We start from the raw sequence: 144,179 nt of genomic DNA, 5'->3' as shown, positions 1-144,179 counted from the left end.
ACACAATGCCCCTATGAATATCATCACTTACGCACACAATGCCCACATGAATATCACTGCTTACGCACACAATGCCCACATGAATATCACAGCTTACGCACACAATGCCCACATGAATAGCACAGCTTACGGACACAATGCCCACATGAATAACACTGCTTACACACACAATGCCCACATGAATATCACAGCTTACACACACACAATGCCCACAAGAATAGCAATGCTTACACACACAATGCCCACAAGAATATCACCGCTTACGCACACAATGCCCACATGAATAGCACAGCTTACACACACAATGCCCACATGAATATCACCGCTTACGCACACAATGCCCACATGAATAGCACCGCTTACGCACACAATGCCCACATGAATATCACAGCTTACGCACACAATGCCCACATGAATAGCACCGCTTACGCACACAATGCCCACATGAATATCACCGCTTACGCACACAATGCCCACATGAATATCACCTCTTAAGCACACAATGCCCACATGAATATCACCGCTTACGCACACAATGCCCACATGAATAGCACAGCTTACACACACAATGCCCACATGAATATCATCGCTTACGCACACAACGCCCACATGAATAGCACCGCTTACGCACACAATGCCCACAAGAATAGCATCGCTTACGCACACAATGCCCACATGAGTTTCACAGCTAACGCACACAATGCCCACAAGAATATCACAGCTTACACACACAATGCCCACATGAATATCATCGCTTACGCACACAACGCCCACATGAATAGCACAGCTTACACACACAATGCCCACATGAATATCACCGCTTACGCACACAATGCCCACATGAATATCACCGCTTACGCACACAATGCCCACATGAATAGCACCGCTTACGCACACAATGCCCACATGAATATCACCGCTTACACACACAATGCCACCATGAATATCCCTGCTTACGCACAGAATGCCCACATGAATTGCACCGCTTACGCACACAATGCCCCCATGAATATCACCGCTTACGCACACAATGCCCACATGAATATCACAGCTTACACACACAATGCCCACAAGAATAGCACCGCTTACGCACACAATGCCCACATGAATAGCACAGCTTACACACACAATGCCCACAAGAATAGCACCGCTTACGCACACAATGCCCACATGAATATCACTGCTTACACACACAATGCCCACAAGAATAGCACAGCTTACACACAATGCCCACATGAATTGCACCGCTTACGCACACAATGCCCACAAGAATAGCACCGCTTACACACACAATGCCCCCTTGAATATCACCGCTTATGCACACAATTTCCACATGAATATCACAGCTTACACACAATGCCCAAAAGAACAGCACCGCTTACGCACACAATGCCCACATGAATAGCACAGCTTACGCACACAATGCCCACATGAATTTCACAGCTAACGCACACAATGCCCACATGAATTTCACAGCTAACGCACACAATGCCCACATGAATTTCACAGCTAACGCACACAATTCCCACATGAATTTCACAGCTAGCTCTCCCGATGTCCTGAGATTGTGTAGCTCTCTGGATGACCCCAGGTTTGCTCAGATGGTGTAGCTCTCCTGATTTCGCTAGGTGTGCTGAGATGGTGTAACTCTCCTGATGACCCCAGGTGTGCTCAGATTTTGTAGCTCTCCTGATGACCCCAGGTGTGCTCAGATTGTGTAGCTCTCCCGATGTCCCCAGGTGTGCAGAGATGGTGTAGCTCTCCCGATGTCCCCAGGTGTGCAGAGATGGTGTAGCTCTCCCGATGTCCCCAGGTGTGCTGAGATGGTGTAGCTCTCCTGATGTCCCCAGGTGTGCAGAGATGGTGTAGCTCTCCCGATGTCCCCAGGTGTGCAGAGATGGTGTAGCTCTCCCGATGTCCCCAGGTGTGCAGAGATGGTGTAGCTCTCCCGATGTCCCCAGGTGTGCTGAGATGGTGTAGCTCTCCTGATGTCCCCAGGTGTGCAGAGATGGTGTAGCTCTCCCGATGTCCCAGGTGTGCAGAGATTGTGTAGCTCTCCCGATGTCCCCAGGTGTGCAGAGATGGTGTAGCTCTCCCGATGACCCCAGGTGTGCTCAGATTGTGTAGCTCTCACAATTTCCCCAGGTGTGCTGAGATTGTGTAGCTCTCCCAATGTCCCCAGGTGTGCAGAGATGGTGTAGCTCTCCCGATGTCCCCAGGTGTGCTGAGATTGTGTAGCTCTCCCGATTTCCCAGGTGTGCAGAGATGGTGTAGCTCTCCCAATGTCCCCAGGTGTGCAAGATGGTGTAGCTCTCCCGATGTCCCCAGGTGTGCTGAGATTGTGTAGCTCTCCCGATGTCCCCAGGTGTGCAGAGATGGTGTAGCTCTCCCGATGTCCCCAGGTGTGCAGAGATGGTGTAGCTCACCCGATGACCCCAGGTGTGCAGAGATGGTGTAGCTCTCCTGATGTCCCCAGGTTTGCTGAGATGGTGTTGCTCTCCCGATGTCCCCAGGTGTGCAGAGATGGTGTAGCTCTCCCGATGTCCCCAGGTGTGCAGAGATGGTGTAGCTCTCCTGATGTCCCCAGGTGTGCAGAGATGGTGTAGCTCTCCCGATGTCCCCAGGTGTGCTGAGATGGTGTAGCTCTCCTGATGTCCCCAGGTGTGCAGAGATGGTGTAGCTCTCCCGATGTCCCAGGTGTGCAGAGATTGTGTAGCTCTCCCGATGTCCCCAGGTGTGCAGAGATGGTGTAGCTCTCCCGATGACCCCAGGTGTGCTCAGATTGTGTAGCTCTCACAATTTCCCCAGGTGTGCTGAGATTGTGTAGCTCTCCCAATGTCCCCAGGTGTGCAGAGATGGTGTAGCTCTCCCGATGTCCCCAGGTGTGCTGAGATTGCGTAGCTCTCCCGATTTCCCAGGTGTGCAGAGATTGTGTAGCTCTCCCAATGTCCCCAGGTGTGCAATATGGTGTAGCTCTCCCGATGTCCCCAGGTGTGCTGAGATTGTGTAGCTCTCCCGATGTCCCCAGGTGTGCAGAGATGGTGTAGCTCTCCCGATGTCCCCAGGTGTGCTGAGATTGTGTAGCTCTCCCGATGTCCCCAGGTGTGCTGAGATTGTGTAGCTCTCCCAATGTCCCCAGGTGTGCAGAGATGGTGTAGCTCTCCCGATGTCCCCAGGTGTGCAGAGATGGTGTAGCTCTCCCGATGTCCCCAGGTGTGCTGAGATTGTGTAGCTCTCCCGATGTCCCCAGGTGTGCTGAGATGGTGTAGCTCTCCCGATGTCCCCAGGTGTGCAGAGATGGTGTAGCTCTCCCGATGTCCCAGGTGTGCTGAGATTGTGTAGCTCTCCCGATGTCCCCAGGTGTGCTGAGATTGTGTAGCTCTCCCGATGACCTCAGGTGTGCAGAGATGGTGTAGCTCTCCCGATGTCCCCAGGTGTGCTGAGATTGTGTAGCTCTCCCGATGTCCCCAGGTGTGCAGAGATGGTGTAGCTCTCCCGATGTCCCCAGGTGTGCAGAGATGGTGTAGCTCTCCCGATGTCCCCAGGTGTGCTGAGATTGTGTAGCTCTCCCGATGTCCCCAGGTGTGCTGAGATGGTGTAGCTCTCCCGATGTCCCCAGGTGTGCAGAGATGGTGTAGCTCTCCCGATGTCCCAGATGTGCTGAGATTGTGTAGCTCTCCCGATGTCCCAGGTGTGCAGAGATTGTGTAGCTCTCCCGATGACCTCAGGTGTGCAGAGATGGTGTAGCTCTCCCGGTGTCCCCAGGTGTGCTGAGATTGTGTAGCTCTCCCGATGTCCCCAGGTGTGCTGAGATGGTGTAGCTCTGCCGATGACCCCAGGTGTGCAGAGATGGTGTAGCTCTCCCGATGTCCCCAGGTGTGCAGAGATGGTGTAGCTCTCCCGATGTCCCCAGGTGTGCAGAGATGGTGTAGCTCTCCCGATGTCCCCAGGTGTGCAGAGATGGTGTAGCTCTCCCGATGTCCCCAGGTGTGCAGAGATGGTGTAGCTCTCCCGATGTCCCCAGGTGTGCTGAGATGGTGTAGCTCTCCCGATGACCCCAGGTGTGCAGAGATGGTGTAGCTCTCCTGATGTCCCCAGGTGTGCTGAGATTGTGTAGCTCTCCCGATGTCCCCAGGTGTGCTGAGATGGTGTAGCTCTCCCGATGTCCCCAGGTGTGCAGAGATGGTGTAGCTCTCCCGATGTCCCCAGGTGTGCAGAGATGGTGTAGGTCTCCCGATGTCCCCAGGTGTGCATAGATGGTGTAGCTCTCCCGATGTCCCCAGGTGTGCAGAGATGGTGTAGGTCTCCCGATGTCCCCAGGTGTGCATATATGGTGTAGCTCTCCCGATGTCCCCAGGTGTGCAGAGATGGTGTAGCTTTCCCGATGTCCCCAGGTGTGCTGAGATTGTGTAGCTCTCCTGATGACCCCAGGTGTGCTCAGATTGTGTAGCTCTCACGATGTCCCCAGGTGTGCAGAGATGGTGTAGCTCTCCCGATGTCCCCAGGTGTGCTCAGATTGTGTAGCTCTCCCGATGTCCCCAGGTGTGCAGAGATGGTGTAGCTCTCCTGATGTCCCCAGGTGTGCAGAAATGGTGTAGCTCTCCCGATGTCCCCAGGTGTGCAGAGATGGTGTAGCTCTCCTGATGTCCCCAGGTGTGCAGAGATGGTGTAGCTCTCCCGATGTCCCCAGGTGTGCTCAGATTGTGTAGCTCTCCCGATGTCCCCAGGTGTGCAGAGATGGTGTAGCTCTCCTGATGTCCCCAGGTGTGCAGAGATGGTGTAGCTCTCCCGATGTCCCCAGGTGTGCTGAGATTGTGTAGCTCTCCCGATGTCCCCAGGTGTGCAGAGATGGTGTAGCTCTCCCGATGTCCCCAGGTGTGCAGAGATGGTGTAGGTCTCCCGATGTCCCCAGGTGTGCAGAGATGGTGTAGCTCTCCCGATGTCCCCAGGTGTGCAGAGATGGTGTAGCTCTCCCGATGTCCCCAGGTGTGCTGATGCGATAATGAAATTTCTTACAGTGACAGTGGAGGATTCTCTTGGGTTCCGGATCTCCCCGTTCTGTCCGTTTGATGAGATGAGTCTCCTGGGAGAGAGGCGATTCGTTAGCTGCCGCTAGTCATGCACATCAGGCTGCAATTAGCCCTTATCTTCATAATAAGCGGATGATCTTTTTCCAGCATTTAATGAATCTTGGTCCCTAGAATTTGCAGCTCTTATTAAGTGGACTAGAAAACAATCCTATTTTAATTGCTATAGATTATTTCCTAGTATAAAGATACGTGAATAAATATATCTGTCCTCTTCTGTATAAAGGCACTGGCCAGCTGGCTGCCTGGATTCCTGGAAAGGATCTTCCTCGGATCTTCCTCCAATGACCCCCTTATGACTGGTCACCTGTCCAGCTCTCCATACTAATGAGTTTAGTGACATCATGTAAAGCACCTTGCTGCTCAGGGGGGGTGGGGTTGGGGGCTCCTTAGAGCAGGGACGTGCGGTGAGGTAAATGGCTCAAAAGTCCCTGGCAAGTACCAGAGCCGGATATGCACACAATATATGAGCCACGGGGTACATACCAGCATTATACACATGTGCAGCAGTATATACAGCTATTGATTCGCTGGCTTTTGATAAGAGATGCACAGAAAGGTAGCCAGGGGAGGCACTGCAGGTGAGGCACTGCAGGTGAGGCACTGCAGGGGAGGCACTGCCTCACCTGCCATAGAATTTTTACTCCAGAGTTTTAACTAAAAAATGACTAGCATAATAAAAATTAAGAATTTTTAAAATATATTCTTTGTATTTTTGACATACTTTATAAATTCAAACCGCCGGCATATATAACAAACCGTAATGCCTATTACACATCTGACACATAAGTGCCACTTACCTACATGCTCATTGCTAGGAACTTCATGGTCGATGCTAGGGGCTTCATGCTCGATGCCAAAGAGAGGACACTGAGCTGGTCACCCTGGATGTAGGCACTTGAAGGGCAGAGGGAGAGAACAGTGCTGCTGCCCACCTGGCGATTAGAGAACTTCAGGCCTGCCTGCCCAGCCCACCATTGAACAGAGGAGATAGGAGGCCAGTTGAGCCATCCTCCCCCTACAACCCTGTAGCTACCGTGCTACAGGCGACCCTCAATTGCAGGACCAGCTCATGGGCCAAAGTGTCCCCCCCACCCCCATCCCCATGCGATCGCTCCCTTTGCCACCCCTTGTGTCTGTTCTCCTCTTCCTCCCTGTGTGCATTCATTCAGTCCCCTGGTCGCTTAGCAGCGGCACTGCGTGACAGTTGTCTGGACTGGAGTCGGGACACACGCTGCTGCAGCTGCAAACACAGACTCGCGACAGTGTCAGCACAGCTCCGCAGCGGTGGAGGACTGCTGGCTGTGTCCCGACTCCCGTCCTGATAACTGTGTCACGCAGTGCCGTCGCCTCTATGCTAAGCTGACCCCGCTCTCCTTCAGACTCGGCCACCCCGAGTCTGAATAAAAAAGGGTATGTGTGTGTCCGGGCCCCCCCTTGAACCCCCTCCCTCTCGGCGCCGCGCTGATGCAGCAGGGAGCGCACCATCCACCGTCCTGCAGGAGCACACTGCATGCTATTTAAAATCACATATCCCGCTGGACCGCGCTAGCCAATACGCACTCGCGGTCCAGCAGCCACCAGTTGATTGGCTGCTGGACCGCAAGCACCTATTGGCTAGCGCGGTCCAGCGGGAGACGTGAATTTTAAATAGCACCACGTCTCTCCTACACACCAGGGAGCCGGGAGCTAGCGGGGGAGACGAGAGTGCAGGGGAGCGGGCGAGCTGGCGGTGCCGGCAAGGCTCCGGCGCCATAATAGCTTCCTGCGCCCGGAGCTGGTGCTCCACCGGCACCGCCCTCGCTACGCCTCTGGATATTAGTGTACCTGGCCTCAATATTTCTGTTGCCAGCGATGCCTAGGGGGGGATGCTCTAACATCTGCACCCCAGCTCCGCCCCCTATTGCCGCACTTCGCATTCATAATTATCGCATGTGCACTAACATATGCGATAATTATGGCACAGGACAGCTCTTGCGTTAAGAGCTGTCCTTTGCGGTGAGAGTCGCCGGGTCCCAAGAGGTCCTGGCAGCTCCCCCCTCCCTCCCACACCCGGCACTGCTGCTGCTGTGCCGGGCTCTCCTCCTCCCTGCACCCGGAAGAGGATCAGTGCAGGGAGGGGGTCACAGGTCCGGGCAGCACAGCTCTGTGCTGCCCGGACACAGGTGAGGGGGGGGTCCATGCGGGGCGGCGGTGGGTTGGTGCGGGAGAGGTTAGTGGGACAGCTAGAGGCTGGAAATCTTAGTGAAACAGTGGGAGCCTGCCGGTGTACTTACAGAGGCAGTGGGAGGCTGTGTGAGAACTTCGTAAGGAACCAGGGGGCTGCAGGTGGGTTTAGTGAGACAGTGGAAGGCTGCGGGAGAGCTTAGTGAGACAGCTGGAGGCTGCGAGGAGCTTAGTGAGACAGCTGGAGGCTGTGAGGGAGCTTAGTGAGACAGCTGGAGGATGCATGAGGGCTTAGAGAGGCAGTGCAAGGCTGCAGTTGGACATAGACAGGCAATGGGAGGCTTTGTGGGAGCTTCCTAAGGAATCAGGGGGCTGCAGGTGGGCTTTAAGAGACAGTGGGAGGCTGCAAGAGGGCTTAGAGAGGCAGTAGGAGGCTGCAGAAGAGTTTAGACAAGTGCAAGGCTGCAGGTGGGCTTAGAGAGGCAGTGGAAGGCTGTGTGAGAACTTCCTAAAGGGGTTGCAGGTGGGCTTAGTGAGACAGCTGGAGCCTTCAGAAGAGCTTAGTGAGACAGTGGGAGGCTGCAAAAGAGCTTAGAGAAGCAGTGGGAGGCTTCAGGTAAACTTAGAGAGGCAGTGGGAGGCTGCAGGTGGGCTGTGAGAGTCAGTGGGAGGCTGCAGGTGGGCTTTGAGAGACAGTGGGAGGCTGCAGGTGGGCTGTGAGAGTCAGTGGGAGGCTGCAGGTGGGCTTTGAGAGACAGTGGGAGGCTGCGAAAGAGCTTAGTCAGGAGGTGGGAGGCTACAGGTGGGCTTAGAGAGGCAGTGGAAGGCTGCTGGTGGATGTAGAGACAGTGGGAGGCTAAAGGTGGGTTTAGACAGGCAGTGGGAAGCTGTGGGAGAGCTTAGACAGGCAGTGGGAGGCTGCAGGTGGAATAAGACAGGCAGTAGGAGGCTTTGTGAGAAATTCCTAAGGAACCAGGGGGCTGGAGGTGGGCTTAGTAAGATAGCTGGAGGCTATGGGAGAGCTTAGTCAGACATCGGGAGGCTGCAGGAAGGCTTAGAGATGCAGTGCGAGGCTGCAGTTGGACATAGACAGGCAATGGGAGGCTTTGTGGGAGCTTCCTAAGGAATCAGGGGGCTGCAGGTGGGCTTTGAGAGACAGTGGGAGGCTGCAAGAGGGCTTAGAGAGGCAGTGGGAGGCTACAGAAGAGTTTAGACAGGCAGTGCAAGGCTGCAGGTGGGCTTAGAGAGGCAGTCGAAGGCTGTGTGAGAACTTCCTAAAGGGGTTGCAGGTGGGCTTAGTGAGAAAGCTGGAGCCTTCAGAAGAGCTTAGTGAGACAGTGGGAGGCTGCAAAAGAGCTTAGAGAAGCAGTGGGAGGCTTCAGGTAAACTTAGAGAAGCAGTGGGAGGCTGCAGGTGGGCTGTGAGAGTCAGTGGGAGGCTGCAGGTGGGCTTTGAGAGACAGTGGGAGGCTGCAGGTGGGCTGTGAGAGACAGTGGGAGGCTGCAGGTGGGCTTTGAGAGACAGTGGGAGGCTGCAGGTGGGCTGTGAGAGTCAGTGGGAGGCTGCAAAAGAGCTTAGTGAGGCAGTCTGAGGCTACAGGTGGACTTAGAGAGGCAGTGGGAGGCTGCAGGTGGGCTTTGAGAGGCAGTGGAAGGCTGTGAGAGAGCTTAGTCAGGAGGTGGGAGGCTACAGGTGGGCTTAGAGAGGCCGTGGAAGGCTGCTGGTGGATGTAGAGGCAGTGGGAGGCTGAAGGTGGTTTTAGACAGGCAGTGGGAAGCTGCGGGAGAGCTTAGACAGGCAGTGGGAGGCTGCAGGTGGAATAAGACAGACAGTAGGAGGCTTTGTGAGAAATTCCTAAGGAACCAGGGGGCTGGAGGTGGGCTTAGTGAGACAGCTGGAGGCTATGGGAGAGCTTAGTGAGACATCGGGTGGCTGCAGGAAGGCTTAGAGATGCAGTGCAAGGCTGCAGGTAGACTTAGACAGGCAGTGGGAGGCTGCAGGTGGACTTAGACAGGCAGTGGGAGGCTGTGTGAGAACTTCCTAAGATACCAGGGGGCTGCGGGAGAGCTTAGTGAGACAGCTGGAGGCTGCAGGAGAGCTTAGTGAGACAGTGGGAGGCTGCGGGAGATCTTAGTAAGACAGCTGGAGGCTGCAGGTGGGGTTAGAGAGGCAGTGGGAGGCTGCAGGCAGGCTTAGGGAGGCAGTCGGAGGCTGCAGGTGGGTGTAGAGAGGCAGTGGGAGGCTGCAGGCAGGCTTAGGGAGGCAGTCAGAGGCTGCAGGTGGGCATAGAGAGGCAGTGGGAGGCTGCAGGTGGGCTTTGAGAGACAGTGGGAGGCTGCAGGTGGGCTGTGAGAGTCAGTGGGAGGCTGCAAAAGAGCTTAGTGAGGCAGTCTGAGGCTACAGGTGGACTTAGAGAGGCAGTGGGAGGCTGCAGGTGGGCTTTGAGAGGCAGTGGGAGGCTGTGAGAGAGCTTAGTCAGGAGGTGGGAGGCTACAGGTGGGCTTAGAGAGGCCGTGGAAGGCTGCTGGTGGATGTAGAGGCAGTGGGAGGCTGAAGGTGGTTTTAGACAGGCAGTGGGAAGCTGCGGGAGAGCTTAGACAGGCAGTGGGAGGCTGCAGGTGGAATAAGACAGACAGTAGGAGGCTTTGTGAGAAATTCCTAAGGAACCAGGGGGCTGGAGGTGGGCTTAGTGAGACAGCTGGAGGCTATGGGAGAGCTTAGTGAGACATCGGGTGGCTGCAGGAAGGCTTAGAGATGCAGTGCAAGGCTGCAGGTAGACTTAGACAGGCAGTGGGAGGCTGCAGGTGGACTTAGACAGGCAGTGGGAGGCTGTGTGAGAACTTCCTAAGATACCAGGGGGCTGCGGGAGAGCTTAGTGAGACAGCTGGAGGCTGCAGGAGAGCTTAGTGAGACAGTGGGAGGCTGCGGGAGATCTTAGTAAGACAGCTGGAGGCTGCAGGTGGGGTTAGAGAGGCAGTGGGAGGCTGCAGGCAGGCTTAGGGAGGCAGTCGGAGGCTGCAGGTGGGTGTAGAGAGGCAGTGGGAGGCTGCAGGCAGGCTTAGGGAGGCAGTCAGAGGCTGCAGGTGGGCATAGAGAGGCAGTGTGAGGCAGCAGGTGGGCTTAGAAAAGTTATTAAAACATTTTTTTTAAATGTCGCAGAGTCCTACCTCCCGAGCATAACCAGCCCTGGGCTCATTGAGCTGAACCTGGTTCCAAAACAAACGGGGAACAAAAAGTGTAGGGGTCCCCCCTATTTCTGACACCAGCCCTGTACTCTTGGACCGGTCCTGGTTCCAAAATTACAGGGGGACAAAAACTTGGGATCCCCCTGTATTTTGGATACAGCTCCAGGAGCACACTGGACATAGCTTTCAGTAGAATAATTAGTTCAGGCCGTGTTATGGTGTGTACACACAGTGAGATTCCCTTGCTATTCATAAGATTCGACTGCTATACAATCTTTGCTAACTCTGTGCAATTTACAAACAATTCATACAATCTGCATTAGATCTGCACTATATAGTCATTGCTGCCCTGTCTATCAGGGTGCTGTCACGGAAGCGCGCATCGGGATCGCAAGGTATATAGTCAAAATCTCACTGTGTGTACACAGCATAAGCCTGGAAGCAGAGCTGCAACATGTAAAACACCTGTAACATAATAACATCAGATATCAGCATGCCACAACTTTGTCATTACTACCGGCCTGCCCCACCTTGTCACTAGTACCGGCCTGCCCCACCTTGTCACTAGTACCGGCCTGCCCCACCTTGTCACTAGTACCGGCCTTGTCTACCTAGCGAACAGGTCTGAATCAGGCCCAATGTCCAGTTCTGTTCTAAGACCTAAATCCATCATTCGCACACATAACCGCACAGAACATTACCGCACTGCGCACATAACTGTACAGCGCACATAACCTTACCGCGCACATAACCGTACCAAACATAGAACATTACCGCAGTGCACACATAACCGTACCACGCACATAACCTTATCGTACACATAACCGTAGCACAGTACCGCACACATAACCGTAGCACAGTACCGCACACATAACCGTAGAACAGTACCGCACACATAACCGTAGCACAGTACCGCACACATAACTGTAGCACAGTACCGCACACATAACCGTAGCACAGTACCACACACATAACCGTAGCACAGTACCGCACACATAACCGCACTGCGCACATAACCGCACCTCGCACATAACCGTACAGCGCACAGAACATTACCGCGCACATAACCTTACCGCACACATAACCGTAGCACAGTACCGCACACATAACCGTAGCACAGTACCGCACACATAACCATAGCACAGTACCGCACACATAACCGCACTGCGCACATAACCGCACCTCGCACATAACCGTACAGCGCACAGAACATTACCGCGCACATAACCTTACCGCACACATAACCGTAGCACAGTACCGCACACATAACCGTAGCACAGTACCGCACACATAACCATAGCACAGTACCGCACACATAACCGTAGCACAGTACCGCACACATAACCATAGCACAGTACCGCACACATAACCGTAGCACAGTACCGCACACATAACCGTAGCACAGTACCGCACACATAACCGTAGCACAGTACCGCACACATAACCGTAGCACAGTACCGCACACATAACCGTAGCACAGTACCGCACACATAACCGCAGTGCGCACATAATCGCACCGCGCACATAACCGTACCTCGCACAGAACATTACCGCGCACATAATCGCACCGCGCACATAACCGTACCTCGCACAGAACATTACCGCGCACATAACCTTACTGCGCACATAACCGTAGCACAGTACCGCACACATAAACGCACCGCGCACAGAACATTACCGCGCACAGAACATTACCGCATTTGTTGGGAAGCGTTTCAGTTAATGGATGTATTCTGCCATCAGAACATGAAACAAAGAGTAATTAAAAGAATTTTTCAACAAAATAAGTTTTTCTTTTTAACAAAATCCTTTCTCTGAGCGTTCCCTGATGTCTGGTGTTTGAGACTCATCAGGGAATAATGTGTAATTCTTTCTTGTATCTTCGTCAGTCCACGAGGAGTTAAAGCTTCACCTACTGTAAGTACGGAAAGTATTTTTAGCCGCGTGTAGGAGGTGGCGGGAGATGCTGCAGAAGTGGGATTACAGGCTTTAGTAAGTGTCTGATCAAAACGGCAACTGGCTTCTCATCAACGTTTCCGTGCTGAGAGACACAAGGAGACTGCTGGTCGCACAGCGGGACCATTAATACACTTCAGGAAGCTGAACGCAGAAAAACATCCGATGATCAACAACAAGGTCTCAGATAAACGCATTGAGCCAATCGGAGACTGGCGAGAGGGAGATGGGCAGAATGGCAATCACTCTTACACAGGAGCATCGAAATCTTACTACTGAGGCCTTCTATAGATGAGCCTCTGGCCGCGCCTTCTATTGATGAGCCTCTGGCTGCGCCTTCTATAAATGAGCCTCTGGCTGCGCCTTCTATAAATGAGCCTCTGGCGCGCCTTGTATAGATGAGCCTCTGGCCGCGCCTTCTATGGATGAGCCTCTGGCCGCGCCTTCTATAGATGAGCCTCTGGCTGCGTCTTCTATAAATGAGCCTCTGGCCGCGCCTTCTATAGATGAGCCTCTGGCCACGCCTTCTATAGATGAGGCTCTGGCTGCGCCTTCTATAGATGAGCCTATGGCTGCGCCTTCCATAAATGAGCCTCTGGCCACGCCTTGTATAGATGAGCCTCTGGCTGCGCCTTCTATAAATGAGCCTCTGGCCGCGCCTTGTATAGATGAGCCTCTGGCCGCACCTTCTATAGATGAGCTTCTGGCCGCGCCTTGCATAGATGGGCCCTTGGCCGTGCCTTCTATAGATGAGCCTCTGGCCGCACCTTCTATAGATGGGCCCTTGGCCGTGCCTTCTATAGATGAGCCTCTGGCCGCACCTTCTATAGATGAGCCTCTGGCCGCACCTTCTATAGATGAGCCTCTGGCAGCACCTTCTATAGATGAGCCTCTGGCCGCACCTTCTATAGATGAGCCTCTGGCCGCACCTTCTATAGTTGAGTCTCTGACAGTGCCTTCTATAAATGAGCCTCTGGCCGCGCCTTCTATAGATGAGCCTCTGGCCATGCCTTCTATAGATCAGCCTCTGGCCGCGCCTTCTATAGATGAGCCTCTGGTCGCGCCTTCTATAGATGAGCCTCTGGCCGTGCCTTCTATAGATGAGCCTCTGGCCATGCCTTCTATAGATGAGCCTCTGGCCACTCCTTCTATAGATGAGCCTCTGGCCACGCCTTCTATAGATGTGCCTCTGGCCGCGCCTTCTAGAGATGAGCCTCGCCTTCTAGAGATGAGCCTCTGGCCACTCCTTTTATAGATGAGCCTCTGGCCGCGCCTTCTATAGATGAGCCTCTGGCCGCACCTTCTATAGATGAGCCTCTGGCAACTCCTTCTATAGATCAGCCTCTGGCCACTCCTTCTATAGATCAGCCTCTGGCCACTCCTTCTATAGATGAGCCTCTGGCCGCGCCTTCTATAGATGAGCCTCTGGCCGCACCTTCTATAGATGAGCCTCTGGCCACTCCTTCTATAGATCAGCCTCTGGCCACTCCTTCTATAGATGAGCCTCTGGCCGCGCCTTCTATAGATGAGCCTCTGGCTGTGCCTTCTATAGATGAGCCTGTGGCCGCACTTTCTATAGATGAGCCTGTGGCCGCGCCTTCTTTAGATGAGCCTCTGGCCGTGCCTTCTAGAGATGAGCCTCCGGCAGCGGATGGTTTCGGAGAGTTTCACACTTGCCGGGCCATTTGCTCCAGGAGGGGCGGGCAGCTGGCGTCAGCACCCACCCTGAATTCGGAGAACAACGTGTAAATGAATGCTAGCGATTAGGGGGGTTTAGCTGTGGAACATGCCCTGTACCCACGCTCCTGGAATTCTACCACCACCCCTGTCCCTCATCCATAGCATGTCCAGGCTTTCATCAGACCCCATTACTTTATGTCTACCTAATACTACATCTTGCACCCAGTTCCCACCTCTACCACCCCCACCCCCCAGTGTCCTACACCCCCTCCCCTCTTCCTCCTATCCTGTAACCCTACTATCTGCCACTTTGCCCTACCATGGGCCTACTACCCCACCCCTCGGCCCTGCTCCCTGGCACCTCCCCTCTGTACTCTCTCCTTACCCATCTCCTGCAGTTTTTGTTCCTAGCTTAGGAGCCTGCACTATCAGTGTGGGATACATCAAGGAGACTGGCAGTCAGAATACCCAATACTGTGAGGGAATCCCATTAGGGGTCCAGTAAAATTACATACCTTCCCCCTTACCACAGCCTAACCCCACAACCTGGCCCTAAGTTTCCCTCTAGTGCATAAACCCTTCTCTCCCCATCCCCAGCAGTTGGGTTCCCCCAGTGGTCTCTTGGCAATAGTCAGGGTGCCAGCATGAAAGGAGGCTGAATGCACCCCATCCCTACACCCTCTGTATCCCTACACCTTCTGTATCCCTACACCACCTACTGTATCCCTACACCCTCTGTATCACTACACCTTCTGTATCCCTACACCCTCTGTATCCCTACACCCTCTCCTCACCCGCCCATGTAGCACTCACCGCTGTACTATTTCTGATTTCTCCAACTCCCCATTTCCCCTCAGTGACCACCACCTGCTCTCTTATGCCTCTCATCTCCTCCATCTCTACCTCCCACACTATAATCACTATGTGTAAGATTGAGGCCATAGACTCATGCGACAACTCCCTTACTTCTGCTCTGGACTCTGTTACTCCATTGACCACTTCTCACAGTCACATTCTGCATCCAACATTCCATTCCAAACTGAGCAGACAGCAGAGACCTGGAGAAATGTTTACACACCACCGAGCGACAGTGGAGGAAATCATGTTCTTAGACTTTTCACTCTCATCTTACAGTGCTGCCCTACAAAACCACATCTCCACCAATCTTCAAACCCTTTTTGCCACCATCGCCTCCTTCCTCTGCCCTCCCCCACCTCAATTCCCCTCCTCATACTGCCCTTGTGGACTTTGCTACTTACTTAATATCTAAACCTCACTCCAAATAAACATCAGGACATCACATCCCAACAACCTCGTCTTTCCTTTCCCTAACCAGTGAGTGACCCCACCCTTGCTAGCATCCCTGATCTCCATTTCTCTGGTATCTGGAGAAGAAGTAAGGACCCTCCATCAGCTCCCTCTAAGGGTGAAGAAACAAAAACCTGTGCTCTCAGCAGCAGCAATGATCCAGAGTCAACTACAACATACTTCAAAACAGTCTCGTTAACAGTTTTGCACCCCCCATTGCCGATATTTCGTCAGCACCCACCTTACCCCTCCAAAAGCCGCTTCTGTAGGTTCCTGCACCTTGTCTGCGGTCCCAACTCCCATGTCCGCTCCTGGCTCCAGCTTCTTCTCAGATAAAATATCCACCATCAGGGCTGGAATCTCCACAGTTCCGTCAGATGATTGCCAAACTACCAAGCCAGACAATGTAAGCCACCTATCCTCATGGACCAGCTTTGACCCAATGGATGTAAAGGATATTGCTGAAATTGTCCAGATTTTGCGTCCCACTACCTGTGATCTGGACCCTGCCCCAACCAAGCTCCTAATTGGGTGTATGGATATAATTGGCCCTGTCTTTGCAAAAATTGTTCAGTGCTCTTTGCAGACAGGAATTTTTCCTCAACCTCTGAAGGAAGCAATTGTTAGACCTCTTCTTAAAAAAAACAATTTAGATCCAGACTGCATGAGCAACTACAGACCGGTATCAAACCTTCCTTTTCTAGGAAAAGTCATTAAAAAGTGGTTGCAAATCAACTAGAAACCCGCCTTATATCTCATGATATGTATGATCCATTCAAATCAGGATTCAGGAGAAGACATAGCACTGAAACAGCCCTGGTATATGTGCTAAACGATCTTCTGATGGCAAGAGACAGAGGTGACTGCTCAATCTTAATCCTTCTTGATCTCTCTGCAGCATTTGATACTGTGGACCATGGGCTTCTGATTGAATGCCTAAAAAATTTCTGTGGACTGGATGGCACAGTACTAAGCTGGTTTAAATCATTTCTCGCTGGCAGGTCACAGAGAGTTTCATCTGGAGTATACTCATCTTCATCCGTGCCATTGCCATGCGGTGTCCCACAAGGTTCTATATTATCCCCCATGCTTTTTGCAGTGTACATGCTGCCACTGGGTGAAATAATTAGGCGCCATGGCCTTGTCTACCACTGCTATGCAGATGACACACAGCTTTACTTGTCCTTTGCTCCCGGCACTGTAAACCCAATAGCAACCCTGAATGGCATCTAGCTGAGCTCCAGGAATGGATGATGCCAGTTGGCTGAGACTGTATCATGATAAAACAGAGGTCCTTATGATTGGACCTCAACATCAAAGGACACGACTGCAGCACAGCCACTCAACTGGACTGACACTTGGGGGTACAGAATTACAAAACTCTGATCATGTACGGAATCTTGGCGTGGTACTAGATGGTGGATTGACACTTAAACATCAGATATCAGTCACAATCAAATCCTCATTCTTTCATCTGAGGAACATAGTCAGAATCAAACACTTAATCCCCTCTGAAGACCTGCCTAAAGTTATACATGCATTTGTATCATCTCGTTTGGATTACTGCAATGCCCTTTACCTTGGTCTACCAGCAAAAGAACTGCACCGATTACAGCGGGTACAAAGCACAGCTGCCAGGCTGTTAACTAAACAGCCCCGTTCTGGCCATATAACTCCTATTCTCTACTCCCTTCACTGGCTGCCAATAAAATGACGAATAATTATCAAGATCAATCTACTGAGTTTCAAAGCCCTACATGACCAAGGCCCAAGGTACCTGAAGCAGCTTCTGATTCCATACTGTCCCCCCAGATTACTGCGGTCTGTAGATGAAGGACTTAGCAGTACCTAGGATCTCCCGTAATTCATCTGGGGGTCGAGCTTTTAGCCATTCAGCTCCGACTTTATGGAACTCACTTCCCCGCACAGTTCGAGAGGTCCTCACTCTAGAATGCTTCAAAAACAGACTCAAGACCTTCCTATTTACTCAAGCGTTACCTTCAGTCCCTTAAGAATTGTTTATGAAAAGCTTTTCTGTACTGTATTACATTCATTCTATCTGTTAAGCGCCTTGAGTCCTATTGGAGAAAGAGCGCTATATAAATAAAATTATTATTATTATTATTATTATTATTATTATTATTATTATTATTATTAATAATGAAAACGGACCATCACAAAATGTCCGCCACCATACAGCAGACACTTTTTGAAGAAGCTAGCAAAAGCTAGCTGCTGTATGGGAGTGGACATTTTGTGATGGTCTGTTTAGATTAGAACGAAGCAGAAGCCAGGAGGGGACAGGGGATCCGGGACTGCAGACAAGGTGCAGGAAACTGCTACAGAAGTGGCAGGTGAGGTATTACAATAGCCCCGCAGACCCCCGGCACCCACACCTACGCAGTGCCTCCCCGCCACCGCGTGGTCTGCGGGGCTATTGTTATGCCACTAGCGGACATGTCCCTGTGTTCTTTGTGCGCTAATTGCTGAGCGCATTAACATTCCTTTGCAAGAAAAGGCGTTAAATGAGCTCTCTAAGAACAGACGCTGATCTTGAACAAGGACCTGCTCACCCGCTCCCTGCGCTTCTTACAGCGCTGGAATAACGTGCGCATTTCAATGAGGCCTTAGACATATCCTCCTGGGATAGTGACTGGGTTGTTTATATCCTGTGAGGTGAAAAGAACATGTTTATTCCTCTCTGGTAGAAGTTGTGCATTATAATTACACATCTGTCAGATGTACGGGGTAATTAGGCGCGCCACCGTCCGCTGCTGCTATATGACTTTGAAAGATCTTGAATCTTGTTTACGCCAATAAACTGCATCAGGTCAGTCAGTGATGTTTGGAGTCCTGCTCTGTGATCACATGGTACAGTGCACCAGCCAATAGGCACTGTACCTGTAGCACTGGGGTGGCCAACTCCAGTTCTGCCGGGCTACCAAGTTAATGTTTTACAGGTCTCCTCCTAGAATCTCAGGTGAATCACAGATGGCGACACAGGTCTGAATTGCCTTCTGCATATAGCCTGCATTGTATTTAACCCACACTGTATCCAACCCACATTGTAGGGGTAATTTAGACCTGATCAGGTGTTTAGTTAAAATGCTGCCCACTAAAAAGGCATATACCCGGGCTGGAGCTACTGCCACACACCCTCCCCAAATACGCTCAGACACGCCTACATTATCCCAGATACTCTCAGCATTTCCTAGGCATGCGTGTGTTTTTTTTAGAACTCCTTCTAAATGGCTAGTTACCACCCCCAGATGCCTACTTCTTGTCAAGGGTACTAATGTGTGGTGTACTGTGTTTACCCATGTATAAGGGTACTACTGTGTGCTGCAAAATGTATAAGGGTTCTATTGTGTGGGGTAACATGTATAAGGGTACTACTGTGTGGTGTAACATGTATAAGGGTACTATTGTATGGTGTAACATGTATAAGGGTACTACTGTGTGCTGCAAAATGTATAAGGGTTCTATTGTGTGGGGTAACATGTATAAGGGTACTACTGTGTGGTGCAACATGTATAAGGGTACTATTGTATGGTGTAACATGTATAAGGGTACTACTGTGTGCTGCAAAATGTATAAGGGTTCTATTGTGTAAGGTAACATGTATAAGGGTACTACGGTGTGCTGCAAAATGTATAAGGGTTCTATTGTGTAAGGTAACATGTATAAGGGTACTACGGTGTACTGCAAAATGTATAAGGGTTCTATTGTGTGGGGTAACATGTATAAGGGTACTACTGTGTGCTGCAAAATGTATAAGGGTTCTATTGTGTGGGGTAACATGTATAAGGGTACTACTGTGTGGTGTAACATGTATAAGGGTACTACTGTGTGCTGCAAAATGTATAAGGGTTCTATTGTGTGGGGTAACATGTATAAGGGTACTATTGTGTGGTGTAACATGTATAAGGGTACTATTGTATGGTGTAACATGTATAAGGGTACTACTGTGTGCTGCAAAATGTATAAGGGTTCTATTGTGTAAGGTAACATGTTTAAGGGTACTACGGTGTGCTGCAAAATGTATAAGGGTTCTATTGCGTGGGGTAACATGTATAAGGGTACTACTGTGTGCTGCAAAATGTATAAGGGTTCTATTGTGTGGGGTAACATGTATAAGGGTACTAATGTATAGTGTATAAGGGTACTACTGTGTGGTGTAACATGTATTAGGGTACTATTGTATGGTGTAACATGTATAAGGGTACTACTGTATAGTGTATAAGGGTACTACTGTGTGGTGTAACATGTATAAGGGTACTATTGTATGGTGAAACATGTATAAGGGTACTACTGTATAGTGTATAAGGGTACTACTGTGTGCTGCAACATGTATTAGGGTACTACTGTGTGATTTAAAAGGTATAAGGGTACTACTGTGTGGTTTAACATGTATAAGGGTAGTTGTGTGGTGTAACATGTATAAGATTACAACTGTATTGTGTGCTGTGTCTAAAGGGCAATACTGTGCGGTGTAATGAGTAATGCAATGTGTATTTGTGTTGCTGCTCTGTCACATTTTTCGCAGCACAAATAACCCGGGTTGTTACGAGGGTTGACCCGGGTCTCTGTACGGTGTGAAAGCGTAATACTGTCTGAAAAAATGCTGTGATTGTAGCTTTTTCTATGGATTTTATATTCAGATCCAAAAGCAAATCACAAACCATTGACCACGCACATGCCCTAGTATACACCAGTATGTACAGTGTACAGTATGGCGCTGCTGTAACCTGCCCATTATCTATGTAGCTGGTATTGTGTCTCTCCGCAGCAGCACATAGCGCACACCGCCTATCATGCAGACGGAACAATACGCTCACCTTGAACTTTGCTGCCTTCTCATCGTTGAAATGAATCTGATTTTATCAGCAATTAAGGTTTTCTATAAAACAGTCATTTCAGGAGCGACCAGAAACGGATCGCTGTGTACAGTGTCGCTGTGCCGCTAATGTGACATCATCGTATCTGAGAACATACTGTACACCAATAAGGGTGAGATGTATCATAGTGACTAATCTCTGTGTATTTATGTATGTAAAGTATGCGTGTATGTACGTGTGTGTGTGTGTGTATATATATATATATATATATATATATATATATATATATATATACAGATGTATCGGGATTCATCTTTGCAGGTGATGGTGATGGCGTCGTCATCACCATCGCCTGCATCCCCGCCATCTGTATGCCGGAAGGGGACGCGCGCGCACGAGGTCCCCTTCCGACAGTGCTGCCCTCAGTCGCCCGGTGCCCACACCGGGCGACCGCACCCCCCCGCAGCCTCCTCGGGTCCCCCCCAGCACTATCGAGCGGGAGGCGGACAGTATTGCGTCCGCCTCGCCGCCCGCATACTGAGACGCGCGTGCGTGGGGGACGCACGCGCGTCTCAGTCAGATGGAGCGCCGTGTTGCGGTAAGAAGCTGGCCAAACGGACCGCACGTGTATTTTTCACGGAATACGCCTCCTCCATCTCAGGGAACCTCCCCCATCAGTCGATGGTCGCAGACCATCGAATGCAGGACCGAGTGCTCCACCAGCTCCCGCAACCTCAGACCACACGGACATGTTTCCGTGCAAAAGCAGGGATCTGGGCGGGCAGCTGACATCCGGCGATGTCATATGTCCGCCCCCTACACGTGCGTCACGGCCGCATTACCATACGTACGCCCAGCGTTTGCATGGGAACTCCCATGAAACGCGGGGCGTATGCATATGGTAATGAGGCCAAACAGCCCTTCACGCCCCTCTCCACCCCCTGTTCGGAGTGTTCACATATCATGCGGATTTTGGCCGTACGCCCCGCTCGCACATGCGCAGACACAAAACATCGGCGGCCCGAACGCACGCGGATATATCCGCACCGACCAGAATAAGGGCCACAGTGACTAATCTCTGTGTATGTATGTAAAGTATGTGTGTGTGTGTGTGTGTATATATATATATATAGTATCCACAGTATAATCACACATACAGTAGGGTCCACAGCCGTAATCAGATATAGAATTCTATGGGGCTGCAATGGGTGCCCATGGCGTATTGCTGGCTGCGCATGCCCCCCAAAAATGGCCAACCCGCGATTGGCTTCACAGCTAGGCCATGAATCAAGGGGGCAGCAGCAGAACTCATGGGGTGTCCCCATAAAAACACTGGGTGTTCCCCTGGGAAGGTAGGCGGGGAGGGCGTCTGACATCACATGCCGGGCATTTCCTCATGCCCGCGCGCCCCCTACTGTCAGATGGCGACTGTTGGCATTTCTATCGCCAGGAGCAGCTCTAATGAGAGCTGTTTTGTCTGTGTGTATGGATGTACAGAGTATGTATGTATGTATGTATGTATGTATGTATGTATGTACAGAGTATGTATGTATGTATGTATGTATGTATGTATGTATGTATGTACAGAGTATGTATGTATGTATGTATGTATGTATGTATGTATGTATGTACAGAGTATGTATGTATGTATGTATGTATGTATGTACAGAGTATGTATGTATGTATGTATGTATGTATGTATGTACAGAGTATGTATGTATGTATGTATGTATGTACAGAGTATGTATGTATGTATGTATGTATGTATGTACAGAGTATGTATGTATGTATGTATGTATGTATGTACAGAGTATGTATGTATGTATGTATGTATGTATGTACAGAGTATGTATGTATGTATGTATGGATGGATGTATGTATGTATGTACAGAGTATGTATGTATGTATGTATGTATGTATGTACAGAGTATGTATGTATGTATGTATGTATGTATGTATGTATGTACAGAGTATGTATGTATGTATGTATGTATGTATGTATGTATGTACAGAGTATGTATGTATGTATGTATGGATGGATGTATGTATGTATGTACAGAGTATGTATGTATGTATGGATGGATGGATGTATGGATGTACAGAGTATGTATGTATGTATGTATGTATGTATGTATGTATGTACAGAGTATGTATGTATGTATGGATGGATGTACAGAGCATGTATGTATGTATGTATGTATGTATGTATGTATGTATGTACAGAGTATGTATGTATGTATGTATGTATGTACAGAGTATGTATGTATGTATGTATGTATGTACAGAGTATGTATGTATGTATGTATGTATGTATGTATGTATGTACAGAGTATGTATGTATGTATGTATGGATGGATGTATGGATGTACAGAGTATGTATGTATGTATGTATGTACAGAGTATGTATGTATGTATGGATGGATGTACAGAGCATGTATGTATGTATGTATGTATGTACAGAGTATATATGTATGTATGTATGTATGTATGGATGTATTGATGTACAGAGTATGTATGTATGTATGTATGTATGTACAGAGTATGTATGTATGTATGTATGGATGGATGGATGTACAGAGTATGTATGTATGTATGTATGTATGTACGTACGTACAGAGTATGTATGTATGTATGTATGTATGTATGGATGTACAGAGTATGTATGTATGTATGTATGTATGGAGTATGTATGTATGTATGTATGTATGTATGTATGGATGGATGTACAGAGTATGTATGTATGTATGTATGTATGTACAGAGTATGTATGTATGGATGTATGTATGGATGTATGGATGTACAGAGTATGTATGTATGTATGTATGGATGTATGTATGTATGTATGGATGTACAGAGTATGTATGTATGTATGAATGTACATACCTCCCAACTTCTGTGCTGATGAAATAGGGACAGGGGGCGGGACGTATGCAAATGAGGGCACGGCTTATGCTAATTAGCCGCAACCTCATTTTCATACGAGAATAGACGCTGTGTGCATGCGCACAGTGTCTATTCTATTAGATTGGGGGGTCTCCCAACTGCCACCCCCCGCAGCGGGACAATGCCGGCCGCGGGTGGGACAGCGGGACAGGACCCAGTTGGGAGGTATGGTGTATGTATGGATGGATGGATAGATCTATCTAGGCCTGAATGTCTCTTGGCCACACACAGAGCTGGCCCCCACAGTCTCAAAAAAGAGGTGTGGCTTCATTGGATATGCCATGCCCCATTTTGGCCAAAGCCACACCCATTGCACTAGCATTCTGACTGGGACCCCCCCCAACGTTGGGAGGTATGTGATTGTGTGGTACTGGGAGAGGGGTGTGACCAATGTAGGTCAGTTTCCCTACTTTAGCAAATACTAGATTTTGTTGTGCTTTGGAGTGTTGGAGAGCAGCACTGTCAGGAGACGAATGGGTGATGGCAGAGTGTGGTGGGGCGGCTGGTGCCCTTTTCCCCCCCAGTACATCACACAGGTACATACACCCCCCCCTTCAGTACATCACATAGGTACATACACATATACACATATATCCCATCACTGATTACAGCAATGCTCATCACATACAGTATGTACTAACAATTGCAGCTCTTCTGATAAGGGGGGGGGGCAGCAGTCCCAGGTGAAAGTACCCATTACCCCCCCCCTCCCTATGTGTGCATGGTGCAATGATCGAGACGCATCCACAAACCGACTTAATAACCTACTTTACAATTTTTTTAATCCAGAATCCCATCCTCTTGGCTCCTGTAAAACACGCCAATTGCACCGCTGCAGATTTAAATAGTAATAATAATATTTTATAATGGAAATGTTTCCTGCTCTCACAGCGAGAATCTCTGGAAACAGGATTAATATGATGTAACTCCGCCAGACAATATTCCTCTCTGAAATATTAACAGCGCCCGTGACGCCATCATTTTACACAGAATGTAATAAGCGTAGATCAACCAATTTTCATTAAATCTGTTACTAAGGAAACCCCGTCTATCCAGACCCTGACACCAAACGGCTGTTTTATTTAACTTCCTTTTTTACGGCCTTGCGTTGGGTTCAGAGATAATAGGAAGATTGATGATGGTGGAGATATTCTCCGGATCCCTATACAGCCCGCACGTAGCGCCGGAGAGTCAGCCGCTGCTGCTTCATGGAGTCATTTACAAAGCGGAAACTAGATCGCTTAACTCATCCCTGGGACACTTCTAACTCGCGGCACTTGGGGAAAAGGATTATGCAGCTGCATCCTGGGTCTTTCCATGAGCCAACAATGGCCAGGTGTGTCTCTAACATTACACAGCTTAGGGCAGAGGTCTAGGTGCTCCAGAATCTGGGAGAGCGACCTGAGTCTACAGCAAAATGGAGGCTGACTCTGAGAAATGCATCCTTGTGAACCTAATGCAAACAGAAGGTACAGTATGGACGCCACGTCCACATGTTCACCTGAGGGCAGTGGCGTAACCATGGCACTGCAGCCCAAGCGGTGGATTGGGGGAGCTGGCACTGTGGAGGTGCATAATTTCTGCAGATTCCAGTGGGACTGGCCATCTACAGTATATGGAACCTTTGTGTTTTAGGTCTGTATTTAAAAAAAAAAAAAACGTGCTAAAATCAGAGTTTTTTGCTCCTACGCAATTATTAACCTCAATAACATTAATTTCCACTCATTTCCAGTCTATCATGAACACCTCATATCTCACAATGTTGTTTTTTTAGGCCAAAAGGTTGCACCAAGGTAGCTGGATGAATAAGCTAAGCGACACAAGTGGGTGGAACAAACACGTGGCCCATCTAGGAGTGGCACTGCAGCAACAGACAGGATGGCAGTTTGTAAAACTAGGCCCCAAAGAGCACGTAATGCCAAAAAAAGAGGTGCAAGATGGAATTGTCTCTGGGCCCTCCCACCCACCCTTATGTTGTATAAATAGGTTGTCTTTAACAAACCAAGCACTTCAGTGACAGGGTCTGCCACACAACTGTGGCTGAAATGATTGGTTTGTTTGGGCCCCCACAAAAAAATTAAGCAATTCATCTCTCCCTATACAAACTGGCTCTACAAAGGCAAGATGTCCTCCTCATCCTCATCTTCTGATTCCTGCCCCCTTCAGTATGTACATCCTCATCCTTCACTAGACTGGAATTATACACCAGTAGTATCACTGGACAGGAAGTATGCACCAGTAGTTTCACTGGACTGGAATTATGCACCAGTAGTGCAACTGGACTGGATTTATGCACCAGTAGTACAACTGGACAGGAATTATGCACCAGTAGTGCAACTGGACTGGATTTATGCACCAGTAGTACACCTGGACTGGAATTATGCACCAGTAGTATAAATGGACTGGAATTATGCACCAGTAGTACAATTGGACTGGAATTATGCACCAGTAGTATAAATGGACTGGAATTATGCACCAGTAGTACAATTGGACTGGAATTATGCACCAGTAGCATAAATGGACTGGAATGACTCACCAGTAGTATCACTGGACTGGAATTACGCGCCAGTGGTATCACTGGACTGGAATTACGCACCAGTAGAATAACTGGACTGGAATTACGCACCAGTAGTATCAATGGACTGGAATTACGGACCAATAGAATAACTGGACTGGAATTACGCACCAGTAGCATCAATGGACTGGAATTACACACCAGTAGTATCAATGGACAGGAATTACGCACTAGTAGTATCAATGGACTGGAATTATGCACCAGTAGTATCACTGGACTGGAATTACGCAGCAGTAGTATGACTGGACTGGAATTATGCACCAGTGGTATCATTGGACTGGAATTACGCACCAGTAATAGCAATGGACTGGAATTACGCACCAGTAGTATCACTGGACTGGAATTATGCACCAGTGGTATCACTGGACTGGAATTATGCACCAGTGGCATCACTGGACTGGACTTTAACTACAGAACCACTGGACTTTACGCGCAGTACCACAGGACTTTAATGGCAGAACCAACGGACTTTAGCAGCAGTATCACTGGACTGGATTTATGCAGCAGTATCACTGGACTGGATTTTAAAGGCAGTACCCCTGGACTTTAATGGCAGTATCACTGGACTTTAACGTATCCAGTATCACTGGGCTGGATTTATGCAGCAGTATCACTGGACTGGATTTTAAAGGCAGTACCCCTGGACTTTAATGGCAGTATCACTGGACTGGATTTATGCAGCAGTATCACTGGACTGGATTTTAAAGGCAGTACCCCTGGACTTTAATGGCAGTATCACTGGACTTTAACGTATCCAGTATCACTGGACTGGACTTACGCTGCTGCACTATCACTGGACTGGACTATACAGCACTTTCACTGGACTGGACGATGGGACAGCAGGTGGCCAGGACGCGCTGCCTCTTCACTCTGTGTCTGGAGTGAAGATTGCATCCGGCAGCCAGCCCCTTTAAAGGGTCTTGATCTCGTGAGATCCAATGGTGGTATCTCGCAAGGTCTGACGGCAGGATCTCATGAGGTCCGAAGACCCGTACTCTGAGTCTGGGAGGGAATTCCCAAACAGGCTTGGAAAGCAGTTTGGATTGGGGGGTGTCCGGATTCCCCCAATCCGAACTTGCACATCCCTAATGAAACATGCTGAAAATGTCCCTCCAAAAATTGTCTGCCGCTTTGGAGGAGACCGATGCTAGAGGTCCTACTGGACAGATGTATAGATGGTAGAGGTCCTACTGGACAGATGTATAGATGGTAGAGGTCCTACTGGACAGATGTATAGATGGTAGAGGTCCTATTGGACAGATGTATTGATGGTAGAGGTCCTACTGGACAGATGTATAGATGGTAGAGGTCCTACTGGACAGATGTATAGATGGTAGAGGTCCTACTGGACAGATGTATAGATGGTAGAGGTCCTACTGGACAGATGTATAGATGGTAGAGGTCCTACTGGACAGATGTATAGATGGTAGAGGTCCTACTGGGTAAAGTATATCACTAGCTGGATATTACCATTGTTTACTAAATCTACTTTTTAAAACGCATTGGAGTGCCTTTCATTTGGAGGACTGTATAACTATCTTAAAGTGCATCCAGTCAAGCTGAATTAGAGACACCAGAGAGCCGACATATTGCGGGATATGTGTATGTGTGTGTATGTATGTATATACAGTATATTAATCCACGTGTAGTCTGCACTCACATTCGGTTGAGGTCACAATGTAGGGGTGCACCCCTACAAGCCTGTGATCCACATATATTCCAGGAGTCCAGATCAATACATAATTCAAACTGAGGGCACTCACCAATCCAGTTTCAAAGAGGTTTTTAATACATCACCATCATATTCAAATGTCATTTAAAAAAGAAACTTTGTGTGCCAAACTCATACCAAGTTTTACGTCAGGAGAGGGCTGGTTACCACTAGACATAAATATTTGCCACTGGCAAACTGCATGCACAGAACCTATGCCACCGCTGAGATATTACGCTCATGGGACCTCCTACCGGTGTCTCTCAGCACAGCAGGGCTACGATGTTCCCAGGCACGCACCACAGGTTACTAGTAGTCTGTGTTCTCGTCTCGTTGGCCACATCCCTACGTGTTTCGTCAGAGACTTCGTCTGACTACTGTTGAACAGTATCATCCAGAACCCTGTCAGGGAGTTATAACTTGCAGGTGTCAGTGCTCCTATACCAAAAGCGATGACATCATCATGAACGAGTCCTCTGAACCGCGAGCGTGCAGCGTCATAGAGACGCTCCGTCACCATGGCGATGCTGACAACAAAACAACACATATACACACACACTTAAAAAAACGGCATGTGGGGGTGATGCATAACAACATAAAGTGGCAAACAAGAAAAAGCAACAGTAATATAACATTATACATAGTAACAGTACACTAGGCAAACACAAAATTAGCCATATCACCAACACAGCAAACATGGATGAATCCTACTATTAAACATGTATGCTGAAATCAGACAAAGTACCTAATGCAGCCCACACACGCGCCGATGCCGGCGATGCGATGCTGTACGATGGGGTGCGCGCTCCCGCGGCACCTCATTGCACAGTACAAAAAGTATGTGCTGCACATACTTTTTGTACTAGCTTTTTCTAGCACAGCATCGCATCCCATGCACATCGTATGCACAAGGCATACGATGCGATGCTGTGTGTGCTAGTTAAGCCCACAACGCACGCTGGAATCGGTGCGTGTGTGGGCTGCATCACAATGGATAGAGACTCTAGATTAGGAACTCATTAGGGCATTGGGTACTTGTGAAGTATCACGGCTCCCCCGATGGGCATCGCATGCTAAAAAATCGCATCGCATCGCATGCGATCATATCGCATGCGATGCGATCGCATGCGTTTTTGCACTGAAATGCATCCAAATGCATTGAAATGTGCAGCAAACATGTTAAATGCCCCCAAATGTCATTTTTTAGAGTGTACCACCCCCACTATCAACGCCAACCCGAAGCGTGGCGAGCGCAGCGAGCCCGCGAGGGGCGTCGGTACGCATCCTACGAAATTTTTATACCCCCACTATCCACGTCGGCGTGGAGTTGAGAATAGAATAGTGTGGCGAGCGCAGCGAGCCACCGAGCCCGAAGCGTGGTGAGCACAGCGAGCCCCGCGAGGGGACGCGGATACCTTCACAGGTATCCGTGTCCCCTCGCGGGCTTCACAGGTGTCCGCGTCCCCTCGCGGGGCTTGCTGCGCTCGCCACGCTTTGGGCTCGGTGGCTCGCTGCGCTCGCCACACTATTCTATTCTCAACTCCACGCCGACGTGGATAGTGGGGGTATGAAAAGGTCATAGGACGTGTACCGACCCATCCTCAAAATTCACAGTGCTTTACATTGAATTGATTTTAAACTCCTGTTACTCCGTGGAATGATAATGGCACGTGGTCGATCATTCTATATTTAAGTGTCGCAATCCCATGGATCCCAAGGATGCAGCCTTGACGGCAGGCCGATGTGCTGCCATCCTCTCTTTGAAGGCCTGTTTAGTCTTCCCTATGTAGCTAAGTCCACAGGGACAAATAATTTGAAATACAGTGATTTTGGTATTGTAGATAATGTGCGTTTAATGGTATATATACGCCCTACCATTATGAGGGTGGTAGAATGTATTACATGGAATAAGGAACTGGCAAGTAGCACATGTCCACCTTTACACATTCTAAATCTCTGGGGGCCCTCTGAGTGGTTTCAAGAGAACAGTTGGGCTTAACCAATTTGTCTCGTAAACTACAACCTCGTTTATAACACGTTAGTTATCTAGTGGACCTTAAGGGTAACTCCGGATCTGATTGTATGATAGGCCAAAGATTTTTTGAGATGTTATTAATAATCTGACTGGCTTCATGGAATGTGTTTACCCAAGGGAGGAAATCCACATTGGTGTCAATTCTGGGCTTCTTTTTTAATAATGACGTTCTGTCCATCATAGATCATTTTGATTTGGCCTGTTCATGTTCATTGTAGCCACGGTCCTTAAATTTAGTGACCATTGCATCCATCTGCTCTTCAGCCTTAACTGTATCAGTGTTGATGCGTTTTACACGCATCATTTGAGAGTGTGGGAGGCTTCGGATGGGCAATTTTGGATGACAGCTGGTATAATGGAGAATGTTATTCCTATCCGAGGGTTTGCTATAGAGGGTGGTAGATAAAAACCCTCTACTGTTTTTTTATGGTGACGTCTAAAAAATTGATCTCAACCATGCTAACAGCACTGGTGAGCTTTACCGGGCTGTCTCCCCTATTATGTAATTTAATATGGCCCAACAAGTCATCAACCGGACCCCTCCAAATCAGGAGGAGGTCGTCGATGTATCTTGTATAAAACAGGACGCGGTTGGCGATGTTCTCATCTGAAAATAAAATTTGTTCCTCTACCTCAAACATAAGAATATTTGCATACGATGGGGCTACTGACGCCCCCATCGCACAGCCTGTCATTTGGAGGAAAAACCTATTGCCATAGATGAAGAAATTTCTCTTAAGGACCAGCTCTAATAAGCCTATTAACAAGTTAATATCAGGACCCACGTAATTAGGCTCTTTATCTAGGAAATGTCTCATGACAGCCATTCCCATGTCATGTGGAACTTATTCAACAGGGATGTAGTGTCCATCAAATAATGCGGATGTTGGCGTATATAAGGTTGTACAGCACAATCAATAAAGATGGAGGAAGGTTGAAACAAGGATCCTCTGAAACTCGGGTCTCCCGGGGGTCCACCATAGACTTTTGGACCTTTGGGATGGTGTAGAACAAGGGGCCAAAGGATAAGCAGGTAGTAAAGCATCTCTTGTGGGGGTATGTAAGGATCGAGAATCCACAGCACATTGGAGGAGGTTAATAAGTTCAGTTTTAAATTCGGATGTGGGATCAGATGAAAGTACCCGGCATCATTCAAGTGCACCATCACTTGGGCAATATATTTGTCCAGATCCTGGATGACAAGTGCGCCCCCTTTGTCCGCAGTGCGGAATACAGGGGATTTATATCCAGCAAGTCCTGCTAGTGCCAAATGTTCCAAGTGGCTAAATTGTTATGTGGAGGATTGAAACCAGACAATGCACCTTCAACTTTCTCAATTATCATCCACATATAGGGCCTTATTCTGGTTGGAGCGGCCGGGCCGTACGCGTACGTCCCGGGATTTTTTATGATCTGCGCATGCGTACATTCGCCAATGCGCAGGCGCGACCACTCACCAACGCTTACGGACGGGTCTCTACGTGCGAAAAAACCTGTACGCGAGTGTACGGGTATTGGGGGCGGCATAGGGGCGTGTTGAGGGGAGCGGCCGAAATAATGAGGGAAAATGGGCGTAAATATGGGCGTACACGGGGGTGTGCACCAAAAATGAGTGGTGCTACTACCGCACGATCGACTAAGGCACCGTTCATTTCGGACACAAAACAGGCGGCCGCCAACCGCCATCTCAAACCACCCCTACAGATACCGCATGCCAGCGTGCGCCTGAGTTTGCTAATTAACGCTGATTCCTACTCAAACACATACACCTGAATGTAATAAGCAATGCTGCAGTCTATTAAGTCCAAACCATGATTTCACTACCTGCAAGCCACACACAGCACGCAAACACATTGGAAGCTTATCTTTCTATACTTCTCGACATTTAAAGGTTTGTTTAATTTAAGGTAAGAATCTTTTGAAGACCTGCTTATATATGCTAAGGTAGCTATTTGCTAAACAGTTAGACACATTCACTACGTGCTTTCATAGACTTAACACAGTAGCACACTCAATCTACACAAGTCGACATGTGTCAACGTGTTCACTCTAATACAAACATAGGTTTTGTATTTAGGATACAATAACATAAACCACATCTAACACCTACAAAGGATGTTTCAGCAATGTTTTAAGCCCATGACCACTATTTTGCACACAATCTTTGTATAGTACCCAAAATACAGAACTCTACCACTATCTCATCTGCTATGAATTGGATTTGACTACACTCTGGATGTAAGATGCCACCAATAACATTATTGCACTCACATCTCTCTAACAAAGGATTCCTACATCTGCTTATGATACTGTCAAATCATATATATGTAAAAACTTATACATGTTTGTTCACAAGCAATTTTATCATGTTTGGCCCATTCACACATCTTTTTTTAGGGAGGACACATATGCATTCCTACACAAATTTACCTTTTCACCCTTGTTTGTCTGCCTCACCCACTCCATGAGGAAAGCATTGTTCTGGACCTGCTTTTACCTACTACTGTAGGAGCTACCTCACCTGCACACAAACTACTTTCTCACCTATTAAGTTGCTCTGCACATGTGCTGACACAAACTAATTAGCAGGAAAAAGTTGGATAGGAACATGGGAATGGCCATGGAGAGGGTTACACATGGGAAACTTCGACCACACTTCAACAAATGTTCAAAAATACCCTGGTCAGTAAGTACACATAAATCTAGTATTTGTTTCACACAAGAAATTACACATACAACAATTTTGATTTAATTGGTAAAAGAAAATTTATTTGCTGTTCAGCATCACAGCTTAAAGTGTAAACACTTTAATGTCAGAAATCAAATAAACAAATCAAATAGACACAAAAATAAAAAAACAGCCAGAACAAGAGGTTGCATATCTCCAAACATGTGTTACCCTGCAAATGCAATGGTGAAAGAAATGGGGACACCAGAATACATACTGCAACAACCAGGGTGAATACTAAGCAAGATACACACCACCAAAAATTTATCCTGCATTTGTAGAGGTCAAAATAAGAACTTTAATGCCCATGGCACGCAAATGGATAGATGGCCAACTCAGGAAGTGGATGTCCAGTGCAATTTAAATATTTGGGGTCCAACCACAGAGGAAGTGAACCAGGTCTCATTATTTGGGCCCTTTTTTCCCCCTTTTAGATGGGGCCTTGGGGACAGGGGCCTTTGGCTCAGCTGGCTTGCGGCGTCTTCCCCTAGTGGACACAGGAGGGTCAGCAGAGGTGGAAGGTTGGGGAGCAGCTTGGGGTGGGCCAGCAGATGGGGGATTGTCCCTTAGGGACCTGGCGGTGGTCAGCTGCACCGCAAGAAGTTCATTCTGGCGGCTGAGGTGTTGGCCAATGCTTAGCATGCCAGCAGCCAGAGTGTCATTAATGCGGTTCAAGGCCTCACACTGCAGCCTGTTTGTGGCCTTCCACTCCGCCAGAAATTCCGCCACCTGCTGTTGACGGATCGCAGCATCCACCCCTTGCTGCTCGATCCTCTCCAGCATCACCAACACGCTCTCATCCCATGTCTCCTGTGGCTGGGGCTGGGGGCGACGTCTTGGTGGAGGCTGGACCACTTGCTCCACCTGTGGCTCTGCAGAGGAAGATGCTGCCGGTACATCCTGGCTTTCTGCTTCTGCTAGGATAATAATTGAAAACAATGTCACCATCACATACGCACTAAAAATTCTCTTTCAAAATACAATGCATTACTGTGACTTACCATCAAAAGCAGCATCAAAGACCTCCGCCGGGAGCTCACTGTCCATATTGGAGATCCCCCTGACCTCGCCCACATCAATGACGTCCAAGGCGTCCTGCTCCAGGGGGGTATACTCCAAAGTATCGGGCATAGGACCTCTCCCGGTGGACATGCTGTGGTTGTACCGGTCAGTCATCTTCCTCTTCAGTGTACTTTTGAAGTCGGTCCACCTACAAGTTTAAAAATACAAATATCACCATGAGATATGTGCACCACTGTGCTAGTGAACATCATGACTACGTTACATTTCCTAGTGTGGGTGATCTTATGTTTTTTATCCATATGTGTCCCACACACACATTAATGTCTCCATTAGGAGGCATTTCAGTGTCTCATCTCATTCATTAGGCCACTAAATGCACATACATAGATCACTATGCAGAAATGACATCATCCCTGGCCAAATTAGGCACCTACACCTGTTGTGAAACTACACATTCCACCATAGCTTGACAGTGTGGTTATTATGGAGTCATTTAACTATGGGATGGCATACTGGGATGTGTAGTTTCTCACCAGCTACATGTGCACAGTTTGCTCATTCTTGTTTCAGTTGCATCATATGGAACATGTAAAGGTGGCCATACACGTTACAATTATTGTATACAATAATTGTAACGTGTATGGGCACCTTTACAACAACTCTTTCAAAAACACACTTTCTTTTGTCCCATCACATACTTCACATGAGCAGAACTGTGCCCATAACCTCACATCACACCAATGGTGCATGTTTTATATATCAATGTGGGTTATTAGACATGGTTGTGTTCACATGTGACATTGAAGTGTAGCACTATCTACAAACACACCTTTCTATTATTCTCAAAACATACATGTAACATATGTACACACATATGACATTATCAGGGGGACAAACACACTTGCCTTTTCTTCACCGCTTGCCAATCTCTGACCACTGGTGACACCTGGTTCACTTCCTCTGTTATCTTGTCCCAAAGGTTTCTCCTTGCACTGGCACCCGGCTTCCTGATTGGCAATTCTATCCATTCGCGTGCTCTGGGCACTAAAATTCTTAATTCGGCCTCTACAAATGCAGGGTTTCTCTTTCTGGTGGTGGTATCCTGCTCAGTCCTCACCCTCGATGTTGCAGCTTGTTTTCTGGTGGCCCCAGTTCTCTCACCATGCACCTGCTGGGTCACACCTGTTTGGAGAGATGCAACCTCTTGTTCTGGCTGGTTGCTTGGCCCTTGTGGAGCTGGTGGAGGTTGAACAGGGCCTGTTACTGAGGGGCCCGCTTGGTCTTGGGTCCTCCTTGTCCTCTCCTGCTCCCTCTGCCTCAACCTTTCAAGCAAGGATTCTGCTCTGGCTCTCTGGAGAGCGTCCTCAGCTGCGGAATCGTCTGAACTAGACATGTTTGCAGCAATTGTGGCCTGCATCTGACTGAATATTTATATGTTAATCTCCCGCCATGAACAAGGGGGCGTATATTTTTCCCCGCAATGTACTTGCTCATTTACGCCGATATTTCCCGCCGATAATTGCCGCTTAAATTACGCAGGTCTCCACGCACCTGATCAATCACCTGTATATGCACATACACAGGTTGTGGAGCATTGTGTTCTGCAGCGTGAAATGTGTGCACCTGTCATTCCAATGATGAGTGTTGTCAGCTGGTATCTGTTGGAGTTCGTGTATGCTTTGTGAGTCACATTTCAAAACATCACGTTATAATGCTTTCCTTACATATGTAATGAGTATGAAATTGTCATACACCAACATGTTGCATTGTGCCCCTTTAAGCAGCGTATTTATAAGGTAGACGGTTGCGTGTATTATTTTTCGCACACTGTATATACAGTTCCTCTCTATACATTGAATGCTTGCTGTTGGTTTTGGTCTGTGTATATCGGAACGGTCCGTGTAAGTTTCTATTCGCATCCAGTTTGTTAATGTAAGAAGGATTAATAAAGTTAATACCAAACAAACAATTTTTTAGACCAATCAGCAAGCACCAAAAGTGATATATGTACCTGCAATTATTAACTGCGCCATTGGCACTATGACTTCAACCAGGGCTAGGCCGTTTTCGACCCAGGAGTTGTTGGCCTTGGTTGAGGTCATGGACCGTCACCTGGGGCCCAGGGGCCCATATGTGAGCAATATGGACAAGCGGCGGGCGTATACTGCTGCCCGCCGCCTAATCTACTCCACGACCGGCGTCCGCAGAAGCCTGGGGCAAGTGGAGCGGCGCTGGTCTGACCTGCGCCAGCGGCAGCCAGTTTTGCTCTGCACACTTCGCCGCCATATTGCCCGATGTAAGTTTTTATTACTAGTATGTCTGCGTTTTTTTGCAAATGTTTTCTGTACTTTTTATAAATATGTTCCTGAGTATGTGGGTGTATATGGGGTGTATATGGGGTGTATAGGGGGTGTATATGGGGTGTATAGGGGGTGTATAGGGGGTGTATATGGGTGTATAGGTGGTGTATAGGTGGTGTATAGGTGGTGTATAGGGGGTGTATAGGGGGTGTATATGGGGTGTATAGGGGGTGTATAGGGGGTGTATATGGGTTGTATAGGGGGTGTATAGGGGGTGTATAGGGGGGGGTTTAAGTAGTTGCTCAGTTTTTGGGTGTAGCATATCAATTAGTTTGCATGATAAATGTCTGAAATATAACAGCAATGATAATTTGGAAGGTTATGAGCATGACTAATGTGAATTTTTCTTTCCCCCTTTTTTATGCAACCCAATCTTCGATTTCTATGTCATCAACATGAACATTTCAGCACGGGCAAGGGCACGCATGGAAGCCCGGGAGCAGGCAGCCCGGGACCAGGCAGCCCAGGAGCAGGCAGCCCTGCAGCAGCCAGACGAGGAGGAGGAAGAGGAGGAGGAAGAGGAGGAGGAGGAAGAAGAGGAGGAGGAGGAATAGGAGAAGGAGAAAGAGGAGGAGGAAGAAGAGGAGGAGGAAGAGGAGGAGGAGGAAGAGGAGGCCGAGACAATGGCTCAAGCTGGGGCCCACACAATTTCCCCATCCCCTTCCCCCACCCCCTCCCCAACCCCCACCCCCACCCCCTCCCCAACCCCCACCCACACCCCTACCCACACCCACACCCCTACCCCCACCCCCTCCCCACCCCATTTCCAACCCCCCTACACCTCTCCACCACCCACCCCCAAACCTCTCCAATCCCCACTCACACCCACTACCTCTATCCAAATTCCCATCCCATCCCCCTTGCTCCTGACCCCCCCAACCACCGCACAGCCAACCAGCGGCGACCAGGATGGCTCAAGTAGCCGTAAGTAAATAATGTGTCTAATGTTTACCTACACATTTCTACACATAAACAATCACAACAACCACATATGTGTATCCAACATCAACATTAGTTGCAACATATCACTGCAGGGCGACCATGAGGTGTGTCCTGTCCTTCTCCAGGAACAAGGGTCCCCTTGGTGGTTTTTTTGAGTGTGGCCATGCCTCACCCCTTGAATAATTGACATAACAGTACATCCAATGAGATATCCGACATTAGTGGTGTGGTAGTTATGTGGCTCCAGGTGTTGGGTAACTCCAGTTCCCGGCATGATGTGCAACATAAATGTAGAGATTGTTTTGTTAATAGTGTGTGAGGCCATGCGGATGCATGCTTTACAAACATAGCTGTAGGCCTATAATTTGTACAGCAATGTCCTAAATTTAAAATAGTAAGGAGTGCTTAAGCCACAACAATGTCATAACCCTTAAATAGCACAGCCTAATTGTGAGGTTAGAGGACAGTCCCCCAAAACCAAACTACCAATTGGGTCTCAGCATACATACATTCAAGAAGGAGTAATTTAATTAATGTTATTTACTATGTACAGTATGTGTGTGTTAACATATTATTTTTTAGTACTGTGTTTACAGCAGACCCATCTTCAATGTAGTTTAAAAATGTATGTGGCCTTCACACATAACTCACAACTTTTTATTATGTACAAATACAACAAACATTTGTGTATGTTATATATTAATTTTTATTTTTATCCCTTCACTACAGACACTGAACAGCAGCAGGAGGAGGTGGCAGCCCTCATGCGGGAGATCTTCATGACCCTCCTGTACTTACAAATCCTTTTTGGCCTTCTGGAGGCCCGCATTTAATTTATTTTTATCCCCCCCCCCCCCTTATTATTTTTGTTGAAAATAAACGTTTATATTGTGTTATTAATTGCCTGTGTTTTTAATAATAAATATGTTAGAGGGCTTGTAAGGGTAGGTACATACAGATGTGTAATGTAAGTTATACTTGTAATTTGAGGTGAGGGGTAATGATTGATGTGTGAATGTGTGTGTTTTTGAGTAAAATAACACATAGTGAAAATGCATGAATGTTTAATGTTGTTCGATTAAAACATCACACATAACATCAGGGTAGGTATACATGTTACACATTGTGGACAAAGTAATTATGGACATAATTTAGTACATATACAGAAACACCAACATAACTTGATTTAAAAGTAACAGCAATATGGGGACACATAGATAGTGATTAAAATGCCACATTAGAACATAACAAATATACATGTAATGAGGGTTAAAATGTTGTTTTATTAGGTCTTTATTAAGGTAGACAATTGAGTTAATAGAAAACAATAATAGAATAACAAATAGATTAATTAATCAATTGTCAGAATTCTAGTTGAAAGGCAAGATTTGCAGGTCCATATATGTGAAGGGTATGCCAGCGTACACGGACGTACGCTCACTCTCACAAGCGGTGACATAAGCTGAGTTTTCCATTGAAAACAATAGGGACCCGTCCGTGCAAGCTGGCGTACGCTCAGATCTCCGCAAGAAGTCGGTGGGAAGACGGACGAAAGACGTCCGCGTACGTTGCCGTACGCTCAGTTGTACGCTAGTTGTCGGAGTGTAAGGGCTGGGCCGGCCGCGTACGTTGCCGTACGCTCATTTGTACGCCACTCCCCTTCTACGTTGTTACTGCCCGTACGTAAGCGGCTGATTTGTGGGTGGACTTAACCCCAACGGCCGCGTACGGCTAGCGTACGTTAATAGTGGCCGCACCGATCAGAATAACCTCCATAGGTCTTAATGGACGCAGTAGGTTGTATTTTTTTTTAGTTGTGGCGGTATTGGTGGTGGTGTAGGGTTAGGAGGAGTCTTAGAGAAATGTTCTTTCAATCTCAATTGGCGAGATAGCCGATGTTGTTCGATATTCCACTCCAACTTATTAAAGGGAGCTGATGGAATAAAGGACAATCCTCTGGCCACAAAAGAGAAGGGTAACAGATCACACTGGAGGGTTTAGAAAGAAATGGCTGATATTACCTCATTATCAATAATTCAAATAGACTTAGTCTCCTATGAATTGAGGTGTGCTACAGAAAGTCACTAGATAGGTTCAAATTCTGGGAAAAACAAAAGAATGTCTGTTGCGCAGTGCACATAGAGAAAACATATAAAATGTAACTTTTATTAGTGTTTCGTTTTAAAAGGTTTTATAACAAAAACATTTTTTATATACTAAACATACAACATGTAAGGACTAAATGGACAATGTTAAAAAGGAAATTACATTCCCGACGTCGCAGGGGTATATATGTGATTTGTTGGTGTGTGTTCACAGTAAGATGATTGATACACTCATATTTAGTAACAAAAAGAAATATCATGAGACGACACAGTATCAAAACTGTACAGGCAGCGTTCTCTTAGTTAATGCTACAGCGTGGGGGTTGTAGCTCCAATACACAGGAAACGTGTCTCTATATATAACATACAGTAGCTCAATTTTATGTATTGGCCGTGAGTCGGATGCGGGCAGCGTCCTGCAGCGGTTCACCACCTATCTCTTAGTGGCGCTACACGCTGCTGTAGGTAGGAATTCAAGATACGGATTGTGGTGCTGTATCAATTTTTAGCATCACAGATATTTCCTTCATTTGGCACTTATTAAATCTAGGGAATAACACTTTATATCCCCTAAAGCCAAAATTTCTGATTGGTGACTACATAGCGGGGCGAAAAAGAACGGCCAGGATGCTGCCCGCATCCGACTCACGGCCAATACATAAAATTGAGCTATATTATATATAGAGATACGGTTGCTGTGTATTGGAGCTACAACCCCCACGCTGTAGCATTAACTAAGAGAACGCTGCCTGTACAGTTTTGATACTGTGTCATCTCATGATATTTCTTTTTGTTACTAAATATGAGTGTATCAATCATCTTACTGTGAAGACACACCAACAAATCATATATATACCCCTGAGATGTCAGGAATGTAATTTCCTTTTTAACGTTGTCCATTTAGTCCTTACATGTTGTATGTTTAGTTTTTTAAAATATTTTTTCACTATAAAACCTTTTAAAATGAAACACTAATAAAAGTTACATTGTATATGTTTTCTCTCTGTGCACTGCGCAACAGACATTCTTTTGTTTTTCCCTGAATTCAATCCTCTGGCCAACACTTTGGACTCAATAGGTGACAACATATGTGAGGACACATTTATCACTAGGTCTGGCTCGGTAAGGGTAATTTTTTGCCACAACCTCTTCCTTGCATTTTGCCCCCTTGTCTGGTATAGGAACGTGGCCTCCTGCGGGACGGGCCCTGGTGGATACCCCTAAAGGGTGTGATGGTTGTCTACAGTTGGGTCTGCGGTTAGGTTGTTCAATGTCACTATTGGAGGAATTGAATTCAGTCGAAGACCCCTGGTCACCATCTATCCTCTTATTAAACCTCCTAAAGAAGGGTCTTTTATGATCACCTCCCCGCTGGGCACTGGCCCACTGATAAACAGTTCATAATCCATATCCACCTTTGCACATTTTGCTTTCTTGAACTTAATAAACTCACGCTTCCACTACTGCTCCTGAGCGTTTAATTTTTCATACCATTTTGGGGATATATGTCGTCACACTGGACACAGGATATGTCGTCAGTCGTCACACAGGACAGGACACAGGATATATGTCGTGAGTGACCCATGACACTGGACAATGGATAAGATATAGGCCGTCACACTGGACACAGCCCCTTAATGCTGTCCTTGTACACAGTGTACTACTCAGCAGCACTGCAGCCCCTGCGTGTGAGCACTGCAGCACTGAGTTAGATAGTTAAATCACAAAAAAAACACAGGGTTCAGGGCTAAATAAATCACAACACAGGGCTTAGGGCTAAATAAATCACAACAGGGCACGGGCCACAGGACAGCCCCTGGACAGTGGACACTGCAGCCCCTGCGTGTGAGCACTGCAGCACCTAGTTAGTTAAATCACACTACAGGGCTCAGGCCACAAGTCTACAACACAGGGCAGTGAGGGCAGGTCACGGAGCACAGCACAGCACGGAGCACATGGCACGGAGCACAGCACAGGGCAGTGAGGGCAGGTCACGGAGCACAGCACGGAGCACATGGCACGGAGCACAGCACAGGGCAGTGAGGGCACAGGTCAGGTCACGGAGCACATGGCACAGAGCACAGCACGGAGCACACGGAGCTTCCCAACCACCCTCTTCCCTCTCCAAGATTGGAGTGAAGATGGCGGGGCGTGCGTGCGTCTTTTATAAGATCCCGCTCCCGCGAGAATCCGACAGCACGATGATGACGTTCGGCCTCGTTATTGGTCCGGAATTCAGGCGGGAACTCCCGAGCCGGCTCGGATCTGGCCCGGATCCCCGATATTCGGATCTGTCGGATCTCGGGAATCCGGACCCGCTCATCTCTATTAAGTACCATTCACATCAGTCAACCCGTTTAATCCCCTGAACACGTTCCAAGGCAGAATGCAGGGGACAGCCTATCACAGGTCTGTAATCTGTTGTTTTTACTAAATACCGTTTCAGAGCCATTCTCACTGCATAAAAACGGCTCTGAAACGTGTAGGACTCTGCTTTTTAAACGTGTTGAAATACCGGTTATCTCTAACTGGTAAATCAACTCTGGCGCTTTCCCACTGCAGCCTAAAACTTTTGAAATTGGAAAAAAAACCAGCAATATACCGTTTAACAAGTGCAGTGTGAAAGGGGTATGAGCTCGATCCGCAGTCCTGACATCATGGGCCAAATGTAATAGGGTGAGAGTTTCAGAAAGTGAGAGATTTTGGGAGAGTTTCTCCCTGTTTTTTAATGCAGCAATGAATTACACTGCAAAACCAGGTTGATTTTGCCATGTAATTGATTGCTGCTTTAAAAAACAGGGAGAAACTCTCCCAAAATCTCTCACTTTCTGAAACTCTCACCCTATTACATTTGGCCCCTAGTGTGAGGGAAGCAGCGCTATAACTGGAGCCGCCATACATCTCCCTGACATGAGATTAGCGCGGTGAGACAGAGACATAACTCACAGACCTGAGTGGACGCGTCGGGGATACTTGTCAGCCAAACTCTATCTCGTCAGAAGGTAATCTGTATTTTCTTTGTATCCATTTGTTTTATGAGAATATCATAGAGATATATGGACATAAAAGGAGATTAGTCAGAGTAGTATAGAAATAGTATCGTAGAAACATGGCGCTGCCGCAGCGGTGGGGGATGTAACTCTTCTCGCCACAGTCTCCTGATCTATGGATGGCAGTTCTGTGATCAGCGTTATTGGATCGTACATGTAGTAGATTTGCACCAAGGCGCTGCGCAACGCTTTATTTTCAAGTGGGATTCTTAATAAGACACCATGCAGAGCCTCTTTATACACATAACATCAGGCACAGCACCTTTATACACATTACCCAGGGCAGGGCCCCCTTATACACATTACACCAGGCAGAGCCCCTATTACATGTTAGGCCAGGCAGAGCCCCCTTATACACATTACACCATGCAGAGCCTCTTTATACACATAACATCAGGCACAGCACCTTTATACACATTACCCAGGGCAAGGCCCCCTTATACACATTACACCAGGCAGAGCCCCTATTACATGTTAGGCCAGGCAGAGCCCCCTTATACACATTACACCATGCAGAGCCTCTTTATACACATAACGTCAGGCACAGCACCCTTATACACATTACCCAGGACGGGGCCCCCTTATCACATTAATCCAGGCAGAGCCCCCTTATCACATTACGTCAGGCACAGCACCCTTATACACATTACCCAGGACGGGCCCCCTTATCACATTATGCCAGGCAGAGCCCCCATTACATGTTATGCCAGGCAGAGCACCCTTATTAATGTTAGACCCCGCAGAACCCCCATTACGCCAGGCAGAGACCATAATACAATGGCACTCTTGTGTTTGATTGTGGAACCGGTGTCAGGGTAAAGTGTGTATGTAAATCTGGAGGTGTTTAGATAAATCTGGAAGACCTGTAGAGACCTCCTGGTATGAAGAAAGATATTATTTCCCTGCCCCGGAATTGATGCCAGGTCACGGCAGTGTGATGCTGGATCATTACGTCTAGACCACCAAGAAGATGGTTTTGGTTACACTGTAGGATGAGATACGTATGCATATCTCCCAACATTAGTGGCAGCGGAGGAGGGACAATTGCGCGTGCCCTAAAATTAGGGGCTGTGGCCTATAATCACTGTACTTCTGCAAGGACATGCCCCCTTTTTTCCCCAATTTGGGGAACATGGCCAGTGCTCTGAGAGCTGCTGGCCATAGCCCGAGCCCTTCTGTCTCACTGAATAGATACTGAAAAAATTGGGACTGTCCCATGTAAATCAGGACAGTTGGGAGGTACTGTATGTATTGTGGCACAGAAGTGTGTAGTAGCATGTAGACCAGACTGGCACTGGAGGGCAACTACAGATATCAATATCACACTTCTTACTTGGGTGCTGAAGCCCATGTTGCTTCAGAGGCAGAACATGGCAGGGAATTAACCAGGATTGAACTGGGTTGTCAATGCAGTCCAGGATCTGGCAGCACTCTGATAATAGCAGGACCGGATACAGACTGAACACCGGAATGGATGGTGGCTGGTGGGTAATCAGAATGGATCAATGGTGCTGGAATGGAACCAGCCAGGGGTAAGGTTTGCACAGGTGTGGAGCTGAGTCAGGGAAGTGCATGAAGCCAAAATATAAACCCCAGGTTCAGACATGATTGGTTGAACAATGTCATGTGATATACTGTAGAATTCTTAGATACTGTAGGTTAGTGATTGGCTGGATCGGTCAGGTGATCGGGACAGCAATGCTCTGGATCTGGCTGAGTGTGAGCTGCTGCTAAACAGGCTGGAACCAACAGAGCTTATGTTTCTTGGTGAGGACAGTGGATGCAGGCACAGTGTATAGAGAGTGAGTTGGCAGGTGACAATGTCGGTAAGTGCCCCAGTGGCAGGGGTAACAAACATGTCATGCCAGGCATAGCCCCTGATACAGATGGAGCAGCTCTCATTAGAGGTGCTGCTGGTGATTCTATCGCCAATTGCCGCTGCTCACCCTACGCCAGAAGGGGGCATGCTCGTACAAGACACTTGCGTTCCACCTTCGCCCTCCGCTGCTCCTCTGTAGCTGCCCGCACCCCCCTAACCCTGCCAGTCTCCCTGAAGCAGAGAAGGGCAGGGATTCCGCCGTGTGAAGGGGAAGCGTGTGTGTGTGAGACGCTTACACGTCCCCTCAGCTGCAACGCCTCTCCACCAACGATTTTCAGCTCAAAGAATATGGTGAATCCCTGGGCTGGCTGAGAGGCGCTACATCTGTTATGCCAGGTAGAGCCTCATTTTACACGTTATGGCTGGCAGAGCCTCCATTACACATTGCACCAGGTGCAGCACCCATTATACCAGGTAGCGCCCCGTCACATCAGCTAAAGAAAGAGATGGGGTGAGGGGGAGAGAGTGACAGAGAGGGTGGAGAGCGTCCTTTGAGCTACCTGTTGCCAGAAGCTGCAGAGGGCTCTGATGGGAGTGGTCAAATGCCAGCATTGGGCTCCACCCCCTAGATTCCCAATCACAGTGCTCACCCTCATTAGTAGACAGCCGGGGAGGGAGGGGGAAAAGGTTTTATGTTATCAGTGGTGGCGGTATTCCGGCGAGGAGGGTGGGCAGAGCAGTGACTGGGTGCAGGGGGTACTGTGGGCCCTCAAAGCAGTTGTACCCCCTGCACCCTCAGAAGTTTCACCACTGCCAGCTGCCATCATTACCCTTATCGCCATCATAAATATCACTGTAAACATAATAATCACCTTAACCACATTGTCATCCTCATCACAATTATCTTATTAGCATTGCTGCATCAGGGGAAAGGACCCTGAGGGTAAGGTGCCTATGTAGGGAGTATGGAGTAAATAATCAATGAAGTAAGAGAAGGAGAAACAAATGAGGGGAAAAGGCTCCGCTTGTGAGAGCTTAAGTTCTAAAGATGAGGGGCAGCAGGCAGGGGGTAACACAGACAGTGAGCGTGGAAGAGAAGATTAGGATAAGAGGTGTCTGGATTTGGGGAAGAAGTGGGTCTTGTAAGTTCATTAGAAGTTTTGTATCGAGGTGCAGAGTCTGAGGGAGAAAGGGAGAAAATTCCAGAGACAGGGAGCAGCACGTGACAAATCTTGGAGGTAGGAATAAGAGGAAGTAACCAGTTGGCAGGAGAGGCGGCGTGCGTTATCGGAGAGACGATGAGGGTGGGTGCTTCATTTGGATTCTGTAAGGGAATGGGAGCTAGGTCGTGTTCTTTAGTGTTGTGACCGGAAAATGCTGTTACTCACCTAGCCGGTTCCTACTAAATGGAACATGTAGTGAGGTCATGTACGGTGCACTATCTGTGCATATGGCACTCCTCACTTGCACACTCAGAAAACCACACAGGTCACAGGTACTTTAATAGGGTCAGGTCCTAAACCAAAATATAAAGTGATTTCATTAGCAACATGTGAGAGATGGACTCCTATCAGCCCAGTCATATCTGTGCCCTGTCTGATCCCCGGTCCTATCTGTGCCCCTGTCCTATCTGTGCCCCTGTCCTATCAGCCAAGTCATATCTCTGCCCTGTCTGATCCCCGGTCCTATCTGATCCCCGGTCCTATCTGATCCCCGGTCCTATCGGAGCCCCTGTCCTATCGGTGCCCCTGTCCTATCGGAGCCCCGGTCCTATCTGATCCCATGTCCTATCAGAGCCCCCCTATCGGAGCCCCTGTCCAATCGGAGCCCCGGTCCTATCGGAGCCCCTGTCCTATCAGAGCCCCTGTCATATTAGTCCCATAGTTCCATTACTCTTGCAACATTCACCTAATGGTTCCCCTGCTCCTGCAGCATTAGTCCAATGATTGCACTACTCCTGCAGCATTAGTCCAATGGTTCCAATACTCCTGCAGCTTTTGTCCAATGGTTCCCCTACTCCTACAGCATTAGTCCAATGGTTCCACTGCTCCTGCAGCATTAGTCCAATGGTTCTCCAACTCCTGCAGCATTAGTCCAATGGTTCCCCCTACTCCTGCAGCATTAGTCCAATGGTTCCACTTCTCCTGCAGCATTAGTCCAATTGTTCCCCCTACTCCTGCAGCATTAGTTCAATAGTTCCCCTTCTCCTGCAGCATTAGTCCAATGGTTCCCCTTCTCGTGCAGCATTAGTCCAATGGTTCTCCTACTCCTGCAGCATTTGTCCAATGGTTCCCCTTCTCCTGCAGCATTAGTCCAATGGTTCTCCTACTCCTGCAGCATTAGTCCAATGGTTCCCCCTACTCCTGCAGCATTAGTCCAATGGTTCTCCAACTCCTGCAGCATTAGTCCAATGGTTCCCCTACTCCTGCAGCATTATTCCAATGGTTCTCCAACTCCTGCAGCATTAGTCCAATGGTTCCCCTACTCCTGCAGCATTAGTCCAATGGTTCCCCCTACTCCTGCAGCATTAGTCCAATGGTTCCACTTCTCCTGCAGCATTAGTCCAATGGTTCCCCCTACTCCTGCAGCATTAGTTCAATAGTTCCCCTTCTCCTGCAGCATTAGTCCAATGGTTCCCCTTCTCGTGCAGCATTAGTCCAATGGTTCTCCTACTCCTGCAGCATTTGTCCAATGGTTCCCCTTCTCCTACAGCATTAGTCCAATGGTTCTCCTACTCCTGCAGCATTAGTCCAATGGTTCCCCCTACTCCTGCAGCATTAGTCCAATGGTTCTCCAACTCCTGCAGCATTAGTCCAATGGTTCCCCTACTCCTGCAGCATTATTCCAATGGTTCTCCAACTCCTGCAGCATTAGTCCAATGGTTCCCCTACTCCTGCAGCATTAGTCCAATGGTTCCCCCTACTCCTGCAGCATTAGTCCAATGGTTCCCCTTCTCCTGCAGCATTAGTCCAATGGTTCCCCTACACCTGCAGCAGTAGTCCAATGGTTCCCCCTACTCCTGCAGCATTAGTCCAATGGTTCCACTTCTCCTGCAGCATTAGTCCAATGGTTCCCCTTCTCCTGCAGCATTAGTCCAATGGTTCCCCTTCTCCTGCAGCATTAGTCCAATGGTTCCCCTACTCCTGCAGCATTAGTCCAATGGTTCCACTTCTCCTGCAGCATTAGTCCAATGGTTCCCCTTCTCCTGCAGCATTAGTCCAATGGTTCCCCCTTCTCCTGCAGCATTAGTCCAATGGTTCTCCTACTCCTGCAGCATTAGTTCAATAGTTCCCCTTCTCCTGCAGCATTAGTTCAATAGTTCCCCTTCTCCTGCAGCATTAGTCCAATGGTTCCCCTTCTCCTGCAGCATTAGTCCAATGGTTCTCCTACTCCTGCAGCATTAGTCCAATGGTTCCCCCTACTCCTGCAGCATTAGTCCAATGGTTCTCCAACTCCTGCAGCATTAGTCCAATGGTTCCCCCTACTTCTGCAGCATTAGTCCAATGGTTCCCCTTCTCCTGCAGCATTAGTCCAATGGTTCTCCTACTCCTGCAGCATTAGTCCAATGGTTCCCCCTACTCCTGCAGCATTAGTCCAATGGTTCTCCAACTCCTGCAGCATTAGTCCAATGGTTCCCCCTACTTCTGCAGCATTAGTCCAATGGTTCCCCTACTCCTGCAGCATTAGTCTAATGGTTCCCCCTACTCCTGCAGCATTAGTCCAATAGTTCCCCTTCTCCTGCAGCATTAGTCCAATGGTTCCCCTTCTCCTGCAGCATTAGTCCAATGGTTCCCCTACTCCTGCAGCATTATTCCAATGGTTCTCCAACTCCTGCAGCATTAGTCCAATGGTTCCCCTACTCCTGCAGCATTAGTCCAATGGTTCCCCTACTCCTGCAGCATTAGTCCAATGGTTCCCCTTCTCCTGCAGCATTAGTCCAATGGTTCCCCTACACCTGCAGCAGTAGTCCAATGGTTCCCCCTACTCCTGCAGCATTAGTCCAATGGTTCCACTTCTCCTGCAGCATTAGTCCAATGGTTCCCCTTCTCCTGCAGCATTAGTCCAATGGTTCCCCTTCTCCTGCAGCATTAGTCCAATGGTTCCCCTTCTCCTGCAGCATTAGTCCAATGGTTCCCCCTTCTCCTGCAGCATTAGTCCAATGGTTCTCCTACTCCTGCAGCATTAGTTCAATAGTTCCCCTTCTCCTGCAGCATTAGTTCAATAGTTCCCCTTCTCCTGCAGCATTAGTCCAATGGTTCCCCTTCTCCTGCAGCATTAGTCCAATGGTTCTCCTACTCCTGCAGCATTAGTCCAATGGTTCCCCCTACTCCTGCAGCATTAGTCCAATGGTTCTCCAACTCCTGCAGCATTAGTCCAATGGTTCCCCCTACTTCTGCAGCATTAGTCCAATGGTTCCCCTACTCCTGCAGCATTAGTCTAATGGTTCCCCTACTCCTGCAGCATTAGTCCAATGGTTCCCCCTACTCCTGCAGCATTAGTCCAATGGTTCCCCTACTCCTGCAGCATTAGTCCAATAGTTCCCCTTCTCCTGCAGCATTAGTCCAATGGTTCCCCTTCTCCTGCAGCATTAGTCCAATGGTTCCCCTACTCCTGCAGCATTATTCCAATGGTTCTCCAACTCCTGCAGCATTAGTCCAATGGTTCCCCTACTCCTGCAGCATTAGTCCAATGGTTCCCCTACTCCTGCAGCATTAGTCCAATGGTTCCCCTTCTCCTGCAGCATTAGTCCAATGGTTCCCCTACACCTGCAGCATTAGTCCAATGGTTCCCCCTACTCCTGCAGCATTAGTCCAATGGTTCCACTTCTCCTGCAGCATTAGTCCAATGGTTCCCCTTCTCCTGCAGCATTAGTCCAATGGTTCCCCTTCTCCTACAGCATTAGTCCAATGGTTCTCCAACTCCTGCAGAATTAGTCCAATGGTTCCCCCTACTCCTGCAGCATTAGTCCAATGGTTCTCCAACTCCTGCAGCATTAGTCCAATGGTTCCCCCTACTCCTGCAGCATTAGTCCAATGGTTCCCCTTCTCCTGCAGCATTAGTCCAATGGTTCCCCCTACTCCTGCAGCATTAGTCCAATGGTTCCCCTTCTCCTGCAGCATTAGTCCAATGGTTCCCCTTCTCCTGCAGCATTAGTCCAATGGTTCTCCAACTCCTGCAGCATTAGTCCAATGGTTCCCCTACTCCTGCAGCATTAGTCCAATGGTTCCCCTACTGCTGCAGCATTAGTCCAATGGTTCCCCCTACTCCTGCAGCATTAGTCCAATGGTTACCCTACTCCTGCAGCATTAGTCCAATGGTTCCCCTTCTCCTGCAGCATTAGTCCAATGCTTCCCCTTCTCCTGCAGCATTAATTCAATGGTCCCCCTTCTCCTGCAGCATTAGTCCAATGGTTTCCCTACTCCTGCAGCATTAGTCCAATGGTTCCCCTTCTCCTGCAGCATTAGTCCAATGGTTCTCCAAATCCTGCAGCATTAGTCCAATGGTTCCCCCTTCTCCTGCAGCATGAGTCCAGTGGTTCCCCTATTCCTGCAGCATTAGTCCAATGGTTCCCCCTACTCCTGCAGCATTAGTCCAATGGTTCCCCTACTCCTGCAGCATTAGTCCAATGGTTCCCCTTCTCCTGGGACATTAGTCTAATATACAATGTCAATAATGTAGGGACCTGGCCAAACGAGAAGACCAATTATTACTATGACCCAGGTACAGTGACCCCGAAGAACAGTTTGTACTAGTACAGGGAGAGCAGACTTTAGTTCACTTTCTGTGCTACATAAACAACACATTTATTGCAATGGGAACAACATAAAAAATCTTCTACAATAATTTATTCATAAATCCTTCAGTAAAGCAAACGGCCCCATCTGAAACACTGCGATGCCTGATCTCAAGCATTGATTTTGGCAGCAGCTCAGCAGATTCTTGTCTGAATTCCTCATCCAAACAAGAACATTGCCCTAAACGATTCAAAGCACCCAGATATATTTCATATATTCAATTTAAATGGCTATAAGGTAATAGAGTTATAGCAGTGGTTCCACGATGCGTGTTGCGCCTTCAGACGCCGATTGCTTATTTCATGGGATACTGCAACTTGTACTAATGACGATGCTTTATCCTTCTGCTTCCCCCGTCCGATTCTCTACCCTTAATGTGATTGCGCAGAGCTGGGTACTAGCGTGCGCTGATTCTATAGGGAATTGCTCATAGACAGCAGAAGCACAGAATTACCGCTCTATGGGGCTCATTCAGCGATGATCATGTGCTGTGCAAGGTGATCGATTATCGAATGAGTGTGCATGAGTACAGATCGCAGCTCTCATGCACAAGGGCTAAATCTAATCGCCATCTCCTCGCGGATTGACAGGAAGCCGCCATTTGTGGTGGCACCCGGCTTTCTCCCGGCTGATAACGCAGGTGTGCCCAGGTGTTTTCAGGGAGGATCTGTGATGTAGGATGCCGGGTGACTGCCTGGCAGTTGGAATTCAGATGGTCAGTACTCCGACATTGGAATCCCGACTGTTTAGATGCCTGACAGTCGGTATCCCAACACACAGGGGCTATTCTCCCTTTGTCGGGATACTGGCCATCAGGCTCCCGATTGCCTGACCGCCATACCACTCCCGGTGCCGGTCCCGATCCACCGGATCCTGTTAGGCAGACTGGGAAAACGATTCAATGCTCAGTGAGATGCAGATAAATTAGCCGCTGGCCACCAATTGGCGAGATTTACACAAGTCATTGGCACATGCACAGGGGGGGGGGGGGGGTGGGATTGGACAGAGGCTATCTGATCCCAGGGCTCTACAAATTCGCACAGCAGCAATCAGATCTGAATCAGGCCCTATGTCGTCATCGCCCCTCGCTTCCCCCGTTACAAAAATGCCGAACAGCAATTTTCATCAATTTGCGTGCGGTAATGAATCAGGCCCCCTCACTGCTGATTAACCTCTTCCTGTCAGCGAGATCGTGTTATTAGCTGATACATAGGGGTAATTCGGATCTGATCGGAACAGTTGCAAATTCACATGGCGGACAATTATCGATAGATGGCCAATAGTGCACATGAACAAGGCTGTGATCAAAGCAGGCTACTCTATAGATCGCTTGCCATAGGCAAGGTGATTGCCAGGAAGTAGGCGTCGGGGCTAGCCGCAGGTCTGAATCAGCCTCATAGTTGCCGCGATATTAAGGTGCCTAGGAAATGCTCATATGGTGTATGCCTCAGTGTACACTGTTAGGAAGCGATGTACTCTCGCTGGGTACACTGTCAGTAATCATTATATATACCTGCTCGGCTCCTTCCTATGAATACATAATTAAGCACAGACTTGTACAGTGTAATAGCTTGTTCTCTCCTCTGCTGCAAATTAATTTCCTAACACAAAGTGTCGCCTGGTGCCCGACCCGGGATCCGGCTCTTCATTCGTAACTCAGGGATACAAGCGATGCTGCAGAATACATTGTGGTACAAAATACAGATGGAGCCAGCCTCTGCCAGCGGCCCGCCAGCCGGACATATCCATAGAGCTGGCAGAGGCTAGCAGGGGGCGTGGCTGGCTGATGGGGACGTGCGAGCGGCTCACTCTGGCCCTTATTCTAATCTATGCGGTACGGCCCGCGTGCGGCCGTACCGCCGATGTTTTGAAACTGCACATGCGCAGAGGTCATTCTGCGCATGTGCAGCCCCCTTCGCCGCAGACGGATTTCGTCCGCCGCAAAGGGGGCGTATAGGGGCGTGAGGGGCTTCAGCCCCTCATTTCCCTATGTGTACGCCCCGCGTTTCATGGGCGTTCCCATGCAAACGCGGGGCGTATGCATGGTAATGAGGGCATGACGCCCTCATTACCATGACATGGGGGCGGAAAGCTGACGTCGCCGGATGTCAGCTTTCAGCCCCCTTTCAAGCTCCCACACGGACGATTGTCCGTGTGGTCTGAGCTTGCGGGAGCTGCCGCGGCGTGCGGTCCTGCCTTCGATGGTCGACGACCATCGAATGCAGGGGGCAGCTCCCACCATGGTGGAGGCGTACGCCTCCACCATTTTTGTACGGATCGCCAGCCGTCCGTGTACGGACGGCCGTGGCGATCCGTCGGGTGGGCGGGGACTGGTTTGTGCGGTCAGAGCCCCGTGTGCGGCTCTGACCGCACCAACCAGAATAAAGGCCTCTGAAAGGTGATAGGGAGCGGGGACCGGGTGCTTCCCTGCCTGTCTCCACTGCATGGAGCGGGGGAGAGCAGTCAGCTGCAGGGCTTCTGCCAGAATGGGGCATGCGAGCGGCTCGTGTTACTTTCTGTCGGACTCAGGGGACAGCATATGGTGATTCTATCCGCAGTTTTGTATCAATGGGCCTGATTCAGACCTGATGGCACAACAGCTAAGTGGTAGTGGCCATCAGTCAGGTAAACGGCCATGGCATAAGGTACAGGGCCGGGCAACCTATTGCCCCCCCCCCCCCCAACCCCACAATGCCATAAATACCTACTCTCCAGAGCCTCAGGTGACAGTGTGGAGGTGGCCTCAGGCGGTCCTGCCCTGCACCTGCAATGGCTTTCTCATAGAAATCCCATAGTTTGCTATATACAGACTTGGTGGTGTCCCCTCCAGATCACAGTGCCCTAGGCAGCTGCCTAATTGTAGAGCCGGTCTGCCAAGATACTGCTTCTAATTGGTCGAACACCAGATCACCCATAATGTATACCGGAGGGATTTTTCCACTTTTGCGGTATCTGGAATTAGTTAATGTTGACAAAATATCCTAATTATAGTTATCAGCCTTAGTTCATCTGCAATTATTCAAAAATTGAGGGTTGTTTGCCGCAGATAGTGTGCCTGCGTACCCACAGGACGGAGCATATGCTTATGCGGACCAGTCACCTATATACACCAATGGGGGTATGTTTGAGTTCAAATTTTTCTCCTGTTTCACCAGAGATGTGAGGACTCGGAGGGTTATTTTCAGAGAGACTATTATTTCGGCTTCTCTGAAGTAATTAATTGGCTTCTTGACTAAGATTCCCCATTGTCAGAAACCAAGAAGGTTCTTTAAATATGACATCAGTTTTTTATAGATTGACACCTCTCTTACAGTCTTCTGATAACGTTTCACTCAGGAGAACTTCTGCCAAGGATTTTCGATTAAGTTTCAGTCTTTCTTAAAATTTGACTAAATTAAATGTAACATTTTACTAACATTATTTATTTTCATCTTAGTCAGGTTTTAGTCAGTGGATCTGATTTTAGTCAGTGGATCTGATATTAGTCATTGATTTAGTCCTGGCTGTGCAGTCTATTGATACTGTAATGTATTTTGCTGAAGATCATTTCTCTTTCATTCCCTTGAATGAATATACCTGTCCCTATGGGGGAAATGGTCCTACAGTATATTTGCTATTATCCAGTCCTCTGGAATTACACCTGTAGTTAGTGACTGGTTAAATCATTTTGTTAATGGTCCTACCAGCACCCTTCTAAGCATACCTCCCAATGTTTTCACTGGTGCTAGTGGGACATACAGTATGTGTGCGCCAAAGATGCAATTTTGGTGGCATAGCCTATGATCGTGGCACTGTTGCAAGGTCGCGCCCCCATTTTCCCCATTGTGGGGGTTATGGCCAGCACTTTGTGAGCTGCTGGCCATGCCCCCAGTCCCTCTGTGTCTCTGAATAGACACTGTGCGCATGCGTACAGTGTCTATTTACCACTGCTCTGCTCGGCGGTGAGCAGAGGGGACACCCAACCATAGGCGAATTTAGAATTATGGTAATGGGTGGTCCCAGAGCCAAATACATAAGTAGGATGGAAAAAGGGCATGGCCTCATGGGAAGGAGGCGTGGCATTACACTTAAGACACACACCGTAATGCCCATTACACATTTTGCCAAACTCCGTAATATCCATTACACATGCCATAATGCCAATTACACATAAGGCCACACACTATAATGCCCATTACACATTGTGCCACACATCATGATGCCCATTACATACTATATAACAACCGTAATGCCCATGACATATTTTAGACATAAGTGCTGTGTACCTATGTGAGGGGACAGTTGGCGGGAGTCTGTGCTGGGGAGGGGACGGAGGAGGCTTACCTCCGTCTCCCTCCGGCTGGTTCCCCGTGGCGGCATCGACGTAGGCGGCGGGATCGCGGCCTGGAGGAACTTGAGTCCGGGAGGATTCAAGTTCCTCCAATCAGCCGCCGGTACTTTGAATGGCGCGCCTCGCGCGAGCCAATCAGTGCTTGCGACGAGGCGGCCAATCAGAGAGGGACGCGGCGAACCAATCCGTGTTTGCCGCGTCATAGCTCCGCCTCCTCCCGTCGTCTTATATCAGACACTGCGGAGCGGCGGAGCGCAGTTCGTCATCAGAGAGGGAGAGTGGAAGAGCTCCTGAAGCAAGAAGAGAGCAGCGGCGGCAGAGACGGCGGCAGATCCAGAGGCAGCCAGCACAGCAGCAGGGGCTAACGAAGAGCCCGAAGAACTGAAGCTGAGGACCGGAGAGTGCTGCAGCAGTGGGGAGACAAAAGAGCTAACGAAGTCCTCTGCTGCAGCCTCTTCCTCTGGATCGGGTAAGTGGCCCTGGCCGGCCACCACCAACGTATAGCCTGCCCTAGACCACCAGTGTCAGGCCTCCGGCCTGTGCCCCAGTACCAGGCCTCCTGCCTGTGCCTCATCTCCAGGCCTCCTGCCTGTGCCTCATCACCAGGCCTCCTGCCTGTGCCTCATCTCCAGGCCTCCTGCCTGTGCCTCATCTCCAGGCCTCCTGCCTGTGCCTCATCACCAGGCCTCCTGCCTGTGCCTCATCTCCAGGCCTCCTGCCTGTGCCTCATCTCCAGGCCTCCTGCCTGTGCCTCATCACCAGGCCTCCTGCCTGTGCCGCATCACCAGGCCTCCTGCCTGTGCCTCATCTCCAGGCCTCCTGCCTGTGCCACATCACCAGGCCTCCTGACTGTGCCTCATCACCAGGCCTCCTGCCTGTGCCTCATCACCAGGCCTCCTGCCTGTGCCTCATCTCCAGGCCTCCTGCCTGTGCCACATCACCAGGCCTCCTGACTGTGCCTCATCTCCAGGCCTTCTGCCTGTGCCTCATCTCCAGGCCTCCTGCCTGTGCCTCATCTCCAGGCCTTCTGCCTGTGCCTCATCTCCAGGCCTCCTGCCTGTGCCTCATCACCAGGCCTCCTGCCTGTGCCTCATCTCCAGGCCTCCTGCCTGTGCCTCATCTCCAGGCCTCCTGCCTGTGCCTCATCACCAGGCCTCCTGCCTGTGCCGCATCACCAGGCCTCCTGCCTGTGCCTCATCTCCAGGCCTCCTGCCTGTGCCACATCACCAGGCCTCCTGACTGTGCCTCATCACCAGGCCTCCTGCCTGTGCCTCATCACCAGGCCTCCTGCCTGTGCCTCATCTCCAGGCCTCCTGCCTGTGCCACATCACCAGGCCTCCTGACTGTGCCTCATCTCCAGGCCTTCTGCCTGTGCCTCATCTCCAGGCCTCCTGCCTGTGCCTCATCACCAGGCCTCCTGCCTGTGCCTCATCTCCAGGCCTCCTGCCTGCGCCTCATAGGCCTAGGCTGATGGCAGCCATCTTAGGCCTGTCGGCCATTTTGTATTTCATCTAATTGTATAAGAAGGGAAGGGTGATATTCAGCTCAGCCCCACACCACAGGTCCTGAACTGGGATAGACGGCTGTCTACCCAGGTATCTGTGACTGCCCTAGGGGTGCACTGCATTAGGCCGGTCGCACTTTACATCGCGGAGGTTAGTACCTTACACACACACACACCTGTTCTAGTATAATCTGATCACGTCCTTGTTTGTTGCTTGATTGTCCCTATGTCTGCCTTGATGTTAGTAAGAGGATAGTGCTCGTTGTTTATATTGTAAGTTCAGCCTAGTTACTCGTGTTACATTAGGGACAGGTTAGTCCTAGTTATGTTAGTGAAGGGTTGTAGAGAGGCTGTTTTCGTTCTTGTTTCCCAGGTGCCGGGATCCTCTAGCAAGGTGACAAGGTGAGTTTCATCCGTGTGTGTTCGTCCCTGAGCGCCGGTCCGTGGCTCTCCCGTGAGAGAGTCACACTTACCACCTACGTGCGAAAGTGCGGATAGGTGAAGTTAGGGTGGCTGAGGCTTTTGGGCGATGATGACTTTCGCCTAACCGGCGAAGCTCGCAGCCACCCGTGGGCGTCCGTAAGCGACCCCGTCTTACTATACAGCCTGGCTGTGTGTTACAAGTATCTCTTTCCCCTCTAGTGATATTCCGGTCCTCGTCGGATACCTGGGGCGGACCCTTTGCGGAACCATTGACGTTCGTGGGTTGAGAAGCTCACTTAACCGTAAGTGAATTTACTACAATTCACACCTACTCGGTAAGTCAATTAGAATCACCCCCTACGTTCCTCCATACTGTCATCGCTTACCTATTGCCCCATCCCAACAGAATCCGCCTTCCTTAACTCTAGCACCTTAGTGTCTGTATGAGAAGAGTCGGCCTCTGTCTCTGAACCATCCTGCCAGATGATCACTGAGTACAAAGACGCTCCACACTCGGCTCTGTATCTGGACCTTCAGCAGTAAAAGTGACATTTCTTGGATACAGCAGCTAAAAGCATAAATTAAATGTATATATGGGAGAGGAAGGATCTGGTAATAGCGCTGACCTCAGCTACAAGTCCAAACGCTGCCTAATAAATCCGTCCCCGTCATCGTCCCCGTCATCGTCCCTGCACCTCTGCAGCGCCGTGTACTGCGCGGCTCAGGTGAGGTTTCCTCTCCCTGGTAACCGAGAGGTTAATATAAACTCTGTGCAGAGAATTTCTCTGTACAAGATGCAATCAGTGCGTGCGTTCCAGGCAGGAGATACACCAACGTCCTTGTGGTATAAGTGCCCATTACTGCGATTGCCGAGCGTGGCAGCATCTGCTGCTGATGGAACCTTTCTGTAATAATATAAACTGCAGAGAAGCTGTCTGGTCAGTGGGGCCGGCTGTACATGGGCCCCTGGAATCTCTTATACTGTAATATCATGTGGTTCTCCCGGCCCCCCAGAAGTGTGGGCAAGCCTCCCGTACATGGCCAGCACCCCCTCATGCACCAGTGCATAACCCCCGCCCTGGAAGAGGTCGATGGTGCGATCTATAACAGTATGGCCCTGCCCCACCGTGCCAGCAGTCTCTAATCCCCTTTGTGATATTGCACTCCACCAGTACAGCAACGTACCCCCCGGCCCACCACTACACATATACACACAGACACACACACACACAGGCACACACAATGCCGACCCGGCTGCCTACTCCCAGAGTCAGCAAGTATTCATTTAGCTTTGATACGATTCTTTGTTAACGAGAGCAATTTGTGCTTTCATCAGCACATAAGCTGTCATGGGATGAGGGGTACAGGCAGGGCCGAAGTTAAAGTTAAAAAATCAAAATTGCATTGGATTGACTTTACATCAGGGTTGTCAACCCGAAAATCCCCCCCCCCCCCCCCCCCTTGGTGCTGAACAAGATGGAGTCCCTCTTGTTCAGCACCAGCTCTCGCCAAATCCCCTCCATGAGCGCGAGCTGGCAGAGGCGCGCTATTTGATGGGGATGCGTGAGCGTCTCATACGCATACGTGACCCCATCTCTCGCGGCGGGGAGCTTCAGGGAGACGGGCAGGGTTAGTGATCGCCAGGAGCAGCTCTGTATGTGTATATTTCTCCTGTAATTTCCTCACAAAGGGGGTTATTCTAGTTCATTCTTTCTGACAAAATCCTTCTTAGATGGACAAAACCATGTGCACTGCAGGTGGGGCAGATGTAACTTGTGCAGAGAGAATTAGATTTGGGTGGGGTTTTTCTTCAAAGTGAGATCTATATTGCAGTGTAAAATCATGCAGCCAGTATTTTCCCTGCACAGAAACAAAATAACTCACCCAAATCTAATTCTCTCTGCACATGTTACATCTGCCCCCCTGCAGTGCACATGGTTTTGTCCATCTAAGAAGGATTTTGTCAGAAAGAATGAACTAGAATAAACCCCTTTGTGAGGAAATTACAGGAGAAATATACAGATACAGAGCTGCTCCTGGCGATCACTACCCACCGTACTCCGACAGTCTTTGTGCCAGTCTCCCCCGCTCATTGCCCGTCCACAGTAGCCTGCCCCCGCTCCCTGCCCCTCTCCCTGAAGCGGAGCGGGGAATCCACCAATCACTGCCAGCGAGTGAGACGCTAACGTGTCCCAGCCAGTCCTCTGACGGTGGCTCCATCTGTACAGCAATCCCCAGCATGCACCACTCCTAGAAAGAGAACGGGGGCGAGTGCTGCGGGTCCTGTATGCATATATTTGGGGTCATTGGTGTTGAACGTTGGCTGACTGACCCGTCGGTCTGCTTCATTATTTGCAGGAGAACGGGTCATTGGGTGGAGCAAATATAGGTCGACACGATTAGGGTTAACCACTAAAGCTCGACAGGCCTTAAGTCGACACCTGAAATAGGTGGACATGGGTAAGGTCGTCAGGGTCGAAAGGTCAACACAAGCATTAGGTTGACAATGGGAACGTCGACAGTCAAAATGTCTACATGAGTTTTTCACGGTTTTTAGTCCTGAATGTCAAGAAGTGTCCACGTAGCAGTTGACAATGACACCGTGTAAGTGCTCCGCGTCCCCTCACATGGCTCGCTGCGCTCAGCGCACTATTCTATTCTCCCACCACAGCGTAGTGGATGGTACGGCTACACATCCATCTGCAGCCCTGCGCATATGTCCAAAACCCATGGTAACAGGCTCACCATCGAATGACTGGGAAACATCGAGGACGTGGCGTAGCCGTGGACTTACCTAGGACCTGCGATGGAAAAGGCGCCTGAGTCCTGGAACACCCTCCCATAACTCTCAGGACACTCCCAGCGGTTTCCTAGCCACGCCCACTACACAGCCGTTCCCGCCCCCAGACAACTACTTCCTGTTAATCACCTAGCAAACGGCGTGCACACAGCTATGGCAGCAGGATGTCATTGCAGCACGGCCTCCCGCATGCGCACTGTATCCATAATTGTCTGCGTGCGAACAGGTCTGAATTGGGCCTATTGTTCTAAAGACAAAAATGCAGATGTTAATGTCAGCTACTGTAGGGTGACCAACTCATCCCTTTAACCCGGGACACATATTAATTACACAGGTTCTGTGGCAGTTTAAAACCAGGTGAAAGCCAGCCACAGAACCTGTGTAATTAATATGTGTCCCGGATTAAAGGGATGAGTTGGTCCCCCTAGCTGACGGCGCGCATTATTGTATATATTCCTTCCTACAAACACTATGACATGTCAGGCTGATGAGCCCTACATATATTACATACACTGGTCCCAGCATTACAGCGCAGTGCACATAATTGATCCTGGGAACCCGTGCAAAAGGAATTTTTCCCACCCTCGTTCAGTTTAGATTGTCAGCTCACCTGCTGTGGGTTATGTTATGCTGTCTCTGGATAAACATGTAGAGTTTGGGGCTGGTACTATATGTAACCCTATAGCTGGGGTAGGAAGCCCGCAGCTGCACACATCACATTGATGATTCTGTTGTAGAACACGTTAACCACACAGCATTGGCGACTTTGTGACGGCCATTTATCCCGATTCCACGTTGTGTTCCCTCTCCCTGAATACTGACACCGCGCACAAGGCCGCGGCCTGCAGAGAAAGGTCATGTTTTGGTAACATCAGTCATCTCTCCATCAACCATCTTGAGATATCCATTTCCCTCGTCACTCAGCGACGCCAGAACTGGCTGCGGAGGATTTCCTGAAATGCAGAACGTCTGGGTGTTCCAGAGCGGCCCAGAGGTCAGAGCCAGAGGTCAGAGCCAGAGGTCGGCCTGCGGAGCAAAGTCTCAGGCCCCTGGAGTAATTAAAAGCAGATTATGTCCACTTGTGGGTAGCGAGGTTAGCGGAATCGCTTATGCGCCATTTACACATCGCTGCGTCGTTACAGGAGGGGCTATTGTCAGGTATAGGAATGTTGTCATGGGTATTTGTCCAGGTAACAATTACTGCTTTGGGATGAAGAAGGGTTTCAGTGGCGTTAAACGGTAGAACGCGGCGGATAAGTGACGATATTGATTGCGGCCTGCGGGGACAGGCTGGTCGGATGCTTCAGAATTATGGTAAGCTGTACGCGGAGGCTCCAGCGACACATCACAGTAATAGTGTCAGACGAATGCTTCCATTAGGTGGGAGAGAAATATCGTACCGTCTTCTCCGCTGCGATGGGCAACTGGGCGCACGGCGAGTTCCCTACTGGGGTTACACATCTGATTTTGGGAGGAAAACCATATATCCACGGGCAGGATGGGGGATGATAGTTGTTGCGGTGAAATGATGGGACTTGTAGTTCCACAACAGCTGGAGAGATGCTGTTCAAGCCTATTAAATGCTGTCAGTCCCTGGAAATAAATGACAGCCCGGCGGAAAATCATCAAATTCGTTTCTAGATGCAGAAATAGTAACAGACGGATTTACACATCGCCGACCTTTCTTCACGTCTACACTACGCAAATGATATCTGGCTGACGAAGCTGTCAGCTCCAACTTACCCAAATGATTTACAGGAAAATCACATCCAGGATTTGTTCCCCTTCATTTATTTTTAAAGCGCAGTCAAAAATATATTTATATGTTAAAAGTAATTTTGTAGGTGTGTGGGTACGGCTTCTACTGATGGACAGATGCGTATTCGTGGGGCTCATGTAGACAGGGGCACCATCAGGGGGGCTGCAGTCCTGGGCCCACACAGCAAGCGGACCCTCTGTGGATTGGTGGGCATGGATAAAGCACTGGCGGCACTTTGAATTTGTCGCGGACCGCTAGCCAGTTGCAGGTAGCAGACTGGTAGCTACTTACCGGCGTAAAGCCGCAAACACATTTTATTGGTGTAAAAAAAACATCTGTGTGTCGCTTCTAGGCCGGTTCCCAGGTATCAGCGTGATCCGTTGCTGGTCACATGATGTAGCGTTGTTAACCCTTACTGTCCACAGGCCTCACCTTGGACAGCAATTTACAGTAATTACATAAATGTATATATAAAAAGTATGATGACTTGAATACACTGATATATCTGACCCCCCATATAATAAAACTGCCGCTATTATTCTAATTCATTTTTGGGGGGCTCTATTTAATCATTTATAAGATATTTCCTATTTCTGGGTGTATCTGGAGAAATGTGAGGAGCAGGGACTTGTCCGTGGGGGTGTGGGGGGGTGATATTCGGCTATACAATCATGGGTATATATGCCTTGCTCTGGAGCTGACCCCACACCACATTTTGGGATATTTGGAAGGCCGCACTCCTGTCAATCACCGGCGTGCAAATAGAAAAAGTAGGACGGCCTAGCGCATGGTACTACGCGCCATAGGCATACGCAATGTATTGATGATCGCCCGCTGTGCTAATCTGCAGCCATGCGAGCAGGTCTGAATGGGCCCTTAGACACACACACACACACGTACACACACACACACACGTACACACAGACACTTCTCTTAACACCCATGAAATAGGAACTTCCCGGCCAACCTGCTTCCGCTGCCACGAGAGCTTTTAGGAATCCAATAAATGGACAGCGGTCTCTTCATAAAGGTAAAATATGGCTTTAAGCTTTTAAGCTGTTCAGTTGTTTCAGCGATTTCCCCGGAATCTGGAAGCCGTAGTGCGCTGTCGTCGCTGGGATTGATGAGAGCGGCGGCACAATACCCGGTGATTTATAGCCGGCACAGCTATTGTAGCAGTAATGAATTGGCAGGTGTCCACCCGGCCTAGATCCTCAGCAGCTCTGTACTAGGCACTTACCTGGTGTCTGACCCCAGCGCTCAGATAAGGCCCACACACACAGGATGCGCTCAGTGATCTAGGCCAGTCCGAACGTTCAGCACACAGATCGCCCATACACACGGGATGACTTAGTGCGCTCAGTGATCTAGGCTAGTCCGACCGCTCAGCACACAGATCGCCCATACACACGGGATGCGCTCAGTGTACTAGGCCAGTCCGACCGCTCAGCACAGAGATCACCCATACACACGGGATGACTTAGTGCGCTCAGTGATCTAGGCTAGTCCGACCGCACAGCACACAGATCGCCCATACACACGGGATGCGCTCAGTGTACTAGGCCAGTCCGACCGCTCAGCACAGAGATCACCCATACACACGGGATGACTTAGTGCGCTCAGTGAACTAGGCTAGTCCGACCGCTCAGCACACAGATCGCCCATACACACGGGATGCGCTCAGTGTACTAGGCCAGTCCGACCGCTCAGCACACAGATCACCCATACACACGGGATGACTTAGTGCGCTCAGTGATCTAGGCTAGTCCGACCGCTCAGCACACAGATCGCCCATACACACAGGATGCGCTCAGTGTACTAGGCCAGTCCGACCGCTCAGCACACAGATCGCCCATACACACGGGATGCGCTCAGTGTACTAGGCCAGTCCGACCGCTCAGCACACAGATCGCCCATACACACGGGATGCGCTCAGTGTACTAGGCCAGTCCGACCGCTCAGCACAGAGATCACCCATACACACGGGATGACTTAGTGCGCTCAGTGATCTAGGCTAGTCCGACCGCACAGCACACAGATCGCCCATACACACGGGATGCGCTCAGTGTACTAGGCCAGTCCGACCGCTCAGCACAGAGATCACCCATACACACGGGATGACTTAGTGCGCTCAGTGAACTAGGCTAGTCCGACCGCTCAGCACACAGATCGCCCATACACACGGGATGCGCTCAGTGTACTAGGCCAGTCCGACCGCTCAGCACAGAGATCACCCATACACACGGGATGACTTAGTGCGCTCAGTGATCTAGGCTAGTCCGACCGCACAGCACACAGATCGCCCATACACACGGGATGCGCTCAGTGTACTAGGCCAGTCCGACCGCTCAGCACAGAGATCACCCATACACACGGGATGACTTAGTGCGCTCAGTGAACTAGGCTAGTCCGACCGCTCAGCACACAGATCGCCCATACACACGGGATGCGCTCAGTGTACTAGGCCAGTCCGACCGCTCAGCACACAGATCACCCATACACACGGGATGACTTAGTGCGCTCAGTGATCTAGGCTAGTCCGACCGCTCAGCACACAGATCGCCCATACACACAGGATGCGCTCAGTGTACTAGGCCAGTCCGACCGCTCAGCACACAGATCGCCCATACACACGGGATGCGCTCAGTGTACTAGGCCAGTCCGACCGCTCAGCACACAGATCGCCCATACACACGGGATGCGCTCAGTGTACTAGGCCAGTCCGACCGCTCAGCACACAGATCGCCCATACACACGGGATGCGCTCAGTGTACTAGGCCAGTCCGACCGCTCAGCACACAGATCGCCCATACACACGGGATGCGCTCAGTGTACTAGGCCAGTCCGACCGCTCAGCACACAGATCGCCCATACACACGGGATGCGCTCAGTGTACTAGGCCAGTCCGACCGCTCAGCACACAGATCACCCATACACACGGGATGACGTAGTGCGCTCAGTGATCTAGGCCAGTCCGACCGCTCAGCACACAGTTTGCCCATACACATGGGATGACTTAGTGCGCTCAGTGATCTAGGCTAGTCCGACCGCACAGCACACAGATCGCCCATACACACGGGATGACGTAGTGCGCTCAGTGATATAGGCCAGTCCGACCGCTCAGCACACAGATCGCCCATACACACGGGATGACTTAGTGCGCTCAGTGATCTAGGCCAGTCCGACTGCTCAGCACACAGATCGCCCATACACACGGGATGACTTAGTGCGCTCAGTGATCTAGGCTAGTCCGACTGCTCAGCACACAGATCGCCCATACACACGGGATGACTTAGTGCGCTCAGTGATCTAGGCCAGTCCGACCGCTCAGCGCACAGATCGCCCATACACACGGGATGCGCTCAGTGTACTAGGCCAGTCTGACCGCTCAGCACACAGATCGCCCACACACACGGGATGACTTAGTGCGCTCAGTGATCTAGGCTAGTCCGACCGCTCAGCACACAGATCGCCCATACACACGGGATGCGCTCAGTGTACTAGGCCAGTCCGACCGCTCAGCACACAGATCACCCATACACACGGGATGCGCTCAGTGTACTAGGCCAGTCCGACCGCTCAGCACACAGATCGCCCATACACACGGGATGCGCTCAGTGTACTAGGCCAGTCCGACCGCTCAGCACACAGATCACCCATACACACGGGATGCGCTCGGTGTACTAGGCTAGTCCGACCGCTCAGCACACAGATCACCCATACACACGGGATGCGCTCAGTGATCAAGACTAGTCCGACCGCTCAGCACACAGATCGCCCACACACACGGGATGACTTAGTGCGCTCAGTGATCAAGGCCAGTCCGACCGCTCAGCACACAGATCGCCCATACACACGGGATGACTTAGTGCGCTCAGTGATCTAGGCTAGTCCGACCGCTCAGCACACAGATCGCCCATACACACGGGATGCGCTCAGTGTACTAGGCCAGTCCGACCGCTCAGCACACAGATCACCCATACACACGGGATGACTTAGTGCGCTCAGTGATCTAGGCTAGTCCGACCGCTCAGCACACAGATCGCCCATACACACGGGATGACTTAGTGCGCTCAGTGATCTAGGCTAGTCCGACCGCTCAGCACACAGATTGCCCATACACACGGGATGACGTAGTGCGCTCAGTGATCTAGGCTAGTCCGACAGCTCAGCACACAGATCGCCCACACACACGGGATGACTTAGTGCGCTCAGTGATCTAGGCTAGTCCGACCGCACAGCACACAGATCGCCCATACACACGGGATGACGTAGTGCGCTCAGTGATATAGGCCAGTCCGACCGCTCAGCACACAGATCGCCCATACACATGGGATGACTTAGTGCGCTCAGTGATCTAGGCCAGTCCGACCGCTCAGCACACAGATTGCCCATACACACGGGATGACTTAGTGCGCTCAGTGATCTAGGCTAGTCCGACCGCTCAGCACACAGATCGCCCATACACACGGGATGACGTAGTGCGCTCAGTGATCTAGGCTAGTCCGGCAGCTCAGCGCACAGATCGCCCACACACACGGGATGCGCTCAGTGCGCTCAGTGATCTAGGCTAGTCCGACAGCTCAGCACACAGATTGCCCATACACACGGGATGACTTAGTGCGCTCAGTGATCTAGGCTAGTCCGACCGCTCAGCACACAGATCGCCCATACACACGGGATGACGTAGTGCGCTCAGTGATCTAGGCTAGTCCGACCGCTCAGCACACAGATCGCCCATACACACGGGATGACTTAGTGCGCTCAGTGATCTAGGCTAGTCCGACCGCTCAGCACACAGATCGCCCATACACACGGGATGACGTAGTGCGCTCAGTGATCTAGGCTAGTCCGGCAGCTCAGCGCACAGATCGCCCACACACACGGGATGCGCTCAGTGCGCTCAGTGATCTAGGCTAGTCCGACCGCTCAGCACACAGATCACCCATACACACGGGATGACTTAGTGCGCTCAGTGATCTAGGCTAGTCCGACCGCTCAGCGCACAGATCGCCCACACACACGGGATGCGCTCAGTGCGCTCAGTGATCTAGGCTAGTCCGACCGCTCAGCGCACAGATCGCCCATACACACGGGATGACTTAGTGCGCTCAGTGATCTAGGCTAGTCCGACCGCTCAGCACACAGATCGCCCATACACACAGGATGACTTAGTGCGCTCAGTGATCTAGGCTAGTCCGGCCGCTCAGCGCACAGATCGCCCATACACACGGGATGACTTAGTGCGCTCAGTGATCTAGGCTAGTCCGACCGCTCAGCACGCAGATCGCCCATACACACGGGATGACTTAGTGCGCTCAGTGATCTAGGCTAGTCCGACCGCTCAGCACACAGATCGCCCATACACACGGGATGACTTAGTGCGCTCAGTGATCTAGGCTAGTCTGACCGCTCAGCGCACAGATCGCCCATACACACGGGATGACTTAGTGTGCTCAGTGATCTAGGCTAGTCCGACCGCTCAGCGCACAGATCGCCCATACACACGGGATGACTTAGTGCGCTCAGTGATCTAGGCTAGTCCGACCGCTCAGCACACAGATTGCCCATACACACGGGATGACTTAGTGCGCTCAGTGATCTAGGCCAGTCCGACCGCTCAGCGCACAGATCGCCCATACACACGGGATGACTTAGTGCGCTCAGTGATCTAGGCTAGTCCGACCGCTCAGCGCACAGATCGCCCATACACACGGGATGACTTAGTGCGCTCAGTGATCTAGGCCAGTCTGACCGCTCAGCACACAGATCGCCCACACACACTTGGGATGACTTAGTGCGCTCAGTGATCTAGGCTAGTCCGACCGCTCAGCACACAGATTGCCCATACACACGGGATGACTTATTGCGCTCAGTGATATAGGCTAGTCCGACCGCTCAGCACACAGATCGCCCATACACACGGGATGCGCTCAGTGATCGAGTCCAGTCTGACCGCTCAGCACACAGATCGCCCATACACACGGGATGACTTAGTGCACTCAGTGATCTAGGCTAGTCCGACCGCTCAGCACACAGATCACCCATACACACGGGATGACTTAGTGCGCTCAGTGATCTAGGCCAGTCCGACCGCTCAGCACACAGATCGCCCATACACACGGGATGCGCTCAGTGATCGAGGCCAGTCTGACCGCTCAGCACACAGATCGCCCATACACACGGGATGACTTAGTGCGCTCAGTGATCTAGGCCAGTCCGACCGCTCAGCACACAGATCGCCCATACACACGGGATGACGTAGTGCGCTCAGTGATCTAGGCTAGTCCGACCGCTCAGCCCACAAATCGCCCATACACACGGGATGACTTAGTGCGCTCAGTGATCTAGGCTAGTCCGGCAGCTCAGCGCACAGATCGCCCATACACACGGGATGACTTAGTGCGCTCAGTGATATAGGCTAGTCCGACCGCTCAGCACACAGATCGCCCATACACACCTGATGACTTAGTGCACTCAGTGATCTAGGCTAGTCCGACCGCTCAGCACACAGATTGCCCATACACACGGGATGACTTAGTGCGCTCAGTGATCTAGGCTAGTCCGACCGCTCAGCACACAGATCGCCCATACACACGGGATGACTTAGTGCGCTCAGTGATCTAGGCTAGTCCGACCGCTCAGCACACAGATCGCCCATACACACGGGATGACTTAGTGCGCTCAGTGATCTAGGCTAGTCTGACCGCTCAGCGCACAGATCGCCCATACACACGGGATGACTTAGTGTGCTCAGTGATCTAGGCTAGTCCGACCGCTCAGCGCACAGATCGCCCATACACACGGGATGACTTAGTGCGCTCAGTGATCTAGGCCAGTCCGACCGCTCAGCACACAGATCGCCCACACTCACGGGATGACGTAGTGCGCTCAGTGATCTAGGCTAGTCCGACCGCTCAGCACACAGATCGCCCATACACACGGGATGACTTAGTGCGCTTAGTGATCTAGGCTAGTCCGACCGCTCAGCACACAGATCGCCCATACACACGGGATGACTTAGTGCGCTCAGTGATCTAGGCCAGTCCGACCGCTCAGCACACAGATCGCCCATACACACGGGATGACTTAGTGCGCTCAGTGATCTAGGCTAGTCCGACTGCTCAGCACACAGATCGCCCATACACACGGGATGACTTAGTGCGCTCAGTGATCTAGGCTAGTCCGACCGCTCAGCACACAGATCGCCCATACACACGGGATGACTTAGTGCGCTCAGTGATCTAGGCCAGTCCGACCGCTCAGCACACAGATCGCCCATACACACGGGATGACTTAGTGCGCTCAGTGATCTAGGCTAGTCCGACCGCTCAGCACACAGATCGCCCATACACACGGGATGACTTAGTGCGCTCAGTGATCTAGGCTAGTCCGACCGCTCAGCACACAGATCGCCCATACACATGGGATGACTAGCTCAGCATACGCGGCCTGCTAGATCCCCCATACACACGTAGCAATGTGTGCAGGGCCGGATTTGTAGGTCCGTGAGGCACAGACCTAGACGTGGCACCTACAGTATTATTGTTCACTGACTCTTTATTATGTGCATGTCCAAGCGGGCAGTGGCAAGTGAAGAGTGCTGCCAACAAGATTCAGTGGTGGCGGCGGAGCACATAATATAATATTCACATGAGTTGCAGTCCCAGAGTCTCACTGGCTCAGGCTGAGCCACTGCCGCCCATTGGATATACTAAGCACACAGCCTATTGGCTGCTGTGTATAGAATGGGCATGCAGGGGCGGGGACAGTTCCCCTGAATCTAATGTGTTGTTCCTCCCTCCAGGTCCAGTCCAGACAAATGCATGTGACATCATCAAACCACACACCTAATAGAGGGGGCTGCCAAAAATGTTGTGCCTATGGGTGGCCTGGCCCCTAAATCTAGCCCTGGACGTGTGTGTGGAGGCGATCTGTGCTTCTCTGGTTAGAACACTGGTGATTTGGTTCGATGTTGACCACATGTAATGAACGTCTGAGCTGGTAATAGAGAAGCAGTTTTATCTATTTATACTATGCACTAAGGGCCTGATTCAGATCTGTTCTAGACCATTGATGGGAGTAAAAAGAAACCTTTATAGAAAGGCATCTCGTATATGTTAGGTGAGCTGCTGGGGAACTCCATATGTGGAATACAGAGGATTATACCCCGATTAATGGACCTTCTGTTCTTATTCTGATCTGAGCGCAGTACAAATTTGTTTGGAAAATGGGGAAAACCATGTGCACTGCAGGTGGGGCAGATGTAACATGTGCAGAGAGAGTTAGATTTGGGTGAGTTATTTTGTTTCTGTGCAGGGTAAATACTGGCTGCATTATTTTTACATTGCAATTTAGATTTTAGTTTCAGCACACCCCGCCCACATGTAACTCTCTTTGCACATGTTGCATCTGCCCCCCTGCAGTGCACATGGTTTTGCCCATTTTTCCAAGAAATTTGTACTGAGCTCAGATCTGAATAAGGCCCAATGAGGGTAATTCAAACCTGATCGCTGGCGTGCGAATCAGCAAGGCAAACGATTATCCATGACTGTGCATGCGTGATGCCAAAAGCAAAATTCATCAATTACTCTGTTCACAAGCCGTTCGTTATTTGATTGAAAGGAAGCGCGGATAACGCCTGATTGGCTCCTGCACCCTGAGGACGTGTCTCACATGTACATGTAAGTGTGACACTGTTACGGGTACCACTATACCTATGGATAACGCCTGATGGGACATGCGCTGTGCAGAGCAGTCTGTTCTCCCCCTACCCTTCACTCAGGAAATCATCCTGAACCTAGAAGTACTTAGGATCTCCCAGAATTCTCCCACTCTAGAATGCGTCAAAACCAGATTCAAGACTTTCCTGTTTACTCAAGCATTTCCTTCATACCCTTAAGTATTGTTTAAGAAAAGCTTTTCTGTACTTCTTTGTTCCTGTACTGTATTACATTCATTCTATCTGTTAAGCGCCTTAAGTCCTATTGGAGAAAGAGCGCTATATAAATAAAATTATTATTATTACATAGAACCCAGAATTTAGCAGATTTTCTTTACCTGCCCTTGAATTAGTTTCCAAACTTTTGTTTGGATGAATATTTTATGTCTTCGCTTCCTCTGGTTCTCAGAATGTTCTCTCCGGAAATAGATAAAACAAACATAAGAACCTTCTATTTATTTCCTAGCATTGTCTCTGAGGAGAATGGGCAAAGTGTAACATTACCAGAGAAATAAATACAGAACACATTACAGCTTACATAACGCTCCCCAATTACAGTAAGAAGCCAATTGATGGATTGTGCCTGTTTAAGTAACATTGAAATTAGTGATAATTAAATAAATTGCTGCTTAGAATGGCTCAAATAAAGTGCTTGTTATTTCACGTATTAGTGGGTACTTGTTATTCCCCCAGCAAATGGAACCTGCGTTTATTGTTACTCAACAAGTTATGGTTTGGAGTTTTTATCAATCATTAGAAATTAACACATTATGGGGCATATTTATCATAGTATATTAGCGGGATATCGCTTGAGAACCCACTTTTTCTGGGGGTAACTGCAAATATTAGGTATCCCCTGCGTATACAGATGAGTGTAAGCTCACTTGAACCACTAATCACAGTGTCATGATCCAGGTAAAACAAATACAATATTTACCTGTAATGTGTCTCTCCGGACTGTCACTGTGCTCCAGGGCTGGATATCCTTAGTCCTGTGTGAGTGCAGATCACAGCACAGAGCCCCCAGTCTCTCCGGACTGTCACTGTGCTCCAGGGCTGGATATCCTTAGTCCTGTGTGTGTGCAGATCACAGCACGGATCCCCCAGTCTCTCCGGACTGTCACTGTGCTCCAGGTCTGGATATCCTTAGTCCTGTGTGTGTGCAGATCACAGCACAGATCCCCCAGTCTCTCCGGACTGTCACTGTGCTCCAGGTCTGGATCTCCTTAGTCCTGTGTGAGCGCAGATCACAGCACGGATCCCCCAGTCTCTCCGGAATGTCACTGTGCTCCAGGTCTGGATCTCCTTAGTCCTGTGTGAGTGCAGATCACAGCCCAGATCCGCCAGTCTCTCCGGACTGTCGCTGTGCTTCAGGTCTGGATCTCCTTAGTCCTGTGTGAGTGCAGATCACAGCACGGATCCCCCAGTCTCTCCGGACTGTCACTGTGCTCCAGGTCTGCATATCCTTAGTCCTGTGTAAGTGCAGATCACAGCACAGATCCCTCAGTCTCTCCGGACTGTCACTGTGCTCCAGGTCTGGATATCCTTAGTCCTGTGTGTGTGCAGATCACAGCACGGATCCCCCAGTCTCTCCGGACTGTCACTGTGCTCCAGGTCTGGATATCCTTAGTCCTGTGTGAGTGCAGATCACAGCACAGAGCCCCCAGTCTCTCCGGACTGTCGCTGTGCTTCAGGTCTGGATCTCCTTAGTCCTGTGTGTGTGTGCAGATCACAGCCCGGATCCCCCAGTGTCTCCGGACTGTCACTGTGCTCCAGGTCTGGATATCCTTAGTCCTGTGTGAGTGCAGATCACAGCACAGAGCCCCCAGTCTCTCCGGACTGTCGCTGTGCTTCAGGTCTGGATCTCCTTAGTCCTGTGTGTGTGTGCAGATCACAGCACAGATCCCCAGTCTCTCCGGACTGTCACTGTGCTCCAGGTCTGGATATCCTTAGTCCTGTGTGAGTGCAGATCACAGCACAGATCCCCAGTCTCTCCGGACTGTCACTGTGCTCCAGGTCTGGATATCCTTAGTCTTGTGTGTGTGCAGATCACAGCACGGATCCCCCAGTCTCTCCGGACTGTCACTGTGCTCCAGGTCTGGATCTCCTTAGTCCTGTGTGTGTGCAGATCACAGCACGGAACCCCCAGTCTCTCCGGACTGTCACTGTGCTCCAGGTCTGGATATCCTTAGTCCTGTGTGAGTGCAGATCACAGCACAGAGCCCCCAGTCTCTCCGGACTGTCGCTGTGCTTCAGGTCTGGATCTCCTTAGTCCTGTGTGTGTGTGCAGATCACAGCCCGGATCCCCCACTGTCTCCGGACTGTCACTGTGCTCCAGGTCTGGATATCCTTAGTCCTGTGTGAGTGCAGATCACAGCACGGATCCCCCAGTCTCTCCGGACTGTCGCTGTGCTCCAGGCCTGGATATCCTTAGTCCTGTGTGAGTGCAGATCACAGCACGGATCCCCCAGTGTCTCCGGACTGTCACTGTGCTCCAGGTCTGGATCTCCTTAGCCCTGTGTGTGTGCAGATCACAGCACGGATCCCCCAGTCTCTCCGGACTGTCACTGTGCTCCAGGTCGGGATATCCTTAGTCCTGTGTGAGTGCAGATCACAGCACGGATCCCCCAGTCTCTCCGGACTGTCACTGTGCTCCAGGTCTGGATCTCCTTAGCCCTGTGTGTGTGCAGATCACAGCACAGATCCCCCAGTCTCTCCGGACTGTCACTGTGCTCCAGGTCTTGATCTCCTTGGTCCTGTGTGAGTGCAGATCACAGCACAGAGCCCCCAGTCTCTCCGGACTGTCACTGTGCTCCAGGTCTGGATCTCCTTAGTCCTTTGTGTGTGCAGATCACAGCACGGATCCCCCAGTCTCTCCAAACTGTCACTGTGCTCCAGGTCTGGATCTCCTTAGTCCTTTGTGTGTGCAGATCACAGCACGGATCCCCCAGTCTCTCCGGACTGTCACTGTGCTCCAGGTCTGGATCTCCTTAGCCCTGTGTGTGTGTGCAGATCACAGCACAGATCCCCCAGTCTCTCCGGACTGTCACTGTGCTCCAGGTCTGAATCTCCTTAGTCCTGTGTGAGTGCAGATCACAGCACGGATCCCCCAGTGTCTCCGGACTGTCACTGTGCTCCAGGTCTGAATCTCCTTAGTCCTGTGTGAGTGCAGATCACAGCACGGATCCCCCAGTGTCTCCGGACTGTCACTGTGCTCCAGGTCTGGATCTCCTTAGCCCTGTGTGAGTGCAGATCACAGCACGGATCCCCCAGTCTCTCCAGACTGTCACTGTGCTCCAGGTCTGGATCTCCTTAGCCCTGTGTGTGTGCAGATCACAGCACGGATCCCCCAGTCTCTCCGGACTGTCACTGTGCTCCAGGTCTTGATCTCCTTAGTCCTGTGTGAGTGCAGATCACAGCACGGATCCCCCAGTCTCTCCGGACTGTCACTGTGCTCCAGGTCTTGATCTCCTTAGTCCTGTGTGTGTGCAGATCACAGCACGGATCCCCCAGTCTCTCCAAACTGTCACTGTGCTCCAGGTCTGGATCTCCTTAGTCCTGTGTGAGTGCAGATCACAGCACGGATCCCCCAGTCTCTCCGGACTGTCGCTGTGCTCCAGGTCTGGATCTCCTTAGTCCTGTGTGTGTGCAGATCACAGCACAGATCCCCCAGTCTCTCCAAACTGTCACTGTGCTCCAGGTCTGGATCTCCTTAGTCCTTTGTGTGTGCAGATCACAGCACGGATCCCCCAGTCTCTCCGGACTGTCACTGTGCTCCAGGTCTGGATCTCCTTAGCCCTGTGTGTGTGTGCAGATCACAGCACAGATCCCCCAGTCTCTCCGGAGTGTCACTGTGCTCCAGGTCTGAATCTCCTTAGTCCTGTGTGTGTGCAGATCACAGCACGGATCCCCCAGTCTCTCCGGACTGTCAGTGTGCTCCAGGTCTGGATCTCCTTAGTCCTGTGTGTGTGCAGATCACAGCACGGATCCCCCAGTCTCTCCGGACTGTCAGTGTGCTCCAGGTCTGGATCTCCTTAGTCTTGTGTGAGTGCAGATCACAGCACGGATCCCCCAGTGTCTCCGGACTGTCACTGTGCTCCAGGTCTGAATCTCCTTAGTCCTGTGTGAGTGCAGATCACAGCACGGATCCCCCAGTGTCTCCGGACTGTCACTGTGCTCCAGGTCTGGATATCCTTAGTCCTGTGTGAGTGCAGATCACAGCACAGATCCCCCAGTCTCTCCGGACTGTCACTGTGCTCCAGGTCTGGATATCCTTAGTCCTGTGTGTGTGTGCAGATCACAGCACAGATCCCCCAGTCACTCCGGACTGTCACTGTGCTCCAGGTCTGGATCTCCTTAGTCCTGTGTGTGTGTGCAGATCACATCACGGATCCCCCAGTCTCTCCGGACTGTCACTGTGCTCCAGGTCTGGATCTCCTTAGTCCTGTGTGTGTGCAGATCACAGCATGGATCCCCCAGTGTCTCCGGACTGTCACTGTGCTCCAGGTCTGGATATCCTTAGCCCTGTGTGTGTGCAGATCACAGCACGGATCCCCCAGTCTCTCCGGACTGTCACTGTGCTCCAGGTCTGGATCTCCTTAGTCCTGTGTGAGTGCAGATCACAGCACGGATCCCCCAGTCTCTCCGGACTGTCACTGTGCTCCAGGTCTGGATCTCCTTAGTCCTGTGTGAGTGCAGATCACATCACGGATCCCCCAGTCTCTCCGGACTGTCACTGTGCTCCAGGTCGGGATATCCTTAGTCCTGTGTGTGTGTGTGCAGATCACAGCACGGATCCCCCAGTCTCTCCGGAGTGTCACTGTGCTCCAGGTCTGGATCTCCTTAGCCCTGTGTGTGTGCAGATCACAGCACGGATCCCCCAGTCTCTCCGGACTGTCACTGTGCTCCAGGTCTGGATATCCTTAGTCCTGTGTGAGTGAAGATCACAGCACAGAGCCCCCAGTCTCTCCCTACTGTCACTGTGCTCCAGGTCTGGATAGCCTTAGTCCTGTGTGTGTGTGTGCAGATCACAGCACAGATCCCCCAGTCTCTCCGGACTGTCACTGTGCTCCAGGTCTGGATCTCCTTAGTCCTGTGTGTGTGCAGATCACAGCACGGATCCCCCAGTCTCTCCGGACTGTCGCTGTGCTCCAGGTCTTGATCTCCTTAGCCCTGTGTGTGTGCAGATCACAGCACAGCACGGATCCCCCAGTCTCTCCGGACTGTCACTGTGCTCCAGGTCTTGATCTCCTTAGTCCTGTGTGAGTGCAGATCACAGCACGGATCCCCCAGTCTCTCCGGACTGTCACTGTGCTCCAGGTCTTGATCTCCTTAGTCCTGTGTGTGTGCAGATCACAGCACGGATCCCCCAGTCTCTCCGGACTGTCACTGTGCTCCAGGTCTGGATCTCCTTAGTCCTTTGTGTGTGCAGATCACAGCACGGATCCCCCAGTCTCTCCAAACTGTCACTGTGCTCCAGGTCTGGATCTCCTTAGCCCTGTGTGTGTGTGCAGATCACAGCACAGATCCCCCAGTCTCTCCGGAGTGTCACTGTGCTCCAGGTCTGAATCTCCTTAGTCCTGTGTGAGTGCAGATCACAGCACGGATCCCCCAGTGTCTCCGGACTGTCACTGTGCTCCAGGTCTGGATCTCCTTAGTCCTGTGTGAGTGCAGATCACAGCACAGATCCCCCAGTCTCTCCGGACTGTCACTGTGCTCCAGGCCTGGATATCCTAAGTCCTGTGTGTGTGCAGATCACAGCATGGATCCCCCAGTGTCTCCGGACTGTCACTGTGCTCCAGGTCTGGATATCCTTAGCCCTGTGTGTGTGTGCAGATCACAGCCCGGATCCCCAGTCTCTCCGGACTGTCACTGTGCTCCAGGTCTGGATATCCGTAGTCCTGTGTGAGTGCAGATCACAGCACAGATCCCCCAGTCTCTCCGGACTGTCACTGTGCTCCAGGTCTGGATCTCCTTAGTCCTGTGTGTGTGCAGATCACAGCACAGAGCCCCCAGTCTCTCCGGACTGTCACTGTGCTCCAGGTCTGGATCTCCTTAGCCCTGTGTGAGTGCAGATCACATCACGGATCCCCCAGTGTCTCTGGACTGTCACTGTGCTCCAGGTCTGGATCTCCTTAGCCCTGTGTGTGTGCAGATCACAGCACAGAGCCCCCAGTCTCTCCGGACTGTCGCTGTGCTCCAGGTCTGGATCTCCTTAGCCCTGTGTGCAGATCACAGCCCGGATCCCCCAGTCTCTCCGGACTGTCACTGTACTACAGGCCTGGATATCCTTAGTCCTGTGTGTGTGCAGATCACAGCACATAGCCCCCAGTCTCTCCGGACTGTCACTGTGCTCCAGGTCTGGATCTCCTTAGTCCTGTGTGTGTGCAGATCACAGCCCGGATCCCCCAGTCTCTCCGGACTGTCGCTGTGCTCCAGGACTGGATCTCCTTAGTCCTGTGTGTGAGTGCAGATCACAGCACAGATCCCCCAGTCTTTCCGGACTGTCACTGTGCTCCAGGTCTGGATATCCTTAGTCCTGTGTGTGTGTGCAGATCACAGCACAGAGCCCCCAGTCTCTCCGGACTGTCACTGTGCTCCAGGTCTGGATCTCCTTAGTCCTGTGTGTGTGCAGATCACAGCACGGATCCCACAGTCTCTCCGGACTGTCACTGTGCTCCAGGTCTGGATATCCTTAGTCCTGTGTGAGTGCAGATCACAGCACAGATCCCCAAGTGTCTCCGGACTGTCACTGTGCTCCAGGTCTGGATCTCCTTAGTCCTGTGTGTGTGCAGATCACAGCACAGATCCCCCAGTCTCTCCGGACTGTCGCTGTGCTCCAGGTCTTGATCTCCTTAGTCCTGTGTGTGTGCAGATCACAGCACAGATCCCCCAGTCTCTCCGGACTGTCGCTGTGCTCCAGGTCTGGATCTCCTTAGTCCTGTGTGAGTGCAGATCACAGCACGGTTCCCCCAGTGTCTCCGGACTGTCACTGTGCTCCAGGTCTGGATCTCCTTAGTCCTGTGTGTGTGCAGATCACAGCACAGATCCCCCAGTCTCTCCGGACTGTCACTGTGCTCCAGGTCTGGATATCCTTAGTCCTGTGTGTGTGTGCAGATCACAGCACAGATCCCCCAGTCACTCCGGACTGTCACTGTGCTCCAGGTCTGGATCTCCTTAGTCCTGTGTGTGTGTGCAGATCACAGCACGGGTCCCCTAGTCTCTCCGGACTGTCACTGTGCTCCAGGTCTGGATATCCTTAGTCCTGTGTGAGCGCAGATCTGTGCCCCAGTCTCTCCGGACTGTCACTGTGCTCCAGGTCTGGATATCCGTAGTCCTGTGTGAGCGCAGATCACAGCACGGATCCCCCAGTCTCTCCGGACTGTCACTGTGCTCCAGGTCTGGATATCCTTAGTCCTGTATGTGTGCAGATCACAGCACGGATCCCCCAGTGTCTCCGGACTGTCACTGTGCTCCAGGTCTGGATCTCCTTAGCCCTGTGTGTGTGCAGATCACAGCACGGATCCCCCAGTCTCTCCGGACTGTCACTGTGCTCCAGGTCTGGATATCCTTAGTCCTGTGTGAGTGAAGATCACAGCACAGAGCCCCCAGTCTCTCCGGACTGTCACTGTGCTCCAGGTCTGGATATCCTTAGTCCTGTGTGTGTGTGCAGATCACAGCACAGAGCCCCCAGTCTCTCCGGACTGTCACTGTGCTCCAGGTCTGGATAGCCTTAGTCCTGTGTGTGCGTAGATCACAGCACGGATCCCCCAGTCTCTCCGGACTGTCACTGTGCTCCAGGTCTGGATCTCCTTAGCCCTGTGTGTGTGCAGATCACAGCACGGATCCCCCAGTCTCTCCGGACTGTCACTGTGCTCCAGGTCTGGATCTCCTTAGCCCTGTGTGTGTGCAGATCACAGCACGGATCCCCCAGTCTCTCCGGAGTGTCACTGTGCTCCAGGTCTGAATCTCCTTAGTCCTGTGTGAGTGCAGATCACAGCACGGATCCCCCAGTGTCTCCGGACTGTCACTGTGCTCCAGGTCTGGATCTCCTTAGTCCTGTGTGAGTGCAGATCACAGCACGGATCCCCCAGTGTCTCCGGACTGTCACTGTGCTCCAGGTCTGGATATCCTTAGCCCTGTGTGTGTGTGCAGATCACAGCCCGGATCCCCCAGTCTCTCCGGACTGTCACTGTGCTCCAGGTCTGGATATCCGTAGTCCTGTGTGAGCGCAGATCACAGCACAGATCCCCCAGTCTCTCCGGACTGTCACTGTGCTCCAGGTCTGGATCTCCTTAGCCCTGTGTGAGTGCAGATCACATCACGGATCCCCCAGTGTCTCCGGACTGTCACTGTGCTCCAGGTCTGGATCTCCTTAGCCCTGTGTGAGTGCAGATCACAGCACAGAGCCCCCAGTTTCTCCGGACTGTCACTGTACTCCAGGCCTGGATCTCCTTAGTCCTGTGTGTGTGCAGATCACAGCACGGATCCCCCAGTCTCTCCGGACTGTCGCTGTGCTCCAGGTCTTGATCTCCTTAGTCCTGTGTGTGTGCAGATCACAGCACAGATCCCCCAGTCTCTCCGGACTGTCACTGTGCTCCAGGTCTGGATATCCTTAGCCCTGTGTGTGTGCAGATCACAGCACGGATCCCCCAGTCTCTCCGGACTGTCACTGTGCTCCAGGTCTGGATCTCCTTAGTCCTGTGTGTGTGCAGATCACAGCACGGATCCCCCGGTCTCTCCGGACTGTCACTGTGCTCCAGGTCTGGATCTCCTTAGTCCTGTGTGTGTGCAGATCACAGCACAGATACCCCAGTCTCTCCGGACTGTCACTGTGCTCCAGGACTGGATCTCCTTAGTCCTGTGTGTGAGCGCAGATCACAGCACAGAGCCCACAGTCTCTCCAGACTGTCACTGTGCTCCAGGTCTGGATCTCCTTAGTCCTGTGTGTGTGCAGATCACAGCACAGATCCCCCAGTCTCTCCGGACTGTCACTTTGCTCCAGGTCTGGATATCCGTAGTCCTGTGTGAGCGCAGATCACAGCACGGATCCCCCAGTCTCTCCGGACTGTCACTGTGCTCCAGGTCTGGATATCCTTAGTCCTGTGTGAGCGCAGATCTGTGCCCCAGTCTCTCCGGACTGTCACTGTGCTCCAGGTCTGGATATCCTTAGTCCTGTATGTGTGCAGATCACAGCACAGATCCCCCAGTCTCTCTGGACTGTCACTGTGCTCCAGGTCTGGATCTCCTTAGTCCTGTGTGTGCAGATCACCGCACGAATCCCCAAGTCTCTCCGGACGTCACTGTGCTCCAGGTCTGGATCTCCTTAGTCCTGTGTGTGTGCAGATCACAGCACAGATCCCCCAGTCTCTCCGGACTGTCACTGTGCTCCAGGTCTGGATCTCCTTAGTCCTGTGTGAGTGCAGATCACAGCACGGATCCCCCAGTCTCTCCGGACTGTCACTGTGCTCCAGGTCTTGATCTCCTTAGTCCTGTGTGTGTGCAGATCACAGCACGGATCCCCCAGTCTCTCCGGACTGTCACTGTGCTCCAGGTCTGGATCTCCTTAGTCCTGTGTGAGTGCAGATCACAGCACGGATCCCCAAGTCTCTCTGGACTGTCACTGTGCTCCAGGTCTGGATCTCCTTAGTCCTGTGTGTGTGCAGATCACAGCACGGATCCCCCAGTCTCTCCGGACTGTCACTGTGCTCCAGGTCTGGATCTCCTTAGTCCTGTGTGTGTGCAGATCACAGCACAGATCCCCCAGTCTCTCCGGACTGTCGCTGTGCTCCAGGTCTGGATCTCCTTAGTCCTGTGTGAGTGCAGATCACAGCACGGATCCCCCAGTGTCTCCGGACTGTCACTGTGCTCCAGGTCTGGATCTCCTTAGTCCTGTGTGTGTGCAGATCACAGCACAGATCCCCCAGTCTCTCCGGACTGTCACTTTGCTCCAGGTCTGGATATCCTTAGTCCTGTGTGTGTGTGCAGATCACAGCACAGATCCCCCAGTCTCTCCGGACTGTCACTGTGCTCCAGGTCTGGATATCCTTAGTCCTGTGTGAGCGCAGATCTGTGCCCCAGTCTCTCCGGACTGTCACTGTGCTCCAGGTCTGGATATCCGTAGTCCTGTGTGAGCGCAGATCACAGCACGGATCCCCCAGTGTCTCCGGACTGTCACTGTGCTCCAGGTCTGGATATCCTTAGTCCTGTATGTGTGCAGATCACAGCACGGATCCCCCAGTGTCTCCGGACTGTCACTGTGCTCCAGGTCTGGATCTCCTTAGTCCTGTGTGTGTGCAGATCACACCACGGATCCCCCAGTCTCTCCGGACTGTCACTGTGCTCCAGGTCTGGATATCCTTAGTCCTGTGTGAGTGCAGATCACAGCACAGAGCCCCCAGTCTCTCCGGACTGTCACTGTGCTCCAGGTCTGGATCTCCTTAGTCCTGTGTGTGTGCAGATCACAGCACAGATCCCCCAGTCTCTCCGGACTGTCACTGTGCTCCAGGTCTGGATCTCCTTAGTCCTGTGTGTGTGTGCAGATCACAGCACGGATCCCCCAGTCTCTCCGGAATGTCACTGTGCTACAGGTCTGGATATCCTTAGTCCTGTGTGAGTGCAGATCACATCACGGATCCCCCAGTCTCTCCGGAATTCCACTGTGCTACAGGTCTGGATATCCTTAGTCCTGTGTGAGTGCAGATCACATCACGGATCCCCCAGTCTCTCCGGACTGTCACTGTGCTCCAGGTCTGGATCTCCTTATTCCTGCGTGTGTGCAGATCACAGCACGGATCCCCCGGTCTCTCCGGACTGTCACTGTGCTCCAGGTCTGGATATCCTTAGCCCTGTGTGTGTGTGCAGATCACAGCCCGGATCCCCAGTCTCTCCGGACTGTCACTGTGCTCCAGGGCTGGATCTCCTAAGTCCTGTGTGTGTGCAGATCACAGCACAGATACCCCAGTCTCTCCGGACTGTCACTGTGCTCCAGGTCTGGATCTCCTTAGTCCTGTGTGTGTGCAGATCACAGCATGGATCCCCCAGTCTCTCCGGACTGTCACTGTGCTCCAGGTCTGGATCTCCTTAGTCCTGTGTGTGTGCAGATCACAGCACGGATCCCCCAGTCTCTCTGGAGTGTCACTGTGCTCCAGGTCTGGATCTCCTTAGTCCTGTGTGTGTGCAGATCACAGCCCGGATCCCCCAGAGTCTCCGGACTGTCACTGTGCTTCAGGTCTGGATCTTCTTAGTCCTGTGTGTGTGCAGATCACAGCACTGAGCCCCCAGTCTCTCCGGACTGTCACTGTGCTTCAGGTCTGGATCTCCTTAGTCCTGTGTGTGTGCAGATCACAGCACGGATCCCCCAGTCTCTCCGAACTGTCACTGTGCTCCAGGTCTGGATCTCCTTAGTCCTGTGTGTGTGCAGATCACAGCATGGATCCCCCAGTCTCTCCGGACTGTCACTGTGCTCCAGGTCTGGATCTCCTTAGTCCTGTGTGTGTGCAGATCACAGCATGGATCCCCCAGTCTCTCCGGACTGTCACTGTGCTCCAGGTCTGGATCTCCTTAGTCCTGTGTGAGTGCAGATCACAGCACAGATCCCCCAGTCTCTCCGGACTGTCACTGTGCTCCAGATCTGGATCTCCTTAGTCCTGTGTGTGAGTGCAGATCACAGCCCAGATCCCCCAGTCTCTCCGGACTGTCACTGTGCTCCAGGTCTGGATATCCTTAGTCCTGTGTGTTTGCAGATCACAGCACAGATCCCCCAGTCTCTCCGGACTTTCACTGTGTTCCAGGTCTGGATCTCCTTAGTCCTGTGTGTGTGCAGATCACAGCACAGAGCCCCCACACTCTCCGGACTGTCACTGTGCTCATGTCTGGATATCCTTAGTCCTGTGTGAGTGCAGATCACAGCACAGAGCCCCCAGTCTCTCCGGACTGTCACTGTGCTCAGGTCTGGATATCCTTAGTCCTGTGTGAGTGCAGATCACAGCACAGATCCCCCAGTCTCTCCAGTGATCACCTGATGCAGCAGCTGTGCAGCATATCCTGCAAGCTTGCTCAGAGACTATAATCCTGGTCAGCACTGCGGCATCCCGATGTTGGCTGGCACCAGTTGCACATGGTCAACGTCTCCCGCTATATAATCTCAGCAGATGCCGCTGAACACAGCCTGCAGCCTTGCTGCTTACTAACTCCCAACACCAGGCCTTCTCTCTGTTACAGGCCTCAGGCCTTTCCATGTGCACATCAAACATCGTTTGTGTCTCCAACATGGGAGCGGTCATATAGGTTTGATTCACAAGAGTTCACCAGCCAATCCAGGAATGGTTATTCTGACATCATCCTGCAACAGCCAATCAGCTACAGGCACCACCTATATATACCCTCAGACTGGAGCCAGAGGTCAGTCAGTACAAAGTTGTCCTATGAGTAGCAGCACATCTGGCTCTCTTAGTTCTTCTGCTAATCCAGCACCTGCAGCATTCTACTCTGCCTGCATCCTGACTCCCTCTAGTGTCCAGTCCGGGATATTGCATCCACCCTGCCTGCATCCTGACTCCCTCTAATGTCCAGTCAGGGATATTGCATCCACTCTGCCTGCATCCTGACTCCCTCTAGTGTCCAGTCTTCTTCTACACCCACTGGTCTATCTACTGCTATTGGTACCTATCTTGATACATCCTCACTACAGCTGTCGTCACCAGTCAGAGAGACAAACCTCTATACTGTATCTGCAATACATACACATACCTGCTGTTGCCCTAATCATGACCAGTAAACCTCTCCTGTGATGACCATAAGTGATACCCATTGCATACTTACCTGTGGCGACCATCTTAGGCAGCTCTCGTCATTGTTCTACTCTATATGAGCCTATCGATACTTACCAGTTATTCCCTGGCTCATCCAGTCTTCCAGAGACTCTTCCTTCCCCAGTGACGGGTTCCTTTACAGACTTTTAGTACTCTCTAAGCAGTCTAAGTTTATTAAAGAATCCAGCTTCCGTAATTTTCCTGCTCCAGTCCAGCGTCACCCCTCGGATGTGACACATAGCAAACTTGGGCTGGCGTGGCATGGCTGCTATGGTCCATCACATTGTATTTAATTCTGCATGTTTATAACTGTATTGTTGTACTTCTCAATCTGATGCACAAGCACAAACCCCGACCATCAGCCCCCAAGTAAAGTGTCCAAAATATAGTGATTTTAAGTAAATGACCACCCTTTGTGGACCATCGACAGCATCCCCTGCATGCCCCTGTCATTTTTTTAAATACAATTCTCCACGAATATCAAATAAATTGTGTGAGTAAAACATGGGACTTGCTAGAATTTGCAGTTATTTGTCTGAGACCATAAATTATCCCTACAATGAATGTGTTTGCGTACAATAATACATGTGGTAAGGGAATATGGATAAAAAGCTCCAACGGGGCAGTGATTGATGTGAATGTGAAAATTGTCATTGTAAAGCGCTGCGGAATATGTGTGCGCTATATTATCATTATTATTATCATTATTATTATTAATAATATTCTTATATAAATAACTGGTAATGAATAAAAATAAATAAACATTAGATATCCCCAGGAGAGTCCACGTGGGGTAAGGCCATTGTGCAATGACTTCCAGCAGGTTCTCTAAAAGTTTCTCAGCTTTTTCATATTACTGAAACCAGCGTAGTCTGCCATACCCGAAACCAGCGTAGCCTGCCCTACCCAGTGTAGCCTGCCCTACCCAGTGTAGCCTGCCCTACCCAGCGTATCCTGCCATACGCAGCGTAGCCTGCCATACCCGAAACCAGCGTAGCCTGCCCTACCCGAAACCAGCGTAGCCTGCCCTACCCAGTGTAGCCTGCCCTACCCAGCGTAGCCTGCCCTACCCAGCGTAGCCTGCCCTACCCAGTGTAGCCTTCCCTACCCAGCGTAGCCTGCCCTACCCAGTGTAGCCTGCCCTACCCAGTGTAGCCTGCACTACCCAGCGTAGCCTGCCATACCCAGCGTAACCTGCCCTACCCAGTGTAGCCTGCCCTACCCAGCGTCGCCTGCCCTACCCAGCGTAGCCTGCCATACCCAGCGTAACCTGCTCTACCCAGTGTAGCCTGCCCTACCCAGCGTAACCTTCCCTACCCAGCGTCACCTGCCCTACCCAGTGTAGCCTGCCATACCCAGTGTAGCCTGCCCTACCCAGCGTATCCTGCCATACGCAGCGTAGCCTGCCCTACCCAGTGTAGCCTGCCATACCCAGCGTAGCCTGCCATACCCAGCGTAACCTGCCCTACCCAGCGTATCATGCCCTACCCAGCGTAGCCTGCCATACCCAGCGTAAACTGCAATACCCAGCATAGCCTGCCATACCCAGCGTAGCCTGCCATACCCAGCGTAACCTGCCCTACCCAGCGTAGCCTCCCATACCCAGCGTAGCCTGCCATACCCAGCGTAACCTGCCCTACCCAGCGTAGCCTCCCATACCCAGCGTAGCCTGCCATACCCAGCGTAGCCTGCCATACCCAGCGTAGCCTGCCCTACCCAGCGTATCCTGCCATACGCAGCGTAGCCTGCCCTACCCAGCGTAACCTGCCATACCCAGCGTAAACTGCAATACCCAGCATAGCCTGCCATACCCAGCGTAAACTGCAATACCCAGCATAGCCTGCCATACCCAGCGTAACCTGCCCTACCCAGCGTAGCCTGCCATACCCAGCATAAACTGCAATACCCAGCATAGCCTGCCCTACCCAGCGTAGCCTGCCATACCCAGCGTAACCTGCCCTACCCAGCGTATCCTGCCATATGCAGCGTAGCCTGCCCTACCCAGCGTAGCCTGCCATACCCAGTGTAACCTGCCCTACCCAGCATAGCCTGCCCTACCCAGCGTAGCCTGCCATACCCAGCGTAACCTGCCCTACCCAGCGTAGCCTGCCCTACCCAGCATAGCCTGCCATACCCAGCGTAAACTGCAATACCCAGCATAGCCTGCCATACCCAGCGTAGTCTGCCCTACCCTATATAGCCTGCCCTACCCAGCGTAGCCTGCCATACCCAGTGTAGCCTGCCCTACCCAGCATAGCCTTCCCTACCCAGTGTAGCCTGCCCTACCCAGCGTAGCCTGCCATACCCAGCATAGCCTGCCATACCCAGCGTAGCCTGCCATACCCAGCGTAGCCTGCCCTACCCTATATAGCCTGCCCTACCCAGCGTAGCCTGCCATACCCAGCGTAGCCTGCCCTACCCAGCATAGCCTGCCATACCCAGCGTAGCCTGCCATAACCAGCGGAGCCTGCCCTACCCAGCATAGCCTGCCCTACCCAGTGTAGCCTGCCATACCCAGCGTAGCCTGCCATACCCAGCGTAGCCTGCCATACCCAGCGTAGCCTGCCATACCCAGCATAGCCTGCCCTACCCTATATAGCCTGCCCTACCCAGCATAGCCTTCCATACCCAGCGTAACCTGCCATACCCAGCATAGCCTGCCTTACCCAGCGTAGCCTGCCATACCCGGCGTAGCCTGCCCTCTCCAGTGTAGCCTGCCCTACCCAGCGTAGCCTCCTATACCCAGCGTAGCCTGCCATACCCAGCGTAGCCTGCCCTACCCAGCGTAGCCTGCCATACCCAGCGTAGCCTGCCCTACCCAGTGTAGCCTGCCCTACCCAGTGTAGCCTGCCATGCTCAATATAGCCTGCCCTGCCCAGAGTAGCCTGCCATACCCAGCAGAGCCTGCCCTACCCAGCGTAGCCTGCCCTACCCAGCGTAGCCTCCCATACCCAGCGTAGCCTGCCATACCCAGCGTAGCCTGCCCTGCCCAGCATAGCCTGCCATACCCAGTGTAGCCTGCCCTACCCAGCGTAGCCTGCCATACCCAGCATAGCCTGCCATACCCAGCGTAGCCTGGCATACCCAGCGTAGCCTGCCATACCCAGCGTAGCCTGCCATACCCAGCGTAGCCTGGCATACCCAGCATAGCCTGCCATGCCCAGCGTAGCCTGCCATACCCAGCGTAGCCTGCCATACCCAGAGTAGCCTGCCATACCCAGTGTAGTCTGCCATACCCAGAGTAGCCTGCCATACCCAGCATATCCTGCCCTACCCAGCGTAGCCTCCCATACCCAGCGTAGCCTGCCCTACCCAGTGTAGCCTGCCTTACCCAGTGTAGAATGCCATGCTCAATGTAGCCTGCCCTGCCCAGCATAGCCTGCCATACCCAGCGTAGTCTGCCCTACCCAGCGTAGACTGCCATACCCAGCGTAGCCTGCCATACCCAGCGTAGCCTGCCATACACAGCATAGCCTTCCATACCCTGTGTAGCCTGCCATACCCAGCGTAGCCTGCCATACCCAGTGTCGCCTGCCATACGCTGCGTAACCTGCCATACCCAGCGTAGCCTGCCATACCCAGTGTAGCCTGCCATACCCAGCGTAGCCTGCCATACCCAGTGTAGCCTGCCATACGCTGCGTTGCCTGCCATACCCAGCGTAGCCTGCCATACCCAGCGTAGCCTGCCATACCCAGAGTAGCCTGCCATACCCAGCGTAGCCTGCCTAAGAATGAATTTGGTGTATAAGTCATGCCTATGACATTGCTACAGTTCTACTTCTGATTCTGATTGAGGAGGGAAATGATGATGAGGGTGTTGGTGGTGTGGATTGCAGACACCTGAAAACAACAGAGAAAAGGGAGCTACAGTAGGTGTCGCTGGACTGACTGCGCTCTACGCCAAAGTTTCTGAATTTGAGGATAACTTTTGAGTTCTAATGAATACGCAGCAAGTGACGTACAGTATAAGGGAGGATGTTACGTTCTAGGTGATTGACGTCCTTACCCCTGCTTACTTTGGCTTTACAAAGACTACATACAGATAGAGCCATCCTCATCTAGCCCTTTGATAGGATATAAGTGAGCCAGAGCTGTCAGACTTAAGGTGCCCACAGACGCATTAATTATCGAATGCGTTTTCTACTTTTTAAGCACAAATTGCATCTTATGTACAATTATCGGGTGGTGTTTATGGGCTTGTGCGATGCGCGTTCCCGGGAGCCCGATATTGTATGTCTAAAAAAGTACGTGCTGCACGTACTTCTTAGACTACTTCTGAAAATTAACATTACAAACATGGGTTAATCGCATCGCATGCATCCAAGTGCACATCTCATAGCAAGCTGGAAGAAAAATGGTATAAAACCATTGTACAGACAAAAACGCATAGCACAGTACAATTGTAGCGTCTGTGGGCACCTTTAATCCTATGCTAATCCCCTACGGTATTGTTCTATGGATTGTATTGCAGCTGAGAACAATAGGCCTTGGTGAGCCATGGCTATCCAGAGAAGGCTACCTGAAGAAGGCTCCATCTGTATGGCTTTTCATCCAATGGGCAACAACTGCGTCCAATGTTATTTAACCAGACTACATCCTCTCTACTTTAATCTACACTGCAATCACCCATCTTGTGTCATTTCTTCTAGGGGTCACCTATTCTATCCAGGGTAATCCCATGCAGTGCACCCAAGATGGCTGCCTGACCTGGTACCTTGTTAGTGTGGAATACACAACTGCGGAAGTTATTATACAAAATGCCTGCACCAGTCCTGTGGACACGCTTGGACTTTTCTGGGGATTTGTGATATCTGAATGCACAGTTAGTTCCTCTGCTTTAACATTTTTTTTAAAAATTTTCGAGAGGGAGGAAGGCTTCTACCTTCACGGAAGCTGAACCATCAGTCATGACACAGGCCATGGCCGAAACCTTTCCACTTTGTGTTGTAAATAGCCTGGTGTTAATTTTATGTTTCTCATCAGATATTTAAATTTTTTGGCTATTGATCTCAGAGTCTTGGATTTTACATGCCCTTTATGACACAAGCAGACGATGTTGATGGACTGGTCATGGCAGCACAGCACCAGTAGTAGGAATTGTTTCCTGATCTTTTATTGTTTGTCTCAGTGGCTTATCTATGAAAATTGCGCCCCCTTGCCGAATTTAGGCAGCACCCCCCCCCCAGTAAATAGAACAACCCCCCCCCCCAGTAAATAGAACAAATACAACAGAATTAGCAGCACCCAAGGGCTTATATAGCAACTATGGCACCCCTGGGCTTCTACAACAGACTTAGCAGCACCACTGGGCTTCTACAACAGACTTAGCAGCATCCCTGGGCTTCTACAACAGACTTAGCAGCACCCCTGGGCTTATACAACAGACTTAGCAGCACCCCTGGGCTTCTACAACAGACTTAGTAGCATCCCTGGGCTTCTACAACAGACTTAGCAGCACCCCTGGGCTTATACAACAGACTTAGCAGCATCCCTGGGCTTCTACAACAGACTTAGCAGCACCCCTGGGCTTCTACAACAGACTTAGCAGCATCCCTGGGCTTCTACAACAGACTTAGCAGCATCCCTGGGCTTCTACAACAGACTTAGCAGCATCCCTGGGCATCTACAACAGACTTAGCAGCATCCCTGGGCTTCTACAACAGACTTAGCAGCACCCCATGGGTCATACAACAGACTTAGCAGCACCCCATGGCTCATACAACAGACTTAGCAGCAACCCCTGGGCTTCTACAACAGACTTAGCAGCACCCCAGGGCTTATACAACAGACTTAGCAGCACCCCTGGGCTTCTACAACAGACTTAGCAGCACCCCATGGCTCATACAACAGACTTAGCAGCAACCCCTGGGCTTCTACAACAGACTTAGCAGCACCCCAGGGCTTCTACAACAGACTTAGCAGCACCCCATGGCTCATACAACAGACTTAGCAGCACCCCTGGGCTTCTACAACAGACTTAGCAGCACCCCATGGCTCATACAACAGACTTAGCAGCAACCCCTGGGCTTCTACAACAGACTTAGCAGCACCCCAGGGCTTCTACAACAGACTTAGCAGCACCCCATGGCTTTTAAAAACTGCCATCCAGTCCGCCACTGCAGTGCCACTCCTAGATGTGCAAGGTGCTTGTGCTGCCCATTTGGCATAGTAATCCAGCTACCTCGGTGCCACCTATTGGCCTTAAAAACAATATTGTGAGGTATTCAGAATAGACTGGAAATTAATCTTATTGAGGCTAATATTACTGTAAACACAAAACAAAACAAATCTGTTATTTTAGCAGTTTTAAGTTTTTGTTTTTTTTAAATACCCAGTTTACCCAGTAGGTATTTAGCAAAAAAATAAAAAATGGTACTTGTTTCCTAGCACGGCGCCCACTAAGCTTAGTGGGCTATTCTGCGTATGAAAATCGCATTGCATCGCATTGCGTACCGTGTGTAGTGCTGTGCGATGCGATGCCCATATTAAGTGCACAGGAGTGCTTATACAATGAAATATCGCATAGGATGGCATGGCACCCAATGTAATGCAATATTTCATTGTATAAGCACCCATGCCATGAGATGTGATGAGATGTGATTTGTGTATCGTATTGCATGTGATGGGTGCTTACAATTGTAACCACCTCTGGCATTGTTTTGCATCACCCCCAGTATCCACGCCACCCCAAAGTGTAACTAACGCAGTGAGGGGCGGCGATACGCGTCTTCCGACCTTTTCATACCCCCACTATCCACATCCACATTAAACCAGCTGGTTCTCCAACCCCTTGCCTGTTTACATCCTGCTATCTAACCACCACCCCCTCGCTTGCACCTCTTGTAATCTGTCTGTCTCCCCTTCCTACTAGATTGTAAGCTCCTCCGAGTAGGGCCCTCTTCCCTCCTGTTGTCAAAGCCCACTTCTCTTCACATGTCACTCACTGCTCTCCTTTACTCCAACACTCAGTGACCATCTTCATACTCATCTCCATCATTGGCCTCAAGCCTCTAGTTGTATGTTGATTGAGTCCTCACTACTTACATTTAAGCTGTAATGTGTATTGATCTGTGGCGCTCTTTATTTGTACTGTATTTTTGTTATTTATTCAATGTTATGCCAAGTTTTGTCTCCCTGTATTGTTCCTTTGTACGGCGCTGCGAAACACTTGTGGCGCCTCATAAATAAAATAATAATAATAATAATCGGCGTGGAATTGATTTTATATAGTGTGGCAAGCGCAGCGAGCCACTGAGCCCATAGTGTGTCGAGTGCAGTGAGCCCCGCGAGGGGACACGGAATACATGTAAAGTAATGTTCGTCCCCTCACAGGCCCGTTTCATGACATAGACCCCCAAAAACCTACTGCTGTGGGAGCATACGGCCAATGTTGTATTTCCTCCGGAGGAACATGCTCTCGTCCACCTCAACGATCTGCCCTGTACCGCCAATATGGCGCTGCGGCGGCGCAGGGAGGTCCAACGTGCACACCTCTCTCATCTACCGGTTGTATAAGACAGCCGTCTTCTTAGACACATCCATCTCGTCCTGACAGAACTTGTTCGATGTCATCTCCTGGGCCTAGGCGTAAATAAATCTCACCGGGGTGACGAAAGCCAAGCGGCACCCCGGGAATCAATGGGCCGCTCTCAGGCTAACCTTAAGTCTGCAGACTTTCACGTGGCAGCGCCACATGTTTTTGTCACAACTGAAGGGCTGGATGAAGTCGTGTGGTGTGTAGCAACCGGAGACGGACCAGAGGAGGAAGGATTAAATCGTGCAGGTTTAATAATAGAATTCATAAATAAAATAATACACACTTGAATACTTTCTTAAAGTGGCAGTTAGTGGTAATAAGAATTGAGCCAGCACGGCACTTTGAAAGAAGAAAAAGTTCATTGAAACAATGACAGTTCAAGTACTGCGGACGGCAGGCTGGGGTCTTGAGAAATGAAGAAATCCGGAAAGAGAATGTACTTGATGGTAATGAGGGATCCTTGAAGACTGAAAGAAGCTGGATGATGACAGAAGAATGGGAAGTAGCTTGGAAGCAGACGGCTTGAAGAGCTTAGGCCAGGAAGCTCAGGGATGCAGGCAGAGACCAGACTGTGGAGAGAACTGGCAGCGATGGGGTTAAGCTGAATCGAGACCAACACAGAGCACTGAAGCAAGGCACCACGTCAGGAGAGGTGAGTCAGAGAGCCGGAGTCAGCTGGGAGCTGTGAACGCCTCTGGAGACTCTTTGTACTGACACTGAACAGGCCTAGGCAGATCCCCTATATCCCTAGAGGGCGGCTGCCATTGGCGGTCAGGTCAGTATGGGCGGAAACCTCAGACAAGGACCAATCTGCTATTTGCCCTTAACCAAGATGGCGGCGCCGGCCTCCCGGCGCCCCTACAGCACATACCGCTACACTTGTCGGCGTCCCACGCTGCCTGCTGCCCACCAGACTGCCGCTGCCTGCTGCCGCTGAACTGGAGACCACTACACGCTAGCCGAAGGCGGGCGCGAATGGGTGAGTAGTAAGCCCACCGCGCACCGCCGCGGCTGAGTGTGACAGTTTTCTCTCACAGAAAGCCTCATAGCGTGTCCGTTTTCACGCAGGCAGCGTAAAGACCTTTATCACGGATGCAGCCATCTCAATAACCACAGTAAATTAGCGATAAATCACCAGAAATCACTGGGAGCTCTGCGGTAACGCTTCTCGTCAAGACAGAATATTACCTCAGAGTGATTTCTGAGAGGATCTGACGGAGCGGGAACGGGAAAATCGCATCGCACGTCATGCAAAAAGCACATGCGATGCAATGCGATTTCACTACGTTAGCGTACGTAGAAAATCTGGGCGCCGTGCTAGGAAACAAGTACCTAAAAAATAAAAGGACATTTGGAAGAGTATGGTTTTTGGCATAATTTGGATGATGGATATTTGGATAAGGCATGCCTCTGGTAGCAGTTCCTTTATTTATGTTGGTTTGTAACGTGTAGTGTGTTGTGCTCTGTACCGTGTCATCGTCGGCTTTATCTCTGCACAGCTCTGTGGGGTACACTGATGCTTTATAAATAAAATATTATATTTACAGGGTATTGCTGCATCCAACCGATGCAAACCCAGAGTAACAGTGATGTCACTGCGGAACCTGGCTGTGATATGTGACATCTACGCCGCACCAACTGTACAGGACCACAGTGTGACAAAGTGGGACAGAGCCGGTCCGGAACAAAGGAAAGATTTAGCAGATTATCCTAAATGTAACCGTTTAGTTGTCGGATGTTCTCTGGGAGACGTCGGATGAAATAAGCAGTTCTGAAATGTCTCACATTAAAGAAAGATTTGTTCTGTGGATTTGGGGGCCTGGTTCCAGCGGTCGGCTGATGCTTGGTTACTGGAGGTCTGCACACATGTACTGTCGGCAAGCGCTGACAGCTGACGCCGCGCTCCATCTACACAGAATGGAGTCACTGTTGTGCGAAGGGTCTGAGGGAAGGAAGAAAAGAGGTGTTGCCAGAATAAGGAAAGGGGTACGAGTGACCCTTCACCCGTGGGTGTCTGTGATGCCTGCATGGGACAGAGGCATTTCAGAGGTGGCTGAGGGTCACTAAACCCCCAGGGCTCCCCCAGCACGATGAAAGGGAACATGAGACGATATGGTGCTTAACTGCTGCTCTCTCGTGTCCACGCTGTTACTGACACAGTCATATAATCTGCTGCATGGGTACAAGGAGAGACACAGGGGTAGTGTCATGTATATACAGAATCTGTATCCAGGGGACCAAGTCTCAGGGCCCACCAGCATGGAGCTGTCTGGGATAATGTAGCAGGGTGACTGTGTGTGAGGGGATCCGGTGCTCAGCATGGTGCTGCCTGGGATCCTGTAGTAGGGTGACTGTGTGTGAGGGTATCCTGTGCTAAGCATGGTGCTGCCTGGGATCATGTAGTAGGGTGACTGTGTGTGAGGGGATCCTGTGCTCAGCATGGTGCTGCCTGGGATAATGTAGTAGGGTGACTGTGTTTGAGGGGATCCAGTGCTCAGCATGGTGCTGCCTGGGATCCTGTAGTAGGGTGACTGTGTGTGAGGGGATCCGGTGCTCAGCATGGTGCTGCCTGGGATCCTGTAGTAGGGTGACTGTGTGTGAGGGGATCCGGTGCTCAGCATGGTGCTGCCTGGGATCATGTAGTAGGGTGACTGTGTGTGAGGGGATCCTGTGCTCAGCATGGAGCTGCCTGGGATCATGTAGTGGGGTGACTGTGTGTGAGGAGATCTGGTGCTCAGCATGGTGCTGCCTGGGATCATGTAGTAGGGTGACTGTGTGTGAGGAGATCCTGTGCTCAGCAGGGTGCTGCCTGGGATAATGTAGCAGGGTGACTGTGTGTGAGGGGATCCGGTGCTCAGCATGGTGCTGCCTGGGATCATGTAGTAGGGTGACTGTGTGTGAGGAGATCCTGTGCTCAGCAGGGTGCTGCCTGGGATAATGTAGCAGGGTGACTGTGTGTGAGGGGATCCTGTGCTCAGCATGGTGCTGCCTGGGATAATGTAGCAGGGTGACTGTGTGTGAGGGGATTCGGTGCTCAGCATGGTGCTGCCTGGGATCATGTAGTAGGGTGACTGTGTGTGAGGGGATCCTGTGCTCAGCATGGTGCTGCCTGGGATCATGTAGTTGGGTGACTGTGTGTGAGGAGATCCTGTGCTCAGCATGGTGCTGCCTGGGATCATGTAGTAGGGTGACTGTGTGTGAGAGGATCCTGTGCTCAGCATGGTGCTGCCTGAGATCATGTAGTAGGGTGACTGTGTGTGAGGGGATCCTGTGCTCAGCATGGTGCTGCCTGGGATAATGTAGTAGGGTGACTGTGTGTGAGGGGATCCGGTGCTCAGCATGGTGCTGCCTGGGATAATGTAGTAGGGTGACTGTGTGTGAGGGGATCCGGTACTCAGCCTGGTGCTGCCTGGGAAAATGTAGTAGGGTGACTGTTTGTGAGGTGATCCGGTGCTCAGCATGGTGCTGCCTGGCATAATGTAGTAGGGTGACTGTGTGTGAGGGGATACAGTGCTCAGCATGGTGCTGCCTGGGATCATGTAGTAGGGTAACTGTGTGTGAGGGGATCCTGTGCTCAGCATGGTGCTGCCTGGGATCCTGTAGCAAGGTGACTGTGCGTGAGGGGATCCAGTGCTCAGCATGGTGCTGCCTGGGATAATGTAGTAGGGTGACTGTGTGTGAGGTGATCCGGTGCTCAGCATGGTGCTGCCTGGCATAATGTAGCAGGGTGACTGTGTGTGAGGAGATCCTGTGCTCAGTATGGTGCTGCCTGAGATCATGTAGTAGGGTGACTGTGTGTGAGGGGATCCGGTGCTGCCTGGGATAATGTAGTAGGGTGACTGTGTGTGAGGGGATCCGGTGCTCAGCATGGTGCTGCCTGGGATAATGTAGTAGGGTGACTGTGTGTGAGGGGATCCGGTGCTCAGCATGGTGCTGCCTGGGATAATGTAGTGGGGTGACTGTGTGTGAGGAGATCTGGTGCTCAGCATGGTGCTGCCTGGGATCATGTAGTAGGGTGACTGTGTGTGAGGAGATCCTGTGCTCAGCAGGGTGCTGCCTGGGATAATGTAGCAGGGTGACTGTGTGTAAGAGGATCCGGTGCTCAGCATGGTGCTGCCTGGGATCATGTAGTAGGGTGACTGTGTGTGAGGAGATCCTGTGCTCAGCAGGGTGCTGCCTGGGATAATGTAGCAGGGTGACTGTGTGTGAGGGGATCCTGTGCTCAGCATGGTGCTGCCTGGGATAATGTAGCAGGGTGACTGTGTGTGAGGGGATTCGGTGCTCAGCATGGTGCTGCCTGGGATCATGTAGTAGGGTGACTGTGTGTGAGGGGATCCTGTGCTCAGCATGGAGCTGCCTGGGATCATGTAGTGGGGTGACTGTGTGTGAGGAGATCTGGTGCTCAGCATGGTGCTGCCTGGGATCATGTAGTAGGGTGACTGTGTGTGAGGAGATCCTGTGCTCAGCAGGGTGCTGCCTGGGATAATGTAGCAGGGTGACTGTGTGTGAGGGGATCCGGTGCTCAGCATGGTGCTGCCTGGGATCATGTAGTAGGGTGACTGTGTGTGAGGAGATCCTGTGCTCAGCAGGGTGCTGCCTGGGATAATGTAGCAGGGTGACTGTGTGTGAGGGGATCCTGTGCTCAGCATGGTGCTGCCTGGGATAATGTAGCAGGGTGACTGTGTGTGAGGGGATTCGGTGCTCAGCATGGTGCTGCCTGGGATCATGTAGTAGGGTGACTGTGTGTGAGGGGATCCTGTGCTCAGCATGGTGCTGCCTGGGATCATGTAGTTGGGTGACTGTGTGTGAGGAGATCCTGTGCTCAGCATGGTGCTGCCTGGGATCATGTAGTAGGGTGACTGTGTGTGAGGAGATCCTGTGCTCAGCATGGTGCTGCCTGGGATCCTGTAGTAGGGTGACTGTGTGTGAGGGGATCCTGTGCTCAGCATGGAGCTGCCTGGGATAATGTAGTGGGGTGACTGTGTGTGAGGAGATCCTGTGCTCAGCATGGTGCTGCCTGGGATCCTGTAGTAGGGTGACTGTGTGTGAGGGGATCCGGTGCTCAGCATGGTGCTGCCTGGGATCATGTAGTAGGGTGACTGTGTGTGAGGAGATCCTGTGTTCAGCATGGTGCTGCCTGGGATAATGTAGTAGGGTGACTGTGTGTGAGGGGATCCGGTGCTCAGCATGGTGCTGCCTGGGATCATGCATACCCTCCAACTGTACCGATTTTGCCGGTACAGTACCGTTTTTTAACAGTCTGTACCGGCAAAATCAGTTTGTACCGAATGTACCGGTTTTCTGTAACTTACTGTGCGCCGCAAAAATCATTCCTCCTCCTGGCTGTCAGTTCCTGGGCCCCGCTCTGTGTGCTTGATGTGCTTGCTGTCCTGGTGCTCCGGCTCTACCATCTCCCCCTCCGTTCCGATGAGTGCATTGCGCACTCAGGGGAAGGATGTCTCTCTGCCCTCACTGTCTGCGCATGCGCAGACTGAGAACTCAGAGTCAGAAACGATCTCTATGAGGGAGAGAGGGGTCACGGGTGCTGTCGGTGGCCACTGCCTGGCGCGCATGAGGGGGATGATCATCTACGCTGCGGTCCGGTCGCCATTGAACAGCACAGAGTAGGTGACAGCCAGGCTGCACTAAATAATCACTCCAGCATCTTGTTAAACTTTGCCTGCAGCTCATGTCACATGGTGGCTTGGTGGGCTGCTGCCATATTAAATAAGCATATTTAATATACTTATTTATTAAATAAGTATATTAAATATACTTATTTAATATTCCAGCAGCCCACCATGTGACATGAGCTGGATGATACTTGTAGTAGTTGGTGCACAGCCACAGTACACATTCGGAAAGGGGACGTGGTTACACCCCTTTTGCCCATGACCAAGCCCCTTTGTTCATGGCCACGCCCCCTTTCTGAATGTGTACCGATTTCTTATATTCAAGTGTTGGAGGGTATGGATCATGTAGTAGGGTGACTGTGTGTGAGGGGATCCTGTGCTCAGCATGGTGCTGCCTGGGATCCTGTATTAGGGTGACTGTGTGTGAGGGGATCCTGTGCTCAGCATGGTGCTGCCTGGGATCATGTAGCAGGGTGACTGTGTGTGAGGGGATCCTGTGCTCAGCATGGTGCTGCCTGGGATAATGTAGTAGGGTGACTGCGTGAGAGGGGATCTGGTGCTCAGCATGGTGCTGCCTGGGATCATGTAGCAGGGTGACTGTGTGTGAGGGGATCTGGTGCTCAGCATGGTGCTGCCTGGGATCATGTAGCAGGGTGACTGTGTGTGAGGGGATCTGGTGCTCAGCATGGTGCTGCCTGGGATAATGTAGTAGGGTGACTGCGTGAGAGGGGATCTGGTGCTCAGCATGGTACTGCCTGGGAACCTGTAGTAGGGTGACTGTGTGTGAGGGGATCCTGTGCTCAGCATGGTGCTGCCTGGGATGATGTAGCAGGGTGACTGTGTGTGAGGGGATCCGGTGCTCAGCATGGTACTGCCTGGGATCATGTAGCAGGGTGACTGTGTGTGAGGGGATCTGGTGCTCAGCATGGTGCTGCCTGGGATCATGTAGCAGGGTGACTGTGTGTGAGGGGATCTGGTGCTCAGCATGGTGCTGCCTGGGATCATGTAGTAGGGTGACTGTGTGTGAGGAGATCCGGTGCTCAGCATGGTGCTGCCTGAAAACCTGTAGTAGGGTCACTATGTGTGAGGAGATCTGGTGCTCAGCATGGTGCTGCCTGGGATCCTGTAGCAGGGTGGCTGTGTGTGAGGGGATCTGGTGCTCAGCATGGTGCTGCCTGGGATCATGTAGCAGGGTGACTGTGTGTGAGGGGATCCGGTGCTCAGCATGGTACTGCCTGGGATCCTGTAGTTGGATGACTGTGTGTGAGGGGATCCGATGCTCAGCATGGTGCTGCCTGGGATAATTTGGTAGGGTGACTGTGTGTGAGGGAATCCTGTGCTCAGCATGGTGCTGCCTGGGATCATGTGGTAGGGTGACTGTGTGTGAGGGGATCCGGTGCTCAGCATGGTGCTGCCTGGGATCATGTAGTAGGGTGACTGTGTGTGAGGAGATCCGGTGCTCAGCATGGTGCTGCCTGGGATAATGTAGTAGGCTGACTGTGTGTGAGGGGATCCGGTGCTCAGCATGGTGCTGCCTGGGATCCTGTAGTGGGGTGACTGTGTGTGAGGGGATCCTGTGCTCAGCATGGTGCTGCCTGGGATCATGTAGTGGGGTGACTGTGTGTGAGGGGATCCGGTGCTCAGCATGGTGCTGCCTGGGATCCTGTAGTAGGGTGACTGTGTGTGAGGAGATCCGGTGCTCAGCATGGTGCTGCCTGGGATAATGTAGCAGGGTGACTGTGTGTGAGGGGATCCAGTGCTCAGCATGGTGCTGCCTGGGATCATGTAGTAGGGTGACTGTGTGTGAGGGGATCCGGTGCTCAGCATGGTGCTGCCTGGGATCCTGTAGTAGGGTGACTGTGTGTGAGGGGATCCTGTGCTCAGCATGGTGCTGCCTGGGATCATGTAGTGGGGTGACTGTGTGTGATTGGATCCTGTGCTCAGCATGGTGCTGCCTGGGATCCTGTAGTGGGGTGACTGTGTGTGAGGGGATCTGGTGCTAAGTATGGTGCTGCCTGGGAAGATATAGCAGGGTCACTGTGTGTGAGGGAATCCGGTGCTCAGCATGGTGCTGCTTGGGATCCTGTAGTAGAGTGACTGTGTTTGAGGCGATCCTGTGCTCAGCATGGTGCTGCTTTGGATCCTGTAGTAGGGTGACTGTGTGTGAGGAGATCCTGTGCTCCGCATGGTGCTGCCTGGGATCATGTAACGGGGTGATTTTGTGTGAGGGGATGCTGTGCTCAGCATGGTGCTGCCTGGGATCATGTAGCAGGGTGACTGTGTGTGAGGGGATCCGGTGCTCAGCATGGTGCTGCCTGGGATCCTGTAGTAGGGTTGCTGTGTGTGAGGGGATCCGGTGCTCAGCATGGTGCTGCCTGTGATAATGTGAAAGGGTGACTGTGTGTGAGGGGATCCGGTGCTCAGCATGGTACTGCCTGGGATAATGTAGCAGGTTGACTGTGTGTGGGGGATCCGGTGCTCAGCATGGTGCTGCCTGGGATCCTGTAGTAGGGTGACTGTTTGAGAGGGGATCCGGTGCTCAGCATGGTGCTGCTTGGGATCATGTAGCAGGGTGACTGTGTGTGAGGGGATCCGGTGCTCAGCATGGTGCTGCCTGGGATAATGTAGTAGGGTGACTGCGTGAGAGGGGATCCGGTGCTCAGCATGGTACTGCCTGGGATCCTGTAGCTGGGTGACTGTGTGTGAAGTGATCCGGTGCTCAGCATGGTGCTGCCTGGGATCATGTAGTAGGGTGACTGTGTGAGGGGATCCGGTGCTCAGCATGGTGCTGCCTGGGATCATGTAGCAGGGTGACTGTGTGTGAGGGGATCCGGTGCTCAGCATGGTGCTGCCTGGGATCATGTAGTAGTGTGACTGTGTGTGAAGGGAACCGGTGCTCAGCATGGTGCTGCCTGGGATCCTGTAGCAGGGTGGCTGTGTGTGGGGAGATCCGGTGCTCAGCATGGTGCTGCATGGGATCCTGTAGTAGGGTGACTGTGTGTGAGGGGATCCGGTGCTCAGCATTGTGCTGCCTGGGATAATGTAGTAGGGTGACTGCGTGAGAGGGGATCCGGTGCTCAGCATGGTACTGCCTGGGATCCTGTAGCTGGGTGACTGTGTGTGAGGGGATCTGGTGCTCAGCATGGTGCTGCCTGGGATCATGTAGTAGGGTGACTGTGTGAGGGGATCCGGTGCTCAGCATGGTGCTGCCTGGGATCATGTAGCTGGGTGACTGTGTGTGAGGAGATCCGTTGCTCAGCATGGTGCTGCCTGGAATCATGTATTAGGGTGAATGTGTGTGAAGAGATCCGTTGCTCAGCATGGTGCTGCCTGGGATCCTGTAGTAGGGTGGCTGTGTGTGAGGGGATCCGGTGCTCAGTATGGTGCTGCCTGGGATAATGTGAAAGGGTGACTGTGTGTGAGGGGATCCGGTGCTCAGCATGGTGCTGCCTAGGATCATGTAGTATTGTGACTGTGTGTGAGGAGATCCGGTGCTCAGCATGGTGTTGCCTGGGATCATGTAGTATTGTGACTGTGTGTGAGGGGATCCGGTGCTCAGCATGGTGCTGCCTGGGATCCTGTAGTAGGGTAGCTGTGTGTGAGGAGATCCGGTGCTCAGCATGGCGCTGCCTGGGATAATGTAGTGGGGTGACTGTGTGAGAGGGGATCCGGTGCTCAGCATGCTGCTGCCTGGGATCTTGTAGTAGGGTCACTATGTGTGAGGGGATCCGGTGCTCAGCATGGTACTGCCTGGGATAATTAGCAGGGTGACTGTGTGTTAGGGGATCCGGTGCTCAGCATGGTGCTGCCTGGAATCATGTAGTAGGGTGAATGTGTGTGAGGAGATCCAGTGCTCAGCATGGTACTGCCTGGGATAATTAGCAGGGTGACTGTGTGTTAAGGGATCCAGTGCTCAGCATGGTGCTGCCTGGTATAATGTAGTAGGGTGACTGTGTGTGAGGGGATCCGGTGATCAGCATGGTGCTGCCTGGGCTCATTTAGTAGGGTGACTGTGTGTGAGGGGATCCGGTGCTCAGCAAGCTGCTGCCTGGGATCTTGTAGTAGGGTCACTATGTGTGAGGGGATACGGTGCTCAGCATGGTACTGCCTGGGATAATTAGCAGGGTGACTGTGTGTGAGGGGATCCGGTGCTCAGCATGCTGCTGCCTGTAATCATGTAGTAGGGTGAATGTGTGTGAGGAGATCTGGTGCTCAGCATGGTGCTGCCTGGGATCCTGTAGCAGTGTGGCTGTGTGTGGGGAGATCCGGTGCTCAGCATGGTGCTGCCTGGGATCCTGTAGTAGGGTGACTGTGTGTGAGGGGATCCGGTTCTCAGCATGGTGCTGCCTGGGATCATGTAGCAGGGTGACTGTGTGTGAGGGGATCCGGTGCTCAGCATGGTGCTGCCTGGGATAATGTAGTAGGGTGACTGCGTGAGAGGGGATCCGGTGCTCAGCATGGTACTGCCTGGGATCCTGTAGCTGGGTGACTGTGTGTGAGGGGATCTGGTGCTCAGCATGGTGCTGCCTGGGATCATGTAGTAGGGTGACTGCGTGAGAGGGGATCCGGTGCTCAGCATGGAACTGCCTGGGATCCTGTAGCTGGGTGACTGTGTGTGAGGGGATCTGGTGCTCAGCATGGTGCTGCCTGGGATCATGTAGTAGGGTGACTGTGTGAGGGGATCCGGTGCTCAGCATGGTGCTGCCTGGGATCATGTAGCTGGGTGACTGTGTGTGAGGGGATGCGATGCTCAGCATGGTGCTGCCTGGGATAATGTAGTAGCGTGACTGTGTGTGATGGGATCCGGTGCTCAGCATGGTACTGCCTGGGATAATGTAGCAGGGTGACTGTGTGTGAGGGGATCCTGTGCTCAGCATGGTGCTGCCTGGGCTCATTTAGTAGGGTGAATGTGTGTGAGGAGATCCGGTGCTCAGCATAGTACTGCCTGGGATAATTAGCAGGGTGACTGTGTGTTAGGGGATCCGGTGCTCAGCATGGTACTGCCTGGGATAATTTAGTAGGGTGACTGTGTGTGAGGGGATCCGGTGATCAGCAATGTGCTGCCTGGGATCAAGTAGTAGGTTGACTGTGTGTGAGGGGATCCTGTGCTGAGCATGGTGCTGCCTGTGCTCATTTAGTAGGGTGACTGTGTGTGAGGGGATCCGATGCTCAGCATGGTGCTGCCTGGGATCCTGTATTAGAGTGACTGTGTGTGAGGGGATCCGGTGCTCAGCCTGGTACTGCCTAGGATAATTAGCAGGGTGACTGTTTGTGAGGGGATCCGGGCTCAGCATTGTGCTGCCTGGGATCATGTAGGAGGGTGACTGTGTGTGAAAGGATCCGGTGCTCAACATGGTGCTGCATGGGATCATGTAGTAGGGTGACTGTGTGTGAGGGGATCCTGTGCTCAGCATGGTGCTGCCTGGGATCCTGTAGTAGAGTGACTGTATGTGAGGGGATCCGGCGCTCAGCATGGTGCTGCCTGGGATCCTGTAGTAGGGTGGCTGTGTGTGAGGGGATCCGGTGCTCAGCCTGGTACTGCCTGGGATAATTAGCAGGGTGACTGTGTGTGAGGGAATCCGGGCTCAGCATGGTGCTGCCTGGGATCATGTAGGAGGGTGACTGTGTGTGAAAGGATCCGTTGCTCAGCATGGTGCTGCATGGGATCATGTAGTAGGGTGACTGTGTGTGAGGGGATCCTGTGCTCAGCATGGTGCTTCCTGGGATCCTGTAGTAGGGTGACTGTGTGTGAGGGGATCCGGTGCTCAGCATGGTGCTGCCTGGGATCATGTAGTAGTGTGACTGTGTGTGAGGGGAACCGGTGCTCAGCATGGTGCTGCCTGGGATCCTGTAGTAGGGTGACTGTGTGTGAGGGGATCCGGTGCTCAGCATGGTGCTGCCTGGGATCATGTAGCAGGGTGACTGTGTGTGAGGGGATCCGGTGCTCAGCATGGTGCTGCCTGGGATAATGTAGTAGGGTGACTGCGTGAGAGGGGATCCGGTGCTCAGCATGGTACTGCCTGGGATCCTGTAGCTGGGTGACTGTGTGTGAGGGGATCTGGTGCTCAGCATGGTGCTGCTTGGGATCATGTAGTAGGGTGACTGTGTGAGGGGATCCGGTGCTCAGCATGGTGCGGCCTGGGATCATGTAGCTGGGTGACTGTGTGTGAGGGGATCCGATGCTTAGCATGGTGCTGCCTGGGATAATTTGGTAGGGTGACTGTGTGTGAGGGAATCCTGTGCTCAGCATGGTGCTGCCTGGGATCATGTGGTAGGGTGACTGTGTGTGAGGAGATCCGGTGCTCAGCATGGTGCTGCCTAGGATCCTGTAGTAGGGTGACTGTGTGTGAGGGGATCCGGTGCTCAGCATGGTACTGCCTGGGATAATGTAGCAGGGTGACTGTGTGTGAGGGAATCCTGTGCTCAGCATGGTGCTGCCTGTGATCATTTAGTAGGGTGAATGTGTGTGAGGAGATCCGGTGCTCAGCATAGTACTGCCTGGGATAATTAGCAGGTTGACTGTGTGTTAGGGGATCCGGTGCTCAGCATGGTGCTGCCTGGGATCACGTAAGAAGGTGACTGTGTGTGAAAGGATCCGGTGCTCAGCATGGTGCTGCCTGGGATCACGTAAGAAGGTGACTGTGTGTGAAAGGATCCGGTGCTCAGCATAGTACTGCCTGGGATAATTAGCAGGGTGACTGTGTGTTAGGGGATCCGGTGCTCAGCATGGTGCTGCCTGGAATCATGTAGTAGGGTGAATGTGTGTGAGGAGATCCAGTGCTCAGCATGGTACTGCCTGGGATAATTAGCAGGGTGACTGTGTGTTAAGGGATCCAGTGCTCAGCATGGTGCTGCCTGGGATCCTGTAGCAGGGTGGCTGTGTGTGAGGAGATCCGGTGCTCAGCATGGTGCTGCCTGGGATCCTGTAGTAGGGTGGCTGTGTGTGAAAAGATCCGGTGCTCAGCATGGTGCTGCCTGGAATCATGTATTAGAGTGAATGTGTGTGAGGAGATCCGTTGCTCAGCATGGTGCTGCATGGGATCCTGTAGTAGGGTGGCTGTGTGTAAGGGGATCCGGTGCTCAGCATGGTGCTGCCTGGGATAATGTGAAAGGGTGACTGTGTGTGAGGGGATCCGGTGCTCAGCATGGTGCTGCCTGGGATCCTGTAGTAGGGTGGCTTTGTGTTAGGGGATCCGGTGCTCAGCATGGTGCTGCCTGGGATAATGTGAAAGGGTGACTGTGTGTGAGGGGATCCGGTGCTCAGCATGGTACTGCCTGGGATAATGTAGCAGGTTGACTGTGTGTGAGGGGATCCGGTGCTCAGCACGGTGCTGCCTAGGATCATGTAGTATTGTGACTGTGTGTGAGGAGATCCGGTGCTCAGCATGGTGTTGCCTGGGATCATGTAGTATTGTGACTGTGTGTGAGGGGATCCGGTGCTCAGCATGGTGCTGCCTGGGATCCTGTAGTAGGGTAGCTGTGTGTGAGGAGATCCGGTGCTCAGCATGGCGCTGCCTGGAATAATGTAGTAGGGTGAATGTGTGAGAGGGGATCCGGTGCTCAGCATGGTGCTGCCTGGGATCCTGTAGCAGGGTGACTGTGTGTGAGGGGATCCGGTGCTCAGCATGGTACTGCCTGGGATAATGTAGCAGGGTAACTGTGTGTGAGGGGATCCTGTGCTCAGCATGGTGCTGCCTGGGCTAAATTTAGTAGGGTGACTGTGTGTGAGGGGATCCGGTGCTCAGCATGCTGCTGCCTGGGATCTTGTAGTAGGGTCACTATGTGTGAGGGGATCCGGTGCTCAGCATGGTACTGCCTGGGATAATTAGCAGGGTGACTGTGTGTTAGGGGATCCGGTGCTCAGCATGGTGCTGCCTGGAATCATGTAGTAGGGTGAATGTGTGTGAGGAGATCCAGTGCTCAGCATGGTACTGCCTGGGATAATTAGCAGGGTGACTGTGTGTTAGGGGATCCAGTGCTCAGCATGGTGCTGCCTGGTATAATGTAGTAGGGTGACTGTGTGTGAGGGGATCCGGTGATCAGCATGGTGCTGCCTGGGCTCATTTAGTAGGGTGACTGTGTGTGAGGGGATCCGGTGCTCAGCATGCTGCTGCCTGGGATCTTGTAGTAGGGTCACTATGTGTGAGGGGATCCGGTGCTCAGCATGGTACTGCCTGGGATAATTAGCAGGGTGACTGTGTGTGAGGGGATCCGGTGCTCAGCATGGTGCTGACTGGAATCATGTAGTAGGGTGAATGTGTGTGAGGAGATCTGGTGCTCAGCATGGTGCTGCCTGGGATCCTGTAGTAGAGTGACTGTATGTGAGGGGATCCGGCGCTCAGCATGGTGCTGCCTGGGATCCTGTAGTAGGGTGGCTGTGTGTGAGGGGATCCGGTGCTCAGCCTGGTACTGCCTGGGATAATTAGCAGGGTGACTGTGTGTGAGGGAATCCGGGCTCAGCATGGTGCTGCCTGGGATCATGTAGGAGGGTGACTGTGTGTGAAAGGATCCGTTGCTCAGCATGGTGCTGCATGGGATCATGTAGTAGGGTGACTGTGTGTGAGGGGATCCTGTGCTCAGCATGGTGCTTCCTGGGATCCTGTAGTAGGGTGACTGTGTGTGAGGGGATCCGGTGCTCAGCATGGTGCTGCCTGGGATCATGTAGTAGTGTGACTGTGTGTGAGGGGAACCGGTGCTCAGCATGGTGCTGCCTGGGATCCTGTAGTAGGGTGACTGTGTGTGAGGGGATCCGGTGCTCAGCATGGTGCTGCCTGGGATCATGTAGCAGGGTGACTGTGTGTGAGGGGATCCGGTGCTCAGCATGGTGCTGCCTGGGATAATGTAGTAGGGTGACTGCGTGAGAGGGGATCCGGTGCTCAGCATGGTACTGCCTGGGATCCTGTAGCTGGGTGACTGTGTGTGAGGGGATCTGGTGCTCAGCATGGTGCTGCTTGGGATCATGTAGTAGGGTGACTGTGTGAGGGGATCCGGTGCTCAGCATGGTGCGGCCTGGGATCATGTAGCTGGGTGACTGTGTGTGAGGGGATCCGATGCTCAGCATGGTGCTGCCTGGGATAATTTGGTAGGGTGACTGTGTGTGAGGGAATCCTGTGCTCAGCATGGTGCTGCCTGGGATCATGTGGTAGGGTGACTGTGTGTGAGGAGATCCGGTGCTCAGCATGGTGCTGCCTAGGATCCTGTAGTAGGGTGACTGTGTGTGAGGGGATCCGGTGCTCAGCATGGTACTGCCTGGGATAATGTAGCAGGGTGACTGTGTGTGAGGGAATCCTGTGCTCAGCATGGTGCTGCCTGTGATCATTTAGTAGGGTGAATGTGTGTGAGGAGATCCGGTGCTCAGCATAGTACTGCCTGGGATAATTAGCAGGGTGACTGTGTGTTAGGGGATCCGGTGCTCAGCATGGTGCTGCCTGGGATCCTGTATTAGAGTGACTGTGTGTGATGGGAACCAGTGCTCAGCCTGGTACTGCCTGGGATAATTAGCAAGGTGACTGTGTGTGAGGGGATCCGGGCTCAGCATGGTGCTGCCTGGGATCACGTAAGAAGGTGACTGTGTGTGATAGGATCCGGTGCTCAGCATGGTGCTGCATGGGATCATGTAGTAGGGTGACTGTGTGTGAGGGGATCCTGTGCTCAGCATGGTGCTGCCTGGGATCCTGTAGCAGGGTGGCTGTGTGTGAGGAGATCCGGTGCTCAGCATGGTGCTGCCTGGGATCCTGTAGTAGGGTGGCTGTGTGTGAAAAGATCCGGTGCTCAGCATGGTGCTGCCTGGAATCATGTATTAGAGTGAATGTGTGTGAGGAGATCCGTTGCTCAGCATGGTGCTGCATGGGATCCTGTAGTAGGGTGGCTGTGTGTAAGGGGATCCGGTGCTCAGCATGGTGCTGCCTGGGATAATGTGAAAGGGTGACTGTGTGTGAGGGGATCCGGTGCTCAGCATGGTGCTGCCTGGGATCCTGTAGTAGGGTGGCTTTGTGTTAGGGGATCCGGTGCTCAGCATGGTGCTGCCTGGGATAATGTGAAAGGGTGACTGTGTGTGAGGGGATCCGGTGCTCAGCATGGTACTGCCTGGGATAATGTAGTAGGTTGACTGTGTGTGAGGGGATCCGGTGCTCAGCACGGTGCTGCCTAGGATCATGTAGTATTGTGACTGTGTGTGAGGAGATCCGGTGCTCAGCATGGTGTTGCCTGGGATCATGTAGTATTGTGACTGTGTGTGAGGGGATCCGGTGCTCAGCATGGTGCTGCCTGGGATCCTGTAGTAGGGTAGCTGTGTGTGAGGAGATCCGGTGCTCAGCATGGCGCTGCCTGGGATCATGTAGTAGGGTGAATGTGTGAGAGGGGATCCGGTGCTCAGCATGGTGCTGCCTGGGATCCTGTAGCAGGGTGACTGTGTGTGAGGGGATCCGGTGCTCAGCATGGTACTGCCTGGGATAATGTAGCAGGGTAACTGTGTGTGAGGGGATCCTGTGCTCAGCATGGTGCTGCCTTGGCTAAATTTAGTAGGGTGACTGTGTGTGAGGGGATCCGGTGCTCAGCATGCTGCTGCCTGGGATCTTGTAGTAGGGTCACTATGTGTGAGGGGATCCGGTGCTCAGCATGGTACTGCCTGGGATAATTAGCAGGGTGACTGTGTGTTAGGGGATCCGGTGCTCAGCATGGTGCTGCCTGGAATCATGTAGTAGGGTGAATGTGTGTGAGGAGATCCAGTGCTCAGCATGGTACTGCCTGGGATAATTAGCAGGGTGACTGTGTGTTAGGGGATCCAGTGCTCAGCATGGTGCTGCCTGGTATAATGTAGTAGGGTGACTGTGTGTGAGGGGATCCGGTGATCAGCATGGTGCTGCCTGGGCTCATTTAGTAGGGTGACTGTGTGTGAGGGGATCCGGTGCTCAGCATGCTGCTGCCTGGGATCTTGTAGTAGGGTCACTATGTGTGAGGGGATCCGGTGCTCAGCATGGTACTGCCTGGGATAATTAGCAGGGTGACTGTGTGTGAGGGGATCCGGTGCTCAGCATGGTGCTGACTGGAATCATGTAGTAGGGTGAATGTGTGTGAGGAGATCTGGTGCTCAGCATGGTGCTGCCTGGGATCCTGTAGTAGGGTTGCTGTGTGTGAGGGGATCCGGTGCTCAGCATGGTGCTGCTTGGGATAATGTGAAAGGGTGACTGTGTGTGAGGGGATCCGGTGCTCAGCATGGTACTGCCTGGGATAATGTAGCAGGGTGACTGTGTGTGAGGGGATCCTGTGCTCAGCATGGTGCTGCCAGGGATCCTGTAGTAGGGTGGCTGTGTGTGAGGGGATCTGGTGCTCAGCCTGGTACTGCCTGGGATAATTAGCAGAGTGACTGTGTGTGAGGGAATCCGGGCTCAGCATGGTCATGTAGGAGGGTGACTGTGTGTGAAAGGATCCGGTGCTCAGCATGGTGCTGCATGGGATCATGTAGTAGGGTGACTGTGTGTGAGGGGATCCTGTGCTCAGCATGGTGCTGCCTGGGATCCTGTAGTAGGGTGACTGTGTGTGAGGGGATCCAGTGCTCAGCATGGTGCTGCCTGGGATCATGTAGTAGTGTGACTGTGTGTGAGGGGAACCGGTGCTCAGCATGGTGCTGCCTGGGATCCTGTAGCAGAGTGGCTGTGTGTGTGGAGATCCGGTGCTCAGCATGGTGCTGCCTGGGATCCTGTAGTAGGGTGACTGTGTGTGAGGGGATCCGGTGCTTAGCATGGTGCTGCCTGGGATCATGTAGCAGGGTGACTGTGTGTGAGGGGATCCGGTGCTCAGCATGGTGCTGCCTGGGATAATGTAGTGGGGTGACTGTGTGAGAGGGGATCCGGTGCTCAGCATGGTACTGCCTGGGATCCTGTAGCTGGGTGACTGTGTGTGAGGGGATCTGGTGCTCAGCATGGTGCTGCTTGGGATCATGTAGTAGGGTGACTGTGTGAGGGGATCCGGTGCTCAGCATGGTACTGCCTGGGATCATGTAGCTGGATGACTGTGTGTGAGGGGATCCGATGCTCAGCATGGTGCTGCCTGGGATAATGTAGTAGGGTGACTGTGTGAGAGGGTATCCAGTGCTCAGCATGGTGCTGCCTAGGATCCTGTAGTAGGGTGACTGTGTGTGAGGGGATCCGGTGCTCAGCATGGTACTGCCAGGGATAATGTAGCAGGGTGACTGTGTGTGAGGGGATCCTGTGCTCAGCAGGGTGCTGCCTGGGCTCATTTAGTAGGGTGAATGTGTGTGAGGAGATCCGGTTCTCAGCATAGTACTGCCTGGGATAATTAGCAGGGTGACTGTGTGTTAGGGGATCCGGTGCTCAGCATGGTGCTGCCTGGGATCAAGTAGTAGGTTGACTGTGTGTGAGGGGATCCTGTGCTGAGCATGGTGCTGCCTGTGCTCATTTAGTAGGGTGACTGTGTGTGAGGGGATCCGATGCTGAGCATGGTGCTGCCTGGGATCCTGTATTAGAGTGACTGTGTGTGATGGGATCCAGTGCTCAGCCTGGTACTGCCTGGGATAATTAGCAAGGTGACTGTGTGTGAGGGGATCCGGGCTCAGCATGGTGCTGCATGGGATCACGTAAGAAGGTGACTGTGTGAAAGGATCCGGTGCTCAGCATGGTGCTGCATGGGATCATGTAGTAGGGTGACTGTGTGTGAGGGGATTTTGTGCTCAGCATGGTGCTGCCTGGGATCCTGTAGTAGGGTGACTGTGTGTGAGGGGATCCGGCGCTCAGCATGGTGCTGCCTGGGATCCTGTAGTAGGGTGGCTGTGTGTGAAAGGATCCGGTGCTCAGCATGGTGCTGCATGGGATCCTGTAGCAGGGTGGCTGTGTGTGAGGGGATCTGGTGCTCAGCATGGTGCTGCCTGGGATCATGTAGCAGGGTGACTGTGTGTGAGGGGATCCGGTGCTCAGCATGGTACTGCCTGGGATCCTGTAGTTGGATGACTGTGTGTGAGGGGATCCGGTGCTCAGCATGGTGCTGCCTGGGATAATTTGGTAGGGTGACTGTGTGTGAGGGAATCCTGTGCTCAGCATGGTGCTGCCTGGGATCATGTGGTAGGGTGACTGTGTGTGAGGAGATCCGGTGCTCAGCATGGTGCTGCCTGGGATCATGTAGTAGGGTGACTGTGTGTGAGGAGATCCGGTGCTCAGCATGGTGCTGCCTGGGATAATGTAGTAGGCTGACTGTGTGTGAGGGGATCCGGTGCTCAGCATGGTGCTGCCTGGGATCCTGTAGTAGGGTGACTGTGTGTGAGGGGATCCTGTGCTCAGCATGGTGCTGCCTGGGATCATGTAGTGGGGTGACTGTGTGTGATTGGATCCTGTGCTCAGCATAGTGCTGCCTGGGATCCTGTAGTGGGGTGACTGTGTGTGAGGGGATCTGGTGCTAAGTATGGTGCTGCCTGGGAAGATATAGCAGGGTCACTGTGTGTGAGGGGATCCGGTGCTCAGCATGGTGCTGCTTGGGATCCTGTAGTAGAGTGACTGTGTTTGAGGCGATCCTGTGCTCAGCATGGTGCTGCTTTGGATCCTGTAGTAGGGTGACTGTGTGTGAGGAGATCCTGTGCTCAGCATGGTGCTGCCTGGGATCATGTAACGGGGTGATTGTGTGTGAGGGGATGCTGTGCTCAGCATGGTGCTGCCTGGGATCATGTAGCAGGGTGACTGTGTGTGAGGGGATCCGGTCCTCAGCATGGTGCTGCCTGGGATCCTGTAGTAGGGTTGCTGTGTGTGAGGGGATCCGGTGCTCAGCATGGTGCTGCCTGGGATATTGTGAAAGGGTGACTGTGTGTGAGGGGATCCGGTGCTCAGCATGGTACTGCCTGGGATAATGTAGCAGGTTGACTGTGTGTGGGGGATCCGGTGCTCAGCATGGTGCTGCCTGGGATCCTTTAGTAGGGTGACTGTTTGTGAGGGGATCCGGTGCTCAGCATGGTGCTGCTTGGGATCATGTAGCAGGGTGACTGTGTGTGAGGGGATCCGGTGCTCAGCATGGTGCTGCCTGGGATAATGTAGTAGGGTGACTGCGTGAGAGGGGATCCGGTGCTCAGCATGGTACTGCCTGGGATCCTGTAGCTGGGTGACTGTGTGTGAAGTGATCCGGTGCTCAGCATGGTGCTGCCTGGGATCATGTAGTAGGGTGACTGTGTGAGGGGATCCGGTGCTCAGCATGGTGCTGCCTGGGATCTTGTAGCAGGGTGACTGTGTGTGAGGGGATCCGGTGCTCAGCATGGTGCTGCCTGGGATCATGTAGTAGTGTGACTGTGTGTGAAGGGAACCGGTGCTCAGCATGGTGCTGCCTGGGATCCTGTAGCAGGGTGGCTGTGTGTGGGGAGATCCGGTGCTCAGCATGGTGCTGCATGGGATCCTGTAGTAGGGTGACTGTGTGTGAGGGGATCCGGTGCTCAGCATTGTGCTGCCTGGGATAATGTAGTAGGGTGACTGCGTGAGAGGGGATCCGGTGCTCAGCATGGTACTGCCTGGGATCCTGTAGCTGGGTGACTGTGTGTGAGGGGATCTGGTGCTCAGCATGGTGCTGCCTGGGATCATGTAGTAGGGTGACTGTGTGAGGGGATCCGGTGCTCAGCATGGTGCTGCCTGGGATCATGTATTAGGGTGAATGTGTGTGAGGAGATCCGTTGCTCAGCATGGTGCTGCCTGGGATCCTGTAGTAGGGTGACTGTGTGTGAGGGGATCCGGTGCTCAGCATGGTGCTGCCTGGGATAATGTGAAAGGGTGACTGTGTGTGAGGGGATCCGGTGCTCAGCATGGTGCTGCCTAGGATCATGTAGTATTGTGACTGTGTGTGAGGAGATCCGGTGCTCAGCATGGTGTTGCCTGGGATCAAGTAGTATTGTGACTGTGTGTGAGGGGATCCGGTGCTCAGCATGGTGCTGCCTGGGATCCTGTAGTAGGGTAGCTGTGTGTGAGGAGATCCGGTGCTCAGCATGGCGCTGCCTGGGATAATGTAGTGGGGTGACTGTGTGAGAGGGGATCCGGTGCTCAGCATGGTGCTGCCTGGGATCCTGTAGCAGGGTGACTGTGTGTGAGGGGATCCGGTGCTCAGCATGGTACTGCCTGGGATAATGTAGCAGGGTGACTGTGTGTGAGGGGATCCTGTGCTCAGCATGGTGCTGCCTGGGCTAAATTTAGTAGGGTGACTGTATGTGAGGGGATCCGGTGCTCAGCATGCTGCTGCCTGGGATCTTGTAGTAGGGTCACTATGTGTGAGGGGATCCGGTGCTCAGCATGGTACTGCCTGGGATAATTAGCAGGGTGACTGTGTGTGAGGGGATCCGGTGCTCAGCATGGTGCTGCCTGGAATCATGTAGTAGGGTGAATGTGTGTGAGGAGATCTGGTGCTCAGCATGGTGCTGCCTGGGATCCTGTAGCAGTGTGGCTGTGTGTGGGGAGATCCGGTGCTCAGCATGGTGCTGCCTGGGATCCTGTAGTAGGGTGACTGTGTGTGAGGGGATCCGGTTCTCAGCATGGTGCTGCCTGGGATCATGTAGCAGGGTGACTGTGTGTGAGGGGATCCGGTGCTCAGCATGGTGCTGCCTGGGATAATGTAGTAGGGTGACTGCGTGAGAGGGGATCCGGTGCTCAGCATGGTACTGCCTGGGATCCTGTAGCTGGGTGACTGTGTGTGAGGGGATCTGGTGCTCAGCATGGTGCTGCCTGGGATCATGTAGTAGGGTGACTGCGTGAGAGGGGATCCGGTGCTCAGCATGGTACTGCCTGGGATCCTGTAGCTGGGTGACTGTGTGTGAGGGGATCTGGTGCTCAGCATGGTGCTGCCTGGGATCATGTAGTAGGGTGACTGTGTGAGGGGATCCGGTGCTCAGCATGGTGCTGCCTGGGATCATGTAGTAGGGTGACTGTGTGTGAGGAGATCCGGTGCTCAGCATGGTGCTGCCTAGGATAATGTAGTAGGCTGACTGTGTGTGAGGGGATCCGGTGCTCAGCATGGTGCTGCCTGGGATCCTGTAGTAGGGTGACTGTGTGTGAGGGGATCCTGTGCTCAGCATGGTGCTGCCTGGGATCATGTAGTGGGGTGACTGTGTGTGATTGGATCCTGTGCTCAGCATAGTGCTGCCTGGGATCCTGTAGTGGGGTGACTGTGTGTGAGGGGATCTGGTGCTAAGTATGGTGCTGCCTGGGAAGATATAGCAGGGTCACTGTGTGTGAGGGGATTCGGTGCTCAGCATGGTGCTGCTTGGGATCCTGTAGTAGAGTGACTGTGTTTGAGGCGATCCTGTGCTCAGCATGGTGCTGCTTTGGATCCTGTAGTAGGGTGACTGTGTGTGAGGAGATCCTGTGCTCAGCATGGTGCTGCCTGGGATCATGTAACGGGGTGATTGTGTGTGAGGGGATGCTGTGCTCAGCATGGTGCTGCCTGGGATCATGTAGCAGGGTGACTGTGTGTGAGGGGATCCGGTCCTCAGCATGGTGCTGCCTGGGATCCTGTAGTAGGGTTGCTGTGTGTGAGGGGATCCGGTGCTCAGCATGGTGCTGCCTGGGATATTGTGAAAGGGTGACTGTGTGTGAGGGGATCCGGTGCTCAGCATGGTACTGCCTGGGATAATGTAGCAGGTTGACTGTGTGTGGGGGATCCGGTGCTCAGCATGGTGCTGCCTGGGATCCTTTAGTAGGGTGACTGTTTGTGAGGGGATCCGGTGCTCAGCATGGTGCTGCTTGGGATCATGTAGCAGGGTGACTGTGTGTGAGGGGATCCGGTGCTCAGCATGGTGCTGCCTGGGATAATGTAGTAGGGTGACTGCGTGAGAGGGGATCCGGTGCTCAGCATGGTACTGCCTGGGATCCTGTAGCTGGGTGACTGTGTGTGAAGTGATCCGGTGCTCAGCATGGTACTGCCTGGGATCCTGTAGCTGGGTGACTGTGTGTGAGGGGATCTGGTGCTCAGCATGGTGCTGCCTGGGATCATGTAGTAGGGTGACTGTGTGAGGGGATCCGGTGCTCAGCATGGTGCTGCCTGGGATCATGTATTAGGGTGAATGTGTGTGAGGAGATCCGTTGCTCAGCATGGTGCTGCCTGGGATCCTGTAGTAGGGTGACTGTGTGTGAGGGGATCCGGTGCTCAGCATGGTGCTGCCTGGGATAATGTGAAAGGGTGACTGTGTGTGAGGGGATCCGGTGCTCAGCATGGTGCTGCCTAGGATCATGTAGTATTGTGACTGTGTGTGAGGAGATCCGGTGCTCAGCATGGTGTTGCCTGGGATCAAGTAGTATTGTGACTGTGTGTGAGGGGATCCGGTGCTCAGCATGGTGCTGCCTGGGATCCTGTAGTAGGGTAGCTGTGTGTGAGGAGATCCGGTGCTCAGCATGGCGCTGCCTGGGATAATGTAGTGGGGTGACTGTGTGAGAGGGGATCCGGTGCTCAGCATGGTGCTGCCTGGGATCCTGTAGCAGGGTGACTGTGTGTGAGGGGATCCGGTGCTAAGCATGGTACTGCCTGGGATAATGTAGCAGGGTGACTGTGTGTGAGGGGATCCTGTGCTCAGCATGGTGCTGCCTGGGCTAAATTTAGTAGGGTGACTGTGTGTGAGGGGATCCGGTGCTCAGCATGCTGCTGCCTGGGATCTTGTAGTAGGGTCACTATGTGTGAGGGGATCCGGTGCTCAGCATGGTACTGCCTGGGATAATTAGCAGGGTGACTGTGTGTGAGGGGATCCGGTGCTCAGCATGGTGCTGCCTGGAATCATGTAGTAGGGTGAATGTGTGTGAGGAGATCTGGTGCTCAGCATGGTGCTGCCTGGGATCCTGTAGTAGGGTTGCTGTGTGTGAGGGGATCCTGTGCTCAGCATGGTACTGCCTGGGATAATGTAGCAGGGTGACTGTGTGTGAGGGGATCCTGTGCTCAGCATGGTGCTGCCAGGGATCCTGTAGTAGGGTGACTGTGTGTGAGGGGATCTGGTGCTCAGCCTGGTACTGCCTGTGATAATTAGCAAAGTGACTGTGTGTGAGGGAATCCGGGCTCAGCATGGTGCTGCCTGGGATCATGTAGGAGGGTGACTGTGTGTGAAAGGATCCGGTGCTCAGCATGGTGCTGCATGGGATCATGTAGTAGGGTGACTGTGTGTGAGGGGATCCTGTGCTCAGCATGGTGCTGCCTGGGATCCTGTAGTAGGGTGACTGTGTGTGAGGGGATCCAGTGCTCAGCATGGTGCTGCCTGGGATCATGTAGTAGTGTGACTGTGTGTGAGGGGAACCGGTGCTCAGCATGGTGCTGCCTGGGATCCTGTAGCAGGGTGGCTGTGTGTGGGGAGATCCGGTGCTCAGCATGGTGCTGCCTGGGATCCTGTAGCAGGGTGGCTGTGTGTGGGGAGATCCGGTGCTCAGCATGGTGCTGCCTGGGATCCTGTAGTAGGGTGACTGTGTGTGAGGGGATCCGGTGCTCAGCATGGTGCTGCCTGGGATCATGTAGCAGGGTGACTGTGTGTGAGGGGATCCGGTGCTCAGCATGGTGCTGCCTGGGATAATGTAGTAGGGTGACTGCGTGAGAGGGGATCCGGTGCTCAGCATGGTACTGCCTGGGATCCTGTAGCTGGGTGACTGTGTGTGAGGGGATCTGGTGCTCAGCATGGTGCTGCTTGGGATCATGTAGTAGGGTGACTGTGTGAGGGGATCCGGTGCTCAGCATGGTGCTGCCTGGGATCATGTAGCTGGATGACTGTGTGTGAGGGGATCCGATGCTCAGCATGGTGCTGCCTGGGATAATGTAGTAGGGTGACTGTGTGAGAGGGTATCCAGTGCTCAGCATGGTGCTGCCTAGGATCCTGTAGTAGGGTGACTGTGTGTGAGGGGATCCGGTGCTCAGCATGGTACTGCCAGGGATAATGTAGCAGGGTGACTGTGTGTGAGGGGATCCTGTGCTCAGCATGGTGCTGCCTGGGCTCATTTACTAGGGTGAATGTGTGTGAGGAGATCCGGTTCTCAGCATAGTACTGCCTGGGATAATTAGCAGGGTGACTGTGTGTTAGGGGATCCGGTGCTCAGCATGGTGCTGCCTGGGATCAAGTAGTAGGTTGACTGTGTGTGAGGGGATCCTGTGCTGAGCATGGTGCTGCCTGTGCTCATTTAGTAGGGTGACTGTGTGTGAGGGGATCCGATGCTGAGCATGGTGCTGCCTGGGATCCTGTATTAGAGTGACTGTGTGTGATGGGATCCAGTGCTCAGCCTGGTACTGCCTGGGATAATTAGCAAGGTGACTGTGTGTGAGGGGATCCGGGCTCAGCATGGTGCTGCATGGGATCACGTAAGAAGGTGACTGTGTGAAAGGATCCGGTGCTCAGCATGGTGCTGCATGGGATCATGTAGTAGGGTGACTGTGTGTGAGGGGATCCTGTGCTCAGCATGGTGCTGCCTGGGATCCTGTAGTAGGGTGACTGTGTGTGAGGGGATCCGGCGCTCAGCATGGTGCTGCCTGGGATCCTGTAGTAGGGTGGCTGTGTGTGAAAGGATCCGGTGCTCAGCATGGTGCTGCATGGGATCATGTAGTAGGGTGACTGTGTGTGACGGGATCCTGTGCTCAGCATGGTGCTGCCTGGGCTAAATTTAGTAGGGTGACTGTGTGTGAGGGGATCCAGTGCTCAGCATGCTGCTGCCTGGGATCTTGTAATAGGGTCACTATGTGTGAGGGGATCCGGTGCTCAGCATGGTACTGCCTGGGATAATTAGCAGGGTGACTGTGTGTTAGGGGATCCGGTGCTCAGCATGGTGCTGCCTGGAATCATGTAGTAGGGTGAATGTGTGTGAGGAGATCCAGTGCTCAGCATGGTACTGCCTGGGATAATTATCAGGGTGACTGTGTGTTAGGGGATCCGGTGCTCAGCATGGTGCTGCCTGGTATAATGTAGTAGGGTGACTGTGTGTGAGGGGATCCGGTGATCAGCATGGTGCTGCCTGGGCTCATTTAGTAGGGTGACTGTGTGTGAGGGGATCCGGTGCTCAGCATGATGCTGCCTGGGATCTTGTAGTAGGGTCACTATGTGTGAGGGGATCCGGTGCTCAGCATGGTACTGCCTGGGATAATTAGCAGGGTGACTGTGTGTGAGGGGATCCGGTGCTCAGCATGGTGCTGCCTGGAATCATGTAGTAGGGTGAATGTGTGTGAGGAGATCTGGTGCTCAGCATGGTGCTGCCTGGGATCCTGTAGTAGGGTTGCTGTGTGTGAGGGGATCCGGTGCTCAGCATGGTGCTGCTTGGGATCATGTAGCAGGGTGACTGTGTGTGAGGGGATCCGGTGCTCAGCATGGTACTGCCTGGGATAATGTAGCAGGGTGACTGTGTGTGAGGGGATCCTGTGCTCAGCATGGTGCTGCCAGGGATCCTGTAGTAGGGTGGCTGTGTGTGAGGGGATCTGGTGCTCAGCCTGGTACTGCCTGGGATAATTAGCAGGGTGACTGTGTGTGAGGGAATCCGGGCTCAGCATGGTGCTGCCTGGGATCATGTAGGAGGGTGACTGTGTGTGAAAGGATCCGGTGCTCAGCATGGTGCTGCATGGGATCATGTAGTAGGGTGACTGTGTGTGAGGGGTTCCTGTGCTCAGCATGGTGCTGCTTGGGATCCTGTAGTAGGGTGACTGTGTGTGAGGGGATCCGGTGCTCAGCATGGTGCTGCCTGGGATCATGTAGTAGTGTGACTGTGTGTGAGGGGAACCGGTGCTCAGCATGGTGCTGCCTGGGATCCTGTAGCAGGGTGGCTGTGTGTGGGGAGATCCGGTGCTCAGCATGGTGCTGCCTGGGATCCTGTAGTAGGGTGACTGTGTGTGAGGGGATCCGGTGCTCAGCATGGTGCTGCCTGGGATCATGTAGCAGGGTGACTGTGTGTGAGGGGATCCGGTGCTCAGCATGGTGCTGCCTGGGATAATGTAGTAGGGTGACTGCGTGAGAGGGGATCCGGTGCTCAGCATGGTACTGCCTGGGATCCTGTAGCTGGGTGACTGTGTGTGAGGGGATCTGGTGCTCAGCATGGTGCTGCTTGGGATCATGTAGTAGGGTGACTGTGTGAGGGGATCCGATGCTCAGCATGGTGCTGCCTGGGATAATGTAGTAGGGTGACTGTGTGAGAGGGGATCCAGTGCTCAGCATGGTGCTGCCTGGGCTCATTTAGTAGGGTGAATGTGTGTGAGTTGATCCGGTTCTCAGCATAGTACTGCCTGGGATAATTAGCAGGGTGACTGTGTGTTAGGGGATCCGGTGCTCAGCATGGTGCTGCCTGGGATCAAGTAGTAGGTTGACTGTGTGTGAGGGGATCCTGTGCTGAGCATGGTGCTGCCTGTGCTCATTTAGTAGGGTGACTGTGTGTGAGGGGATCCGATGCTGAGCATGGTGCTGCCTGGGATCCTGTATTAGAGTGACTGTGTGTGATGGGATCCAGTGCTCAGCCTGGTACTGCCTGGGATAATTAGCAAGGTGACTGTGTGTGAGGGGATCCGGGCTCAGCATGGTGCTGCCTGGGATCACGTAAGAAGTTGACTGTGTGTGAAAGGATCCGGTGCTCAGCATGGAGCTGCATGGGATCATGTAGTAGGGTGACTGTGTGTGAGGGGATCCTGTGCTCAGCATGGTGCTGCCTGGGATCCTGTAGTAGGGTGACTGTGTGTGAGGGGATCCGGCGCTCAGCATGGTGCTGCCTGGGATCCTGTAGTAGGGTGGCTGTGTGTGAAAGGATCCGGTGCTCAGCATGGTGCTGCATGGGATCATGTAGTAGGGTGACTGTGTGTGACGGGATCCTGTGCTCAGCATGGTGCTGCCTGGGATCCTGTAGTAGGGTGACTGTGTGTGAGGGGATCCGGTGCTCAGCATGGTGCTGCCTGGGATCATGTAGTAGGGTGACTGTGTGTGAGGGGATCCTGTGCTCAGCATGGTGCTGCCTGGGATCCTTTAGTAGGGTGACTGTGTGTGAGGGGATCCGGTGCTCAGCATGGTACTGCCTGGGATAATTAGCAGGGTGACTGTGTGAGGGGATCCGGTGCTCATCATGGTGCTGCCTGGGATCCTGTAGTAGGGTGGCTTTGTGTGAGGAGATCCGTTGCTCAGCATGGTGCTGCCTGGGATCCTGTAGTAGGGTGGCTGTGTGTAAGGGGATCCGGTGCTCAGCATGGTGCTGCCTGGGATAATGTGAAAGGGTGACTGTGTGTGAGGGGATCCGGTGCTCAGCATGGTGCTGCCTGGGATCCTGTAGTAGGGTGGCTTTGTGTTAGGGGATCCGGTGCTCAGCATGGTGCTGCCTGGGATAATGTGAAAGGGTGACTGTGTGTGAGGGGATCCGGTGCTCAGCATGGTACTGCCTGGGATAATGTAGCAGGTTGACTGTGTGTGAGGGGATCCGGTGCTCAGCATGGTGCTGCCTAGGATCATGTAGTATTGTGACTGTGTGTGAGGAGATCCGGTGCTCAGCATGGTGTTGCCTGGGATCATGTAGTATTGTGACTGTGTGTGAGGGGATCCGGTGCTCAGCATGGTGCTGCCTGGGATCCTGTAGTAGGGTGGCTGTGTGTGAGGAGATCCGGTGCTCAGCATGGCGCTGCCTGGGTTAATGTAGTAGGGTGACTGTGTGAGAGGGGATCCGGTGCTCAGCATGGTGCTGCCTGGGATCCTGTAGCAGGGTGACTGTGTGTGAGGGGATCCGGTGCTCAGCATGGTACTGCCTGGGATAATGTAGCAGGGTGACTGTGTGTGAGGGGAACCGGTGCTCAGCATGGTGCTGCCTGGGATCCTGTAGCAGGGTGGCTGTGTGTGGGGAGATCCGGTGCTCAGCATGGTGCTGCCTGGGATCCTGTAGTAGGGTGACTGTGTGTGAGGGGATCCGGTGCTCAGCATGGTGCTGCCTGGGATCATGTAGCAGGGTGACTGTGTGTGAGGGGATCCGGTGCTCAGCATGGTGCTGCCTGGGATAATGTAGTAGGGTGACTGCGTGAGAGGGGATCCGGTGCTCAGCATGGTACTGCCTGGGATCCTGTAGCTGGGTGACTGTGTGTGAGGGGATCTGGTGCTCAGCATGGTGCTGCTTGGGATCATGTAGTAGGGTGACTGTGTGAGGGGATCCGATGCTCAGCATGGTGCTGCCTGGGATAATGTAGTAGGGTGACTGTGTGAGAGGGGATCCAGTGCTCAGCATGGTGCTGCCTGGGCTCATTTAGTAGGGTGAATGTGTGTGAGTTGATCCGGTTCTCAGCATAGTACTGCCTGGGATAATTAGCAGGGTAAATTTGCCAAGAGAGGTAGAGAGGAAAAGAAAACTCTGGGTGGGGGCACTCTTATATCACTGTTGCGAAGGTTGTATATGATACACTTAAAATTTAATATTTAATAGGTATGCTCTAAAATAAAGTTCCTCAAAAAGTTTCCCCTAAGTACGTGGGGCGCCGCAAAAATATATATTAAATTGGGTAGGGGCAGATTTGTGCCACCTAGGGAAAAGGAGACAACCGGTTTTTCTTAGGAGTATTGTGGTTGATCCTCATTTGTCCTATGATTTCACCATGGTGCTGGTATAGGTTTCAAGGATTGTAATCATTGGACCATTTTCATAAAAAACGGTGGTCACCTATCAGGCAGGCTGAGCTGTAGTATGGTTAATGCTCACAGGGGGGCGATACAGTGCTACAGTTTGAGATTTGCAGGTTTGTAACGTAACAAGCATAAATTTAATAAGCAGTTGCTGGACGAAAACAAGTTGGTCCCGAATGAGGCCAAGTGGATGATATGAGGAAAAGCCACTGGACTAAGCCAGTGGTTACCTGGCGACCTGACCCGCCTACGATAAGGGTCTGGCGTCAGGTCGGCTGCTGTCTCGTTGTGGCGGTGTCCCTGTCTGAGCTCCTGCCTGGCCGGTCACGTGAGTGCACCACGTGATCGGAGTCCCGTCTCTGACGTACGTTTCGCGGTGCGCTTGGTCACAAGGGGGTGTGTGGAGCTGTCTACGTAGTCGGAGTTCATTTATTTGATGCGCAGCCAATAGGACGCTTCCATGCTTGATAGGCATGGATGTAAGCCTGTAACGAGTGAAACTGCTTGTATGCCATGGACCAATGGGGAGCCTGGGTGCGCGTGGAGCCTCCGTGTCTGAGCCAGTGATGAAACAGGGGCTTGTGTTATTCAGCCAATAGATTGCTGCTGTTGGTTTGAGCTTCTAGCGTACTTGGTAAGTGATGTTTGTTATGGTGCATTATTGCACCCAATTGAGCGATTAAGCTGATATCTCATAGGAGTCCCTAGGACTATGCTTTTAATGTATTTAGTAGCTGGAGAAACGCTCCATGTCGGGGACAGTGACACGCTGTGTGTGAGGGGATCCGGTGCTCAGCATGGTGCTGCCTGGGATCCTGTAGTAGGGTGGCTGTGTGTGAGGAGATCCGGTGCTCAGCATGGCGCTGCCTGGGTTAATGTAGTAGGGTGACCGTGTGAGAGGGGATCCGGTGCTCAGCATGGTGCTGCCTGGGATCCTGTAGCAGGGTGACTGTGTGTGAGGGGATCCGGTGCTCAGCATGGTACTGCCTGGGATAATGTAGCAGGGTGACTGTGTGTGAGGGGAACCGGTGCTCAGCATGGTGCTGCCTGGGATCCTGTAGCAGGGTGGCTGTGTGTGGGGAGATCCGGTGCTCAGCATGGTGCTGCCTGGGATCCTGTAGTAGGGTGACTGTGTGTGAGGGGATCCGGTGCTCAGCATGGTGCTGCCTGGGATCATGTAGCAGGGTGACTGTGTGTGAGGGGATCCGGTGCTCAGCATGGTGCTGCCTGGGATAATGTAGTAGGGTGACTGCGTGAGAGGGGATCCGGTGCTCAGCATGGTACTGCCTGGGATCCTGTAGCTGGGTGACTGTGTGTGAGGGGATCTGGTGCTCAGCATGGTGCTGCTTGGGATCATGTAGTAGGGTGACTGTGTGAGGGGATCCGATGCTCAGCATGGTGCTGCCTGGGATAATGTAGTAGGGTGACTGTGTGAGAGGGGATCCAGTGCTCAGCATGGTGCTGCCTGGGCTCATTTAGTAGGGTGAATGTGTGTGAGTTGATCCGGTTCTCAGCATAGTACTGCCTGGGATAATTAGCAGGGTAAATTTGCCAAGAGAGGTAGAGAGGAAAAGAAAACTCTGGGTGGGGGCACTCTTATATCACTGTTGCGAAGGTTGTATATGATACACTTAAAATTTAATATTTAATAGGTATGCTCTAAAATAAAGTTCCTCAAAAAGTTTCCCCTAAGTACGTGGGGCGCCGCAAAAATATATATTAAATTGGGTAGGGGCAGATTTGTGCCACCTAGGGAAAAGGAGACAACCGGTTTTTCTTAGGAGTATTGTGGTTGATCCTCATTTGTCCTATGATTTCACCATGGTGCTGGTATAGGTTTCAAGGATTGTAATCATTGGACCATTTTCATAAAAAACGGTGGTCACCTATCAGGCAGGCTGAGCTGTAGTATGGTTAATGCTCACAGGGGGGCGATACAGTGCTACAGTTTGAGATTTGCAGGTTTGTAACGTAACAAGCATAAATTTAATAAGCAGTTGCTGGACGAAAACAAGTTGGTCCCGAATGAGGCCAAGTGGATGATATGAGGAAAAGCCACTGGACTAAGCCAGTGGTTACCTGGCGACCTGACCCGCCTACGATAAGGGTCTGGCGTCAGGTCGGCTGCTGTCTCGTTGTGGCGGTGTCCCTGTCTGAGCTCCTGCCTGGCCGGTCACGTGAGTGCACCACGTGATCGGAGTCCCGTCTCTGACGTACGTTTCGCGGTGCGCTTGGTCACAAGGGGGTGTGTGGAGCTGTCTACGTAGTCGGAGTTCATTTATTTGATGCGCAGCCAATAGGACGCTTCCATGCTTGATAGGCATGGATGTAAGCCTGTAACGAGTGAAACTGCTTGTATGCCATGGACCAATGGGGAGCCTGGGTGCGCGTGGAGCCTCCGTGTCTGAGCCAGTGATGAAACAGGGGCTTGTGTTATTCAGCCAATAGATTGCTGCTGTTGGTTTGAGCTTCTAGCGTACTTGGTAAGTGATGTTTGTTATGGTGCATTATTGCACCCAATTGAGCGATTAAGCTGATATCTCATAGGAGTCCCTAGGACTATGCTTTTAATGTATTTAGTAGCTGGAGAAACGCTCCATGTCGGGGACAGTGACACGCTGTGTGTGAGGGGATCCGGTGCTCAGCATGGTGCTGCCTGGGATCCTGTAGTAGGGTGGCTGTGTGTGAGGAGATCCGGTGCTCAGCATGGCGCTGCCTGGGTTAATGTAGTAGGGTGACTGTGTGAGAGGGGATCCGGTGCTCAGCATGGTGCTGCCTGGGATCCTGTAGCAGGGTGACTGTGTGTGAGGGGATCCGGTGCTCAGCATGGTACTGCCTGGGATAATGTAGCAGGGTGACTGTGTGTGAGGGGAACCGGTGCTCAGCATGGTGCTGCCTGGGATCCTGTAGCAGGGTGGCTGTGTGTGGGGAGATCCGGTGCTCAGCATGGTGCTGCCTGGGATCCTGTAGTAGGGTGACTGTGTGTGAGGGGATCCGGTGCTCAGCATGGTGCTGCCTGGGATCATGTAGCAGGGTGACTGTGTGTGAGGGGATCCGGTGCTCAGCATGGTGCTGCCTGGGATAATGTAGTAGGGTGACTGCGTGAGAGGGGATCCGGTGCTCAGCATGGTACTGCCTGGGATCCTGTAGCTGGGTGACTGTGTGTGAGGGGATCTGGTGCTCAGCATGGTGCTGCTTGGAATCATGTAGTAGGGTGACTGTGTGAGGGGATCCGATGCTCAGCATGGTGCTGCCTGGGATAATGTAGTAGGGTGACTGTGTGAGAGGGGATCCAGTGCTCAGCATGGTGCTGCCTGGGCTCATTTAGTAGGGTGAATGTGTGTGAGTTGATCCGGTTCTCAGCATAGTACTGCCTGGGATAATTAGCAGGGTAAATTTGCCAAGAGAGGTAGAGAGGAAAAGAAAACTCTGGGTGGGGGCACTCTTATATCACTGTTGCGAAGGTTGTATATGATACACTTAAAATTTAATATTTAATAGGTATGCTCTAAAATAAAGTTCCTCAAAAAGTTTCCCCTAAGTACGTGGGGCGCCGCAAAAATATATATTAAATTGGGTAGGGGCAGATTTGTGCCACCTAGGGAAAAGGAGACAACCGGTTTTTCTTAGGAGTATTGTGGTTGATCCTCATTTGTCCTATGATTTCACCATGGTGCTGGTATAGGTTTCAAGGATTGTAATCATTGGACCATTTTCATAAAAAACGGTGGTCACCTATCAGGCAGGCTGAGCTGTAGTATGGTTAATGCTCACAGGGGGGCGATACAGTGCTACAGTTTGAGATTTGCAGGTTTGTAACGTAACAAGCATAAATTTAATAAGCAGTTGCTGGACGAAAACAAGTTGGTCCCGAATGAGGCCAAGTGGATGATATGAGGAAAAGCCACTGGACTAAGCCAGTGGTTACCTGGCGACCTGACCCGCCTACGATAAGGGTCTGGCGTCAGGTCGGCTGCTGTCTCGTTGTGGCGGTGTCCCTGTCTGAGCTCCTGCCTGGCCGGTCACGTGAGTGCACCACGTGATCGGAGTCCCGTCTCTGACGTACGTTTCGCGGTGCGCTTGGTCACAAGGGGGTGTGTGGAGCTGTCTACGTAGTCGGAGTTCATTTATTTGATGCGCAGCCAATAGGACGCTTCCATGCTTGATAGGCATGGATGTAAGCCTGTAACGAGTGAAACTGCTTGTATGCCATGGACCAATGGGGAGCCTGGGTGCGCGTGGAGCCTCCGTGTCTGAGCCAGTGATGAAACAGGGGCTTGTGTTATTCAGCCAATAGATTGCTGCTGTTGGTTTGAGCTTCTAGCGTACTTGGTAAGTGATGTTTGTTATGGTGCATTATTGCACCCAATTGAGCGATTAAGCTGATATCTCATAGGAGTCCCTAGGACTATGCTTTTAATGTATTTAGTAGCTGGAGAAACGCTCCATGTCGGGGACAGTGACACGCTGTGAGCTTTAGTTATTGAGCTCTGCGGTGCTGAGATATGCTCTGACTGAGTCCTTGCTTTATTTATGTGTGTATAATCGCTATCATATGGGGCTCCTACTATGGTGTCGGCATGTACTAGCATATACTCCGCTGAGTGGCATCTCTAGTCAGGGGTATTGCCTAGCGTGTTTGGTACTGGCAGTTGGCTTGTCCTGGTTGCTTGCGTGGTAGACATATTTGTTAGACAGTCCTTTCTCATGTTGGGGATATATCTTTGTATACTGTTAAAAGTAAGGTATTGGGAGAAGGGGGAATAAAGGGGGGGATAAGTGTGTATAGATGGAGTCTACACACCTAAGGAGAGGAGGATAGTTGGATTAATATATACATATATACATAGTGCTGTCTACACATGATGATCCTGATCATATCTGGAGGATCATTTTGGGATTTTTGGACCGAGGTCCAGAAGTTTCATTAGTATGTAGATCTGGATTCAGTCCTTTTAGTGGGCGAAGAGAGAGCTCAGTAGGTTGACATTTTGTAGGCAAGCTTGCGAAGTTGGTACTTGATTGTACCTATGATAGTCTGTCCAATGCTTACTTGGGGATTTTTGGGGGGTTGGTTACTTATTAGGTGCTTATAAAGTATTGTTGGCTAGGAGTGCTGATTTCTGTGAGTGAGTGACAATGATTACTGGTTACTGTGCCAAGAGTGATAAAAAAAAAAATGCGCATCAAATAAATGAACTCCGACTACGTAGACAGCTCCACACACCCCCCTGTGACCAAGCGCACCGCGAAACGTACGTCAGAGACGGGACTCCGATCACGTGGTGCACTCACGTGACCGGCCAGGCAGGAGCTCAGACAGGGACACCGCCACAACGAGACAGCAGCCGACCTGACGCCAGACCCTTATCGTAGGCGGGTCAGGTCGCCAGGTAACCACTGGCTTAGTCCAGTGGCTTTTCCTCATATCATCCACTTGGCCTCATTCGGGACCAACTTGTTTTCGTCCAGCAACTGCTTATTAAATTTATGCTTGTTACGTTACAAACCTGCAAATCTCAAACTGTAGCACTGTATCGCCCCCCTGTGAGCATTAACCATACTACAGCTCAGCCTGCCTGATAGGTGACCACCGGTTTTTATGAAAATGGTCCAATGATTACAATCCTTGAAACCTATACCAGCACCATGGTGAAATCATAGGACAAATGAGGATCAACCACAATACTCCTAAGAAAAACCGGTTGTCTCCTTTTCCCTAGGTGGCACAAATCTGCCCCTACCCAATTTAATATATATTTTTGCGGCGCCCCACGTACTTAGGGGAAACTTTTTGAGGAACTTTATTTTAGAGCATACCTATTAAATATTAAATTTTAAGTGTATCATATACAACCTTCGCAACAGTGATATAAGAGTGCCCCCACCCAGAGTTTTCTTTTCCTCTCTACCTCTCTTGGCAAATTTACATATTGCTCTCTTAACTCCGGGGTGCACCACTGACCGTCCCATAAACAGGCACCCACTGGCGTACAACCACAAGGTGCTCTGGGACACATTTATCCTATCTCATAGGCATAGGTCAGTTCTTATCACTATTGCCCCATTCCTTTGAAATTTTCACCAATACCTGTGCGGTCATACTCCCCCCATCCCAATTCCCCTTTTCCCACCCAATATATGACCTTAACGTAACTGTCATCACAGTTTTCTGGAGTACCAGCACGGTTTAATACAAAAAACTACACTCTTGTTTTGTTCCTTAAAATCCCCACTGAACCCACACCCAGGTAACTATTAGCTACCAAGATGAGCTTCAATCTCAAAGATGAACTATCAACAAGGAGGAAAAACCAGGACAACTTGAAAGAAATTTTTCCTAGTGGAGCCAATACTAACGAACCACACTCTAACTGGGAGGAGGACTTCTCAAAATTGAAAAATACATTATACAAACACACAAGGGTCAATTGGGACCTCATTACCATTGAAAACTACTTGAAGAATAAAATCTGCCCCAGAGGACTTCGACCACGAGTCTTTCCAACTTTTGAACTTGCTAGCGACAACCTCAAGAAAGAATGGGAGAGCACTCTTCTCAGATGCGCCACAGACCTTATGAATACACTTGTCAAACACAACAATCTCATCTTAGAGGAATGCGAAAGAAACATGGAAGAACTAGGTAAGAAATTGGAGGTCTGGGAAAAAGATGCACAGTTCCAGGGATGTTTTAAAAAAACTAAAGATGACTTAAAAATCTACGAACAGACTATCATTGATCGCAAGAAGAACAAATTTATAAGAGACAAGAGAGATTTCGCCTTGGGCCAAATCTTCAGATGGCAAAGAACAGCCAAAAAACCAAGACCTCAGGCACACACAGATCAATATTTCTCCTCAGAAGCTGAAACTTCGGCAACTGATGATGAACCCGAACACCAACCCGACAGAACACCCTTAGTAAGAAGGGAACCATCACCCACCAGGGTTCCTTTTTTAGGGGAGCGCACGGATGGCAGGGGAAGGAGACAACCAAGAGGAAACCCACGCGGCGGGGAGGCCAGAAACACAAAAAAACAAGCAAGATGGGACACCCCGCCGATACCACACTATCCGGGGAAACAAACACGCAGGAGACAGTACGTACCCCTGTGAGTCCTCAAAATCAGACATCGAACAACTTAAAAATAATCAATCTCACTGACCACCCATTGAGCCCCGAACAAATAGCGGTTCTGGAAAAAGGATTGTCATATTCCCCCACAGAACATCTTTTTCGCTTCGGATGGGAGAAAGACCTGAAACTTTTCTGCAGGAAATTGTTACTAACCAAAATGTACAACGACAACACTCAAGAGGCAGCCATCCTCCCGATACCCAATCCCATAACCACAGCAGAGACAGATACGCTCAGCAGCCAGGATGAGGAGGCACTTCAAGCATTGGAGGACCTTCTGTTGGAAACCACAGCAGTCAAGGACAGCCCATGGGGAACCTCAACACGCCCACAGGTGAAGAAAAAATCGACTTTCTTCCCAAACGAATGTCTTAGTCCAGAGATACAAGTCTTCATGAGAGCGGTATCTAAGGAACTGGACCTCATACACCTGCAAGGGTCCTCAGACAAAAGAAATGCCGGAAACCTGACCAACAAAGAGAGGTCTGCACTCAAAGAAATGAACAGCTGGACAGATGTCATCATCAAACCCTCGGACAAAGGGGGAAATATTGTCCTATGGGCACAAGCAGACTACATTAAGGAGGCATATCGCCAATTGCACAACACACAGTGCTACCAGGCACTTATGCTAAATCCCTTATCAAACTACAAAAACCGTTATGACTGTATCATCAACGAAGCCCTGCAAGATGGAACAATCACCAACAGGGAACACAAATATTTACATACTGAGAACCCTAAAATACCGACCTTTTACTTATTGCCAAAGGTACATAAGGACATCACCTGCCCCCCAGGGAGACCCATAGTCTCGGGGATTGGAGGCCTGACGGAGAAGGCGAGCACGTTCCTGGATCTCCACTTGAGACACCATGTACTACAGCTACCATCCTTCGTGCAAGACACAGCGGATGTACTCCGCAGACTAAATGACATTAAATTGGAAGCCAATCAATACATGGTCTCCCTCGACGTAGAGGCTCTCTATACTTCCATAAATCACCAACAAGGGATCGAAGCAGTTGAATACTTTATGAGATCTGAAGGAATGGAAGATTTTCACATCCTCTTGAGCAAACTACTTAAATTTGTTTTGGAACATAATTTCTTTACATTCAACGACAGATTTTTTCTACAAACTCGGGGAACGGCCATGGGGGCAGCATGCGCCCCAACATACGCAAATATCTTTTTAGGGTGGTGGGAAGAAACCCAAGTCTTTAATGACCAGAATGAGCATCTCACATCAAAAGTCATGATGTGGCTTAGATACATCGATGACATTTTTCTCATCTGGGAGGGGGAAAAGGAAGATCTGCTTAAATTCATCGAACTCCTGAACAACAATCAACTGAACATCCGACTTACACACGCAATCAGTCAAGATAAATTACCTTTCCTGGACCTGATGATCTACAGAGACAATGAAAACATGATTGCAACTAAACTCTACAGAAAAGAGACAGCCACGAACACATTACTACATCAGACAAGTTCTCATTTTCCTCCAACGGTGGAAAATATACCGAAAGGGGAATTCCTTCGTCTCAGACGAAATTGCTCTGATGAACAAGAATTTAAGACCCTCAGTGAAGATCTAACTGTGAGACTACAAGATCGAGGATACAGTAAAACATCGATAAAAAAGGCGGCTCGAAATTCCCTGACCGTCAAGAGAGATGACCTCACATTCAAGAAAAAACAGAAGAAAGAGGACAAAACCATTAGATTCGTAGGCAATTTCTGCAAAGAATGGCGACAAATTCAAGGTGCCGTACAGAAACACTGGCCAATTCTACACCTTGACCCAATACTGTCAAAAAACCTACGACCTCAGGCCACAATGAGTTGGCGAAGATCCAGAAATCTACGAGACCATCTTGTTTCCAGCCACTTCCAACGATCACAAAAAAAGAACGCAGGGACGGTCGGGACATACCCATGTGGCACCTGCAAAACCTGTCCACACATCCTCAAAACTACTTCCATCACAGACAGATATGGCAAAGAGAACAAACTCAGAGATTACATTAATTGTAATACGAAGAATGTCATATACTGTCTGACATGCCCATGCACCCAAAAATATGTGGGCATGACTTCAAGACCCCTAAAACAAAGGACATTGGAACACATTGGATCAATTCGTAACGCCAACACTGACAAATTAAAAATGAAAAAATTAACAACCGTCGCTCGCCATTTCAACACCCAACACGACAATGATTGGAGAGGTCTCAAAGTTATGGGACTGGAAAAAATCTCACTTGGAATCCGCGGTGGGGACCTCACCAACACTCTCCTCAGAAAGGAGAGTGAATGGATATTTAAACTGAACTCACTAAATCCGACCGGGATGAATGAAAACATAAACTTTGGTGCATTCCTGTGATAAATACATAACTCCCCAAGGCACAATCACTAACCTGCAATTATCACTCCATTCATGTCACTCTCCTATTTTCGTTATTTTTTTCACTTAAGTTTTAGAATCTCACTCACCGTGATGACACCTTTTAGTCATCACCCTATTGGCACAGTCACATGGAGTAACATGCCGGAGCTAACCACGTTACGACCAAACCTACGCTGGACCGCCCAAACTCGACCGAACTTGGAAGCTAAGCAGCACTGGGCCTGGCAAGTAATAGGATGGGAGACCACCTATGAACACCAGGTGTCGTAAAAGAGAATATTGGTCACCTGGCTCATAACACTCACGTGAATAAAGATATAATTATAGCCAAATATGGTGTCCTCTCATTTATACTGTATATATAATATTTTTATATTTATAGTCCTAATTTCTCACATGATATCTATACTTATAGTCTTATTATCTCACATGATATTCACCTATCTCCTTTCCCCAGCCCCCCCCCCCCCCCTCCCCCTTTTTTTTCTTTTTTTTTTTTTTTTTTTATCACTCTTGGCACAGTAACCAGTAATCATTGTCACTCACTCACAGAAATCAGCACTCCTAGCCAACAATACTTTATAAGCACCTAATAAGTAACCAACCCCCCAAAAATCCCCAAGTAAGCATTGGACAGACTATCATAGGTACAATCAAGTACCAACTTCGCAAGCTTGCCTACAAAATGTCAACCTACTGAGCTCTCTCTTCGCCCACTAAAAGGACTGAATCCAGATCTACATACTAATGAAACTTCTGGACCTCGGTCCAAAAATCCCAAAATGATCCTCCAGATATGATCAGGATCATCGTGTGTAGACAGCACTATGTATATATGTATATATTAATCCAACTATCCTCCTCTCCTTAGGTGTGTAGACTCCATCTATACACACTTATCCCCCCCTTTATTCCCCCTTCTCCCAATACCTTACTTTTAACAGTATACAAAGATATATCCCCAACATGAGAAAGGACTGTCTAACAAATATGTCTACCACGCAAGCAACCAGGACAAGCCAACTGCCAGTACCAAACACGCTAGGCAATACCCCTGACTAGAGATGCCACTCAGCGGAGTATATGCTAGTACATGCCGACACCATAGTAGGAGCCCCATATGATAGCGATTATACACACATAAATAAAGCAAGGACTCAGTCAGAGCATATCTCAGCACCGCAGAGCTCAATAACTAAAGCTCACAGCGTGTCACTGTCCCCGACATGGAGCGTTTCTCCAGCTACTAAATACATTAAAAGCATAGTCCTAGGGACTCCTATGAGATATCAGCTTAATCGCTCAATTGGGTGCAATAATGCACCATAACAAACATCACTTACCAAGTACGCTAGAAGCTCAAACCAACAGCAGCAATCTATTGGCTGAATAACACAAGCCCCTGTTTCATCACTGGCTCAGACACGGAGGCTCCACGCGCACCCAGGCTCCCCATTGGTCCATGGCATACAAGCAGTTTCACTCGTTACAGGCTTACATCCATGCCTATCAAGCATGGAAGCGTCCTATTGGCTGCGCATCAAATAAATGAACTCCGACTACGTAGACAGCTCCACACACCCCCCTGTGACCAAGCGCACCGCGAAACGTACGTCAGAGACGGGACTCCGATCACGTGGTGCACTCACGTGACCGGCCAGGCAGGAGCTCAGACAGGGACACCGCCACAACGAGACAGCAGCCGACCTGACGCCAGACCCTTATCGTAGGCGGGTCAGGTCGCCAGGTAACCACTGGCTTAGTCCAGTGGCTTTTCCTCATATCATCCACTTGGCCTCATTCGGGACCAACTTGTTTTCGTCCAGCAACTGCTTATTAAATTTATGCTTGTTACGTTACAAACCTGCAAATCTCAAACTGTAGCACTGTATCGCCCCCCTGTGAGCATTAACCATACTACAGCTCAGCCTGCCTGATAGGTGACCACCGGTTTTTATGAAAATGGTCCAATGATTACAATCCTTGAAACCTATACCAGCACCATGGTGAAATCATAGGACAAATGAGGATCAACCACAATACTCCTAAGAAAAACCGGTTGTCTCCTTTTCCCTAGGTGGCACAAATCTGCCCCTACCCAATTTAATATATATTTTTGCGGCGCCCCACGTACTTAGGGGAAACTTTTTGAGGAACTTTATTTTAGAGCATACCTATTAAATATTAAATTTTAAGTGTATCATATACAACCTTCGCAACAGTGATATAAGAGTGCCCCCACCCAGAGTTTTCTTTTCCTCTCTACCTCTCTTGGCAAATTTACATATTGCTCTCTTAACTCCGGGGTGCACCACTGACCGTCCCATAAACAGGCACCCACTGGCGTACAACCACAAGGTGCTCTGGGACACATTTATCCTATCTCATAGGCATAGGTCAGTTCTTATCACTATTGCCCCATTCCTTTGAAATTTTCACCAATACCTGTGCGGTCATACTCCCCCCATCCCAATTCCCCTTTTCCCACCCAATATAATTAGCAGGGTGACTGTGTGTTAGGGGATCCGGTGCTCAGCATGGTGCTGCCTGGGATCAAGTAGTAGGTTGACTGTGTGTGAGGGGATCCTGTGCTGAGCATGGTGCTGCCTGTGCTCATTTAGTAGGGTGACTGTGTGTGAGGGGATCCGATGCTGAGCATGGTGCTGCCTGGGATCCTGTATTAGAGTGACTGTGTGTGATGGGATCCAGTGCTCAGCCTGGTACTGCCTGGGATAATTAGCAAGGTGACTGTGTGTGAGGGGATCCGGGCTCAGCATGGTGCTGCCTGGGATCACGTAAGAAGGTGACAGTGTGTGAAAGGATCCGGTGCTCAGCATGGTGCTGCATGGGATCATGTAGTAGGGTGACTGTGTGTGAGGGGATCCTGTGCTCAGCATGGTGCTGCCTGGGATCCTGTAGTAGGGTGACTGTGTGTGAGGGGATCCGGCGCTCAGCATGGTGCTGCCTGGGATCCTGTAGTAGGGTGGCTGTGTGTGAAAGGATCCGGTGCTCAGCATGGTGCTGCATGGGATCATGTAGTAGGGTGACTGTGTGTGACGGGATCCTGTGCTCAGCATGGTGCTGCCTGGGATCCTGTAGTAGGGTGACTGTGTGTGAGGGGATCCGGTGCTCAGCATGGTGCTGCCTGGGATCATGTAGTAGGGTGACTGTGTGTGAGGGGATCCTGTGCTCAGCATGGTGCTGCCTGGGATCCTTTAGTAGGGTGACTGTGTGTGAGGGGATCCGGTGCTCAGCATGGTACTGCCTGGGATAATTAGCAGGGTGACTGTGTGTGAGGGGATCCGGTGCTCATCATGGTGCTGCCTGGGATCCTGTAGTAGGGTGGCTTTGTGTGAGGAGATCCGTTGCTCAGCATGGTGCTGCCTGGGATCCTGTAGTAGGGTGGCTGTGTGTAAGGGGATCCGGTGCTCAGCATGGTGCTGCCTGGGATAATGTGAAAGGGTGACTGTGTGTGAGGGGATCCGGTGCTCAGCATGGTGCTGCCTGGGATCCTGTAGTTGGGTGGCTTTGTGTTAGGGGATCCGGTGCTCAGCATGGTGCTGCCTGGGATAATGTGAAAGGGTGACTGTGTGTGAGGGGATCCGGTGCTCAGCATGGTACTGCCTGGGATAATGTAGCAGGTTGACTGTGTGTGAGGGGATCCGGTGCTCAGCATGGTGCTGCCTAGGATCATGTAGTATTGTGACTGTGTGTGAGGAGATCCGGTGCTCAGCATGGTGTTGCCTGGGATCATGTAGTATTGTGACTGTGTGTGAGGGGATCCGGTGCTCAGCATGGTGCTGCCTGGGATCCTGTAGTAGGGTGGCTGTGTGTGAGGAGATCCGGTGCTCAGCATGGCGCTGCCTGGGATAATGTAGTAGGGTGACTGTGTGAGAGGGGATCCGGTGCTCAGCATGGTGCTGCCTGGGATCCTGTAGCAGGGTGACTGTGTGTGAGGGGATCCGGTGCTCAGCATGGTACTGCCTGGGATAATGTAGCAGGGTGACTGTGTGTGAGGGGATCCTGTGCTCAGCATGGTGCTGCCTGGGCTAAATTTAGTAGGGTGACTGTGTTTGAGGGGATCCGGTGCTCAGCATGCTGCTGCCTGGGATCTTGTAGTAGGGTCACTATGTGTGAGGGGATCCGGTGCTCAGCATGGTACTGCCTGGGATAATTAGCAGGGTGACTGTGTGTTAGGGGATCCGGTGCTCAGCATGGTGCTGCCTGGAAACATGTAGTAGGGTGAATGTGTGTGAGGAGATCCAGTGCTCAGCATGGTACTGACTGGGATAATGTAGTAGGGTGACTGTGTGTGAGGGGATCCGGTGATCAGCATGGTGCTGCCTGGGCTCATTTAGTAGGGTGACTGTGTTTGAGGGGATCCGTTGCTCAGCATGCTGCTGCCTGGGATCTTGTATTAGGGTCACTATGTGTGAGGGGATCCGGTGCTCAGCATGGTACTGCCTGGGATAATTAGCAGGGTGACTGTGTGTGAGGGGATCCGGTGCTCAGCATGGTGCTGCCTGGAATCATGTAGTAGGGTGAATGTGTGTGAGGAGATCTGGTGCTCAGCATGGTGCTGCCTGGGATCCTGTAGTAGGGTTGCTGTGTGTGAGGGGATCCGGTGCTCAGCATGGTGCTGCTTGGGATAATGTGAAAGGGTGACTGTGTGTGAGGGGATCCGGTGCTCAGCATGGTACTGCCTGGGATAATGTAGCAGGGTGACTGTGTGTGAGGGGATCCGGTGCTCAGCATGGTGCTGCCTTGGATCATGTAGTAGGGTGACTGTGTGTGAGGAAATCCGGTGCTAAGCATGGTGTTGCCTGGGATCATGTAGTAGTGTGACTGTGTGTGAGTGGATCCGGTGCTCAGCATGGTGCTGCCTGGGATCCTGTAGTAGGGTGGCTGTGTGTGAGGAGATCCGGTGCTCAGCATGGTGCTGCCTGGGATAATGTAGTAGGGTGACTGCGTGTGAGGGTATCCGGTGCTCAGCATGGTGCTGCCTAGGATCATGTAGTAGGGTGACTGTGTGTGAGGAGATCCTGTGCTCAGCATGGTGCTGCCTGGGATCATGTAGTAGGGTTACTGTGTGTGAGGAGATCCGGTGCTCAGCATGGTGCTGCCTGGGATCCTGTAGTAGGGTGGCTGTGTGTGAGGAGATCCGGTGCTCAGCATGGTGCTGCCTGGGATCATGTAGTAGGGTGACTGTGTGTGAGGGGATCCGGTGCTCAGCATGGTGCTGCCTGGGATCATGTAGTAGGGTGACTGTGTATGAGGAAATCCGGTGCTAAGCATGGAGTTGCCTGGGATCATGTAGTAGTGTGACTGTGTGTGAGGGGATCCGGTGCTCAGCATGGTGCTGCCTGGGATCCTGTAGTAGGGTGGCTGTGTGTGAGGGTATCCTGTGCTCAGCATGGTGCTGCCTGGGATCATGTAGTAGGGTGACTGTGTGTGAGGAGATCCTGTGCTCAACATGGTGCTGCCTGGGATCATGTAGTAGGGTTACTGTGTGTGAGGAGATCCGGTGCTCAGCATGGTACTGCCTGGAATCATGTATTAGAGTGAATGTGTGTGAGGAGATCCGTTGCTCAGCATGGTGCTGCCTGGGATCCTGTAGTAGGGTGGCTGTGTGTAAGGGGATCCGGTGCTCAGCATGGTGCTGCCTGGGATAATGTGAAAGGGTGACTGTGTGTGAGGGGATCCGGTGCTCAGCATGGTGCTGCCTGGGATCATGTAGTAGGGTGACTGTGTGTGAGGGGAACCGGTGCTCAGCATGGTGCTGCCTGGGATCATGTAGTAGGGTGACTGTGTGTGAGGAAATCCGGTGCTAAGCATGGTGTTGCCTGGGATCATGTAGTAGTGTGACTGTGTGTGAGGGGATCCGGTGCTCAGCATGGTGCTGCCTGGGATCCTGTAGTAGGGTGGCTGTGTGTGAGGGTATCCGGTGCTCAGCATGGTGCTGCCTGGGATCATGTAGTAGGGTGACTGTGTGTGAGGAGATCCTGTGCTCAGCATGGTGCTGCCTGGGATCATGTAGTAGGGTTACTGTGTGTGAGGAGATCCGGTGCTCAGCATGGTACTGCCTGGGATCCTATAGTAGGGTTACTGTGTTTGAAGGGATCCCAGTGCTCAGCATGGGGCTTTCTTGGAACCTGTAGTAGGGTGACTGTATGTGAGGGGATCCTGTGCTCAGTATGGCGCTGCCTGGGATCATGTAGTAGGGTGAATGTGTGCGAGGGGATCCTGTGCTCAGCATGGTACTGCCTGTGATCATGTAGTAGGGTGACTGTGTCTGAGAGGATCCGGTGCTCAGTATGGTGCTGTATATAGAATGGATCTACACTGATTACACTGCATATAGCCTGGATCTACACTGCATATAGACTGGATCTACACTGATTACACTGCATATAGACTGGATCTACACTGATTACACTGCATATAGCCTGGATCTTCACTGATTTACAATGTATATAGACTGGATCTACACGGATTACACTGAATATTACCTGGATCTACACTGCATATATACTGGATCTGCACTGATTTACACTGTATATAGACTGGATCTACACTGCATATATCCTGGATCTACACTGCATATAGACTGGATCTGCACTGATTTACAATGTATATAGACTGGATCTACACGGATTACACTGCATATATCCTGGATCTACACTGCATATAGACTGGATCTGCACTGATTTACACTGTATATAGACTGGATCTACACTGATTACACTGCATATAGCCTGGATCTACACTGATTTACACTGTATATAGACTGGATCTACACTGATTACACTGCATATAGCCTGGATCTACACTGTATATAGACTGGATCAACACTGTATATAGACTGGATCTACACTGATTTACACTGTATATAGACTGGATCTACTGTACACTGAATTACACTGCATATAGCCTGGATCTACACTGTATACAGACTGGATCTATACTGATCTACACTGATTTACACTGTATATAGACTGGATATACACTGATTTACACTGCATATAGCCTGGATCTACAGTACACTGTATATAGACTGGATCTACACTGATTTACATTGCATATATACTGGATCTACACTGATTTACACTGTATATAGACTGGATCTACACTGATTTACACTGTATATAGACTGGATCTACACTGATATACACTGCATAAAGACTATGGGATATTGTAATAAATGTTTTATATAGATCCCTAATTCTGGCCAAAAGTACTGAAAACAGGAGCATGTTGGTCAGGGGTAGCCATTACGTCAATCATGGTTTACTGATCGATCACTGACAATGCCCTAGACCAGGGCTGGGCAATACCGGCCCTCCAGATGTTAATGAACTACACATACCAGGATGCTTTGCATTAGTTTTGCTATGTGGCCTTGCTGAAACTGATGCAAGGCATGCTGGGATGTGTAGTTCATCAACATCTGGAGGGCCAGTGTGTCCCAGCCCTGCCCTAGACCCTGCTATCACGCTTTCTGTCCCTGCTGTCACTCTCCCTGTCCCTGCTGTCACTTTACCTGTCCCTGCCGGCACTCTCCCTGTCCCTGCTGTAACTTCTTATGGTCCTGCTGCCACGCTTTATGTCCCTGCTGTCACTCTCCCGGCTGTCACTCTACCTGTCCCTGCTGTCGCTTCCTTTGTTCCTGCTGTAACTTCTTATGTTCCTGCTGTCATGCTTTCTGTCCCTGCTGTCAATCTCCCTGTCCCTGCAGTCACTTCCTATGTTCCTGCTTTCACCCTCCCTGTCCCTGATTCTTGGCTCATATTGTGTGGCATACAGTAATGTACATTTTGGCTGAAATTGTGTGGTATAATGTGGTAGGGGAATATTTTTTGCAGACAGGGAGATGCTTGTAGTAACTGTACAAAAAGTCGATCCCACGTTACAAAATTCTGGCCTCCCCTGATGTAGGTCCTACCAGGAGAAAGCAGTGCTAGGGCCCCCAAGAGCACCCCCCCCCCCCCCCGCACACTAAAATATTAAACCTGGCTGCACAATACATGGGAACATTATGGAAAACTCTGTGTCATGTGACTGCACGCTGCGCTCAGATTCATGGTAGCGCATACGTGTACATCAGCTGTATGAGCAGGAAACTAATGAATAATTTTCCCTGAGTGATTATAAGAAGAACCAAACTTTTAACGGTACTTGTGAGTTATCTGGGCTGCCGATTTTATGATTGTATGCCTTAAGTTAAGGCATACAATCAGATGCGATGCGATGCGATATCGCATCGCATCGCATGCGACCATCGGATGCGATGACCCGATTTTTCCATAGGAATCAATGTTAAAATGGACTGAGTCCATTTTAACATGGAATTCAATGGGAAAAAGGGGTCCTTTTCATACCCCTACTATCCAAGTGGGCATGGAGTTGGATATAAACCTGTGGCGAGCGTAGCGAGCCACCGAGCCCGAAGCGTGGCGAGCGAAGCGAGCCCCGCGAGGGGACGGTATTCTGTGTCCCCTCGCGGGGCTCGCTACGCTCGCCACGCTTCGGGCTCGGTGGCTCGCTACGCTCGCCACAGGTTTATATCCAACTCCATGCCCACTTGGATAGTAGGGGTATGAAAAGGACCCCTTTTTCCCATTGAATTCCATGTTAAAATGGACTCAGTCCATTTTAACATTGATTCCTATGGAAAAATCGGGTCATCGCATCGCATCGCATCCGATGGTCGCATGCGATGCGATGCGATGTGCCCGATCCGACCCGATTTAGAAATCGGCAGCCCGGATAACTCACAAGTACCCTTTTAACAAATGAAAATTTCTAAGAGCCTTCAGGAGAAAACAGCAACTTAGACTGAAATCTGAATAAAACAGCGAAACAAAGAAAGAGTGTATATATAACGGCAGCGCAAGTGCCACAGGTTACGCTGCTTTATTCTGTCATGGCGATAATTACCGATGATTGTACAGTTCTTCTACTAATTATCCTGGAGAAACAAAAGGAATTATTCTGCTTGTTTTGTGCCATTCTCTCAGCTGAACCTGCGACCGCGCTGACACCTGATAATGGGCGACATCTCTGTGTTAGCAGTGTGTCCCATCGGTGTACAAAAGGCGCCATCGCAATGTCAATGGAGGTTTATTGGCGTAAATAGAATGGGTGCAAGTTGTGTGGTGCACATGGGTCCAGGGGGCCCAAAGACCGCCCACCTCGCACCCATTTAATTATACACACCTCTCAGTCGGCCCGTCGGTGAGGTTTCAGCAGCCATCTTAGTAATAGAGCAGGAAACAGTACTGGCGCGCACTCCGCTCTCACATACCGTGTTCCGGTACTTGGGAGGTCATTCTGGTTCGCTGCCTTGTAACGCCGCCCACCGTGCGTGCAAATGCCCGCCCCTCCTGCATGGTGAATGGATGTTTTGCGTGCTGGCCCCAAATCCATCAATGGTCACCGACCATCGAATGATTTCTGTACTGGTCTCTGCTGACCTAAATATACAGCATTTGGTCCAAGAACTGGGCGGGCAGCTGACGTCAGCCCCCTGCCCCCGGATGGGAGGTACCTGTCTGCGTACACATGGGTACGCCGAGGAAACACAGGGCATACGCATGCAATTACCCTCTGCCCGCCTCCTACACCCCCCCTTTGCCCCCCCCCTTGAGAGTGCCTTGCAAGCCTCCAAAGGCCTGCACATGCGCATCTCAACATCGAACTCAACGTATGGGTGTGTTCAGTAACCAGAATGAGGACCTTACTGTATTACCCCGGCCTCTTGGTGGGTCCCAGCAGAGGACCGGTGAATCTGATGAAGTGACAAATGTCCCCCCCTTTTCAGAGCTGCTTCCTGGCACTGAGAACAATTCTCTGGTCACGCCTCACTATTTGGCCACACCCCCATTCAGTAACAGGGCCTCGTGGCTGTTTTGGGCCCTTTTCATACGTGCCTACTGTTCTGGAAGTTGCGGGAAACTCCCGGTATTAAAGGAGTCTCTCAGTGGCGTATTTATAATGGGTGCACTACTTTTTCTAACACTTACTCTCCGGCGTCCAGCAGTGGCAGCAATAGTGAACCAGAAAATGGTGCAGTGGCCCTATTTCCGGAGATCTATGCAAAAATGTCCGCCACACCATTTATTCAGAGATTCACACATGGACAGTAGGGTCTGAGCTCTCTAGTGCTCACTACACAGTGCTGCTCCTGGGGGCAGAGCCGGATTAACAATGGGGCTGATGGAGCTACAGCTCCAGGCCCACTCTCTAAATAGGCCCATTTTATAGCTGAGGGTCAGGGCTTTCCAACAAGCCTGGCCTCGCGTTGCTAGCCCCCCGGGAACCGGAGATACCGCCAGGCAAAGCGGGAACGTTTTCCCCTTAGGATAACATGAGACCTGCTAATTCCGACCCCCACCTGGTTCCAGCGGCATCACAGAAGCTCGAGGTTGATCTCAGTCTAACTCAAATTGCTATGCCTTCAATCTGATACCAGGTTGGTCCATATGGGTTCATTGGTTCTAGAGATATTGCGGGTAAACCGATTTTTTCATGTTTGAAATGTCATTTCATGGCTGTTCATGTTGTTTGAGGACAGATTTCTCTGGAACCAAATGGCCCAGTTTCACAGGACCAAAATCATTTGAAAATCATTCAAAGCCCACATGTAAATGGGTCAGTTGGTTCCGAAGATAATGCTGGTTAACTACCCCTAAAGTTTAAAGGGTGGGGTGGGGGGGTAGTTTTCTCTCCTCACACCAGAAAATACAGGAACTACGCTGGTGTAATAGGGGCCAGCCCGGGTAAATCCCTGCATTTTCTGGTGTGAAAGGGGTATTATTTCAAATAGCCGGGACCTGCATTGCTCTGAATACAGCGGGGCAGCCCCCTGCTCTCTGCCCGGCTGTCATTTCTGCCCGGCGGCGGCTGTCCCCCAGTTACCGCAAGCATGTATTTCCCCTTGGCAATGAGCATGCAATCCCACATGGCAATGAGCATGTAACCCCTGGCAATGAGCATATAGGTAAGCAGAACTTATGTGGCATAATTTTTAATAGGCATTATGGTGTTTGGCATAATACTTAATGGACATTATGGTGTGTGGCTTAACATGTAATGGGCATTATGGTGTAATTTTTAATGCGCACCTTTGGCGCGCAATGCCCGTTTATGAAGCATATTGTGCATTATTGCTAAATCTGTTTGGTATAGTGTGTATTTTGGCTCAATCCATGAGGCAAAATTTTGCCTTAATCTGTGTGGCATAACGTGAATTTTGGCTCAGTCGGTGTGAATTTTTGCTCATTCCATGTGGCATAATGTCTAAGAGGCAAGTACAATATAAAGGGGTTACTCTTTTGTTGCACGATTTATATAAGGGGTATATGGGGTCTGGTATGATATGCTGGTGGTCGGAATCCCAGCGGTCAAAATACCGACGCCGGAATCCCGACAAGGGGGGCTGTGGATCGCTCCTCCTTGCGGGGGGACACCCATAAAGGGACAAAGTGCATTGCAGTGGTCGGGATTCTGGCATCGGTATTTTGACCGCTGGGATTCCGACCACCGGCATGTTGACCGCATCCCGGTATATGGTGTGGTAAACTTAGATGACCACATAAAAGGTGCTGAAATGTTGTCTATCAAGTTTTGTCTTTCAGTATTCTTTTTATGACTGGAGTGCGGCCTTAACCCACAAGTATCTTAGGACATCAGCATCCTGCGGGTGCACCTTTTGGAGGGCACCCGCCAATATATCTCCCTGCATTTTTCCTATGCCAGTCCCCTGCTTTTTCCAGGCATATATAATTAGTTGAAAGTATTTACACAAATAGAGACACACCCATGAGCAGACCAACCAACCAGAACACTGGTCACGCCCCCCACATTATTAGGTGCTGGCCACAACCCCTATTATTGCGCATAATAGGCCCTTGATAATTTTTAGCTCCAGGCCCATTTACACCTTAATCTGGCTCTGCCTGGGGGGAAGGGCTTAATTATTCAAATTGTGTCTTTAAGCCCTGCCCCCAGTCCTCAGACCCGCAATAGCGGCATATGCTATGAAGGGAGAGCCCAGTTTAAACCCCTGAGGAGACAGAATAAGTAGGCAACTATGGCCGTGTAGGGGGTCCGATGATGCGGGATCCATCTGTTCCAGGGGACCCCACCCATTTGTTCTGGATAAGAGGCGGCACAAATGGTGCTTTATCGTGCGAGACGTATATAATAAAGATTATGGCCACTTTATTAAAGTACAAAAATAAAATGCTAAATAATTACTATATAACGCATGCAGCTGGCAGACGATGGCACATTATTCTTATCAGATTCAGGACGGACATCAAACGTTTTTTAATCAGTTAATTCCAATCGGCTGAATGTCGTTTCACTACCTATCAGCATCACGAGCCGAAGCGTCGGATTTACAGCGGCAGCCAGTGCCCAGACTGCAGGGGATGATGGGAAATCGCTGCCTGGGACCCATTACTATAATTACAATGCAGAATCTGTGTTGTGCTCCCTGATTGCTGAGAACACTTCCGATAGCTGCAGACTGGGGTCTCTGATCGCCCAGCACCCGGTCATTAGTGACGCGCCGCGCCGCGCCGCGCCTAGAGCTGTATTATAGTGCACAGAGAAATGTCGCTTTATCAGATGGAATCCTGGGAATGGAGAATTAGGCACAGGGATCAGGGGCAAATCTCAGCGTACAGGAGACGCTGCTTCCTACAGATGTACCATGCTCATCGCAACTGCATCACGGCCGCTAGTGGCAGTTAGGTGCACCGTGATTCATCCGCTGCTGGGAAGTTATGGATTATTAGGTCGACAACAAATAGGTAGACATTGAAGAGGTTAAAATGGAAACTCAAGTATGAAAAAGTCATTAAAAAAAATTGTGTCGACCTTTATTCACATGAGCAGCCGGCATCGTCCCGCCTGCGTTCTCAGAGGAGCCCCCAGTGTCTTCATTGGGGGGCCTATAAAATGCTTGTTGTTCCCCTGCTACTGTCCCCTCCTGGAGCGAAAGAATACGCACAAACCCCCCACCATGGGACGCAGGGACAAATTCAGGCCCGAACAAACTGGTCTGAATCGGCCACAAAATAATGTGCACTAAATGGTTAATTACTTCTGCACAATTAGCTTTCATACATTAAAGATTTTTTATACCCCGTGTTATTAAAAACACCCAACTTTTATTTTTGCAAATGAAAGTTATTTTTGCTCGTTACGCTTAATTAATGTAAACCTATTTTCTGCTTCTCGTTATACTGATTACATTCTCATTAGTTATTGCAATGTTACATTATCTCAGTGCTCTTCATAACTTATCTATGGCGTCACTTTGCCCTGTCCCTGGTGTGCGCAGTCTCTGGCGAGGACTACGGGTGGAATGTAATACCGCAGTGCCGGGTGTCGGTTACACTCGGATGTTTTTGTTAAAGGGGCAATCTCTTACATGGCAAAACCCTGCTGCTGCACTCCTGTGGCATTACATTCTCATGTTTTCCTACTATCCCCTAAATAGAAGCTCCCAAATATGGTGTGTCCCTCATGGCCCCCTGGAAAGGTGGGAAAGACTCCTGCATATCCCTGAACCCCCACAAAACCACCTCCCGCTGGTCAAAGACCGGCAATCACCAGTTCTTTGGGGAGGGGCGGGGCTAAAATGATTTTTCAACATAATGCATCATGTAGCATTATTTTAGCTCCACCCCCTCTTAGTAGACCTGCTCACTGCATTGCTTGCTGTAATAGGGGCAGGACTTAATGACATCAGGATATGTACACCCCCTGTCATTAACTGATGAGCATCTCCTAAATGAGACCCTAAGGGTGGAGACCGGTGTGCTGGTTGTGGTCCTTCCTAAATGATGTTTATTATCTAGATTTCCCAGCGGGAACAATGTCCCATGCAGAATGAGACCATGGGTAGGGAATTGGCTGTGTAATAGAGAACAAAGAGTGGTTGTGAATGGTGCCGTATCAGATATGATACCGGTACTAAGTGGAGTGCCACAGGGTTCGGTTCTTGGGCCCATTTTGTTTAACATTTTTATTAACAATATTGGGATGGGGTTACTCAGCAATGTATCCATCTTTGCAGACGATACAAAACTGAGCAAAGTCATCAAATCATCAGAAGATGTCACCATGCTTCAAAATGATCTTGACAATCTAGATGAGTGGGCGAAAAAGTGGAAGATGAGGTTCAATGTGGACAAATGCAAGGTCATGCACCTTGGGAGACATAACCAGTGTGCTAGTTATAACCAAAGCGGGGGTGAATTGGGTAAATCAGTACTCGAAAAGGATCTAGGAGTCCAAATAGACAACAAACTGGGGTGTAGCGCTCAATGTAATATAGCAGGACAGGCCAACCTGTGGCCCTCCAGATGTTGTGAAACTACAAATCCCAGCATGAAAAAGTATTGCAGCGCTTATATATTTGAGTCTACCAATTCATATAAAAAAATTTAATTCTATAGCACAAGATAATACATACAATAAAAAAAAAAATATATAAAAATGCAATGTGCAATACAAGCAATATAGATCACTTGAAACCAATAATGGACCTGTATAATATAACCTGCTCTGGCGAATCTCAACCTGGGGGGTATGAGGTAGCTGGAGTCCAATTTGAAATCCCAATGGATCGCTGGAGGTGTCCCAGTCCGCAATGGACTTACTGGCTTGTGGGGATCCTCTCTAAAGTGCGTGTTCTGTAGCAGTGGGATGGAATCACTTTCTAAAGTTTATAATGCATCAAAGTTTAATATATAACATGTATCTGTATATGATTGCTTTACCCCGTCCCGGAAGTGATTCAGTACACTTCCGGGTATAAAGGTCAGTTTGGCGTCTTTATTCTCAAATTTTAAGGTTCAGTACTTATAAATGTTTAAATGATATTAACAGTGAAATTCCAAGTCTGTCTCCGAGTATTTTGATTTATATTTATTTAACTTTTGAGCTATAATATGCAATTTCATTGTACCCTGAGGTCAACCAGGATTAATTGACAGGGGTATTTATATCCGGCCCCAAACCAATGTCAGTCACCTTGAAAAAGCTGTCCCTAGTGACAGCGAAACGCGTTGGTGATTCAACAGGACCTACAGTGGACATCCTGCCCACCACCTGCTTAATTCTGTGGACTTTGTAAAACACCTGGAGCACTCTACACCTGGCACAGTGCACTTTATTTACAAGAGCCCCATACATTTCTTGGACTGGGATTTACAAAGTGGCTTATCAATTGGAGTATCCATCCCACTGCTACAGAACACGCACTTTAGAGAGGATCCCCACAAGCCAGTAAGTCCATTGCGGACTGGGACACCTCCAGTGATCCATTGGGATTTCAAATTGGACTCCAGCTACCTCATATCCCCCCCCCCCCAGGTTATCCTGGGACCCGACTAGTCCCTCATTGCAGCTGCTCGCCCTGAGAGAACATCCTTGGTTAGCGCTCTAAGCAGTTTTCTGCAACTTGTCCTTCTACAAATCCCAGCATGCCTTGCCACAGTTTTAACACTCCCTTATTGCAAAACTGTGGCAAGGCATGATAGGATTTGTAGTTTGACAACATCTGGAGAGCCACAGGTTGGCCAGGCCTGTAATATAGCATCAAAAAAGGCCAAAAATCCTCGCATGTATCAATATGGGCATGGAAACTAGGGACTCAAAGTAATTATGGCTCTGTATAAATCATTGCTTAGACCGCACCTCGAATACACAGTACAATTCTGGCCCCCACACTATAAAGAGGACATCATAGAATAAGAAAAAATCCAAAGAAGAGCAACAAAGCTTATTAGGGGAATGGAGAATTTAAGCTACGGGGAGAGATTAAGCAATTTGGGACTATTTACACTAGAGAAGAGACGTTTAAGGGGGGACATGCTCAACATGTACAAGTATATCAGGGGCCAATATAAGGAACTGTCACACACCCTTTTTTCTACTAGTAAGGAATCTAGGATGCGAGGGCATGAGTTTAGATTAGAAGAAAAAAAGATTTTGATCATCTAGAAGAAAACATTTCTTTACGGTCAGAGCAGTCAAACTTTGGAACTCTCTTCCTGGGGAAGTGGTGTCGGCAGACACTATAAATACGTTTAAAATAAGGTTGGATAAACATTTATTGGTTAAAAACATCCATGGGTACGAATAAGTAACATAATATATCTTTATAATATCAGAACATACTATACAACAAGGGATAAACTACTATAAACATAGGTTGAACTA

Source organism: Crinia signifera, chromosome 1, assembly GCF_055691185.1.
Source record: "Crinia signifera chromosome 1, ASM5569118v1, whole genome shotgun sequence".
Classification (NCBI taxonomy): Eukaryota; Metazoa; Chordata; class Amphibia; order Anura; family Myobatrachidae; genus Crinia; species Crinia signifera.
This window is presented reverse-complemented; position numbering follows the sequence as displayed.